We start from the raw sequence: 131,873 nt of genomic DNA on the forward strand, positions 1-131,873 counted from the left end.
AGATACAAGCCTCACAACAACCCCTGAAAAAACTATTACAAAGATCCAGAAAGACTTCAATAGAATCCAATAAATTACATAAATAAAGAACCAATAAATTAACAAACAAACGAACAATGTGAGAGACAAAGAAGTTCATAAAATACAAACGGACCGTTTCCTCCCAAAACCCCAGAGCCCCCTGGGAAAAAAAGCACACACACCTCCCTTATACAATAAATACAAATATTTTTTTTCCAACAAAGAGCCCGTGAGAGATAAAGAGTTTTAAAGCTTTTGGTTCTTAAATCAAGTCATCGTCTTCGGTCGTCATCATCATCATCATCATCAGAGGATAATAGTCCATAATAGTCCCAGCCTTTTATACATCAGCAACAAGTAAGAGCAGGTCAACATATATTATCATTTCCCCTACAAAACCTATGAGAACTAATGGATACATCCCTCTACCCCCTCCACCCCCCCAACACTTCCCTCCCCATATCATCTTTATCATTGGTTGCCATTGGTTACCAGTGTCTGTTGATGTTAAAGCTAAAAAAAAAAAAACTCTGTTTGGTTTCAACCTGGGTTCGCTCTTTAATTGCGGAAGAAAATTGAAAAATATTGGTGAAAAATATTTTTTGTTGAATAATTTTGACTTTAAACTGTGAATTCTGACTTTTTAAAATCAGGATTCTGAGATTAAATAAAAAAATTTAACAAGAAAATATATTTTTCCACATGTAGCCTGCAGTTTTATTCCGGATTTTACTTCTTTATTTTTCATCCGGATTTTTCGTTCAGATTTTGTCCAGATTTTCCGCAGTTTTTTCGTCTCTGTCGGTCAGAGTGATTGAAATGAATCTTTTCAGTGGGAGTTAATGGGAGTTTTGTGTGTGTTTTTTTGTATATTAACAATAAATCACATGTGGAATTGTTTGTTAAAAAAGTAAATGAGGTTGAAAACGAGCAGAGTTCAGCTTTAAACCGTCTGAAATGAGTTCAGTGACTTGTGTTGTTCTGTCCACCGATGTGTTTTTAAGTGACAGACAGAAATGAGTTGTGTGTTTTTTTGACTGTTTGGTTCGTATGCAAGAGAATCAACTTTAACACACACACACACACACACACACACATACACACATGCACACATGCACACACACACACACTTTTCCACTCGTACAGCTTTGTGCATTGGTTTTGTTTGTTCTATTTGGTTGTGTATCTAAAAAGTTTTGGTTTTTCAGTTTTGGCTTTTTCACGACATTCGGAACTAAAACTAAAATGTTTTTTTTTTTTTTTCATCTTGGAAGCTACATTTTCACAGTTATCTCCAAAATGTAAATAAATAAAATAAAATAAAATAAAAAAAAACCCAGAGCACAACCGAAGAGACAAGAAGATATGAAACCCACCAACCAACCAACCGACCTATAGTAACCTCCCTCTCCCTCCCTCCCTCCCTCCATCCCTCCATCCCGCCGCGTAATAAGTAGAAAGCAATGAGACAAATCCATACATCAGTTAACAGACACACTATGGAAAGCAAAAAACAAAAATATATATACTCTCAGAGTCAGTTTTTTTGTTGAGGTTACTCCATATTTTTATCCGTCCAGGAAAAAAAAACAAAGTGAGAACAAAGCCGAGGTCTCCGGCGGAGAGAGGGATGGAGGGAGGGATGGAGGGAAGGACGGATGGATAGAGGGAGCGATTTCCGTCTGTCGATACAGGAAACAGCAAACAGCACAGTTATAAAGACGGACAGACAGACAGGGCCTTCCCTCCTCCTCCTCCTCCTTCCTCCTCCTCCTCCTCTTTTTCCTCCCCCTCTTCCTCCTCCTCTTTGTTTGTATTTGGTTTCGTTTTTCAGTTCAGTCACTCGTTACATTAAGTAGCAGTAGTAGTAGCTTTTGGTTTTTTGGGTTAGTACTTTTTGGTTTTTTGGTCCGCTGCTCTGAGCGCACCTCCTTCTCCTCCTGCTCCTCTTCTTCCTCCTCCTCCTCTTCCTCCTTCTCCTCTTCCTCTTTTTCTTATTTTCTTCCCCCTGCAGCTTTTTTTTGGCTCCTCAGCTCCTGACCACTTCTTCTCCTTCTTCTTTACTTCTCCTCCTGCATTTTCCTCCTTCTCCTCTTTTCTTTTGGCCCTTTGATCCGATCTTTGGAGACAAAGGAGAGGGGCAGATGGGAGGGAGGGAGGGAGGGATGGAGGGATAGAGGGCAGGGGTTTGGGGGCAGTAAGGGGAACGCCGGTGCTTCACCTCTTTCTTTTGTTCTTTTTTTTTTTGGTTTGGACTCTTTCTTATGTGTGTATATGTGTGTGTGTGTGTGTGTGTGTGTGTGTGTGTGTTTTTCCCTTTGACACTGCTGAGGTTTTTTTTGTCTGGACACTTCGTCTCGCGGGCGAAACCCAGAGAGACGCCGCTGCCAGAGGCGATGATGCTTTGGTATCGAAGAGTGACTGTCTGGTCTGGTCTGGATGAGGAGGAGGAGGAGGAGGAGGAGGAGGAGGAGGAGGAGGATGAAGAGTAGTCTGGAACAATGACATGACGATGGAGCGATGGATGGATGGAGCGATCATAAATAAATAAATTAATGAATAAATATATAAAAGAAGGTAAATAACATACAAAAAACAGTGTGTGTGTGTGTGTGTGTGTTTTCCTCTGCAGGCAGGATGAACACTGTCAGGAGGTGTGTGTACTTTGGTTTGAGCAACATTAAAGACACAATGATGATGATGATGATAATGAAAAAGAGACGAAAAATAATCCTTAAAAAATCTGCAGCTCAAAAAAAAAAAAAAAAAAACCTGGACCTGGATCGAACTCTTTGTTCGTTCGTTCGTTCTTTGAGTGGATTTCTATTTCCTCAAAAGTCATATTTACACACGACAGCGTGTATGGATTTGGCATCTTTACCTGACGGCAATAGTAATAATAATAATTACACTAGTAAACACTAGTAAAACAAACCAACAATCAATCAATCAAACAAACAAACACTTGTGTGGTGATGAGAAGGTAGATTCATGGTGGTAAAGCTGTAAAGAGAGAGAGAGGTAGGTCGACACCCTGCAATGTGGGATCAGCTGTAAAACATCAAACTGAGCGTGTTTGTCCAACGATTCATATTAATAAAAAATAAAAAAAATAAAAAAGTCGATGTGTGAAAATGGAAAAAAAAAAATAATAAAGTTTGGTATGAAGTGGAGTGACGTGGCGCTGTGACGGGTCCTGGACAGATCAGGATGTAAAAAGTCTTTTTGAACTAAAGCTTTTCTCTCCGTTTATTGTTTTTTTTTTGTTCGTTTTTTTTTTTTTTTTGGTTCTCAGTTTTTTGGTATTTGGAGATTTTGGTTTTTCATTTCTTTGTCTTTGTAGGTGTGTGTTCCTCTTCAGCATCTTTCGCTTTTCTTTCTTTTTATCTTTTAATTTGGTTGCAGCCGCTTTCCTTCCTTCCTTCCTTCCTTCCTTCCTTCCTTCCTTCCTTCCTTCCTTCCTTCCTTCCTTCCTTCCTTCCTTCCTTCCTTCCTTCCCTCCTCCAGCTTGTTAGACAAGTCTCTTCACTTCTCATCCCTCATGCCCTCGTCCTCCACGGCTCGGTTTTGTTTTTCTCTCTCCTTCCTCTCAGCGTGGTGTTCCTTCGCTCCTCGCTGCCACCACCTCTCCAGCTCTAGATCATTATTATTTGGTTTCAGATTTCTTCCCCTCCGTTCTGCAGTTCTCTCTCTCTATCCTCTCCATGCTCCTCCCTCTCTCTCTCTCTGTGCGTCCTTCCTCTCGTCCGTCTTTGTGTATTTTTGGCTTCGGGCGGCGACGGCGGCGGCGAGGAAACGGCACAGAGAGACGACTCACATGGATCAGACAGAGAGATGGCTTTGGTTGAAAGGCGAGGTTGTAACATTTTTTAAGATTTTAATAATAAAGCTCCTTTAACACTCCTCTGCTCGCTCCTCCTCCTCCTCCTCTTCCTCTTCCTCCTCGTCCTCTGATTGGTCAATCAGGGATCAGTCGGCCATGGCGCCCCCCAGCGGCGGCGGCGAGGCCTCGCTGAAGGAGCAGAAGGAGGCGGGGCTCGAACAGGGAGAGACCGACTCCTCGGGACACGAGGTCGGGCTCATCAACGACGGCCTCGGGACACACAGGCTGACGCCGCCGACGCCGCCGACGCCGCCGCTGCTGCTGCTGCTGACCAGGCCCGTGGAGGCGGTTGCCATGGAGGCGGTCATCATGGAGGCGGTTGCCATGGAGCCGGTGGTCACCATGGGGAGGAGGGAGTGTGGGTGGTTGAGGAAGAGGGAGCGACCGCCGGGTCCACCTAGGAGCATGTGGCCGGCCGCGCCGCCATCCAGAAGCTGATGACCGGTGCTGGCTGCCAGGGCTGAGGAAGAGGAGGAGAGGAGGAGGAGGAGGAGGAGGAGGAGAGGAGGAGGAAGAGGAGGAGGAGAGGAGGAGGAGGAGAGGAGAGGAGGAGGAGGAGGAGGAGAGGAAGAGAGGAGGAGGAGGAAGAGGAGGAGAGGAGGAGGAGGAGGAGAGGAGGAGGAAGAGGAGAGGAGGAGGGAGAGGAGGAGGAGAGGAGAGGAGGAGAGGAGAGGAGGGGAGTCAGAGGAAGGTGAATGGAAGAAGAGGAGGAGAGGAAGGAGAGGGAGAGGAGGAGAAGAGGAATGGAAGAGGAGGAGAGGAAGAGGAAGAGGAGGAGAGGAATGGAATAGAAGGAGGTGAGGAAGAGGAAGATGAATAGAAAAAGAGGAGAGGAAGGAGAGGGAGAGGAGAGAAAGAGGAGGAGGAAAAGAGGAGGAGGAGGAAGACAAGAGGAAGAGGAGAAGAGGGGGAAGAGCAGGAGGAGGAGGGGAAGAGGAAAAGGAAGAGAGGACAGCGAGGAAAAGGAGGACAGGAAGAGGAGAGAAAGACAAAGAGAGGAGGGATGAAGAAAGAGGAGAGGAAGGAGAGGGGAGGAGGAAGAGGAAAGCAAGGGCGATTAGGAGAGGAAGAGGAGGAGGAGAGGAAGCAGAGGAGTTGAGGAGGAAAGGGAGAGAAGGAAAGGAAGAGGAGAGGAAGGAGGAGGAGAAGGGGGGAGGTGGAGAGAAAGTAAGGATGATTGAAAGAGAAGAGACAAAGGTCAAGAGGAAATGAGGACGAGGAGATGAAAATAAAAAGTGTCAAGAGGAAAGATGGAAAACAAGAAAAGAAAAAGGACAAAGTGACAAAGAGAAGAAAGAGCAAAAGAAAAAGTGAGGAGGGCAGAAGTGGAGGAGGTGAAGAGAAGGATGGAGAGAGTGAGAGGAGGACGAGAAGGAGAGATAATTTGAAGAGAAAGAAGTAGAGGGGGAAGGAAAGAGAGAAAGAGTCAGTGAACGCATCGGGAACAACAGGAAACAGTCAACACATCATGTGGAGGTGATCAGTGGCGCCGCCAGCCGGAATCCTGTACGCACTGTGCGTACAATTTTTTTCATATATAGGTGAAAAAAAAGAAGCAATTTTGTTTATTTTGAGGGGGTGTGATAAAGACGCTTGTTGTTTGTAACAGGCTAAACGTGCTGAGTTCATTGATTGTTAAACCAATCACTGAAGCCTAACGTAAAAGCCAGTGATTGTCGTTTACGTCATGTCATCTGTCTCTTTTTGATTTCTGGCGCCTATTACACTACCGCTATGTGATGATTACGCCCGGTCCAGTATAGAAATGTCAAAAAGACAGTTGAGCCTTTTCCAGGCATTTGAAAAAAAAGAGATCCAAACCCACGATCACAAACACGCAGCAGAGCAGCGATAATGACGGTCTCTTCTCTCTAGCTCCAAACTCACTCGTCTGCACCGCAATTATGGACTCATAGGCGCCGATTCCAGGTTGAGCACCCACTGTTGAGCACCCACTGTGTATGTGTAACCCGTATGTGTGTGTAGCCTGTGTGAATGTGTGTTAATCTCTCACGCGCTCTGTTAAAATGAGTAAACACAAACCGCTGCAGAGCGCAAGCCTGGCACAGAGGTGCGCGCTCTGGCGCATCTGGCACAATCTGTTAACGGCACCGAAAGGAAACTGCTCCGCTCCGCGGCTATTTTGCGTCCGACGTCTATGTTAAGCACACGTTGTTATTGATATTGTAGCGTCCGAGCCGACGTAACTACAACAACATAACACAAACTTATCTGACAGCTCTCACTTCCTCACACTCACCCCGGCCCCTCAGTTTCTCATCCAACCATACGCTACCTGCCCGTACACATTCACAGTCAGTCAGGAATCACACAACTTAAACATCATAACAACAACATTACTGCGGGGTCGCAACAATATTTTCAGTTGTGCAGTATATTAATGAGCGACAAGTCCCATTGCTACGTGGCATGATAAGCACAGCAACGCAACCCCCCCCCCCCCCCCCCCCCCCGAAAAAAAAAATTGTTGTATGTAGCCTATTTGCCGTTTCTGTGCGTACATTGAAATTGAATCCTGGTGGCGCCACTGGAGGTGATGAAGATGAAGATGAAGATGATGAAGATCATGGGGCTTTTATTTTGTTGTGTCAAACAGGAAGTAGCGACTTTAAAATCCAACATCTGTTTTATCTTTACAGGGAATTAAACGTTTTAATGTTGCTGCATTTGCTTTATATTTTATTTTTTTCACTTCCTGTTTTATTTTGGCGAGTCCAACCAACCAACCAATCATATTATACCGCTGTGTTGTTTTTGTGTCATTATAAGCTCCGCCCCCCTAACCGGTCACACTGACTGATGTTTAGTCTCCGCCCACTTTAGATTCACCTGAACTGACCTAAAGAAACTGCTGTGGCCACAGGTTCGAGTCTGACCCACAGTCCTTTGCTGCCCATCTTATAGAACGAATCACATACTTCTGGGTAGAAAACCAGCATGAGAGCAATAGTGACAGATGAGAGTTTCTCATTTTTCACGTCACTTTATCACCATTTAGACTAATCTGATGTTTGTAAAGTTTATAAAACCAATGATTGGACAAACATTACTAATTCTGTGTGCACGTTTTTAGTCATGGTTATCGTAAATTGTCAGGGCTAACCGTTAGCTACCTGTTTAACTTTAATAACTCAGTGACTCAATAAACGGTCCATGAAAAACTTTTTTTTCCAGCGGATATCTGAGTTGCAACATGACTGAGCTAACTGGAGTAGTTTCATGTCGTGTCCGACAACGGGAGGGTTTTAACAGCTGACGTCCTGCTGTTAGCTTAGCTACCGCCATTAGCTTAGCTACCGTTAGCTGTCTCTGTCAGCTGCAGCCTCTGATGCTTTCTAGACACCGTGATTCCCCCAAACTGAATAAATACAACACATAGCAAGCAACACAAAACTACTTTGCTCGTGCACACAGAAATAGTAATGTTTCTTCAATCATTTCAGATTTGTCTAAACGGTGATAGTGGCGTGAAAAATATGATAGGCCTATTAGCTAAACTGCCTAGCTAAACACTCGTTCGTTCACTTTCAAAATAAAGGCACACAAATGTTAGCCTCGTAAACCAGCCTCTCGCGGAACTGCATTTCATTTTATTTCTCGGGAGAGTCTGGCCTCATCCCCCCTCTAAGCGTTTGGGGTGGGCGGGAGCTGGGCGGGAGTAGTAGCGTTGACAGACAACCCCATTCAGCCAATCAGCAAGTTGGTGTAGTGACGGGGCTTTGCACCAGTCGGTCCCTGATTGGCCAACGTGCTGTGTCAATCACAGCGGGCGACGCTGATTGGCTCGGCCTTCTGAGGGTTTCAGTCCAAACGCTTAGAATGGGGATGAGGCCAGACTCTCCCTCGGAATGAAATGAAATGCACTTCCGCGAGAGGCTGGTTTACGAGGCTACACAAATGTAGCCTACTTTTTTTTTTTTTTTAAAAAAGAAGCTGCCTCTGATCTTTGAAGTAGAGTTGTGTAGTTGTGAGTTTTCATCTTCTGGTTGTGATACCATGAAATTATCTGAAGATGCCCCACACCTCCCGCAATTTAAAAAAAACCCTCTGCTCCTATAAAATGATGATAAAGTCCGTCACAAATGTGTAAAGCCTGAGGCGACGTCTCAAGAGACGCCGAGCCAACTGATGGAGATGGAGGACAAAGAAAAACCAGGAGATTTTCAATAATAAATGTTTCTTTAAAATAAAAATAAAAAATCCAATTAACTGCCTGTTGATGGACTACTAAGTGATTACTGGACGGAGACCGAGGAGAGTTCAGTGTCTCCTGCTGACGTCTCAGTTCCAGACTGAACCTGGAGGGAATCACAGCAGAAAAATCCTTTTCTTAAACGTCTGAATCCCTCCTCTGTCCTCTTTCCTCCTTATTCTTCGTTGCCACGGCTGCAGTTTCCCCTAACGCGCTGTAACCTCCATCATCAGCTCCTTCATGCGCCCCGAGGACGGCGGCGTTGAACAGAGCGGCGGCGGTGGGAGAAAAGAGGCCGGCTGTGAATCTGCGGCGCTATAGGGAGATGGAGCACGTGACGGATTCAAAGATGAGCTTATTTGTGATGCTTAATTGATTTGGAGAAGAGGAAGCTGCTCTCCGAGGCGGTGGGAAGCGGCGGGAAGCGACGGGAAGCGGCGGGAAGCGGCGGCGCATTGAGGAGGACGGATTGAGCCCGTTGGACTGTTGACTGTAAGCTGACTAAGCTTCGCCACGAGGGCTCTTTCTTGTCGCTCGGTGATAATGGCCGCGGCGGCATTGTGTGAGACTCAAATTGAATCTTTCATCACACTGAGTGATTCAGAAAAGTTTAGTGCTGAGGAGGAGACGGGCGCCGCGGCAACGCTGTCGGCCACCAGAAACTCATTTTAGTCAAGAATGGGAAGAAGAAGAAGGAGAAGAAGAGGAGAAGAGGAGCTCTTTTTTAGAAAATGAAAATGGAGAGAGGTGAAGAGTGTGACGTGGCGCTGGAGGCCTAACACACACACACTAACACACACACACACCTTGCATGGTCGCCAGGGGATTTCCGCCGAGGAGGGCCTGGTTCATCCCTGTGCTGACTCCCATCATTGTGTTTCTGAAATGTGAATCCACCATAAAGTCACGCACACACACAAAGATACACACACACAGAGCAATTGTTAGATTAACTCATATAAACTCAACACACTCATCACTTTCTTTTTTTTTTTTTGCCTGTAGCAGCTCCTATAGATGTTTCCAGATGTTGTTTTCTTGTCTCGCTACACTACAATACACTATAAAAACTATACAAATATAAAATTTAAATATAAAACCACAGTCTGACGTTTCCTCTGAGATTTTAAAGTTGTTTATAAATGTTTTTGTTCATTAGTAGTTTCTTCTAATTTCCTTCTGTCATCTTTCTTGTCATTTTTGCTTCTTGTTCTCAGGTCTCTCTTTGAAAACATCTGATTAAATAACAAAGCATTTTCTAAAGAGCTCCTAAGCTTTGAGTCGTTCAAAAACAGCTCACAGCCTCGAAATGTTGTGTTTTTGTTCAGAAGAGACAACGACAAAGATCTGCTTCAGTCCTTGTCCCTGAGCTGCTGCTGATTCTCTTCATGATCAGTTCATGTGTTCATGTGTTTTTAATTTTACAGCTCAGTATTTGAGTAAAAAAAATAAAAATAAAACGTTTTTAAATGTCTTAAAACAAATAAAATTCAAGGTTTTTATTGATGTCATAATTCAACTTTCTATACTTCTTTCTATATATTTCTATATTTTCTACACATATTTGCATTTCACCTTTAACTGTGTCTTGTAGGATGTTTTGACACTTTCTACTATAGTTTCTTGTTTTCTTTGTTGTATTTTTTGTTAAGTGCAGCTCCTTGTTGTCTGCACACACACCTCTAATGTGTATTAATAACTACTTGTTATTAATAAAATCTGTTTCTGTGATTTGTGATTCTGATTATTGTCATCAGAGACTTTTAAGTTGTTGTGACCATGTTGTGTTTTTGTACAATCACTGATCTGAGTCATGAGCTGAACAACGTCGGCAGCCTCCAATAGTTTTCATGAGTTTTCTTGTATAAATAAAATAAAAAAGCAGCGGTCCCTCACCCGGTGTTGAGGCCGTGGGCCCCGAGGCCGGGGGGGGCGGGGCTAGCTGTGCTGTGAGGAGGAGGAGTCACAGAGGAGGAGGTGGAGCCGACGGCGGCCGAGCTGACGGGGGTCATGGGACACGGCACCGAGGGGGACGAACTGCCGACTGCCAAGAGGAGAAGAAGAAGAAAAAGAAGAAAGTAGTAAATGTTTTGTTAACCTGTTGGCTCACCTGTCACACCTGTGCAGCCACAGCCCATAGTGAAGTGGAAGTGAAGCTCGCCATGGGACCTCAATTCGGAAAAAATCTCCATGTAAGTGAACGGGAGTCAAAATTTTATTTCATGATCCGATTGAATTGTGTCATGAGAAAAATATCTGACGTTAACCTGTTTAAAACATCACGTTTCATGCCAAGAAATCAGCAGTTTGTCGTAAAAAGGCAACGGAAGAATGTATTGTATTGTATTGTGCACGGGAAAGGGCGGCATTTATAGGCTAATAGTTTTACAACAAACTGCTGATTTCTCGCCATTAAACGTGATGTTTTAAACAGGTCAGAGGTCAGATATTTTTCTCATAACACAATTCAATCAGATCACGAAATAAAATTTTGACTCCCGTTCACTTACATGGAAATTTTTTCCGAATTGAGGTCCGATGGCAACGTTACTTCCTGCTTCTGCCTAGGCTCTCTATAAATCCCCTGCTTTTTTTAAACTTTTCATTTAACAACTGTTTCATCAAAAAAAAAAAACACTGATAAAACAAAACATGAACTTTTCCCCTCCGAAAAAACTATAACATCAAGAGTGGTTTCATCTTCCCGTCACCGACCTCTGGGCTCTGAACAACAACGAGTAACTAGAAAGAAGAATACATGTGGAATGACATGCAAGAAACATGTCTAAGTGAGTGATACTATCAGGAATCAAAGACTGTCCAATGACAGCTGAATAGTTGAAAGTTAAATAATGACTTGACTTGACTGAGGCAGGGACCGAACCCATGACCTCATGATCATTAAACCTTTACTCTGCCACTAGGCCACAGAGATAATAAAATCACATGAGTTCTATACTGCCATAAATCTAAGCTGTTTGAATGCTAGCTGAAAGTCTTGTGAAGATTTCACAAGTTGAATGGAGTGTGTGGCTTAAAGTAAGTTAAAGTAGTACATTTTAAAAGAGGCTAAAGTTTTAATGGACTATTGTCATTCATTGCAATGTGATAATGTGCTGCAAAGTGAGTCTCTTAATAACGATTCATCTGCGCTCACCTGTTGTGCTGAGGCTGGTGGTGACCTGGGACAGACCCTGACTGGAGATCTGGAAGAGACACAACATCACGTCAACTCCTCACATCTCACACACACACACACACACTAGGGATGCACATTTAAAAAAAAATTTCTGACCGATAACCAACGCTCGTTAACGGATTATTAACCATTAACCGATAAGATTAAGAAGCTTGTGGCGCACGGCAAAAAAAAAAAAAAAAAAAAAATTTGATCGCTCCATTTTTTTTTTTTGCCGTTAAATACACACGTGCGCCGCGACAGCTGATCAGTGCGCTCTGTCTCAGCTGATCGCGTTCATATGGAGGTTAGATCGTCCAATGTAGAACTGTTTTTATACAAAGTGCAGCCAAACACCAGGCTGAAGGAGCAGCAGAGCTCCTCTGACAGCTCCTCTGTGGAGCTGCAGGAGAGCTGCAGGTGAACAGGCTGGAGAGCAGCGACGTCCTCTTTTTTTTTTTTTTTCAGTGCTGTTGTTGCAGGTGATGCACATCTATGTCCGTGTAGGTTACATTTATTGTCTGATCTTCCTACTGTCAGTCCTCCTGTGTAACTTTTTGCTGCAAAATATGACTAAAGGCAGGTGAACTCTGCACGTGTCGACACGCCCCCATGAGTTGACGACATAAGGACCTAATAAAATAAATAAATAACCGATAGTATTAATCGGTCAAAGTTCTTGTTATCGGTTAACGGTTCAACGGTTAATCATGTGCATCCCTAACACACACACACACACACACACACTGAGGTGAAGCTGCAGGCGTTGTCGGAGCGTACCATGTGCGGGCTGTAGCAGGGGGCTTTGTGCGTCCCGATGGGCGAGGTCTGGCTGGGCAGCGGCGGCGTGGTGCTGCTGGACGGGTTGATGCGCTTCTCTTTCTGCCGGCGGTTACAGAACCACACGCGGATCACCTCCTTCTCCATGGTCAGCTGCTCCGCCATCAGCAGGATCTCTTCAGAGGTAGGCTTTGGGTTCTGAGCAGGGAACAGAGGGAACAGAGAGGGAACAGAGGGAATAGAGAGGGAAGAGAGGGAAGAGAGGGAACAGAGAGGGAACAGAGAGGGAACAGGCCACAGAGACCATGGAGAAGTTAGGAGAAAGTTTTCCAGTCTGCAAATGCACCTGTTTGTTACCAGACTACACATCCAACTTTCATCCTACATCAATTTTTGTTTTCTTTAATAAAGGATTATCTTATCTTATCTTATCTTATCTTATCTAACATATACATGTATATTTTGCACATTTCTGCAGAATCACAGCTACTACAATATGGAAAATGCAAAATGCAACAGTCCAGTTTTTGTTTTCAGCGGATAGTTAAACACCGTAACATCAAATCAAAAACAGTATGTCTTGAGACACTGTATATTTTATGACAGTGACTGTAAACCAAGAGATTGATATCTGCTGTCTATTTCAATCTGTGATTTAAAAAATCAAGAAAAAAAAATCATAATAAAGCTGCTTCATTAAAGGGAAAAAAATAAGCTGTTGATCCCTAAAACAGTTGAATAATAAAATGTGCTATGAAAACTTGAGCTGTTCATTGTAATAATATAATATAATATAATATAATATAATGTAATGTAATGTAATGTAATATAATATAATATAATACAGCAACAGTGCAACTCAATATCCACTTGTTTGTTACCAGACTACACATCTGATTTTCATCCTACATCAATTTTTGTTTTCTTTCTTTCTTACACACATACATAATGGACGAATGAAGGATTATCTTGTCTTATATTTTGTACATTGCTGCAGAATCACAGCAACTACAACATGGAAAATGCAAAATGCAACAGTCCAGTTTTTTTTACACCGTAACATCAAAACAAAAACAGTATGTCTTGAGATGATGTATATTATATTATATTATATTATATTATATTATATAGTGACTGTAAACCAAGAGAGTGATATCTGCTGTGTATTTCTATCTGTGAAAAAGAAACTGTTGATCCTTGAAACAGTTGAATAATAAAATGTGCTATGAAAACCTGAGCTGTTCATTGATCTACAGGGTTTCCGCTACATGTAATTGATCGTGGCGCACCGCCACGGCAAAATAAAAGCCGCCACACCTTCAGAATGATGATTTTTTTTTTTTTTTTTTTTTTATTAATGTTAAAACAATGTAAAGCAGGTTTTCCACTAGGGGTTGCACAGACTAGTCCCCTGCTCCACAATGACGTTTTGAGCATGACGTCGACTAGTCGCTGATCATGTAACAGTAGGCTACAAGAGTAGCGGCTTGAAACAACAGCTGAGTGCGCTGAATGAAAAAAATACGAGCGCAGTCAAGCTGGATAGAACGAGCGCGTACCAGACAGGAAGTCAGGCACAGAAAAGGCGAGAGAATCCGGTCAATTTTCAAAATAAAATAAATGATGATTAACTTTGCTTGTCCGTCTATAAATATTTGTCAGTTGCGTCTGCACACAAGACACACATCCATACATACAGCGCTAGAGACGGACCTGTGTGTGTGGAAAACCGAGTAGCCTACAGACGGGTCGATGTTTGACCGGCGCGGAGAGAGAGAGCAGGAGAAGCTGCCGCTTCCGCGGGCAGTGGGTCGGGCTGCCGGCAATTAAAAAAAAAAAAAAAAACTCCGCTCATATCGACAGCTTTACGTCGCGCACAACAACAGCAGCAACCAACCAGAAAAAACAAAAACTGTGAGTGAAACTGTGACTGAGCAGGACTGTGATGGTGACGAGGCCTGTGTGTCGTTTTCCTCCCTAATTGTTTAATGAACAGTAGCTACAGTATTTTCTTTTGCACCTGTAGGCCTATATGTTACAAAAAACAAACTGATTTACAGTTTGTTGTTTATGAAGCTGCTGTACTGTGGACTAATTTCTGTGCATGAGCTGTCAGTCAGTGAATACAGATTGTTGCAGAGCATTTCCCTGCTCCTGGGATTTTAGTTATGATGGGAAAAATATGAATGATGTCATCAGCGACTAGTCGACGATCCGGTCTCGCGCGCCCCCCCCCCCCCCCCCCCCCCCCCCCCCGTCGATCAGACCACCCTCGCCGCCACTCTTTTAAAAAATCCTGGAGGAAACACTGATCTATATAATATAATATGATATAATATAATGTAATGTAATGTAATGTAATATAGCAACAGTGTAACTCAATATCCACTTTATCAGATGCACAGATAAAATCAGCGGCCACTCAGCTACGGAGGCCCTAAGTGGCCAAACATTCAAACATATGATGATGTCATAATTAATTGAAGATCTGTAGAAAACAAAACCAGCGTCTGTTTTTCACGTCAGCTTCATGTCTCTCAAACAAACCATAAACACATTAGTGTCTGAGAGGAGGTTAACGAGGCTTCAGCCTGATGATGTCGTTAACTACAGAACTGACCAGCTGCTAGGAGCTGGCCGTCTCCATGGATACAGGATGATTGATGACCGAGAGACGCTGATCGACAGCTAAAGTGTGACGGAAATCTCTGACACATCTCTGATTAATGATGTCGTTATATCAGGAAAAAAACGTCGATTTGAGAAAACGATTCTGTTATGAAATAAAATATATGAATGTTTGGCCACTCAGGGCTTCCGTACTCTGCTGTCAATATACATACCGTAATATAAAACGTATAAATGTTATTTTGACTGACACGATTTCAGAAAATACATTACAATCAATATTCATGATTTATAGTTTAAACTTGATTCTTTTATGTTTTTATGCACGTTTTTTTAATCATATTTAGTGACTTTAGCCTTTTTATTTTAATGAATTGCCACCAGACTTATTCTGTATGGTGTATATTTAAGTGCAGTAGCAACGGAGCTTTGTTCTCTCACCAAGTGGAAGTTTCGCTCGAGGGCGACTCGCACGTTGGTCTCGATGCTGGTGCGTTTCTTCCTGCGTCGGCCCGGCAACCCCTCGATCCCCAGCATGGGGGAGGAGAGGGAGGAGGGGCTGGGCAGCATGTTGTCCACCGCCATGGTCTCTGTCAGAGGAGAAGGGAGAGGTTTATGTTCATATTCATGAGTCTTTCTGTTGTTTTCTGTGTCAACCTGAGCAGGAACAACAGATGCAGATTTGCTTATAAAGGGATAGTTCAACATTTTGGCAAATTGGCCCATTGCCATATAATCCCTATAGTCATAGCAGTAGGTTTGTTACCTTTATAATTGTCGGTGCAAGCTGTTTTTAGAACGGCGGAGCAGAGCCGTGAGCTGCTCAGAGCTACGCTATGGAGGCTCATTATGGGATTTCTTTTGGTTTCCCTTCATCAAACTCATCAAATACACAATCCAACAACTCCACAACGCTCTGGTGGACAAGTTGTGAGCTGCACATTCACCACGCTATGAGATAATAACACAACGTTACCACACAGAGTTGTTTTAGAGGGAAATTCATGCAAAACTGCTGATGCACGTTGCCTTCAGGGACAGTTTTTCATCAACAGTCTCTGTATTTCCCTCTAAAACAACTCTGTCTGGTAACGTTGTGTTATTATCTCATAGCGTGGTGAATGTGCAGGTCACAACTTGTCTACCAGAGCGTTGTGGAGTTGTTGGATTGTGTATTTGATGAGTTTGATGAGGGAAACCAAGAAATCCCATAATGAGCCTCCGTAGCGTAGCTCTGAGCAGCTCACGGCTCTGCTCCACCGTTCTAAAAACAGCTTGCACCGACAATTAAAGGTAACAAACCTACTGCTATGACTATAGGGATTATGACAATGGGCCAATTTGCCAAAACGTTGAACTATCCCTTTAACTGCATATTTTTCTTAACGTCAGGTGTAGATGGTGTGTTCAGGTGCAGGTGGAGGCGTCCGACTCACCGGCGTCACACAGCCACTTCTCCAGCAGCGGCTTCAGTTTGCACATGTTCTTGAAGCTCAGGTTCAGCGCCTCGAAGCGAGAGATGGTCGTCTGACTGAAGTCGTTGCCGTACAGTTTTCCCATCGCCACGCCAACGTCTCCCTGACGGACACACACACACACACAACACACAAACATGTCATGACACACTAACACCAGAGATGGACAGAGTTTCTTATTGTCCACATCAATGAATGACTCTAATTGTTTCTAAATGAATGTAAGGAGCTTTTAACTCTTGTTAGTGAGAATGAACTCTTTGAAAGCAGCTGCACTGATGTGCTGCTTTTAGGGGTTAGGGTTTCCTTCTCTGACAAACACAGCTTGTGTCCAATAGGAGTTTAGAAAAAGACCTGAAAGTAACCAGTACTTTTCAGCCTTCCTACTAATTAACTCCAGTAAAAGTACAAAATATTTGTCTTGGAAATGTATTCAAGTAAGAGTAATAAGTACCAAAGAAATCTAATACTCAAGTAAAGTACAAATCCTCTGGATATGTACTTAAAGGGATAGTAGCATTTTTTTTTAAAGTGGGGTTGTATGATCTACAAATAGCCCCTTAGTAAAAGACTCTCTGCACTCCTCCCGTTAGCAACGCCAGCCCATAATAGCCCTGCCCAGAGATTTACAACATACAGTGTTGTGAACAGACCCAAAGAAACGGCCTATTTTCACGGCCTAAAAGAGGTTTTACCTGAAAAAAAAATACACAGTTCCATTGTTCACTATAATATAATTTTTTCCAGCCCTTCAAAGTGCAGGAAAAACACAGTTTTTATTTGGACCTAACCAACTGCTGATCGGCGGGCGCTAACCCTGGGCGGAGGGATACGTGAGTTGGTTTAGGTCCAAATAAAAACTGTGTTTTTCCTGCACTTTGAGGGGCTGGAAAAAATTATATTATAGCGAACAATGGAACTGTGTGTTTAGGCCGTGAAAATAGGCCGTTTCTTTGGGTCTGTTCACAACACTGTATGTTGTAAATCTCTGGGCAGGGCTATTATGGGCTGGCGTTGCTAACGGGAGGAGTGCAGAGAGTCTTCTACTGCAATTAAAGTACTTAGGGGCTATTTGTAGATCATACAACCCCACTTTAAAAAAAATGCTACTATCCCTTTAAGTACAGTACTCAAGTAAATTTACTCCATTACTGTCCACCACTGACTAACACACACCTGCGACCCCTCCTCTCTTCTTCATCATCATCGTCTCTCACCTGTGTGAATCCCAGTTTGATGCGTCGCTGTTTGAAGGTGCGAGCGAACTGCTCCAGCTCCTCCAGGTCGCTGGGCTCCTCCCCCATGTGGCCGGAGCTCAGCGAGGTTGCCATGGCGCTGCCCGAGGCCGACGTGGCGCCGACGGACGTCACAACACCGACACCACTTCCACTGCTGCTGCCGACTATCGAACCGCCGCCGCCGCTGCTGCTTCCAACCACGACATCGCTGCTCTTCTCCCTCTGTGATGTGACGACGGAGAAAAGGAAAAATTAGATTTTCCATCTCCAGGAAGCAGGGCTTAAAGTAAAAAAAAATCCTGAGCCTGAACTTTTTTCCAAGGAGCGGGGTGCAGTGGATCCGACACATAGCCTACACATTATAGGCAATTTAGCAAACAACTTTTTGGCATTGTGCTTGGTGATGTACACAGGGTTCATACACATTTTAACCAACAAATTATCATGACTTTCCCATGACTTGGCAACAAGTTTCCATGACATTACAAGACCTCTAAAACATCAATATATGCATGAAATGTATGAAAACTATGTAAAAAAAAAAGTGGAAATGTCAAAAATAGATCTAATGACAATGGGCTTTATGCACAGCTCCACTACTTCCTGAGCTCAAGCCAGCTTCATTATTACATACAGACAAACTGATTAATCCAGGTGTGTCTGACCTCACAACAATGGTCATTCCCCCCCAGAAAAAAATGAAATGTGATTTTAACACATTGAAGCATTCTGGTGTACTCTGAGAAGAACATGAAGGGAACATTTGTTTCAGATTTAAAAAAGCACATTGAGTATTGACTGAGGTTCCTATAGCTTAATTGTAAGGCAACAAGGCATGGCTGGAGTGTATGAAACTGAACTCAACTGGTCTAGTGGGGAGCAAAAACAAATCTCATATTTTACAGTAAATCTAGGGGTCTGGACCAGCCAATCAAGGGCCTTGTTCAGCGTTGCGCTGCGGACATGCACGGAAAAAAAACCAATAACGAAACCGAATGCGCGCCGTTACGTCCGCTCGTACCACCAGGTTCGTTTGTGCCGACGTCAACAGCGGCAAGAGACCCGACGCTACTTGGCGTATCACTGCCTACAGTACGCGCAGGCAGGCCAGGGTTGTCTTGCATACGACACATTAAGCTTTGTCTTTGTCATCAGTCTTCTCCAGCCATGAACTTCTCTGTGTGCAGCCAAATATTGTGTGTTTTTTTTTTAATTTTCAAAGGCCGGAGATCCGGCACGGTGCCGGAATACTTTAAGCCCTGAGGAAGTGAAAAATGCTGGAAACGAAAACAATAATTTGACCCGGGGAGTCCTGACTAACGATGCAGATGTGACAAACATCAGGCGCTAAAATCAACATGTCCGCCTTTTATTCTAAACAGCAGGTAAATCACACACACACACTCTCACAAACACACACACAGAGCAGGAATTTGACCTCAGGAGCTTCCGGAGGAGAATTTAACTAATTGCCGAGCGTCATGATGCATGAAATCTGCCTCATTTACATCCGGCGTCTCGGCTTCATCACAGCCTAATCAAAAAAACCCGGAACGGCCCTTTACACGTGTGACGATGCATTCAGGCGTCACGTTACAGCAGAGCCGGAGGCCGAGAAGCCGGTTTTACATTTCCAGTGGAATTTTACATTTACGTTTCCATGGTTTTCAGTCGTTGTCATAGTTGCGGTAAACGCATGGATCTATTAACGCTGGCTTTTAACACGGGTGTCAATTTGTGTGATGATCCACTGTTAAAAGCTGGTGTGATGATCCATGCGTTTTACAGATTTTCAATGAAAAAAAAAAAAAAAATCCATGCATTTACTGCGACTACCGAAACCATAGAAACGTAAACATAAAATTCCACCGGAAGAGCAAAACAGGCTACGTTTTTGAGGTTCAAAAAAAGGACGTCGTCGCCCTTTACCTGTGCTTGGAGGCCCAGGCGAGGTGGTGACGTCAGGAGTCCACCGGGGCTCTGCTGAGGTAGCTGGATCAGATTTGGTGTCGAGAGCAAACCTGTGAAAAACAGAAAGAAAGAAAAGGAAAAAAAAACACAGTTTATAAAATCAACCGACCAATCAGATTCCAGGGCAGCCAAGTGATTGGACCTCGGACCAGGGCCGTTGTATAGGGGAGAAAGGTGATGATAACTCTAGGGGCCCAGCGCCCAGTAGGTCCCACAGAAAACCCAGTAGTCTAATCTTTGTATGACTGAATTATTCTGCATAAGACCCTGACTAATACTCATAGTAATGCTGCATTAGCATCAAAACAAAGTAGGCTAAATAAGAAATGATAATACATACGTAGTCTAAGAAATAAAAGTGGAAAAGTCAGGGGGCAGGGGCCCACTTTAGTATTCTTTCAGGGGGCCCAGAATTCCTAGCAACGGCCCTGCCTCGGACCCATCAGTATGGGACTGCCTTTTACTTTTTACCACTGACTTGCAGCAGGACAGTCTCCTTGCTGTGTGTTTTTTATCTTCATCCAAGTGATTTATTCTATTTTTTTTTTAACAAATTGCAATCATATTTACACTTTTATTGTTACATTAGTTTATTAATCATCTGATTTTTTGTTTTGTTTGTCTGTTGACATAAATCTTGCATAAATCAACCAGGAACTATTTTTTCATTCAACCTGTCTGCTGCTTCCTGCTCATCTGTTACACTATCATCCAGACTGTATGTAAAGCAGCTCTATTTTTACTACAAAATGCACACTAAAGGGCTTTAAAGACGTCATTAATGTATTTTTTATTGGATTTTCTTTGTGAGAAGCTAAAAACGCTGAATGAAGATCATTAATTGTTTACACTGAGAACAAAAAAAGACAAAGTTTCACTGTAGTTGTCCTCACCCTGCTGAGGCTGCTGGGCCTGTGCTGGCTGAGACAGGAGGAACTGGGCCGGAGACTGGAGCGGATGACCGGGCATCAGGACCAGCTGCTGGAGCTGGAGCAGCTGCTGGATGTCCTGCAACACACACACACACACACATGCAATAACTTAATAACATATCAGGTTTATCAGACACTGATGTGACACTGGTGACTCTTCACGTTCAATAAAAACGTTATTTTCCCGACATTATTCTGCATTTGTGTCGTTAGTTAAACGACAACTCCGCGGACCGTGTCCTCTGTCCAACCTGATCCACTTTACTGTCCACATCCACAGTCATTACCTCATCAATAAATAAGGTAATAAGCTATTATGTCATTACCTTTACAACTGTAGTTTTGTTTTGTTGTTTTTTTAGTCATGTGTGAATGCTTATGCTTGTGCCACGAAAAACAAACTCGTTGTATAGTCACATGCAATGACCATAAAGTATTCTATTCTATTCTATTCTATTCACGTCACTTCACTTCACGGCTTAAAGATTTTATAGTTTTAGATGTATTGTGATGATATTTCTATCAATAAATAGGTTTATAAATCTCACCTTATAATAAAACTCTGTCATTTTCATATGAAAACACTTAGAAACTATTAAAAGTAATGAAAGAAATGACCCGAATCGTTATTTATAGTAAATATGAGTTGCGTATTTTTCAGTCTCTGCATCTGTGTAGTGTTTTTTTTGGTCATACATTGTTGTTTATTAATAAAATTCCTTTCTAATTAATAAATAAAAGATGTGTTCATATCGTCCATCGTGTACCTGCGCTGTGAGCTGGATGGGCTGAGACAGAGCCAGCTGTGGAGCTTGGACCGTCTGCTCCTGTTTGGTTTGGTGCTGATGCTGGTTCTGGTTCTGGTTTTGGTTCTGCTGCTGCTGCTGCTGCTGCTGGTTGGCTTGTTGCTGCGCGGCGGCGTGTGCGGCGTGAGCGGCGTGCGCGGCGTTGGACTGCTGGACGGCGGCGGCCAGGAGCTGAGCCTGAGCCTGTTGGAGGAGGAGCTGCTGCTGGGCCGGGAGGAGAGCGGCCAGCTGGGGGGGGGGGGGGGGAAGCAGAAAGTCAGTCAGCGGCTCCAAAGAAAACATCCGACGTCTAAAAGAACGAGTGTTTTCTTGTCCTTCATGACAGCTGTCGACTTTTACAAGAATATTCTCCTACGCACCCTGAACGCAACACCAGTTATAAAGCATTCTGATGCCATTTATACTTTCTAATCTGTTATAAATGTTTAATTGACTCATCTATAATGTGTTTAATTATTATATTTTCATACTTAACAAATCTGCCCTACAAAGGCAAAGTGCAGTATCTGTAAAAAATGCCAAAATGAGAAAAAAAACAGCTTTTTGTGTTTTTCATTGTCAGGTTTAAGCATCAAATGATGAATAACTACCAAGTCTATAATTGATTAGCTAAAGGTGGACTGAATTAAATGTATTTTGTAGTTTGTCTTTCTGACCGGTTTTGACAGTTTTATGGCAGATAACTGCACTTTTGCCTTGGTTTTGGTGCAGATACTGCACTTTGCCTTGGTTTCACAGTGCTTTTTTTTGGATGGACAGCAAAATAAAAAGCCCAATAACTCTGGAAATTTTAGCAGTACCAATATCAAATTCTACCAGATTGAAGAGAATATGCCACACTTTTGATTGGTCAAAAACAAAAATTTGAAAAAATGCAGATTCTGCACTTTGCCTTTGTAGGGCAGAAATAATGGATTCATCATTTATTAATAAAAAAGTTACAAACCAGTTATTTAGTCGTTTATAGAGTTTAAATATTTACATTATCACTGATGCCGCACTTGATTATTTACACATGAGTGAAATATTTTATTTTATAAAACAGAAAGGTGAAATCCGGCGATCTGATTGGTTGTTAGCCGTGGTATATTGAGCATATACCACGGCTACTATTCTAAAACCTTATCACAGCGTAGGCTATCACTCCGCCTCAGGCACGTATGACTGGTATGAATGTTTGTCATGTATCCATGACAACGGACTGTTGCAGTCAGAGCGATAGCAGCAAAAGACAGTTGATGTTTTTACGATGTTAAAAAAACGGACTAAAGTAGTTGAATTCACATGTTTAAGGTTAACTTTCACCTGCGGGGAGGGTTAACTATGGTAGAGGGGATTGAGCAGTGACTTTCACCTGAAAAAAAGCGGAGGAAAAGACGAGCTGCAGAGCTAACTTGGAGCTAACGTCTGGAGAGGTGGGACTATTTTTTCCACAGTGAGGCTATTTTATTGGATAATATGTATTTCTGGTTAAATAAAACTACATGAAATTGATTCCATATCGCTCTTCCATATTGTCATTATTGGTAACCGTTTTATAAAAGCAATATATCACTCCAGTCCGTGGTATATGCTCATTATACCACTCTAAGGGGGAACAACGCCCCTTAGCCGTGGTATAATGAGCATATACCACGGCCTGTCGTGATATATTGCTTAAATAGATGAGAATAAAAATCCAGACTAATTCATATCAATATAAAAAATGATGAATTAAGCGTTTTATAACAATAATATAGTGCGTTGTTTATTATAAAGAGTCACTCTGGAGTGTTTTAACAGAAGTAAACCATCGATCTGTCTAATGGAGGATGGTGTTCTCACCCCTGCCAGCTGACTGCCGGCCAGCATCAGCTGTGTGTGATGGTGTTGTTGTTGCTGTTGTTGCTGCTGTTGTTGTTGCTGCTGCTGCTGTTGTTGTTGTTGCTGCTGCTGCTGTTGTTGTTGTTGTTGCTGCTGCTGTTGTTGTTGTTGTTGTGAGGGAGGAGCAGGAGGGACGGAGCTGTGGGTCTCAGAGCTCTCCTCACTCTTCAGCTGCAGCGTGGAAATAAATAATCCATTTATTAAACTGCATCAAGAAAAACACGTTCACACACCAAAGTGTCTCCAGTTATAAACATTGAACTTCAGGTGGAGCAAGGTTGGAAATCTGCAAAAATCCTGCAAAAAGTCTGATGCTATGGAGCTAAGACACTGAGGCCATGAGGCAAAACTGCAGGCAGGGCCGCCGGCCGCTGGCATAAACACTGTATGCGGTTGTTTAGGGCCACAGCCGTTAGGTGGGGGGCCACATGATCAGAAAGGTACCGGGGTTCATCAAGTCATTTAAACATCCTGAGGTCTGCACGTGCAGCTATGAGCTTTATATGTAATGTGAAGTCAATATTCAGCTTCTTTTATCTCACATTTGAGACATTTGGTGAAAATAGAACGGCAGAATGACAACATTTATGCTCAAAAAACAATCTTACAAAATGTCATTTTAGACTTGTTTTCTACACGTATCTATTACTGTATTCATATCCTATTTCAAGCACCAAAACAGTTCATTCTCATGACTGAAGGAGTGTTTTCACAAGGGATTTGAACCCCGTGTTTGAAAGCGTAGCCTACAAAAGATTTGAAACTTTGGAACTAAGGCTGAAGTAAAAAAACCTGTAGTTGTAAAGAAGTAAAGAAAAAAAAACAGAGAGAAGTTGCAGAGATTTGGAATGAAAATTCAAATACAAAATAATGTTTTCAGAGATTTGAATTTTTACTTCAGCCTTTCAAAACACTATTTACACCTGACTTACTGTAGGTTACTAAACTTAGTTCCAAAGTTTCAAATCTTTTGAACGCTTTCAAACACGAGGTTTCAAGCTTTCAACATTTTTTTCTTTCAGTTTTGCCTCGTTGGCAGTGTCTTAGCTCCATATGATAACACTTCTTTATTATGACTAAATTCAGCATCACACACTCAAATAAACACTGGAGGAACTGTGGTCCACACACACTGGCAGATCTGATCCAAAACATTGTGGTAAAGAAGTGTTTGGTAGAAATATAAATGCTGCTGTAGCTCTAATACTGTAGGTCTGTCACTAAAAGAGCCCAAATATATCTACTACAAAAACGACGCAACAGCGATTAGATGTTTTACAGTCAGGTGGTTAAAGGCCGATCCTCCAACGTAAAATACGGTGTGTGGACTGAAAAAATAAAGGATATATATCAACTATATCAAATAACACACTCCCTGAGACTTCACAAAGACGTATTCATTAAAAGTTGGAGCCCCTATAATAATATACATTGGATTGAAAATGTATAATCTTATACTTTTTATCCTATTTTAATTTTATATTTATGTTATTACACTCTCTTTACAGTTTCTTTTGTTGTGTCTGTAATTGTCATCATGTCCCTATAAGCACCACATTGTATTGAAAATGTGACCAAACAGCAGATAATATGATAAATATGATTCTGTACGTATGATTTTGAATGAAACTGAAATAAAGAAAGTCAGATAACATCGTCATCGTCGTCTCATTAATGAGAAACTCTACATGAGAATGAGAGAAGAATAAGAAAATTAATATGTAAATAAAAGCAGGAATAAATCAAATAATAATAATTAATGAGGAAATATATAAAGGCTAATCAAAGAATTAAAAACGTAGCTGGTAGAAAATCAAAAGTAAGAGAGGAAAAATCTTCTTTTTGACTTTTTTTTCAATATTTCTCTTTATATTTTTACATTTTTAATTCACTTTTTTATTCATTTGTGTATTTCTGTTTATATTTCCACATTTATTCCTTTGCATTTTCTCATGAAAATGCATTTTTTTATTTTAAAATGGACATATTTCTCATTTTGGATTGGACTTGTTTGCTCCTGTCTGTATTACCGTGTTTTTTCTCTTGTTCTTTTACAGATTTAGTCTTTTTTTTATCTTTATCTTCTTCGCTCCTTCGACTCTGTGTCAAACTTAAAGTTCATTCCTGTTGTTTTACCTGCGGTCGTTCTTCTTTGTCTCAGCTGCAGAAGAACGCAGAGTGACATCGACATATTTACTAAATCATAATTAAGACTCAGAGTTATGAAGCCGATGAACCAGTTTCTCTCTCACACACACACACACACACACACACACACACACACACACACACACTCAGTTTCTCAGGAAGAAGCAGAAAGAATGTGGCGCTCCGTCCTCGTTACAGGTAAAAGATGAGTGATCGTCTTCTGTCTGATCCTCTTACCCCCTCTGACCTCTGACCTCTGGCCTCGGGCCGTCGTCGTGGTTACGGTCCCGTCACTACTACTACCCGTCGTCCATCACAGAGGAAGTGTCTCTCTCTCTACGTCTGTCACTCACTGTCACTACAACTACTCACATCACATCACATCCCCGCTCAGCTTAAAGAAAGGGGGCGGGGCTAAAGTCACCCGATCTGCATGTTACACGCTTCACACGGCGTCGCTCGTGTCCACACACGTACGAGTTCACACACACACACTCACACCTGAACACACTCAGTCACTTCTTAACTTTCATCTATCTTTATCCTTTTTTAAAACATTTATTTTACTTCTCCTTTATTTTGCTTTTCACTGTTGTGCACTGTCTTCATCATATATATATATATTTTTTTATTCTAACCTTTATTTAACCAGGTGAAACCCACTGGGATCTCCTGTCTATTAATTAATTCATTAATTAACATTTAAACAACACAAAAATGTCAAGTCTTTGTCAAAACAATTCCATGTTTTTTGTACCGACGGCCATCAGACTGTACAACAGTGCCTGAAACACACACGCACACATACACACACTCAGACTCACACACACACAGGTCCCAGTTGTCTACATTGTTATTGAACTGTTTTTATGTTCATGGGAAATTAACACCTTGCTATAATCCGGCACATTTATGTTATGTTTTTGTCCATTAATGTGCACTGTCCCATTCAAATAAACAAATAAAGTAAAATAAAGTACTTAAATAAGGATTTTTAATCTTTTATCTATTTATTATATTTATTGTTATTATTGCACATAAGAACACTGATACCGCAGCAAAACCCTTGTTTTCTATCTTGTGTTGTATATTTTCCTGCCGCTGCGACACTCTGAATTTCCCCCTTTACTTGGGGGATTAATAAAGTCTTATTCTATTCTATTCTATGCTAATAAAGTTATTTTGTAAAATCATTATCATTAAATGATCTGCATCCTCAGACTAAATATAGAAATGTTAAGTCGAATCATTAACACATTCAGTCTGAATTTGGCTCCAAGGTAAAAAAAAAAAAAAAAAAAAAAATCCTTCTCACACACACTGAGGTTTAACCGTCGTCACATGTTCTTGGTATGAAGCAGGTTGGTTCACACACACACACACACACACACTGCATGTATGAAGGCGGCTCACCTTGCTGCCAGCCGGTGTAGGGGAGAGGCTGAAGGGGCTGCTTTTCATTGGCTGAACCTGCAGAAACACACACACACGTGTCAGTGCCGTGACCTGATGACAGATTCACCGTTTCAGAGGAAAAAAAGATGAAACTTGGTCCAGAAATCTGTCAAAAAAATAAATCAAAGCTGCTTCCTCAACAAAAACAACCGACCGACGGTTAAAGACTAAGAAGAAACGTGGAAACACACAGAGAACGGTGTGAACCACATCCATAAATAACCTGAGAAAAATACATTTTAATCCTAAAAAAGGTTTTTTTTTAAAGAAAAAAGCAAACAATAAAATAAAACTCTGTCAATGTGCCATTAAAAGTTGAAATTTGACACAGATATCATCTCTGTAGTTGATTCATTCATAAATATATTCATTATATTTTAATAATTATCAGTTGTAAATGCTTTAAAGAGAAAAATCATCTTCTATAAGGTTATTTTAGGTATAAAAGGTTAAAAATACAAAACAAAAGTTGAAATTTGACACAGATATCATCACTGTAGTTGATTCATTCATAAATATATTCATTATATTTTAATAATCATCAGTTGTAAATGCTTTAAAGAGAAAAATAATCTTTTATAAGGTTATTTTAGGTATAAAAGGTTACAAATACAAAAACAAAAGTTGAAATTTGACACAGATATCATCACTGTGGTTGATTTATTCATAAATACATATTCATTATATCTTAATAATCATCAGTTGTAAATGCTTTAAAGAGGAAAAATCATCATCTATAAAATGCAGTAACAGTAATTTTACGTATAAAAGGTTAAAAAAAGTTGAAATAACATCAATAATCAATAGTTAATGAATGAATGAATGGAGGTAGAGAAACCAACCTGGTCATCGGGGCTGTTTCTGTCAGAATCTGAAACACAGAGACACACACACTGTTCATTAGACTGTGTGTGTGTGTGTGTGTGCATGCGTGTGTGTGTGTGTGTCATATAAATTGGTTGAATTCCCTGGAAGTCATGACGTGGTGTGAAACAGGTGAATTCCTGTCGGTGCCTGCACCTGAATATTTGGAAAAATAGTGATGACACTTTTTCTTCCTCTTCTTCTTCAGCAGACGGGATCAGACATGTGTGAATAATTACGTGTGTGTGTGTGTGTGTGTGTGTGTGTGTGTGTGTTGTACCTGAACTGTCCCCTGGATAGTCAGCCCCAGGCTTCTCCTCCTCTGCTGCTTTAGACATCCTGATATCTGCAGGAGAAACACACACACACAGAGAGGTCAGAGGTCAGATGGTTGTTGGTTCAAATCCCACAAAGGTCACAGGATAAAGAAGCTGCATCATGTTAACGGACGTGAACGTTGAAAGTGGAGATGAAAGATGAGAAGTTCATTAGTCATTCCCCCTCTCGGACTTTCTATCCTATCCATTAGGAGCATAAAAGCCAAAGAAATACTTAAAAATAATAATGATAATATAAACTGTATATATAATAAATAACAAAATAATGATAAATAATATGTTGTAATATAGGATTAGTCATAATCCAGAATGTTTTAAACATTTTAATCATCCTAATATGGATATAGATATGATTAAACATGATGAAACTTATTTTAGAAAACTAAAAATAGTAGGCACTTTAAAACCAGCACTTTAATGAATCTTAACAGCACTATACGACACTTTTGCAGATTAAATGCATTTTAATTTTATACTACTCCTATACTACTCCTTCTGACTGAAGCTACTGTTGATATATTGTATATATTGTGATATATTGTTTTGTCCTTGTCTAATGTTGTTTTAATGTGAACCGCGGGACATTTACCATTATTTACATATTGTATGTTCATGAATATGCAGAGTCTCGTTACAAATAAACAAATAAATCAATGTGGTGTGAAATACTGTATATCTAATTCATTTATATCATTTAATCTTTGAAAGAGTTTAATAGAATGTAAAATAGAATAAAAAACCACAACTATGTCAAAACTTTTATATTAAAGTGACGTTACTGGACGTTAAATTTGGAGATTTTAATTTTTTTTCTCTGAGCGTGAGGGAAAACCCCCCAGAACAAATCAATACGTTTCCATCTTTTGTTAAACTACAGCAACAACAACTACTGGTATTAATACTGAATAAATAACACAGAGAAAACGTATTAAAGAGATAAAATGAAATAAAAATATGATTATGTGTCTGTTGTTGTGGTGATTAACACGTCGGTGTCCAGGTGAAACTAAAGGTGGTGAGGCGTTCAGGTGCAGCTGTGACCTCTGGCCTCTTTTTTCATTAAACTTTCTTTCCTCTTCATCTCTAATTTTCTTCTTTGAATCTAAACTTTATTGATCCCGGGAGGCAGCGACGAGACGAGGACTCGGCTCTAACGACCAGTCGGTGTGTGTGTGTGGACACTTCAGGGACACACACGCAGTAATTGGTCCAGGAAGTGCTTACCTGAGCACCAGACATTACTCAGCAGCAGCAGCAGCAGCAGCAGCAGCAGCACTACAGCCACTGCAGCCACTGCCACCACCGCCGCCGCCATCTTGGCTCAAACCCTCTTCCCTCCCTCCCTCTCTCCCTCATTTATGGGAATTAACTGGAAATTGGGGGTAATTAATTTAGACAAACTGGATCATATCCAAACATAAATGTAAATATTCTGTTTTGTCATACGCAGACATCCATGCAAAATAATATTATTAAAAAACATGACATTTCAACAGATTTGTTTTGTGAGTAGAACTTTATGAAGTTTTAATTCTTGTATGAACAATCAATTATTTTACTGAACCACAAAAACATGAATGTTGAGTAAAATTTTATTCACCCTCACCAATCAATTTTGTAAATTTCGGATTTATTCCCGTTTATTCCCATATATTCCCATTAATTCCCATACTGTATATTCCCGTTAATTCCCATATATACCCATTAATTCCCGTGGGAAGTTTCCAACTTTGAAAATTCCCAGAATTTTGCAACCCTATACAGCAGACACACACACACACACTGAGTTCACACTTCCTGTTTGATGTACTGTGGAAAACGTGAGACTCAGAGGAAAGAGGGAACACTTGAAAAGAAGAAGAGGAGGAAGAGGAAGAAGAGGAGGAAGAGAGGCTTAGTGGAAATAATATATAAACCCAGTGTGTCAGTGTGTGTGTGTAGTAATCTCATCATCAGGGTCACAGACAAGTTCAAGGTGTGATGAGAGGAGGTGGAGAGGGAAGAGGGAAGGATGGACAGACGACAGGAGAGAGAGAAGCAACGAGAGGAATTTAGATCTGCAGAAAAACAAAAAATATATATAGGCTACTATTGTAAGATTTTTTTTTTTGTTAATTCCTTTTTCTCATATCTCATAGATGTTTTAATTTTTTTTCCTAACTTGCCCTTTAAGGACTGCACCCAATTCCGTTGTATTTGTGCAATGACAATAAAGACGTTCATACAGTAGGTGTCATCCTGCACAGTCACTATCCTCCAAAACTAGATGTTAAAGATCTGAAGCAGCATCATAACATCTAATTTACATAAATGTTCATATAGATAGTAGATAAACTTTATTGTCATTCAGGTTCACATAGGCACAGCAGCAGAGATCAGTTAAAGTGCTTCATGTGCATAGAGTTAGAAAATAAAATATATGTAAAACAATATATTTATCCATGTAAATGACACTTTGTGAGTCTCATTAATCTCTAGATGATTTAAAAAATAAAACACACACATCGTCTCTCCTGTGTGTGAGTGGAGCAGCAGCTGCAGTTGCACCACGTGACCAGGTGGTGGCAGCACTGTCCTGGTTTAGACGTGTCGGTGCACGAGGCTTCGAGTCCTTACACTCTCAATAAGTCAATGAAAAGACATGAGAATTAACTGTGAATGACTGAGTTGATATGTTAACACAACTTCAACACTAAGAGTTTTAGTCATTTATGCAGGAAAAACATTTAAAATTTACACTTAAAGTCACATTTTTTGTATCAGAGTTTGATTTTACGTTGTTGTTCGGGAACAAATGAACTTATTTATGAACTTCTGACGTCTGAAATCTTAATAATCATAATAAACTCAATTAATGTTTAACTAATATTCAAGAATTTACTTCTATATGATCAATAAACTGAATGAACGATTGTGCATTTTACACCTTTAATTTAAAATACTATAGAGTGTGATTGGTGAAACACTGCAACACGGAACATCTACTGTAGATTATTAGCACATGATCCATCAGAAGCTTCTAGTACTGACTCAGTGTAAAGAAACAATAATATAACATATCAAACAATGGGTGTAATGTAACACACACACACACACACACACACACACACACACACACACACACACACAGGTTATTATTCTCCTTCATCCTCTCAGCATATGAAGAGAGAGAAGCTATAAAATCATTTTATCATTCCACCCCCCTCCCTCCTCCTCCTCCTTCTCTCCATAACGCCTCAACTGCCCCTAACCCCTCTGGCCATGGGGGCCTTTTAACCCCCCACTCCCACTCCCACTCGCCCCCCCCCCCCCCCCCCCCCCCCCTCCCTCAGCAGCAGCAGTCACCACCTCACACACGCTAACAAATCAAACGCACCCGAACCCCCAAATGTCACCGACGTCGTCCAGAGAAAAGAACATGAAACCTGGTTTTTAATTCACCTTTATGAAACATCACTCACACACACAGCTGCAGCTTCATGTGTGTGTGTGTGTGTGAGTGCAAACACTTTATAATAACTACACACTATATAGTAAAGCATTAATAAATACTGAATTCTTCATTTTTAACACATGAATACTCATTAGTATGTAGTTTATAACACAGTTGGTGTTTATTTAACTGTTTATAAACTACAAACTAGTGAGAATCATGTGTTAAAAATGATGAATTCAGAATTTATAGCTGAACTAATGCCTAATAGTGTGTATTTATTATTATAAAGCGTTACCGTGTGTGTGTGGTAACACTTTATAATAATAAATACACACTATTAAGCATTAGTTCAGCTTTAAATACTGAATTAATCATTTTAAACGCATTAATACTCATTAGTTTGTAGTTTATAAACACAGTTAGTGCTGATCAATGATGGGTAAAACATCTTTAACGGTTTATTAATGCTTAACTAATGCTTAATAGTGTGTATTTATTATAAAGTGTTACCAAGACAGAAGAATTGAGCTCAATGGGATTGTGTGATTGCATTGTCTAACCATGTTTTCCTGAAATGTGTGACTGTATTTTATTTGTGTCTTGTGTGTTGTGTAACTATTTTGCTTTAGTGCTTCCGTCTGGGCCAGGTGACAGGTCACTCTTGGAAAAGAGGTTTTAAATCTCAATGAGTTTGTTTGTTTTACCCGGTTAAATAAAGGATATTGATTGATTGATTGATTGACAGTTAGTGCTTATTTAACTGTTTATTAACTACAAACTAGTGAGTATTAATGTGAATTCAGTATTTATTAATGTTTAACTAATGTTTAATAGTGTGTATTTATTATAATAATGTGTTACCATGTGTGTTTGTGTGTCTTTTATTTCTAAGGAGCTGATTTTCAGAATAAAACGTCTCTTCTCTTTAAGTTACAGTGACCACCGTCCCAACAACACACTGCTGCTGCCTCCTCCTCCACCCCGGGGGAGGGAGGAGGGAGGAGGGGGGGGGGGGGCAGTTTGACAGCAGCCGCCCCAACTACCCCTCCAACCCCCCCCCCCCCCCCCCCCACTCCTCCTTTTACTCATCCTATCAGTGCTAATAGCAGAGAGAGGGAGAGAGAGATGATGTATCTGTCTTGTGGGGTTGACATGGTGAAGGGGTGGGGGGGGGGGGGGGGGGTCACTGTCAGGGAATTAGAAAAGGGGGGAATGGAAGAAGGGAGGGGGGGTTGATGGGGGTAACAGGGGGATAGAATGGCTGGAGGGGTCCTAACCCCCCCCCCCCACCACCCCGCCTCGGTCACGCCTGTCAGGGGCCGGTGACAGACGGCGCGTGGGTTTATGTGTGTGTGTGTGTGTTTGAGGTGGGGGGGGGTCGGTGCTGCTGTTTGGCGTGTGGATGTCAGAGGTCAGGCACATGGTCCGCACACACACACACACACACACACACACACACACACACACACACACACACACACACACACACACACACACACACGCGCGCTGCAGCTTTAATGAGGCGACGTCGTTTTAAAACCGGCAGCTGCAACATGAAAAAAATAAATCATTCAGTTTCAGTTTGACTTCACTAGATTAGATTTATATATAACAACATCTACAACATCTAGATTTGAACAGAGATCAATAATAAATCTGATGATCAGTTTGTGTTAAAACTGTGAATTAACACTTCACACCTTCTACAAAAATCTAAAAAAAACTAAAACACAAACTCAAACTCCTCATGAAAACCGACTGAATCAATAATAATCCAATATCTGCTGATAAACTGTCTGTCGATCGACTGATCACTGCAGATTCAATCAGGTTGGATGTAACAGGATGAAGAGCTGCAGAGAAGATTATCATCATTATTATTATTGATTATAATAATAATAATGATAATTAATTGACTTTGAACTTAGAATTAAAACTCGTTGTGAGAAACATTTCACACGTGATCGTTAAAGAATAAAAAACGATCTCTGTTGTGTTTAAACATAAAGAGGTCGGATGAGAATTAAACATAAAGTTCATGTGAAAGTTTTTCTCTTTGTTTAAATCTTCATTTTGCATTAAAGGGCTTTGGCAGAAGCCTAATACCGGCCGTCATAGCGACCCTTAACAAGAGGCCAAGATAACCTGGCCAGAGTGTAAAAATGTGTGGCAATGGGTTGTAATTTGTCTGTGTGTGTTTGTATGTGTCTGGTGAAACGAAATGTAAATGGTCATGTGAAAAAGAATTTCCCTAGAGGGACAATAAATGTCTAAAGTCTAAAGTCTAAAGTCTAAAGTCTAAAGTCGACTTTTCTTCTTGGTTTTAATTAAATGCAAAAAAAAAGAAGAAAAAAAGTGAATTTACACCTGAACTCATCGTGATGTGTTCAGACGCTCAGACACAGGTCAGACTCCTGATGGATCGGTTTGTGTTTAATGAAAAAACAACCTCACTAATTATTTCTCTCTTTTGCTGTTTGATCCACATGTTGGACTTTTTTTTTTTCTTTTTTCAGACCCGAGCTCAGTTTGTCTCTCGTCCTAATTTGAGTCCTGGAGCTTCATCTTCACCCTGACTGTAAAATGATCCGTGCAGCAGCTCGACACCAGTTTAATAAGTCCTGAAACACACACACACACACACACACACACACACACACACACACACACACACACACACACACACACACACACACACACACACACACACACACACACACACACACACACACACACACACACTGCTGGGCTGTGCCGTGCTGCGTTCACTGACTCACTTCATGTCACTTTCCTTGTCTTTGGATCACTGCTGAACATATTTGGCTGCGAAAAACACACAAGACAGAGAGAAAAGTGAAGGAGCTGCTGGTTGTGTTGGTGCTGCTGACAGAGGAGGAGGAAGAGGAGGAGGAGGAGGAGGAGGAGGAGGAAGAGGAGCTAATGAGTTAGCCACGGCGTGCTAACTGAGCAGCTACCAACAACATAACTCCCTATCAGCCTTCCTCCTCCTCCTCCTCATCGTCCCTCACCTCCCACCTCTCTTTGTCCTCCGCTCTCTCTGTCCATCCTTGATTTATTCTGATCTCTCCTATTTCCTCTCCTCCTCCTCCTCCTCCTCCTCCTCTTCATCTCACTCCTCCTCCTCTCCCAGCTATCTAAACCCTTCTACCTGGTTTCCCTCCCTTAATTCCTCCATCCTCACCTCTGTCAAATTTAATCTCCAACATCCCGTCTCTCCCTCCTCCTCCTCCTCCTCCTCCTCCTCCTCTCTAACCTCACACTCCTTTAATCTCTTCCTGTCTCTCTCTTTCTCTCCTCTGGCCCCTCGGCTTCATTTTCTCTGGCGTTTTGTCTCAGTTTTTATTATATATATATATATAAACTGACTTTTATTCAGATATTTGCTGGAAAACACATCGACTATACGGTGCTAAACGATGTGACGTTAGAGGTTAAAGGTCGTCATGACTGGGTTTCATGAAACAGGAAGTTATTTTTATGCAAAAGTGAAAGAAAGAGGAACAGAAACTTTGTGTTTTCATTGACAAATCCTGATTTCTCTAAATGAAAACGTGTGTCTGTGTCATCTCCTGCTTTTACAAATATATTAAACACATTAAGCTGCAGAATAAAGTGTCGGTAACACTTTATAATAAGTACAGACCATTAAGCATTAATAAATACTGAATTCTTCATTTATAATGCATGAATACTCATTAATATCTAGTTTATAAACACAGTTAGTGCTTATCAATGATGAGTAAAACATTTTTAACTGTTTATAAACTACATACTAATGAATATTCATGTGTAATAAACAGTGAATTCAGTATTTATTCATGCTTAACTAATGTTTAATAGTGTGTAGCTACTTATTATAAAGTGTTACCGACAGGACAAATGAAGCTGCAGCTCATCTGAATAAAGAGTCTGTTTCCTCCCCCAGGTAACAAACCAGCTCATCATGTCTGTGCATCGATCAATTAATCAATCAATATCAATGCAAAATCAACCTCGTTTTCTATTTAAATGTGACATAAAGTCCAGTTTCAACCATTAACATCAGATCTCAGCTTTAAAACATCCTTCAGTGTGTGTCAGTGTGTGTCAGTGTCTGTGTCTGTGTGTCTTTGCAGATGAAATTATTTCATATTTTCATGTTAAAGCTGCAGACTGGACTGGATTAAAAAAAAGAAAAAACTGAACCGTGCTTCTTCCATTAGGAAACTAAATCCAGCGAAAATAGACGGTGTCGGTCTGAGAGTGATGTTTGTCCAACTGCAGCTCTAATTCACCTCCATCTCTCCCTCTTTCTCTCTCTCCGTCTCTACTAGTGGTCAGCAGCAGCGGTCACGGCTCCACTGGACAGCGCTCTGCTAGCACAGGACACACAGACCCGTTGCCAGGCAACAGCAATGAAAAATCACTGTGTGTGTGTGCACGTGCATGCATGCATGTATGTGTGTGTGTGTGTAAGCATGTCTGCTGCTCACATATATGTGTGTGTGTGTGTGTGTGTGTGTGTGTGTGTACCTGTGAGTGTTAATCATTAAGAATAAACATGTTTCCCCGGCTGCAGCTCAGGCAAACAAAGTGCTGCATGCTAATGTGTGTGTGTTAGTGTGTGTGTGCATGTTTACACTTTGGCTGCAGCATTAAAAGGGTTCATCTGCACTTTTTTCTCTGTCCTAATAGACGTGATCATCGTTATCTGATCAGACAAATAGGAAAAAAAAGAAGAAAAAGAAAAAGAATAAAGGTGAAGCCAGAATAAATAAATCCACTTGACATGAATTAGCGATGAGCAACGTGTTGGAGTTGGAGCTCCGTCTTTCAGCTTCATGTTCGGACACAACACACAACACAACACAAAACACATCCACTCACTGTTGTCTGCAGGTTTTTACAGATAAAAAATAATGAATCAAGTCATTGTGTGTTTGAGGCTAATGTGCAGCGGAGCAGCAGAGTCTCCTTCAGTAGTTTCCACAAGTGCTTCAGCGTACAGTAACGGCCTCTTCCTCCTCTCCAGAGCCAATGAGTAACACCGAGCTGCTGTGTGTGATTCATGCAGCTTCTGTTTCTCTGTCTGACTTTATGCACAAAAAAAAAGTACCGCATCCGAGCAGCTCGTGCACGCGCAACAAAAAACCACAGACAGGGATGTGAGGCGAGCGTGCACGAGAGGCGAACGAACCAACCAAATATGTCTCCAGAGTGTTTATTATATCCGATACAGTACCTCTTTCTCGCACCACATATTTCTGTGCCGATCGATTCCTCTGACTCCCGACAAGACAATAATCGCACCGCTCCCTCCCTCCCTCTCTCCTTCTCCTACCACCATTATTACTGCCCTCCCCAAGGAGCACAATGCAGCTCGGATGGAGGGATGGAAACAGAGAAATAAATGGAGGTAGAGGAGGGGAGGGAGAGGAGGGAGAGGAGGGAGGAGGAAGGAGGAAATGGCCACTGTGTGTTTACTTCCTCTCCCAGAATCCTCGAGACGGAAACAAACGAGCGAGAGAGAAAAGATGAAGACGAAGGCGAGCAGAGGGTGAAAAATTTGGGGATTTTTTTTTTTTTTTGGAAGAGGAGGAGGAGGAGAGGAGGAGAGGAGGGGGGGGATAAAAGTCGACATGACAGAGATGGTTTCAAAGAGAAGGAAACAAGGGAAGTAAAGAGACCATAGGGAACGATGGATGGATGGATGGAGAGCGGAAGAGGAAGGTGATGGGACGGTGCAAAAAAAAAAACCCAAAAAAACCAAATGAGAGAAAAAGAGATGGAGAATAAAATGACAAACAGGCAACAGCAACATTTTGGGGGAGATAATGGCCGATGGTGGAGAAAAAAAATAAAATAACGAGGTGTGCTGAAAGAGAGAGAATCAGAGGAGAGGATAAAAAAATAAAAAAAGGAGTGGACAAGTGGAGGGAATAAATGAGCAAAAGATGGAAAAAAATATATATATAAAAAGAAAAAGGTAAAAAAAAAGTAGAAACAGACATGTTAAGAATTAAATAAAAAAAACTGAAGAGGAACAGAGAGAAACATAAAGAAAGAGGGAATAAAATGGAGGAGTGAAGTGTGGTGTGACAGCGTCCTCACAGGAAATAGCAGCGAGGAAAAAGATGGTGACAATTGGACTAACAAAGACACACAGCCTCGCCTTGATGCTGCCTGTGTGTGTGTGTGTGTGTCTCTCTGTGTGTGTGTGTGTGTGTGTGTGTGTGTGTGTGTGTGTGTGATTGGATGAAGAGGGAGGGGGCAGATTGTGTGGAACAGAGGAGTCAATGACAAAATGAACTGATGGGATGGACGGACGGACAGAGAGATGAGAGAGAGACAGATGACCACAAAAAAATGAGAAGAAAAATGTCGTTGAAAACAACCGCACCGAGATTTTCAAATCTCAAAACTCAAATTTCAAAAAAATCCTTCGATAATATATATTTTTTTGAGACACAGGATGATGAACCTGCAGCTGGACCACCACATCTGTCTGTTTTAAGGGTGCAGGAGGAAGAAGAGGAGGAGGAAGAAGAGGAGGATGAAGAGGATGTTGGGATCTCATAAGTCCGGGCAGCGATGGGCAGAATTTCCTCCGCCCATCGTAGAATCATATTATCCTTCAATTTGGAGTTATGAGCCTCCTTCATGTCATGTGACCCGCCGCCGCCGGGATTATTTATGTTCACACTGTTTGGGTTCAGGGCGAAAACAGGAAAAAAAATAATAAAATAAAATAAAAAATGAAATAAAATTAAAAAAAATAAATAAACAGTGAGTGTGACTGAAAAATAAAAACTATAAAAACAGACTTCTGATTCTGGATTCATTTGTTTCTCTCTAACCTCACACTCCTTTAATCTCTTCCTGTCTCTCTCTTTCTCTCCTCTGGCCCCTCGGCTTCATTTTCTCTGGCGTTTTGTCTCAGTTTTAAAAAAAATATATATATAAACCGACTTTTATTCAGATATTTGCGGGAAAACACGTCGACTATATGATGCTCAACGATGTTAAAGGTCGTCATGATTGGGTTTCATGAAACAGGAAGTTATTTTTATGCAAAAGTGAACGAAAGAGAAACAGAAACTTTGTGTTTTCATTAACAAATCCTGATTTCTCTAAATGCAAACCGATAAAAAGACAGAACGTGTGTCTGTGTCATCTCCTGCTTTTACAAACATATCAAACACATTAAACTGCATTAACATTAACACATTTTTTTATATATATAAACCGACTTTTATTCAGATATTTGCTGGAAAACACGTCGACTAGACGCTAAACGATGCAACGTTAGAGGTTAAAGGTCGTCATGACTGGGTTTCTGCTCTTTTTATGCAAAAGTGAAAGAAAGAGAAACAGAAACTTTGTGTTTTCATTCACAAATCCTGATTTCTCTAAATGCAAACTGACGTGTGTCTGTGTCATCTCTCTGCTTTTACCAATATATTAAACACATTAAGCTGCAGAATAAAGTGTCGGTAACACTTTATAATAATAAATACCCACTATTAAGCATTAGTTAAGCATTAATAAATACTGAATTCTTCATTTGTAACGCATGAATACTCATTAGTATCTAGTTTATTAATACAGTTGATACAGTGATTCGTTTGTTTCTAAAGAGGATATCGCAGAAACGAGAGGCCGTGTCGTGTAATGGCGTGGCCCCCCCACCTCGACCCCCCCCCCCCCCCCCCCCCCCCCCTCCTCCTCCTCTCCTCCGGCCCTGGCCGACCAACCAGCCAACCAGCCAGTCGGTGTGTGTGTGAGTCGGTGTGTGATCTATGGCGGCGCTGCGAGCCGTTAGATGAGGAGGTTTACAGGTTTATCGATTGGACCCGACTTAAATTGGCTCCCAATTAAACAGAGCGCTTATTTGACCTCTTTACCCCCCCTGCCCCCCCCTCTTACCCCCAACCCCCCCTCTCTATACGTCCTGTCCTCTCCTTTCCTGTCCCGTTAAACATCCACCTCCACCTCCACCTCCATCTCTTTCTCTTCCTCCTCAGCTCCTTTCCATCGACACATCCATCTCTGGCTCAGTGTAATACCTCCACTCCCCCTCCTCCTCTCCTCCCCCCTTCCTCTCCTCCTTCGTCTACGGCCGTCACCCCCATCCCCATTCTCTGTTACCACCATCACCTACCCCCCTCCTCCATTTAAACCCCCCTCTCCCCTTCTCTCTCTCTCTCTCTATCATCATCCAACCCTGCATTTGTTTCCCTCCGTCCTTTCTCCACCTTCTCTTCTCTGTTTCTTCTCTCCAACACTTTCTCTCTCTTTCTCTTTCAGTCAATCCATCCATCAATCTCTTGCTTAAATAACAACGATGAATTATTAAGGATATTTATTCAAACAGCATCAATTATAAAATACAGGCGGCTGCATGGAGGATGGAGAAGGAGGAGAAGGAGGAGAAGAAGGAGAGCTGGGAGGTGGAGGTGAAGGTTGGGAATGGAGGAGAGAAAACGAAGAAGAAGGAGAGGAAGAAGGAGAAGAGGAGGGGGGGGGGGGGGGGGGTAGGAAATTGGTGTGGCTAGCGGAACAGCTCCCTCCCCCTCCTCTCCTCTCCTCCTCTCCTCCCTCCCTCCCTCCCTCTCTCCCCCGCTCTGCTTTGTATTCTGCGGGGATGACAGGGGGAAAGCTTTATTGCTCTGAGTTTGTATCGATCGGGGCCCCGCGGAGGGGGGAGCCAGACCCACGCACACTGGAGGCCCTTTCGCAGAGGCCCGACGACTCCCTCCTTCTCTCCTCTCCTCCCCCCTCTCTCCTCCCCGCCAAACACACACACCCCTCTTCTACCTTCTCTCCTCTTTTTCTCTCCCTCTTTCTTCACTTTCCAAACCTTTTTTCTCTCGTTTTGAACAGATGAAGAGACGAAGCCGCTGCTGCTGCTGCTGCTGCTTTTACTATTCACCTGCACGCAAACACAACATCAACATCAACGCGGCCGAAAAAAGCCCCTGAACGCCTCACGCCGGCGAGAACAGACTCTAAATGAGAGTGAATGAAAACATGATCTCTCTCTTTCTCTCTCTATTTCTTTATTTTTTATTTTTGTGCAAAAGACTTTTCCACGAGCGACGGTGAGACACACTCGCCGCCAGCAGCAAAAACACTCACCGACGCTTTATATGTTGCTGCAGCTCACATGTGCACACACATACATGCACACACAGACACACACATACATGCATGCACAGACACACACACACACACACACACACACATATATATTTCCAAAAAGCCCAATCCCCGGCTGCAGGGCTGAGCTGCTGTCCTGACCAGGCTGGGTTGCATCAGAAAATCCCTAATCTGGGAGCGTGACTGTCCTCAGTTCCAGCAGGAAGCAGGATAACGACGCTCCGGGCTGCTTCCAAATTTAAGGATAAGATGGGACGGGTGGATGCAGGTTCAGAAATCAGCCCGAGGGGATGGAGGGATGGGTTGGGATGAGACGGAGAGAGAGAAGGAGGGAGAAAGAGGGGAGGAACTGGAGAGAGGGAGGGGGGAAAGGTTAGTGGTATGATTTGCCCTCCTCCTTTTGCCCCCTCGCTGTGCAGCAGCAGCAGCAGCAGCAGCAGCAGCAGCAGCAGCAGCAGCCATCCCATGATTCCTAGAGGCCGAGGGTCAACGAAGAAGCGACGGATCAATCAGTCTGATCAGTGATCGGAGCAGACGAGTGCAGGTGAATGAACTCTGACCCCGTCTGTCTGGTCTCATCATGATGGCCTGTCATTGGTCGATTCACGACGTTCATTCAGGTTGTGGTTTGATCTCATTTCAGCTGCTTCTTCTTCTTCTTGTTTCTATTGATTTTTATTCAGAGTCTCCTGCAGAGCTGCACCGAGGACACGATCAATAATCAAAGTTATTGACCGTTAAACAAACAGTAACATGTTGAACCTCTGATACGGATCAGTCATCACAAGTGTTTAACACACATCACTGCAAAAAATTTTTTTTAAAACTATTTCGTTTTTCAACATTTAAAAAAAATCTCACTCTTTTTTTTGCAAAACATGAAGAACGAGCTCCAGTTTTTAATCTTTGCTCATGAACTTGATGTTTCACTGTGACGTTCAAGTTCAATTCCACCTGGTTCCTCTGCAGATGCACGAGTGACACGATGAGCACAAAGCAGATTAGATTTTTTTTTCTAATATAAAAAGTGACGGATACAAAATGATGATGAGGATGCAGAGAGAAACGAAGAGGAAGCTGCTGCAGGTCGTCGCCACGAAGCTGCACGAAATTACAGCACAATTAATGTAGGTTGACAACTCAGAGCAAGTTAATTTACCATCTACTTGTTTATGTGCAACCAATAAATTTACCTTCTTTTCTTTCTTTTTTTTACTCTGGTGACTCAAAAGTCTACAATCTGTCCTTACAGGTATCGGTCAATGTGTGTGAGGATCATGAATGAAAAGGAAACGTGAATATTTTGCCTTGCAGGTCGATTTACGCTCCTAAATGTTCTGCTTGCGCTCCTAAAATGTGAACTTAAGTCAGTCTGCAGCTCTGCAATTAACTGTCATACAAATAATTACAACATATAGCTGGGGGGACAGAGCCTTTTCCATCGCTGCCCCCTCCCTCTGGAACTCACTCCCTAAACCCATCTGTATCCGTATCTTTATCTGCACACACCTCCCAACATTCAAGACCAGGCTCAAAACACAGCTTTTTAAATGAGCTTTTAATATATACTGTAATTCTTGGGTGTTTTATACTGTTTTATTGCAGTTTTTAATTGAATTTCCACTCTGACTTTGCTCTATTTTATGATTTTTAAAGTGTAAAGTGTCTTTGAGCATCTGTAAAAGCGCTAATACAAATAAAATGTATTATTATTATTACTATAACAAAAACTGAATTGATGATGCTGATTTCAATAAGATGCTCATCGAATATTAAGAAACAGCAGAAGGGGTTGCAGCCTGATGATGTCATTAAAAGTGGACCAGTCAAACCTCAAACGGCGGAAAACAACGAGGAGGAAATTTAATTACTGTATGCAAAAAGATCGCGATCAGGTGATGATGTAATAACTGTGACAGGCCTTTTGTCAGGATTTCCTCACACACACACACACACACACACAGGCCCGGCCGCTGGCATAAACCCTCTATGCGGTTGTTTAGGGCCACAGCCGTTAGGTGGGGGGCCACATGATCAGAAAGGTACCGGGGTTCATCAAGTCATTTAAACATCCTGAGGTCTGCACGTGCAGCTATGAGCTTTATATGTAATGTGAAGTCAATATTCAGCTTCTTTTATCTCACATTTGAGACATTTGGTGAAAATAGAACGGCAGAATGACAACATTTGCGCTCAAAAAGCAATCTTACAAAATTTCATTTTAGACTTGTTTTCTACACTTATCTATTACTGTATTCATATCCTATTTCAAGCACCAAAACAGTTCATTCACATGACTGAAGGAGTGTTTTCACAAGGGATTTGATATTTTTCAAAAAGACATAAAACACTTGAGTATTGTTAAATCTGCAAGTATCTTAAAAAGGTAAATTTAAGAAAATATGTAAAAGTTGAGAAAATGTCCTCAAACCTCAGAGGCATAAACACGTCTGTATTCAGTTTTAACCAGTGATTTGGTGTTTGCGCTTAGAGTGCAGGGCCACAAACTAAAATCTTGTTTGGGGGGCCACCAAACACACACAAACACACAAAAACACACATGCACACACACTCCTGGGCGTCTCTCAGCCTCACAACTTCGCTGCGACCACCGGCCTGAGTGTGTAACGCCGTCGTCGCCGCTGCTGCTTCCACTTAACAAACTCCATTTTGTTGAGGTGAAGTGAACGAATCAGCCGTGGACACAGAGAGAGAAACACAGATGGATAGATAGATAGATGGATAGATGGAGAGAGAGAGAGAAAGATGGACGAATGGACGGCTGGAGGGAAGAATGGGAGCTCAAGGCCACCGTGGAGCTCTGACCCCCCCACCCTACCCCCTCTACCCCTCCTCCTTCAACTCTTTGGCTGCAGAGTGGCTGTTATCTCTCTATTTTTACACTCCTTCCATCAACAGACCGCCCCAGACCCACTTATGTTCACTCACCAAATGACACACACACACACACATAGAGAAACACACACACACACGTAGAGAAACACACACAATTACAGATGTAGACAATGACCGTGGTGCTGCTATAAGCCACTGTGAGTCATCAGGCCGGTGTGTGTGCGTCCATTTTCCTTTTTTTTAATACATTTTTTTACGTGCTATATGTGTGTGTGTGTGTGTGTGTGTGTGTGTTTGCACCGCGTAACCTTTCTTTTTTTTTTTTTTTTTTTTACAGATGCCGCAAATCGGCTGCTGCCCCGACCGTTTGATCAGCAGCCGTTCTCTTCTGCAGCGACGTCGAAACGATCCACCAACAAACGATGTTTCTGATTTTATTTTATTTTATTTTATTTTGAAAGGCACTTTTCTTTTTTTCATTTTATTTTGAAAGGCACTTTTTTCTTTTTACTTTTTTTCTCTTTTCTCTCTTTTTCTTTTTAAATATGTGCAGAGTTGAGTGTGTGAGTGAATTCCCAGGTAAACAGAAAACATCAAGGCTGCTGCTTCTTGTGTGAGAATGAAAAACATTTTTTCATCTGAACTATTTCACTATTTATGAAGAAAAAAATGTGTTTTTATTTCTTATTTTTTATTATTATTAATTTAATTAAAATAACGACGAGAGTGAGAGAAGAAAAAAAAGAAAAGAAATAAATAAAAGCTGATTGGATTAGAAATAAAAAAGACAGAAATAATCACATCAGTGAGGTGAAGGTAACAAATGTCCATTACACACAGACACACAATTACAGCCTTCCAGAGCAGAGATAATTGTAACAACCATACAGAGAATAGACGTGTGTGTGTGTGTGTGTCACTGTATGGATCAGATCCATAGGGGGTAGACTACATAATAACAACCAATTTAATGGAATGTGTGTGTGTTTGTGTGTGTGTGTGTGTGTGTGTGTGTGTGTGTGTGTGTGTGTGTGTGTGTGTGTGTACCTGCATTTAGCTTGTAACTCACCACAGGGATGCCAGCATGACGCCATTATATTTCTCACTATAATATTACTGTATGCCTTATACACTATGGGCCGTTATTGTTTGTACTATAATCATGTCTTTTTTTTTCTTGTGTGTGTGTTTGTGTGCATGTGTGTGTCTGTGCATGTGTGTGCATGTGTGTGTGTGTGTGTGTGTGTGTGTGTGCACCCATTGCTCTTTATTCCGTGTAGATGAAAGCATGTTGGCACACGCTGGACCATCAGTGTTATATGTGTGTGCACCTCAGACCACTCTCTGTCTCTATATGTGTGTGTGTGTGTGTGTGTTAAGCAGCAAACATAGAGACACACACACAGACACACACAGACACAGACACACACATGCACGCACACACATGCGCACACGCACGCACACGCTGCCTGGCTGACTGACCTACCGCCATTTCACACTACTGACCAGTACAAATTGGATAAGGGTCCATTCTCTCTGCACCAGCACACTCTCTCTCTCTCTCTCTCTTGCACACACACACATACACACAAAGACACATGCACACACAACATGCACACAAACACAACACGCATGCACACACACACACACGTGCACAAACGCGGTCGTACACAACAAGCTCAAAATGGCCGAAATGCTGTGGATGGAGTAAAGTTACAGAGCAGAGAGGAGGAGAGCGGAGATAAGGGCGGTGTGTGTGTGTGTGTGTGTGTCTGTGTGTGTGCGCACGCGTACGTGTGTGTGTGTATGTGTGTGCATGTACGTGTGTGTCGTTGCTTCTTCTCCTTTTAATGCGAAACTTTGATTTCATTGTGAAAATTGTGCTTTTCTTTTTTAAATCTGCATCAAAACACACACAAAGATGGATGAAACTGAAACTTATTTCCTGCAGGAATCGAACACACGATCAACACACACACACACACACACACACTCACACAGACACACACACACCTTCCTCTACACGGATCATACGTGTTCTTATTGTCATGTTATGTGCGTCGCGGCCTTGGTTGTGTGTCTCTGCTGCTGCGTTCACGTCCTCTCGTCTCGGCCCTTTAATTTCCTGGAACTTGAACGCACCGCGACACTTCTGCTCTTCACTCAGTTGAACACTGTGACCTCTCATACTTCACTCAGTAAATAATATATATATATACTGTATATATGTATGTTTCTATTCTATCCATCTGTGTGTGTTGATGAAGCCGTCGTACACACGTGTGCGTCCTCACCTCTGTATTCTGAGCCATGAAACACTATCGATTGTGCGTTGGGGTTTTCAATGCGGCAGCGAGGGTCACAATGCAGCAGAGAGCAGCGGCGGCGGCGACATCCCCACCCTCACTCAGCTTCATATGGAGCTGTGTAATTAAAGCGTGGCCTTGCCGCCCCCCCCCCCCCCTCACCCCCCTTCACCCCCCCACCTATAGAGTCTAATTGTGTGGATGCCAGGACCGCATGCTGCTACAGAGCGGCGGCATTGTGTGTGTTTTTCTGATGTTTTTGCCTCCGTGTGCAGCAGGTCGGCAGCTGTCCGCACGGGGCGGGGTGCAAAGAAAAAGACTCTTTATAGTATATGATAGGATATATATATATACAGTGTGTGTGTGTGTGTTGTCTCCACAGGTGTTGTGTTTCTGATGCTGCACTGAGAAATTTGAGTCATATGATGTTTTTAACGGTTCTTCTGTGTGAACTGAAGACGGAAAGGCAGAATAAAGTGAATTAGAAATGATGCATCTGTCACACTGCAAAAACTCAAATATCTTACCAAGAATATTTATCATATTTCTTGTCAAAATGTCTGATTTCTAGTCAAAACTAATCTCTTTCCACTTAAAATAAGACTCATCACATAAAGAGTAGCATTCTTTCAAGCATTTTTCATTTGAAATAAGTAGAAAAATCTGATAGTGGATCAAGTTTCTTATTACAAGCACAAAAAACTTGCTTTCACTGGCAGATTTTTCTACTTATTTCAAGTGAAAATACGTTTGAAACAAGTGAAAATGATCTAAAAACAAGTTCATTTTTAGGTGATGAGTCTTATTTTAAGTGGAAATAGATTAGTTTTGACTAGAAATGAGACATTTTGACAAGAAATAAGACAAATTCTTGGAAAGATTTTGAGTTGTTGCAGTGCTCACGTCTCTATCTCTGCTCATGTTGCACGTTAATTCATTCACACACTAAAAAAACCATAATCATCATCACAGCTTCAATTAAAACCTGAGCTTTTTGTAATATTTTGCACATTGTTGAACAAACTAAATGATGAAAATCAAAGTCTGTTATGTTTATATCCCCCTAATCCTCATTCAGCAAAAATATTTTTTTGAATAAACTAAAGTAAAGTAAAAAAAAAAGAAAAAAAGATCCATGTGATGTTGTTTTCTTGCTCCTTAAATGTAAAGATAAAGATGTTTGTCACATCCTGGTGCAGCTATTATTATTATTATTATTATTATTATTATTATTATTATTATTATTATTATTATTATTATTATTATTATTATTATTATTATGACGACTATAAATAACTCATCATTTAATGTTATAATTAGTGAATATACTCATCTAATAACTAAACTAAAGTTTTCATGTTGTTTAAATTAATAGTGTGCAAATCAAAAATCCTGCACACAGTCCCGACTTGAATGCAACGTTTAGTTTGTTCTGCAGCTTTAAAGAAAAATAAAAACCTCAACTTCTCTCTTGTTATTTCTGTTATTAAACTGTGTAACATTTATAAACATGGAGGAGTTCACGGCTTCAGACCCACACAGGTAAAACTAAGGTCAAATAACCTCAAACTTTAAAGGCACTAGCCTATAATAAACCCTGAGCAGCAGGTGAGGCTGTGATGTCACAGCAGGAAGTCAGGTGAACACGTGGGAATCTGAATATTTGTATTTGTGTGTGTGTGTGTGTGTGTGTGTTTGTGCTCCGAGCCGAGCCACATGGCCTGGTGTGTTTACATTTGTTGACGGGGGCATGTGGGGCGATATCTCACGGTAATCGATGAACAAGGGAACGAGAGGGGAGGAGGAAGGAGGGAGGGAGGAAGGGAGGGATCAGATGGGGGAGGTAAAAAAAAAAATCGGTAAGGAAAGCAGGTTATCTCCCGTCATTAATGGAGGGATTCCCGTGTGTGGGGGGGGAGGAGGGGGGAGGAGGGGGTGAGGTTGCGTAGGGGAAAGACCTGGATTCATTGAGAAAAAACACAGCGTGTTTGGCATGAAGAGAAAGCAGACAATTATCTATATTGATTAAAGCCAGCCAGCCAGCACAGGGAAGACAGAAAACTATGGCTGGATCAATAGCTAGGGAGGGAGGGAGGGGGGGAGGGAGGGGAGGGGAGGGAGGGGAGGGGGGGGGAGGGAGAGGGGGAGGGGGGGGGAGAGGAAAGAGGGATAGTTGGAGACAGACGAGACGGTGAGAGCTGGAAGAGACTCAACAGATGAAAAAGTGAGTGGAGAGAGAAAGAAGTGTGTGTGTGTGTGTTAGGAGAAAATAAAAAGAGAAAATGAATTAAAGTGAGATGAGGGAGGAAGAGTGGGGGTGAGGTGGGGGAGGGGGGGTGGGATTTAACCGACGATAGTAAAAAAGTGTTAATGAAAATGACGGGTGAGGATTTGATGACTTGGCATTTGAAGAGAGCGCGAGGAGGAGGAGGAAGAGGAGGAGGAGATCGATCACAGAGAGAACTTACGTGAGGATGGACGTGTTCAAGGAGGAGGAGGTGGAGGAGAGAGAGGGATGGATGGAGGAGAGGAGGAGGAGGAGAAGAGGAAGAAGAGGAGATGGATGAGCAGAGGGAGGGAACGAGGACAGGTGTTTGGTGACATCACTCTCTTAACAGGAAACAACATCTGGATCAAACATATAGACAGATATTGTGTTCATAGAAGTGGCTACATTGGTCTATATACGTATGTGAAACACTGGGCTATAGGTGTGTGTTTGAGTAAAATGAACATTTTTGTTTCATTCTATAACAATTTCTCCCAAAAATTACAACTGGTCAAAATAACAAAAAAGACGCAGACCTCAAATGATGCAAAGAAAACAAGTTGATATTCATTTTTAAACAACAGAACACTAATGTTTTAACTTAGGAAGAGTTCAGAATTAATATTAATATTGATGGAAATTTCGATTTTAACCCGGCAGCAGCAGCAGCAGCAGTGATTGTTAACTGATTTACTGCTTATTTTCTGATGTAAATGTTAAAGTTCTAAGATTGTCTATTAAAATAAAGTCAATAATGACATTTTTTGTGTTCTCTTTTGATTTGGAAAAGTATTGAAAAGTATCGAAATACATGTTGGTACCCATATCGATACCAAAATGTTGGTGTCAGTGCAGCAGCTGCAGTTCCTCTCCTGACCACTAGAGTGAGTCTCCAACTCTGTTTACAAAAATCAAGGGTTTGGTCTCTATGGCAAAAAATGGGGGGGGGGGGACGTGGCCTATTTGAGTGACAGGTAGGATAGCGAGAGCGTGCGTCATCATCGGACCTTTACGCCCATATTTGGATCATCTGGGAGTCAGGGGGGCGGAGCCAGACACTGCCAAGATGGCGGCAGTGGAGCAGCTCACTCTGAGCTTAACAGTGTACGTCTTTATTTACAAAAACCAACCAGTTTTATCACCTCTTCTTTTTTGTTTTTACCACCATCACTACTTCAGTTCAGTAATATCCTATTTATTCTTCATTAACTTCATTAAAAAGCTTCTTTCACACTGGATAAACAGACGAAGGTCATGGTCACATGTTCCTGCAGTCGTCTAATTTCTGCTCCTTTATTCTTTTCCTGGTGTGATGCTGCGACGAGCTTCACCTCTTTACACGTCTGTAACTGTTTCTCTTTTTTTTTAGTTTCTCAGAGTCTCTTTATAATAAAAGCACAAACTCAGACGTGTTTTAAACCTCCCTTCTTCTTCCAACCTCTCATATGAAATTATCTCTACGGTTTGAGGAGCATCTCTCTCCGTCCCTCTTTCATTCACAATTTCTCCATCTCAGTTTGTCACTCTCTCTCCTATCTTCTCTCCCTCTCCCTCCCCCTCTCCTCTCCTCTCCTCTCCTCTCCTCTCCTCTCCTCTCCTCTCCTCTCCTCTCCTCTCCACTCTTCTATCTCTCCGTCCTCAGGGTCAGCCCGATGGTCACCGAGGTGCTGTAGTGAGCAGTATGGAGGATTGTAGGTCTGGGCCGAAATGGCCCTTAAATGGCTCTCAAACTCACACTGGCTTTATTGATGCTCTGGGCCCGACGCCAGCCGCACTGAGAGAGAGTGTGTATGTGTGTGTGTGTGTGTGTGTGTGTGTGTGTGTGTGTGTGTCAGCGGAGAGTGCTGCTGATTGCTATGTTGATTATACAGAATAGTCCTACACCTCTGAAAGCTTCTTAACACAGATGGTGTGGAGAGACAAGACGGACACAGGTGGAAAACACACACACACATCATACACACACAGCTCCAAGTTGTGCTGCTGCAGTGAATGGGCCTCATACACAACATATATAAACTATATATATATAAACTAGGGCTGCAACTATCGATTATTTTCATTATCGATTAATCTGTTGATTATTTAAACGATTAATCGATTAGTTGTTTGGTCAATAAAATGTTGAAAAATGTCAATCAGTGTTTCTCAAACCACCAGACGACATCGTCCTCAAATGTCTTGTCTTGTCCACAAACCAAAGAGAGACTCAGTTTATTGTCATAAAGGAACAAAGAAACCAGAAATATTCACATTTAAACCAACACTAAGGAACTTTTCAACCTTCATAAAATATTTTCATAACTTTTGTGATGATACATCGACTTACAACAAGTTGAATGACACCTCTGTCATGGCCTGAGGGGGTCTGTATCTCTTTCTCTGGCACTAAGCAGCTTTGAGGAGCATGGTAGGAACCCTGCTCTCACGCTAGTGTTCATGGGAAATGGAGTCTTCCTTCACTTTCACTTTTGCGAGTCACAACAAGGAGGGAACAGGCAAAACAGCACTTTAGCAATGGATTATGTTTGTGTTTTCACTTTGAAATGATCCACTGGAAACAGAAACTTAGTTTTGATGTCTTTTGTTAATTTTAATGCAGGATATTTACAGGGCTTCACGCTAGTGTTCATGGGAAATGGAGTCTTCCTTCAGGCAAAACACTACCGCTTTGGTCCACAGGCGCCGCCAAACTCAACCAAAACTGAAAGTTCTTTAGTACTGCTTTAAGAAGCTGAAATCAGAGAATTTTGACTTTTTTTCTTAAAAACAACTCAAACCGATTATTCGATTATCAAATTAGTTGACGATTAATTCAATAATCGATTATTGTGCGATTAATCGATTAATTGTTGCAGCTCTAATATAAACTATATATAAACACATGTATGTCTATATGAACGCGTATGTAACAGCAGGATCTGAAGTCGTCCATTGAGACAGTTTTAAACTTATTTTAAAGACAATTAAAAAATCTATCTTTGGAAATGTTTTCCTGTTTTTAGTTTATTGATCTGTTTCCACTTCGCATTATTCATTAAATCTGTCTGTGATTAAGTGGCATTATGTTGCTTATATGTCTGTTTCTGAATGAGATGAAGGTTAAATACATTTTCTCTTTTTTTACTTGGAAGGCTGCTGTGCTGATTCACCGGCTTCACAATTTGTCAAATATGAAAAAAAAAACATCTTAATTATAAGTTGAAGGTTATTTTTTTCTGATTTGAGTCCATCATAGTTACTTACAGTACAAATATTATGTTGTGTTGGCATTTGTTTTGTTTGTGTGCACAACGCAAAGCAAAAATGTCTCTACGGATCATATTCTCTCGATCATATTTCATTTTAAGTTGTAAATAATTCACCTTTAATATAGTTTTTCTTTACTCTTTTTATTTTAAATCCGTGTCCTTTCATTATGTTTTATATTTATATACATATATAGTTTCTGAACTGCCAATAACAATCGTCCTGTGTCTTATTTATGAATGAGTTCCCATTTGGGGCTGTAGTATTTTGCTTTTATTTTGAAAGGTGAGTGACAGGAAGAGAGAGAGAGAGGGGGAATGAACTGCTCCACCAGGTGTGAGATGTGAGAGCGTCTTTACACTTCTGTACAGTAACTTCCTCCTTTAAGACGTTACCATACGATACCCCGCCAAAATAAAAGGTGAAGAGCTTGGAGGTAAAACACTGAGGACAGAGAACCAATCAATGGAGGCGATGTCTCAAGTGTTAGAGCTGATCTGATGTTTGGATTTATTATTTATGAGGTTTTTTGGGGGGGTTTTATGAAATACTGTACAGAAAAAAGCTCCAAATAAAGATGTCGGACTGCACTTGAACCTGCCGTGATGTGATGAGCTCAGTTCTAGATAGATAATGTCACATTTCAAACGAATTCAGACTCATTTCAGACGATCGGCCGAGTGGTTGCATTCATTTCCTTGTGTCTCTTTGTGTCACACATTTAAAACCATCATCTGATTGATTAAAAACCGCTAGATATCTGAAATCTAATTCAAAATGTTCACATATTTAGTCATATTTAATGAAAATATCATCATAGAGAAGCTCAAAGTTATTAAAAGTAAACTAATTTAGCAGAAATATGCAAGAAATGCAACTATAATACATGAAAAAGAGAATTTTCCACTAGAATTACTAGAAATGATGGATAATATCAATAATTCAGGCAAACATCAGCATCATCTCTGCATCACATATATATAAAGTTACATAACGGTCTGATCGGTTATATTATGGGTTATTATGTGGTCGTCTCTAATGTCTGATTAGAAACGGTGCGTTTGGGTGAGCTCGTATCTTCCAGCTCCAGTGGTCACAGCCGGTTTAAAAAACACGACCAGCTGCACTGATAACAAACAGCATGTTGGTGTGGAGAAAAAAAAAAAAAAACCCACTGTGGTGGTGGTGGTTGGTCATATCGCTGCTTCCTGCTACACACACACACACACACACACACACACACACACACACACACACACACACACACACACACACACACACACACACGGGCTACATATGAGTGGCCTCAGTCAGTCAGTCATATAGAGTTAGGAGTCTCATCCACATTCTGGCCGAATGTCTGGCTTCTTTCTCTTCAGCTGACGTTGGCATGTTACTGTGTGGACACAATGCAACACAAAGCACCGTGCACGCTCACACACACATGCACACACACACACATGCACACACACACACAGATACATCCATAAATGCACACCTGTTCTCCCTCCTCTCTCCCTCCCTGTCTCCAGAGCTGAGGTGTGATCTGTTACGAATTTCACCCTGAAACTCAAATTAATTCCAGCGTCTGTAACTTTTTAAATAAAAAGAAGCTGCTGCAGCTTTTTCTTTTCCTTTTTTTCCTTTTTTTAATATTTAATATCTAATACCTGCTGCGCCGCATAAACGATATGCAGATTGTGGTTATTATTATTACCACATTGCATTTCCATTCCATTCATTCATCCATTCATTCATTCTTTGTTTCCGGTGAAGAAGAAACAGATGAAATATTTCTTGATATTTATCGACGTGATGTGAAGTGAAGACGCCTCGGAGGAGAAGCAGACTCTCTCGCTCCTCTGATATTGCTTCTGACGTGCGATTGATGAACGACTGCATCCAATAAACGGCAATCTGCTCCGACAGACCCGATGAAAAAATTTGGGGATGCAAATGTTATGTATGTTAAAGTATGTTTTCTACAGGCGATGGGGAGGAGGGAAGGCGTGTGATTGGAGGATGAGGGTGTGTGAGGGTGGGGGTGTGTGGGGGGGAATCACGCTTATGAAAAATAAATTTCAAAAAGCCAGCATTACCCCTGCTCAGGCCCGAGCTCCAGCCTTTGCATTTCAATGTGAGGTGCAGCCTCCATTATTTATGACGCTTTACACCTCAAAACCGCGGCCTGCCTCTTCTCTACCTCGCTCACTCGCTCCCGCTCCCACTCCCTCTCTTCCCTTATCCCCATAGTAACCAGTAGCCCCGAGTCTCCAGCAGCACACACTGCCTGAGTGGATAGGATGGAGGATGTAGGGATGGATGGATGTAGGGATGGATGGATGTAGGGATGTAGGGATGGATGGATGGATGGAGGTACCGGTAGAGTAGAGGAGGGTTTGATTGGCGACAGGAAGTTCAACGCCGACTACAGGACGTGATATTAAACTTCATATATGAACGTGTCTCCAGAGGACGAGCGAGCGCCGCGGACAAACAGCGGCGGCGGATTATCATCAGCGGCTGCACGTCGGCGTTAGATTCACAAGTTTGCTCAGTAGTGATAGCAACGATGGCTGTCACGGCGACGTCAACCATCTCCGTCTCAGAGTCTCGACTTTATCTTGACACGTGGCAGAAAAGCTGCTGAAAACACATCATCACACATCAGAATAAAGAGCTGCGTTCACTGCAACAACAACGACTTATCATCATTACTGCTGCAAAAAATCTGCTTTTTATATTTTATATCAACTGAGAGAACAACAGAGGTTGAAGTTTGATCCTAACTTAAAGGGATAGTTCAACATTTTGGCAAATTGGCCCATTGCCATAATCCCTAGGCTATAGAGAATGTGAAGTTACGTCACACCGTGGGATGTTGGGCGCCATCTTTGGAGGATCGTGGATGTAAACACTTGCTCGTCTCCCTAAAAAAAGTTCCCCAAAGTCGCTTAAAAGTAATCATGGTGGGACAGTACTGCTGCGTAAAAAAATGCCACAGTGCACTAATACCAAAAACGAGATAGTTCACGATGTCTGGATAAGTCAGTGGAGTGAGTAAATCTGGGTCTTAATAAATTGTAGTTTTTCTGTGTACCTTTGTTTCTCGTTAAATTTGAGTTTATCACGATAGGTTCCTCCTTCGTTTCCCTTCCCCTTCTCCATTTCTTTTTTTTTTTTTTGTCCGTCTTCCTCATCTCTTTTTCTTTCTCTTTTACTTCTTGCTCGTTTTCCTCCGTTTTCCCCACTCTCTGTTTACGTTTGCATTCCTCCAAAGATGGCGCCGACGTCCCACAACGCCAAAGCGGCGTGACGTCAGCTTCACATTCTCTACAGTCATAGCAGTAGGTTTGTTACCTTTAATTGTCGGTGCAAGCTGTTTTTAGAACGGCGGAGCAGAGCCGTGAGCTGCTCAGAGCTACGCTACGGAGGCTCATTATGGGATTTCTTGGTTTCCCTCATCATCAAACTCATCAAATACACAATCCAACAACTCCACAACGCTCTGGTGGACAAGTTGTGAGCTGCACATTCACCACGCTATGAGATAATAACACAATGTTACCAGACAGAGTTGTTTTAGAGGGAAATTCATGCAAAACAGCTGATGCGTGTTCCCGTTGGTGGCAGTTTTTCGGCAAACAGTCTCTGCATTTACCTCTTTTCTCCCCCTTAATTTCATCTTATTTTACCTCCGAATGTTCTTTTTAAGACCTATCAGAGCTCCAGAATAACTTTTTTTTACGAGGAGCACAGTGGCCGTCTTCCACATTTCACTAGTGTTTTAAGAAAAAAGGCAAATTTACTGGTTGTACATGCACAAGTAGATAAAATAAATTTACTCTGACCCTCTCAAATATTAGGGACAGTCTGGAGCCTTTCTTATATATGTTTGTAGTTTACGAATTTGATCTTTTACTACTTTTATGTCTTTATATATTTTTTATTTTTTTAAATTTAACCTTATATGCCTTCATTTTAACACTAAATCGACTCATATGTGTTATTTCTGTTTCCTCGGCTGTATCTGTAAATGAGTTCTCTAACCTCAGTTTATCTCCGAGTCTCAATAAAGGTTATTGAATTGCATTGAAAATAACATATAGTATATATGTTACACATGACTGCTGCTGGTTACACATTAGTTTTCCATAGACTCTGTGAGTGTGAACCTGACGACACCTTAATCTTCTGCTCCGTCAAGGCCACAGGAAGCAGAAGATACAACACACAGGACACAGGAGCTCTGAACTTCCCAGAGCGACCGTCTTCTATGGGATAAAAAGACACTACACATTGTTGGGGAAGGTCGACGACGTGCACGGTGGCGGCGGTAACAGCGATGGTGGCGATGGAGGAGCAGCAGCAGCAGCAGCAGCAGCAGCAGCAGCAGCAGCAGGACTGGCTGCAGTTAAAGTTTAAAATGAAACTAATGTAATAACCACCACGCAGCCTGGAGGGGATGAGCCTTTTCATGGCGGAAAGATTTATAGTTTTTGAGTGCAGAAGAATCTCCATTTCCTGAATTAGACCAGGCCCGACCCCCCCACCCCCTGGCCCCCCCTCCTCCTCCTCCTCCTCCTCCACTACAATAGTTGGCGTGTAGCGTTAGAACATCTGCCAGACATTAGTCAAACACACCATCGGCCTAAATGATGGAGCTTCTGAGGGGGGTTGTAAATTACAATGGGAAAGAGTGGGGTAATATCCATCAGTCCATCCATCTGCGTGTGTGTCCAAGTGTGTGTGTGTGTGTGTGTGTCAAAGTGTGTGTCCAAGTGTGCGTGCGTGTATTGTATTGTGTGTCTGGACGACGGACCCTCCTCGGACAAAAGGGCCGATCCTCCTCCTCCTCCTCCTCCTCCTCCTCCTCCTCCTCCTCCTCCTCCTGCTGCTGCTGCTGCTGCTACGTTGTTGTTGGCCAAAAAGCTGCTGCTGCTGCTGGTCAGACGTAATGAACCTTTACCCTCCCCCCCCAATACCCAACACACACACACACACACACACACATATATAGACACACACTCGCTCCTCCATCACACATACACACACACACACACACACATATTTATATACAGCACCCATCCCCCCTGTGGCTCTCTGCTCTCCAACACTAGCTACCTTGGCCTGCAGTGGCGGTGTCACTGCTAATATTGACGACACCCCCCCTCTCTCTACTCTCCCCCTCCTCCCCCCTCTCTCTCTCTCTACCCTTCTCTCCCCCCTCCTCCCTCCCTCCCTCCCTCCCTTTGCTTTGGCCAGCAAACCGCTGTTGTCCACATCTCACCTCATCCATAGTAGACAGTATTGATTTTCAGCACGGAAAATAAAAAAAGCCATGAATTTTAATGCCTCGCTGTCTGTCTGTCTGTCTGTCGCCCCCCCAACCCCCCCTCCAACCCCCCTTATCTCCCCCTCTCTCTCTTAGTACTCATCTTCACCTCCTCTCCTTTTATTCTTGGAGCCATCTCTCCCTCTCTCCCTCTTTCTCTGATCCCTTTCTTCTCTGACCACTACCTCTCTCTCTTGCCCTCTCTCCATTTTTCATTCCCTAATTTTTTTTTTCCTCAGGGAAGGATAGAGGGATGGAAAGAAGTCCGGAGGAGGAGGAGGAGGAGGCAGGTGTGGAGGATGCTCTGATGTGTGTGTGTGTGTGTGTGTGTGTGTGTGTGTGTGTGTGTGTGTGCGGGTCATCTGCCATTTCTAACCTTATATACAGCACCAACCTTGTTAACTAACCCATGTGTGTGTGTGTGTGTGTGTGTGTGTGTGTGTGTGTTTATTTTTATTTCTTTTTTGTATATTATAGAACGAATCACTTTGTTGTTTAAAACTACTTCCGGGTAGAAAACCAGCAGGTAATTTGAATGAGAACAATAGTAACGAACAAGAGTTTAGCTATAGCCTATATCATATTTTTCACGCCACTATCACCGTTTAGACAAATCTGAAATGATTGAAGAAACATTAATATTTCTGTGTTGCTATGTGTTGTATTTATTCAGTTTAGGGGAATCACGGTGTCTAGAAAGCATCAGTGGCTGCAGCTGACAGGGACAGCTAACGGTAGCTAAGCTAACGGCAGTAGCTAACGGCAGTAAGCTAATGGCGGTAGCAAAGCTAGCGGCAGGGCATCAGCTGTTAAAACCCTCCCGTTGTGGGACATGACATGAAACTACTCCAGTTAGCTCAGTCATGTTGGAACTCAGATATCCGCTGGAAAAAAAGGCTATTTTTTCATGGACCGTTTATTGAGTCACTGAGTTATTAAAGTTAAACAGGTAGCTAACGGTTAGCTGCGCCAATTTATGCTAACCATGGCTAATTACAAAAACGTGCAGACAGAAATAGTAGGCTAATGTTTGTCCAATTATTGGTTTTACAGACTTTACAAACATCAGATTAGTCTAAACGCTGATATAGTGACGTGAAAAATTATTACTATTGTTCTCATGCTGGTTTTCTACCCGGAAGTAAACAACAAGGCGATTAGTTCTATACATATAGGCCTACTTATGTATCACAATTCCATACAATAGTGTGTTTATAATACATTTATGTATACAAATTTAGTGCAATATTGTCTCTTGTGCTTTTATCTTCATTGTTTTTATGTCTAACATCAACCTGCCAATGGGACTGGGGATGGAAATTAGCCACTTGGCTACAATCCCACATTTACATGACAGTGTCCATTACTATGTAGACTACTGTTCCGATTTAAAAAGAAAGAATAAAACTGAAAACTGAAAACTTTGTTATACCTAATTAAGTTTTTAACCGTTTTTACTTTTCAAGAGAAAAATTCATCTTCTCCATATATATATAGCCTATATTTTATTTTATTTTATCTGTTTTATCTCAGATTCTTGGGGCTCTGGCGGCGCGGAGCTGTTTCACGCCGTCTTAACCTTCGCAGAGCTCTATTGGATTTCTCCTGTTTCTTTTTTTGTGTGTGTCTGTTTTTTACACCGATTGTTATTATGAAGCCTGAGAGGAGCCACTGGTGACCACACACACACACAGACACACACACACACACACACACACTGGGCTAATGCTGAGTGACGGAAATCCTCATGTTTCTTTCATTATCATCATTGAGTCATGTCATTTTATACATATTCAAGGAAATAATAACGTATATCTGTGTGTGTGTGTGTGTGTGTGTGTGTGTGTGTGTGTGTGTGTGTGTGTGTGTGTGTGTGTGTGTGTGTGTGTGTGTGTGTGTGTGTGTGTGTGTGTGTGTGTGGTTTTATCGACATGACGGTATGAAATCTAAATCACAGCTCTGATGATGGAGGAGAAGAAGAAAACTGTCAAGTGTGAATACAGTGATTTCCACTCTCAGGGACACAGGAAGAAAAGTGGCAATTGCCGCCAATGACAGGGTTCGCACGCTCCTGACTGAACATCATCGGCTTCGTCGCCGTCGTCGGTGTGGTTTGTCGTCGAGGAGGGGGAGAAAAAAATAAAATAAAATGAAAAATAAGCGCGATTTTCAGATATTCTTCCGTCGAGCGAGGCCGTAATGTCAGGTGTTCATGGATCTCAACGACAAACTTTCAGCTCCAAAAATAAAAAAGGAAAATCGAAGGTGAAATGGTGAAATTACCTGTTTCATAGATTTCCCTGAGGGACGCCACCGCTGCTGTTTTTTTTATTTTATTTTATTTATCCCAAACACATGACCTGAATCGTCTACAATCAGACTAAAACCACGTATGTCACATGTGTTTTTCTCCAAAATAACTGCAACCTGTAATCAGCACCAGCAATCACACACACTTACACCACACACACACACACAGGACACACAGAGGGATGAAGATGATTATCCAAATGCTGCAGAGCAATTTGAGAAGAAGAGAATAACATATATAACCTCACTTTACCAAATGTATAGGGACATAAATCTATACGGTTTAGCAGATACGACACTTTCCACAAACGCATATGATTGAAATTTGACCATGTGTCATCTGAAACTGATTTTACAGGTGGGTGTTACGGAGGTGAAGAGCCTTGAATCATATCAGACACCATGTAAAAATGTCACAAACTGATTTGTTTTTGCATTTAAGAGTCGGTTTGAGACAGAAGATGAGATTTACATCACTTCCTCACTTGTTTTTTTTCATGTATTTCTGCATTTTCAATGTGCACACAGTGAGAAATGTGCTTTTAAAGTTTGTGTTAATACAGTCTGGATGCTTGATTCGATTTCATGTCAGAGCTTCCTGCACCTCCGACACAAGAGGAGCTGATTGTGACATTATATTTAAAAAAAAAACAGTCTAAACTAATCAGAGGTGGATGATTGAGACGAGCTCAGAGAGGATCAATAGTCGGAGCGGGAGAGACAGTTTGATCTCTTTGATTAAGTCTCCGTTTGTCTCTTTAACGATGATCTGAACTCCTGCAGGAACAGATGAGCTGCACTGTTACACATCAAGGTGGAAAAAGACGACAAAGACCGACTAAACACACACATTCCCATAAATCTAAACGCTCTTATAGAATAACCTCGGTACAGTACGGTGCACACGCTCTTGTGCAACTAAACAAACCAACAAACCAACAGTGACCACATACATACATACATACATACATACAGTACGTGTGAGAACAACCATTACCAGCTGCTCTGAGAGGGCAAGTCATTCTCCATCTGCTACATAACCTTCAGGCCGGCTCAATCAACTGTCAATTGGATGCTTTCAAAACAAACTGCAGCCCATTATCAGTAAGAATGCCACAAACACAAGCAGCAGGTTAAATGTCAGATGCCGGAAAAAATTGGCTTCCCACTTAATGCATCCTTGGACTTTGTGAGGCTTCTGCATCTCCTCAAGGAATGTTACTTTTTTTTCCACAAGAGAACAGACACACACACACATATACACACAACATATTTGGATAATGTGTGTGGTATGTGCACAATGCTTGGATACTTTCTTTTTCTTTTTTCTTTTTTCTTGCTGCACACTGAGTGGGCGTTGCATGCTAACAGAGCTGCACCGGGACAATGAAGGTATTTCTCAGTTTAATGGAAGCGTAGCTATTGTCAGTAGATGGTTTATCTATCACATTCATTCTGTGCAAATTGAAGGACGCTGCTTATATGTGTGTGTGTGTGTGCAAGTGTGTGTTTGGGTGTGTGTGGACAGGAAAAGTGACAAATTCAAAGCAGAATAAATGAGGAGAAACAAAACGAGTGCAGGCGCTTCTACTGCAGCTGTGAAAACGCTGATTCCCACTTTGTTTTCAATAATAACATCAGATCCTTTTCCTAAGGATCTTCATCTACACCAGGCATGTCCAAACTTTTCCACAAAGAGCCGGTGTGGCTGCAGGTTCAGACCCAACGTCGCTACTCAAACAGAATTTAAATTATTTTAAAAAATGAGAACAATCGAAGGTGGAAACTAACGTTCGAACGTGTTCAATGCAAATCAACGTTGTGCACCGCGGCGTTCTGCATTGGTGGCAGCAGAGCTAGAAATCACAACTACTGGACTTTGGATATTGTATTGTATCTAGCAGGGTTTCTGCTATATACATGTAGTTGTGGCGGTCCGCTGCTCCTTAAATATCGCCGCCACTACTTCATAATCGAGGTGGAGCAGATGCACAAAAATAATCTACCGGTTATCATTACTTCCTCGGTTTATCAATAGACAACGTCGACGTTCTTGCTTTGACTGATTCATTGTAAATTGTTCTGCTTGTTTTTTGTGGTTTTTGTTATTGTGCACTCGGCCCCATTGAAAATGAGTGTCTCCCTGAATGGGTCCCCAGTTATACAGTAAATAAAGGTTTTAAATTAAATATTATTATAGCCCATAAGTTTAACACCACATGTCTGTTCCTGTTTTATAATCTACTGTTCTCTTCACGCTGGTCTGTTGACAACATCATGTGACGGTGGCGACAGACGCTGCACGTTTTTTCCAACATTTCAGCGAAGTGTTGCGGACGGTGGCAAGCTGGTATATAATGAGCTAAAAAAAAACTAAAAAACATTAAAAATTTGAATATAATACCAAATATTTAACATAAAAAACATTAGAAACCAAATCTGATTCCGGGGGAGGATTGACAGCCTCTAGTTCCAACAAACCAACCGAACAGAAACCTGCAGCCTCACCGGCCCTTTGTGGAATAGTGTGGACATGCCTGATCCGCACAAACCCAGAGGAATGTCCCACCTATCTTAGGAAGTATAGAGATCCTCAACATAACGGAGAAGTTGCATTTCAAAGTGTGAACAAGCAAAAAGTGTATGGACAAAAAAGATAAATCAGAGTTCTGCTTTGACAGAGCAAAGATCTCACAGTAAACAAAGGTCACACACCTGACCCCAGTGCAGTTCAAGACCCTAAAGCTCTGAATCTTCCTGTTTATACACACAACAAGTCTCCACTGAGGCCTGAGTTTTCAGAAATAATCGTTTTCCGTGACCTAAAAGTGAGCCAACACATTAAAAGATGTCTGTTTCCTCAGAGACTCATCTACATGTGAACACGGTTTACTAATAAGTGAATGTGAAACAGGCCTGTGATGGACAGGAGCTTCAGTTTCAACAGGTAAAACTAAAATAAATGTGACGTCTGCCTTTAGATCCAAAGTGAAGCTGCTCTGGTTGCACAGATCTGAAGCTGCTGCATTAGTCTGAAGTGTAAAGATGAACCACAGTCTGTAGATAAAGACCTAACAGACCTAAGATCAGTTTCTGAAGCTGCTCCACCGTCGAATCCAATCAAAACAAGCCGAGTTGAGCCGGAGCAGGAAGCATCACATCTACAGATGATGAGTCACGCTCTGGATGCTCCAACCCCCATCTCACCCCCACCCCTAACCCTAACCCTCGGTACAGATCAATACAAAGTTGTTCTGATCGATCAGCTTCACACGATGCCTCCATCCACAGGTGATTAAAACCACGTGGCTCGTATGTACTGACCCTACAACCGTCACCTGAACGCCTCAGAGCAGGACGTTTTCAGTTAAATAAAATCATATTTGCAGGACTGCAGATGGAAATTAGATTTAGAGCTAAATCTGGCATATTTACATAGGCTATTGTATGTTCATGAATATGCAGAGTCCCGTTACAAATACACAAATAAATGAAATGAAATGAAATGAAATTCAACCTGCAGCCGTGTGTCTTTTAAAGTTGTTTTTCTCTTTCAATCTGTAGATATAAATATATAAATGTATGTAGATGTTAAGATGTATCAGTGAGCTGCTGCTGCAGATTTAATCACCACACACACAAACTGAGGCTGAAACCGTCACTTTCCAGCTTCTCTCAATGACAATACACTTTACCACCTCCTCCTCCTCCTCCTCCTCCTCCTCCTCCTCCTCCTCCTCCTCCTCCCTCAATCCTGTTAATCCACTCATCCACTCAATGTCAAGTCCACCGTCTGTGCGTCCGTCTGCCTCCGCTGACCCGGGGCCCCACCCACCTTGACCCTGACCCCCGAAGAGAACCGCCGCACCGACCCCCAAAAAACAGCAGCAGCAGCAGGGCCCACCGACCCCCTCCTCATCCACATCCACCTCCTCATCCACATCCACATCCACAATAGGAAGAGAAGAGAAGAGAAATGGAGGGATTTCAGAATTTTTTTAAAAACTGGTTTTAAATAGTAGCAGTAGTAGTAGTTTGTTCGATCTTTTACACAAAATTGTTCACAGTTGAGCATCACTCACAATCAGTCAACCTTCCATAAAACCATCATTAGTTCAACTAGTTCATAAATAGATAGAAAAGGTGCAGGCTGAAGCTATCCAGCTTATAGATGCCTATAGCTACCCTTTAATTCAATATTTCAGTAAATCCATTAGAGCTCTCATAGAAAAAAACAACAAGTATCCAATAATTAACAAATGAAGCGAAAAAATAAATAAATAATAATAATTAAACAGTATTACAGTTGCAATCAGAGTCTTACAAAGAAATAAGTATCCAATAATTAACAAGTGTAGCCAAAAAAATAAAAGAAATGATGCAGAGTTGTCGCTTCTGCAGAGGAAAACTAAAAGTTAGAGAACGAAAACAACACGACTGATGCAAAAAAATTTGTTTTTGCAACATTAAAGCAGAAGTAAGTGATATATTTGTGTTAATATAAGTCTTAAATAGTTATATCTTCCGACAGCAATCACTTACATAGAGTGTTTGGTCTGAAACACGGGTCTCTCAGTCCCTCTGCTCTGCTCTGAGCCGAAGAGAAAACATTTATCGTATCCTACAGTTTTTATCCAATGAGGAGAGAGAACGGCATGCAGGGCTGTGTGTGCAGCCAAGGAACGCCGTGAATGTGGCGACGTAGCGACGAGGACTGTTATGGTGCGTTCAAGGAAACTCGTATTTTTCCGACCGTGAAGTGGTACCAGTTCGATCTGGTACGAGTTCACCGGTCGGAAGTTACGAGTGGCCGTTATAGTGACTTTCACCGGTAAAACAGGTCGGAAAAACACAAGTGGGTTGCCTGGAACGCTACAAAGTCGTAAGTTGTGACTTGAAGCTGTAATTTACGATTTCAAAAGCCTGCCTGGAACGCAGCATTAGCCAAAACGACCGGACCACTCACTTCTGCTTTAATTAATTAATTAATGAATTAAAGGGACAACGAGGAGTTTCTCCAGCGGCAGAACGAAAAATTCCGCAACAGTAAAAAAGTCTCATATTAATGAGGATGAATCTACGTTACCACTTGTTAATGGTCCATTTTAGATAAATCTATGGTTTTGTCTCTATGGTTATTTTGTTATTATTAGTGGTGATGGAAATGCTGGTCGAGCCGACCAGCGTTTCTTTACTTTCGGTTTCGTGGCGAGTCATGAGAATAACGCCGCCGAATCTCCGTTTATGGTGGGAACTACGACGGTATGTGATCGTCTTCCAACCTCTGACTTTAATTCTTGATGAATGAAAACATGAGTCTGTCTTGCGCCGGTCAAAATGTAGTAGTGAAAACGCTTCGCTTTTCCAAAACTCCTCGTTGTCCCTTTAATGAATGAATAAATTAATTATGTTTCATCAGTTTCATGTGTAAAGGCTTTGCAGCAAGCGGAGGTGTTTAATCAGGATCAGGTCTCTAACTAACAGGATTTCCAGCTCATCACGGATTAAATCACCACCAGCAGCAACAACACACACGTTTGTCAGAGTGAAGTCGACCTCGGCCTATGACCTCACCCCTCCCTCACCCCCCCTCCCCCCCTCCCCCCTCCCCAACGCACCGGACGACCATCTCTCACTGACCCCCCATAAAAAATGAGCATCCAAACACCGGTCGTCCTCCTCCTCCTCTGTCCCTCTGTCCCTGCTGCTGCCTGCTGCCAGGTCAGGTCAGGTCTGGTCAGGTCTGGTCTGGTCTGTTGTGACCCCCCCACCCCCCCCTAACACCCCCCGGCCCCTCGTCCCGGGTCGACTTGAACTTGAGACGTGACACAACACAACACAACACAACACCACACAGGACAACAGCCCAGCCGGCCGGCCAGGCGTGGACAGATGAAAGAAAGAAAGAAAGAAAGAATAGAGGCGGGTGACGGGGGTCGCTTGCATATGAATCGCCGCGGCAACGGAGAGGAGAAGAGGGGGGACGGGTGGGGTTAGGGGGTTAAGGGTAAAGGTCAACACCCCCCCTCCCGAACAGACCGCTCCCCAACCGCCGAGCAGACAAAGGAGAAGAGGAGGAGGAGGAGGAGGAGGAGGAGGAGGTGAGGATGACACGGGGCACTCGGACCCCTGCTGCCCCCCCCACCTCCACCCCTCCATCCCAAAACAACAGGAAGAGAAGAGTGCAGCAGCAGAGGAGGGAGGAGAGAGTGGGGGGCTGGGAAATGAACACACACACACACACGGGGGCAGATGCACTGTGCAAACACACTTAGGCTCACACATCATGTGCCACAGCTGAAGGACAAAAACACACACAGACACTTACGCGCTCACATGAATGAACACACACTGACTGAGCAACATTTGCGTTAATATTTCATCAGGTCTAAATTATATAAACGATATACAAACGACCTCGTAGACAAACACAAACACCTGGTTGGTCCAGTATTTAAAAAGATTTTGGATCATAGATCGGATCAAATCTTAAAAAATGAGTTGTTTCAAAACCAGAAACGGATTCTGAGATCGGATTAGATCAGATCATGTAATCCAATCTTGGTTCGTGTTGTTCAAAACTTTTTAGTAGGATCGGGAAAACTTTGATCCAAAAAAACAGCTCGGGTGGATTCAGGACCAAAATGTCACTTAAATTAAATTCAAACTGGTCAAATAAACAACATTTATAATATGGACATTTATTGATTTATATTTTGCACCTAATTTTTAAACCATAACAGTGATTAGTAAATAAAGTTAACTTTTGAATATTCTACAACTGAAAAACTTTTCCCCAAAGTGAATTTAATGAAATTTGAAGAAATTTCACTAATGTACTGTATATTTGCTTTTTTAAATGTATTTTAAAGGGACAACGAGGAGTTTCTATTTGGTTATAAAAAAGTCTCATATTAATGTGGATGAATCTACGTTACCAACACTTGTTAATGGGCCCATTTTCAATCAATATATCGTTTTGTCTCTATCGTTATTTTGTTATTTTAATTAATGGTGGAAATGCTGGGTGAGCGTTTCCTTACTTTCGGTTTCGCGGACGTTGCCCGGCGAGTCATGAGAATAACGCCACCGAATCACCGTTTATGGTCGGAACTACGACGGTATCTGATCGTCTTCAAACCTCCGACTTTAATTCTTGATGAATGAAAACATTCTTGGCAAGACGTCCGCCTGGTAAATGTAGTAGGAGAACACTTTGCTTTCCAAAACTCCTCGTTGTCCCTTTAACAGCCCAACCAGATGGGGTCTGGCTGTTTAAAAAGACATTGAAGAAACAACAAAGAGCACAGAAAACACCACATGCATTCTGTTTTTAAATAAACCAATCAGCCTTCAGTGTGATGCACAGTCCCATCTAGAGCATCATTATCCAGATTTGGTCATCTTGAAAAGTTTGGATCTGGATCAGACTGATCCTGTCCGACTTTGCTTTGAACAACTGGGATAAAAATTAAGACAGATTACGTGATCCTGGATAGCAAAATCTGGATGTTTTTTATCAGGATTACACCTTTTGAAAAACTGGTTTCACTTTGTGTGTTGGACTCGTCACCTGTCCCTCAACCGGAGAGATCACAGGATTGATTCTCTCTCTCTGGGTCATGTGTCCTTGGGCAAGACACCAAATCTCTCTTCCCACCGTCCCACCGCCACACCATCCTCCTCCTCCTCCTCCTCTTCAGCCCGACCCTGATAATAAATGTTTAATTTTACAAGCCCGGGTTATTAAGATTTACACGCGGCGGCTGTAGATCCTGCACCAAGAAACTTAATTACCTGCTGAGAGGAAAGGAGGAAATATATCAGTTTAATGGAGCGATCATGATGTAATGACTTTATACGGGACTGTGGTTATTGTAATTATTATCATCATTACTACTATTATTATCACTATACGTTGTCACAGTGGAGCTGTGAACTTACGAGATGTTGTTTGACTTTATTATTCACCTTTTTGTTCCATGCACGGTTTTGGATTTAAAGAAGAACTACTGTATGCAGGATTTGCACCTTTAATTAAACAGCTTCAGAGTAATTATGATGGTTAAATCAATGACTTGTAACTAGTTCCAGGAAGAGAGGAGGAGAGGAGAGGTGAGGAGGGTTAGAGACACAGAGGAGGAGACACCACACTGCAAAAACTCAAAATCTTTCCAAGAATATTTGTCTTATTTCTAGTCAAAATTCCATTTCTAGTCAAAACAAATCTAATTATACTTAAATTAAGACTCGTCACATTAAAAGCAGCTTGTTTTTAGACACTTTTTACTTCTTTCAAGCAGATTTTCACTTGAAATAAGTAGAAAAATCTGATAGTGGAGCAAGTTTTTCTTTCTTATTACAAGCACAGAAAACTTGCTTTCACTGGCAGATTTTTCTACTTATTTCAAGTGAAAATCTGTTTGAAACAAGTGAAAATGATCTCAAAACAAGTTTATTTTAGGTGATGATTAGTTTTGACTAGAAATGAGACATTTTGACAAGAAATAAGACAAATATTCTTGGAAAGATGTAGAGTTTTTGCAGTGCAGACCTGGAGAGTTTGTCTTAAAACGATGAGCTAACGACGATGGCGAGCTGTGATTACTGACAGGCGTGAAGCTGTTGTTGTGCTGGTGTCAGTGTGTGTCGGTGTGTGTCAGTGTGTGTGTGTGTTTTGCAGCAACACTGTGGAGGCCAAGTAGGTGCAAACAAACCGAGCGCTTTGTCTTGTGCAGTAATGGATGGTGAGTGACAGTCTGTCTGAATGAGCTGCCATCCAACCATGTTCCCTGACCCCCCGACAAGAAGACCGGAGCTGCAGAGCTGCTGCTGCACAACACAACACAACACAACACAACACAACCCCCCGAGTGTGTGTATATGTGTGTGTGTGTGTGTGTGTGTCTAACAGAACATGACGATGGTCATCGCTGATCCCTCACTGCCTCAGGCCAACACCGGCTAAATGTACCTCACTCAGTCAGCGAGACACTGACATGGACAGAGACTCTGCATGTGCATGTGTGTGTGTGTGTGTGTGTGTGTGTGTGTGTGTGTGCATCCAGATAGCTCCAGCCTATGTTTAAGCCGAGCTGCTGTGTTGTGTGTGTGTTTTGTGTGTGTTGTGTGCTATCACCACTACCACTACTACTACTGCTGCTGCTGCGGTGCTGAGATAGATAGGGGAGGATTGGGCCGAGGAGCTGGGGCCCTTTCAACCCCCCAGAGAGCAGAGAGAGGGAGAAAGGGAGGAGGGAGAAGGAGGGAGAGAAGGAGAGAGTGCTGGGCCTAAATGCAGAATCTCCTTAGCTCCGACCCCCGAGGGAACGACACACACAGGCCCATTTTCTGGGGAGAGAATCATGCCGCCAAGCGGACAGCGGATTTACCATATTCATACCACTCTTTAGGAGTAGGAGGAGGGAGGAGGGAAGGATGGATGGAGGGATGGAGGAGGAGGAGGAGGAGGGAGAGGATCTTCACCTGTCCCATTTCACTGCTGTATGACTGGATGTGGCTGCACCAGCTCAGCTCCGCTCCGCTCTGCTCTGCTCTGCTCGCACGGCCGCTAAAACCCCTAGGGGCAACCATTAAGGAGAACCTCGCTCACTCGCCCACATTTCTCTCCCTCATCCCCTCCTCTTCCCTCACCTCCCTCCCCTCACTTCCCCATATCTCCCTGCCTCTCCCCCTTTTTCAATATGAAGTATGAAGCCTCTCTCATTCATCCCATATCCCCGCTAATAAGGCGGCGTGGTTCAGCCAAGGCCAGAGCTAAAAATCCGGCAATATCGTCGACGTCGCCCCATCCCCATGTCTCTATGTAGAAGTGGCGGGAATAAAATAAAATAAAAAAAGAAGGGAGGGGGTGGAGAGGGGGGTGTAAAGAGCTATTTTCCAGGCACAGGTCCTGATGAAAGATGTGTAGTTGCTAAAAAGTACAGCTGCTGTATTTGCTGCGGCTGCCGGCGCCCAGAGAGAGAAAACAGCCCAGATTCATATCAACGGCTTTGATTGAAGCACCGGGAGAAACCTGCCAGAGGACGGTTTGTCTGGGATGTCAATGTGTGTGTGTTTAAATGTGTGTTTGAATGTGTGTGTGTTTGAAAGTGTGTGTGTGGATTGGGATTTGTCATAAGATTTGTTTAGATACCTGTGTGGAATGAAGTACGTGTGAGTACAGTGTCTGTAGATGCTTCTGTTCACCACAGCACCGTGCATTCCTGTTTTATGTGTGTGTGTGCATGCAAGTGTGTAAATAAGCATGTGGGTGTGTATTTGTGTACACGCACTTCCCTGTGTGTGCATGTGTGTGTGTGTGTGTGTGTGTGTGTGTGTGTGTGTGTGTGTGTGTGTGTGTGTGTGTGTGTGTGTGTGTGTGTGCATGAACTATGTGGATTGAGGCAGGGGGAGTAGGGGAGTGTTAGAGAGAGGGGGCAGGCGGGCTAACAGATTCATATCCAATATGAAGAGGTTAAAGTGACGAGTCCAATCCTCCCCACAGAGCAAAGAGAGAATGAGATTGAGATGCAGGAGGAGGAGGAGGGAGGAGGAAGAGAAGAAGAAGAAGGAGGAGGGAGGGAGGGAGGGAGGAGGAAGGACAACAGATTAATTTCATTTCTGGACTGAGCTGAAGGAAGAAGGAAAAAAAAAAAGCAGGAGGATAATAAAAGAGGATAAAGAAGAGGAGGAGGAGGAGGAGGAGGGTGGCGATAAGGAAGAGAGAGAAAAAAGGAGTTTTTTCCTCCTTTATCTGATGTAGTAAATGTGTGTGTGTACTGTATGTGGACTGTGGAGGGAGTGTGAAGACGATTATGTGTTGAGTGAGTCTGTGGCCTGTTTGTCTTCAGCACCGCTGGAGACGCTTTAAATCATGCAGAGGAGAAAACTGCTTTAAACTGCTTCTTACTTTTTTATCCTCCATCTTTTCTCTCCTGCAAAAACATTTTCTATTTTCTATTTTATTTTTTTTGAGGGCTTGTACAGTAAAAGTAAATGTGCAGCCGAGGTCTTTAGGTTCAGCTCTGAGCCGTGAGCTCCAGGTATCGTTATAGTTTTTAAATGTCTGCAGCCCACGTCGAACCGCTAAGCTAACCTTTTAGTTGCTAGGTAACCTCCCAAACCAAAAGCAGAGCGAGCCAGCGAGCCAGCGAGCCAGCGGCGGCCATGGCGGCGGGGTCACGGGTATATTTTCATCTATAGTTAAAGACGACGTGTGGGAGCAGCAGAGAGAGGCTGCAGGTGAATACTGTCAACATCATAATAACCAGAGTTGAGAGATATAAAGCAGCCTACGTTTCCCACAATGCCTTGTTCTGCTCATTCACTTCTTGGATCCAAAAAAACCCCAAAGTGGACATCAAGTAGCATCCATTTTTATGTTTTAGGGTTGTTTTTTACTTCCTGTCTCCAACACTAATATGAAATATTCAACATTTAACAACTAAACGTGTTTTTAAGGAGAAATCTCTACACAGCAGTTCCTCCTGGTTTCTGCTTATCAAAGGTCTGATGGATCAAACCGCTGTGTTGTGTGTCTGTTACTGATATTGTTGATCACATCTTTCACTGTTGTTTGTTTTTTTTGTTCAATTTAAAGTTATAGTTCAACATTTTGTCAAATTGGCCCATTGCCATAACCCCTATAGTCATAGCAGTAGGTTCGTTACCTTTAATTGTCGGTGCAAGCTATTTTTAGAACGGCGGAGCAGAGCCGTGAGCTGCTCAGAGCTACGCTACGGAGGCTCATTATGGGATTTCTTGGTTTCCCTCATCAAACTCATCAAATACACAATCCAACAACTCGTTGTTTTAGAGGGAAATTCATGCAAAACCGCTGATGCGCGTTGCCTTCAGGGACAGTTTTTCATCATCAATCTCTGTATTTCCCTCAACAACAACTCTGTGTGGTAACGTTGTGTTATTATCTCATAGCGTGGTGAATGTGCAGCTCACAACTTGTCCACCAGAGCGTTTTGGAGTTGTTGGATTGTGTATTTGATGAGTTTGATGAAGGGAAACCAAGAAATCCCATAATGAGCCTCCATAGCGTAGCTCTGAGCAGCTCACGGCTCTGCTCTGCCGTTCTAAAAGTATCTTGCACCGACAATTAAAGGTAACAAACCTACTGCTATGACTATAGGGATTATGGCAATGGGCCAATTTGCCAAAATGTTGAACTATCACTTTAAATTTACATACATACATTCTTCACTTTAGGATCAAAGTGACTTAATGCATTTAAAAGTTTCTCTGACAACTTCAGTTTCCTGTCTGTCACGACAACAACAACAACACAACACGATGCTCTCGCTGTGCGACCAATAAACACCGAGCTCAAACCTGCGGCGGCGGCGGTTAACGCTTCAGACAGGTGAAGGATTCCTGTTATTACAGCTGGAGACGCCTCAACCTGACATCAGGACATCTGGGTAAGAAAATTACACCTTTGAAACAAACCAAAAAAAAAGAAAAAAGGAGCCTTGAATGCATCGCCAGCAGCTGTGTGTGTGTGTGTGTGTGTGTGTGTGTGTGTGTGTGTTTTTGTTTTAACTTGCAGGCCACTCAGAAAGCATCCAGACCTGATCCCTGGTGCATTAGCTGCTGCAGCGTTCAGCCCGTCCAGTCTCTCTCTCTCTTTCTCTCTTTCTCTTTCTCTTCTTGCTCTTAGTCTTGTTTTTTCTACTTGTTTTGAAATTGCACATCTATAGCAGCACTTTACTGCAGCGCCGAGCAACGACAGGTGACAGAGTCTAAAACACCCGTCAGACAAAGACCAAGTTTAACCCTCCTGCTGTCCTCTTGGGTCAGGGGAGGAAGGAAGGAAGGAAGGAAGGAAGGAAGGAAGGAAGGAAGGAAGGAAGGAAGGAAGGAAGGAAGGAAGGAAGGAAGGAAGGAAGGAAGAATAAAGGGATAGAAGGAAGGAAGGAAGGACGAAGGGAAAGAAAGAAGGAAGGAAGGGAAGGAAGGAAGGTAGGAAAGAAGGAAGGAAGGAAGGAAGAATAAAGGGATAAGGAAGGAAGGAAGGACGAAGGGAAAGAAAGAAGGAAGGAAGGCAGGAAGGAAGAAAGAAAGGTAGGAAAGAAGGAAGGAAGGAAGGAAGAATAAAGGGATAGAAGGAAGGAAGGAAGGACGAAGGGAAAGAAAGAAGGAAGGAAGGAAGGAAGGACAAAGGGAAAGAAGGAAGGAAGGAAGGAAGTACTGTACAAAGGGAAAGAAGTGAGGAAGGAAGGATAAAGGGATAGAAGGAAGGAAGGAAGGCAGGAAGGACGAAGGGAAAGAAGAAAGGAAGTTAGGAAGGAAGGAAGGAAGGACGTAGGAAAAGAAAGAAGGAAGGAAGGACGAAGGGAAAGAAAGAAGGAAGGAAGGAAGGAAGGACAAAGGGATAGAAGGAAGGAAGGAAGGATAAAGGGATAGAAGGAAGGAAGGAAGGACGAAGGGAAAGAAGGAAGGAAGGAAGGGAGGATAAAGGGGTAGAAGGAAGGCAGGAAGGACGAAGGGAAAGAAAGAAGGAAGGAAGGACAAAGGGAACGATGGGAGGAAAGAAAGAAGGGAAAAAGGAAAGAAAGATAGACGAAGAGAGGGAACAGATTGGGTCAAAAAAGAAGGAAGAAGTAAGGACGAATGGACAAAGGGAAGGAAGGGAGGTAGGCAAAAAGGATTGTGGAAAGAAGGAAGGAAAAAGGGAAAAGGGAAGGAAAGAAAGATGGAGGGAGGGAACAGACCAGGTCAACTGGATCAAAAGAGGAAGGAAGAAGAAGTAAGGACGAAGGGAAGGAAGGAAGGAAGGAAGGAAGGAAGGAAGGAAGGAAGGAAGGATGGAGGAAGTGAACAGATCGGGTAAATTTGACCCAGAAGACGACAGGAGAGTTAAAAACACAAATACAGAAAAAAAATAATCTTCCTCCTCCTTCTCCTCTTCCTCTTCCTCCTGCTGACAGCTCATGTAGGTGAAAATGAGGCACAGACTAAGTGCATGTATGTATCTGAAAGTGTGTGTGTGTGTGTGTGTGTGTGTGTGTGTGTGTGTGTGTGTGTGTGTTGGGGGGTCGAGGGGGGGGGGGGGGGGGGGGGTTAGTTGAGTATAGCAGATTGAAGCACTAACCAGAGCACTCAGATTTATTAAAAAGGGCCGGACCCAGCGCCTGTCCGACCCCCCCATCCCTCTCCACCCACTCCTCCCTCCTTCCTTTCCTTTCTTTCCCTCCATCCTCCTCTATTGTTGTCACTTTACTTCTTTCTCTGTGCATATATCCCCCCCCCCCCCCCCCTCCACCCCTCCACCCCTCCCTCCTCTACCTCCCTCCTTCTCCTTCATCCTGCATGATACAGCTCTGGAAAAAATAAAGAGACCACTACTCCAAAATGTTGTTAATAAATCAGCTTCTCTACATGTATGGCAGCCATCGATTAACTCCAACACAAGCACACCTCACTCTACTTAGCTGATCACCTGAACCACATCATATTTAATAAGGAAGAAAGATTATAAATTAATAAATACATTTTAAAAAACACTGCTGCGATCCATAAAAATTGGGATTATTCCACCAATTTTGATTTCTAAACTCTTCCTAAGTTTAAAAAGTAGTGTTGTTTTGTGTTGTTTTAAAATGACTATGAACTTGTTTTCTTTGCATTATTACACAAGGTCTGAAAACACCGGAATTGGCATTTTTTTTTGCAAATAAATGCTCTAAATGACAATATTTTTATTTCCAATTTGGGAGAAATTTTGTCGGTAGTAGGTTATAGAATTAAACAAAAGTGTTTATTTTACTCAAACACATAGCTATGAATAGAAACCCAGAGGAACTGAAGTGGCTGTATTACTGTTTTTTGCTAAAAGAAAAACCGCCGGCCCCCTCAACAAGAGGAGCTGAAGGTAAAGAAGGAGGGGAGGGAGGACAGAGAGGAAGGACGTGGTGTTCCTGAGGTAAATAGAGACCCCCACCCAATCCCTCCCCTCCTCACCCCTCCTTTCCTTCCGATCCATCCTCCCTTCTTCCCCCCATACGCCCCATCATCCTCTCCCTCTCTTTCTCTTTCCCCCCTCTGACGTTCATTACCATAACTCCTGCCTGCTAAATTAAATTGGGGGGTCTAAATCTCCCCCTATACAAACCCCTCACCCCCCCTACCCCCTACCCATCCCAAAACAGCGCTGACCACCAGCCAAAGGGGACGGACGGAGACAAAAGAGGTGGAATCCAATCTAACTAACCTCCACTTCTGTCTGTCATCCCACTTTATTAGCTAAATGTATCAGCGGCGGGAAGAAGAAACGCATTGTTGGCTACAGTGGCCACTCTTATTGCTTAGGAACACACACACCTACACACAGACACACACACACATAGTATATACATCGTTGCAGACATGCAAAAGGGGGCCACACAAAGGACAAGCGTTGCTCTCCCTGTGTGTGTGTGGGTTTATTCGATACAAACTATGTTGGCGAGGATAAAACGTCCCCGCGGCGCTGCGAAGGGAGAGATTACATTAGAGCGCTGCACATAAACATGCAAACACTCAGACAGGAAGAGTGTACTCATGCACACACACACACATACAAGGCATCTTTGAGACGGCAGGAAAGTGTGTGTGTGTGTGTGTCAAATGTGTTGTGTGAGATCACACGGCGGCTTCATTATGTCACCGACTCAGTGTGAAGGAGGACAGAAGCTGCTGCTAAGCTGCTGCTCGCTCTATTCATGCAGGAAGAGGAGGAACAAGATCTCTGCTACAGGTTCACACAAAACACCTGCAACCTCTAACACACACACACACACACACACACACACACACACACACACACACAGAGTGACTTTCTTTCCTCTGACACACAAACACACACAAACACACATAGGCTCCTCTTAAAACATGTTAAACACAGGTTTGTGTTCTTGAACGCGCCCTGAAGCACAATGTTTTCTGATTATAATTACCTACTGTGACGTTTAAAAACACAACCTGCATGAATGTGACTGATTTGTCACAGGAGGAATCGCATTACAACACAAACCGGTAATTCACTTCCTGCTGGAAAGATCCAATTCAAGTTAAAGGCTTCAAAGACAAAGAGCTGGTTTATTAACATGTGGCCTGTATTTATATCTGAATTAAATCTACACAGGATTAAAAAGAACAAACTGCCATTTTGTATTTTTTACCTCAAACATCAACAAGTCTATACTGTTTTTTTCTGTCCATGATTATCCTCGCCACTTCAAGTGTGAGCATGGACTACGGTGGCCCTGAGGGGTCAAATCGCTGCAGTTTAAGAAAACACCTGCAGAGACACAAAAGTGCTAGCCTACAAACTCAAAAACAAAACAAAAGAAACAACTTCACCAGTTTGCTGCAAAAACTCACAACACAACAACAAGGAAGTGTTTCTGTAGGACACAATAGAAGTGGCGCACTAGAGGCTAACGCTAAGCTAACAGTACATGTGATCAATAACATGTGAATCGTGTGATATTGACGTTGTAATAAACCAAACAAACTCAGCTCATTGTCAAACCCGTCCCTCGTTTTATTGTGACTGGTCCTTCACTTTATTGTGACCGGTCCCTCGCTTTATTGTGACCGGTCCCTCGCTTTATTGTGACCGGTCCCTCACTTTATTGTGACCGGTCCCTCGCTTTATCGTGTCCCTAGACTGGTCCTTCGCTTTATTGTGACCGGTCCCTCGCTTTATTGTGACTGGTCCTTCGCTTTATTGTGACTGTTCCTTCACTTTATTGTGACCGGTCCCTCGCTTTATTGTGACCGGTCCCTCGCTTTATTGTGACTGGTCCCTCGCTTTATTGTGACCGGTCCCTCGCTTTATTGTGACCGGTCCCTCACTTTATTGTGACCGGTCCCTCGCTTTATCTTGTCCCTAGACTGGTCCTTCGCTTTATTGTGACCGGTCCCTCGCTTTATTGTGACTGGTCCTTCGCTTTATTGTGACCGGTCCCTCGCTTTATTGTGACTGTTCCTTCACTTTATTGTGACCGGTCCCTCGCTTTATTGTGACCGGTCCCTCACTTTATTGTGACCGGTCCCTCGCTTTATCGTGTCCCTAGACTGGTCCTTCGCTTTATTGTGACCGGTCCCTCGCTTTATTGTGACTGGTCCTTCGCTTTATTGTGACCGGTCCCTCGCTTTATTGTGACTGGTACCTCGGTTTATTGTGTCCCCAGACCGGTCCTTCGCTTTATCGTGACTGGTCCTTTGCTTTATTGTGACCGGTCCCTCATGTTATTGTGACTGGTCCCTCACTTTATCATGTCGTCGAACCTCCCAGGCCACCATACTCATGTTTAAATCATCTTTTTGGAGACGTAACCTCATCGAAAACGGTTGAATTCACATAAAATGTTGGTAGAAAACAATTCTCTCTTTGCAGAATATTGCCCATGCCACATCCAAACTTACTACAGCCCATTGGACAGATTTCTGCCACACGGACTGACGGGTCTCGGGCCAAAGACCTGCAGATTAAAACACTCGGTGCAGATCTACTGTAGATCTGGAGATTAGCAGCATAAGACGATTATCATTTCTCAAGTCAAAAAACTGTGAAACTTAGTGAGTTTGAAGCCGTTGCCTCTTAATCCACCGAGGGTTAACGCTGACCGAGTCAAGGAAGCAATTTACTTGGAAATGGAAGAGATGTCGACGGAGGTTTCTGACATTTCTTCACGACGTCCGACTCGTTTGAAAGTTTCCAAACTGGATTCAAAGGCTCAAGAATCAGCTGCTTCCTGTGGCGTCTAATTATTCTGCTTCAATCAGGACGAGCCCTGACCTCAGACCAGCTTCTCTCTTTCACCGCGCCTGCTTTCTTTCTTTCTTTCTTTCTTTCTTTCTTTCTTTCTTTCTTTCTTTCTTTCTTTCTTTCTTTCTACCTTCTCTTAGATTTAGACTTAGACTTTCTTTATTGTCATTGCACCAAGAAACACTGTTGTGTTTCTCGGTGCAATGACAATTTCTTCATAAGAAATGACAACTTTCTTTCTTTCTTTCTTTCTTTCTTTCTTTCTTTCTTTCTTTCTTTCTTTCTTTCTTTCTTTCTTTCTTTCTTTCTTTCTTTCTACCTTATCTTAGACTTAGACTTTCTTTATTGTCATTCCACCAAGAAACACAACAGTGATTTTTGGCAACGAAATGTCGTCGCCAAAAATCACTGTTGTGTTTCTTGGTGCAATGACAATGAAAACTTTCTTTCTTTCTTTCTTTCTTTCTTTCTTTCTTTCTTTCTTTCTTTCTTTCTTTCTTTCTTTCTTTCTACCTTCTCTTAGATTTAGACTTAGACTTTCTTTATTGTCATTGCACAAAGAAACTCACTGTTGTGTTTCTTTGTGCAATGACAATGACAACTTTCTTTCTTTCTTTCTTTCTTTCTTTCTTTCTTTCTTTCTTTCTTTCTTTCTTTCTTTCTACCTTCTCTTAGATTTAGACTTTATTTATTGTCATTGCACCAAGAAACACAACAGTGATTTTTGGCAACGAAATGTCGTCGCCAAAAATCACTGTTGTGTTTCTTGGTGCAATGACAATGAAAACTTTCTTTCTTTCTTTCTTTCTTTCTTTCTTTCTTTCTTTCTTTCTTTCTTCTCTTAGATTTAGACTTAGACTTTCTTTATTGTCATTGCACAAAGAAACTCACTGTTGTGTTTCTTTGTGCAATGACAATGACAACTTACTTTCTTTCTTTCTTTCTTTCTTTCTTTCTTTCTTTCTTTCTTTCTTTCTTTCTTTCTTTCTACCTTCTCTTCCTCTGGACAGAGCTGGGGGGGCATTAGGCTGATGTGAAGGAGTGAATGGAGCGTGGAAGAGGAGGAACGTGTGAGCCATGAGACAACGAGTGAATGGGCGTCGGGCTCTTTATGGCGGCGGCGGCGGAGATCGACGGACTGACACATCACCGCCGCCGTCGTCGTTGGACAAAGAGGGCAGCGCACGCTGAGTGTGTTCGATTACGGCTGTGCATTGGTGTTAAACCACAGAGAGGGCCCCCCGCTGCGCCGGCTGTGATTCATTATTTAGCGGCGGAGAGGATGAGGTGGGGGTAGGGGTGGGGGGGTGGAAATGGACACAACCACACAAGCCCATCAGTGGTGACACCAATTTTCCACACATACCAGAAATAAGTACTCAGTAAGTACATAGGTACTCGTGTTTACATGCACAGACACGCTGGAAATGTACCGACAAACACACGCACACACACACACATACGCGCACACACACACACACACACAGGAACATATGATTGCTGATTACATACCCAAAGACAGCGAGACACAGGGCAGTCAAATATAGCCTGAGTACAGCCAATTTAGCCCTTAATGGTCTTTGTGACCATCAAGAGCACAAGACGGAGATGACTGTCCAATGGACTGTGTGTGTCCGTGTGTGTGTGTGTGTGTGTGTGTGTGTGGAGGAGGTGAGTGTGAGTGTTTACCTTGATTCCCTTCCTTCTCTCTCTCTCTCTCTATATGTGTGTGTCTAATGGCCTATGAATGTTTCTACGGTAACAATGACAGTTTGAGCCGGTGGGGATGGAGCGCCGTGCCGACAGCAGCCAGGGGGGAAGCAGAGTTCAGGACGACCATATTTGGTTTGAAAAGGTGAAAAACGTGAACATGAAGGGGGGGCGATTTTTATTTCACAGCAGGAGGGGGGCAGCAATGGGAAATGACTTTTTTTTTTTTTTTTTTTTTGAAATATCTTCATATGTGTGACAATAAAAGACAAAAAGGTCCGAATGTGTTTGTGTGTTTGTGTGTTGCTGCTGCAGACAAAGGTGTGTTTTTATAGAAAGTGGCTCTGCACAAAGATTTTTAATTATATAAGTAAGTTTTGTTTTTTTGTTTTTTACCAGGAAACATCTGTCGACACATCTGCATCTAAACTGTATTGATCTGAACATGATGTGCACAATCATACTGATTCTTCATTGCATCACTTCCTGTCTTGTGAGCTTCATAATTTTGCAGCTGAAACTTAAAGATCGACCCGAGCGTCAGTCTGTAACATTGTACATGCAACGGTTAAGTGCATCACATGACTGACAGTTCAGTATATACAGGATTCAGTCTATTCTTGTTATTAAAAATGTTGCACCAGAAAAGAAAATATTTCTATTGTCTGAATTTTCAACCTCCACTTATCTTAAACTCCAGGAAACGAAGCCAACAGATACTGACCTTAACATTTCTCAGTGAGGTGCATTCTGGGAAACGTAGTGCAGAGAAGCAAACGTCACACAATGTCCAGAAAATGACAAAACAGTTTCTCTCATGCACGGGAAATGATGCATTTTACGCCTTTTACGATTTGTTCATCAGTCGTCAATAATGTTCTTTTAGGTCAATAAAGTTGTAAATAAATCAATCAATATGCTGCTATGAATAAATAAACAGTCTCCTTGGTGATTTATCAGGTAAACTTGAACTTTGAGGAAGTTTAAAGGCGACAGAAACGTCTGCAGAGACAAACTGGTTTTACAGTCGGTGTGAGTGTGTGTGTGACAGCTGCATATTTAAAGTGCACGTTTGTTGTGTGTTTTCAGACAGAAAACAGCGAGCCGATACATCCTCAGACAGAAGTGTGCAAGTGTGTGTGTTAGTGTGTGTGTGTGTGTGTGTGCAGAGCCCACGGTGGGGGTGAGGCAGCAGCTTAACGTAATAAAGCATGTTGTATTGACATCTGTGTTGTGTCTATTGATTCCCCATTATGGAGCTAACAAACCTGCCTGGACGCTTTGTCATTCGCAATCACGTTAGCACCGGGACTCACCGACAACGCTGCTGCCCCTTTTAAAATCTGATCCATACACACACACACACACACACACACACACACACACACACACACAGAGGGAAGCAGGTGTCCTTCCACGTGCACAGTTTCTTGCATTTCATTCCTACACATCCGCAGCAATCGTTCATGTCACTACACCCAGTCCTCCCACACACACACACACACACACACACACACTGCAACAACAATCCGCACACACACACAAACAGACACACACACACACACACAAACACACACACACACACAGAGAGAATGGTGGTGGCGGTAGAGTAGTCAATGCTGCTAATCAATAGCGGTGGAAGGTTAAAACCACTCACACAATGGGCGGCTATGAGCTGCTTGTGGTTTCCAGATAAACCACGCACGCCGCGAGGATCCATAACTGACCTCAACGTGCAATTATTGAATCGTCTACCTGCTCACACACACACACACACACACACACACAGGGCCAGTTACTCACACACAAACACACATAAACACACACACAACGCTAACGTCCACCCGTCTCTTTGCTCTCTGAGACACATTTACACAAATAAGTAAAAAGAAATGCATCAGTTTTTATACCGTCTTCATGAAGCTGCACACTGCTGCAGACACACACAACTGCACAGTGCACACACACACACACACATTCCTTCTCTACACACACACTCGCACACGTAAACACACACATACCTGCTGCACACACCACTACATCACCACGGACACAAAGAGATGCTGTTCCCCGTCTCTCAACAGATTCTCTGCATTCTCCTGCTCAGGTACAAATACTTGCTTATACATGCACACACACACTCTCTTACACACACACTCTCTCTCACACACACACACACACACACACACACACACACACACACACACACACACACACACACACACACACACACACACACACAGAGCCAATTAATCCGGGCTCACAGACCTTTGCTGAGGCCCAGTTTGGCGAGGCCCAGACACCACCACCACGACCCCCTACTGGGCACTGTGAGGTGAAGATCCTGGGTGTGAGAGGAGGTAGTTATCGAGCAGCACGGAGCACTTTGTGTGTCTGTGTGTGTCTGTGTGTGTCTATGTGTGTGTGTGTGTGTGTGTGTGTGTGTGTGTGTGTGTGGGCTGAAGGTCTGCGCTTTGAACTCTGCAATAAAAAGTTTCTGTGCGCTGTTGTCAAACAATAGAGCAGAATAAAACAGCTCTATTCTATTGTTCCTCCACCTTGTTATTGCTCTTAATTTGGATTCAACCTCAGATTGTTGTGTTGTTATGTTTGTTGTGTTGTCTTTGTTTCTCTTTGTTGTATTTTTAATGCCACCTGCATGAATACATTTTTTTTTTTTTAACACATGCTTACTTTGTTTGTTTGATCATGCGTCCTGGTGCCTGCACTAATGTGTCTCTGCTGCAGACACACACAAGTCGACTAACGAGAACAGCAGCAGGTGGAAGAACAAACAGGTTTGACCAGAGAGTCAAATGAACGCCACCACATAAATAAACCATCCAGACACCCCCCCTCCTCCTCCTCCTCCTCCTCCTCTGTGAACCTGACAGCTCTCCAGTTTTTTTTTTTTTTTTATCATCATAGCCGCCCCGGAGGATCTTTACAACGCTCGTACATAAAAATATAAAAAAAAGAGCATTTAGATTTTCCTTTGTTGTGGCGCAGCAGCAGCTAAAACCAAAGCTACAGGTTCCCTCTCTGGTCCTTGAACGCATCACAGCAAAAAGGAGGACGCCGGCTGCTCTGGAGCTGAAGCAGGGTTCCTACAGCTTTAGCCAAGTTAAATTTAAGACTTTTTAAGACTTTTTTAAAGCCACTTGAAATGAAATTTAAGACCGACTTCATAATAAACACAAATGCAGAAAAAAAACACCACATCAATTACATAGTGTTAGGGACAATTTTATCCACTTCCAAGGTAAAGTGACTGCTACATGAACATTGGATTGTGTCTCTTTCCAGCTGTCCTTTCAAAATAAATGCATAAAAAGTCCGGAAAAAAAACAAACACTGACTCGGGAGCTGGTGGCGGTGAGAAATTTAGCGTTGACGGCCGCCACTAACTTCTCTATGTCGGAATGTTACCAATTATTTTGAGATTTGAGACCAATTACAACCATGAAATACCACTTACCATGTGTTAACATTTTTAAGACCTTTGAAAAATTGATTTAAGACATTTTAATGCCAATTAAGGCCTTATTTTTAGATTAATGAATTCAATGCCTTTTAAGACTTTTTAAGGATCCGTAAGAACCCTGTGAAGGATGCAGCTCGACAGCGATCCAGATGCAGGATGTTGAGTTAAAGGTATAATATGTAGGAAGGAATTCCCCCCATCTAGCGGTGCGGTTGCATATTTAAACGTATTCTTGATGTTGCATTCACCTGAAATGGGGCAGACGTCAGACAGACAACAGACGCTGCATGTAACAGGATAAAACAAGCGTCTATGTAAACAAGTGGTCTGACAATATGTTGTCATGGTGATGTGGTATTGTTAGGCCTGGGACGATAATCAATAAATCAATTAATCGCACGATAAATGAAAATTAACTCGATAGTTTTTTTTTTGTTTTGCAGAATGAAAGGAGTGAACCCTCTTTTCAGTCATCCAGGATCTTTGTTTCCCAGAATGCATTTCGCAGCAACCGGCAGCGCTAGCTGTAAAGCTAAGCAGCTAAAAGCTATTTTACATAATTCTTGCTGCGACGCTGTTAACACGTCACTTTTTCGCATTTAAAAGGGTCTACTTGCATTATTATGAAATATTATTATATTAGTGGTTAATTTGTTCTCAAAAAAATGTGTCAATAATATCGTTTACAGGGCTCTCAAGTCTCACGCATTTGGCGTGTGACACACGCATTCCCACCCGTTCACACGCTCACACGCCACACATTGTATTTCTCACGCATTTAAATTACCACGGTGACGTCCACCAGTCGCTTTAACAGTGGAACAGATTTGAGGGCGCACTGATCACACGAGAGAGGTGAAGAGACAACAACACTGTTACTGTACCTGTTGTAGCCTACTGGCCTCAGCCTGTACCATCGCTAAAACACCCACGACCAGTGAGTAACGAGTCAAAAAGCCGCCGACACTGATCACTGCCTGAGGAGTTTGAAAGCAGCCTCTTAACTTCATGAACGCAGCTCAAACCGAGGTGCCTTATCCTACCACGGCGACCAAGCTTTGATAAACACACCGGATCCGCGCCAGTTTACAGTAGGAGCTTAATTAAAAAAAAAAAAAAAAAAAAAAAAAAAAAAGCGCTCATCGCGGTGGAGCGGAGAACAGCGGAGTTTCCTCTGCTGCAGCTGATGTGGTCAAGACGAAGCTGTCACAGTCACAGGTGTCTCTCATCTCATCTCATTATTATAGACTTCAACCTCAGAGCTCTCTGTCCTCAGACTGTCCTGACCTGTCCCTGAACATCACACAGGGACAACATGGAGCTGCCTGTGTGATTGGTTACTGAGTTTTAATGTTTACATCAGGCTGAGTTCAACTAATCAGTCAATGCTACTGTGATTTATACAGTAATCATATAAGGAAAGACCATTGCATCTGTATCAAATATTGTGTTGAACAAGTTCAACTTGAGGAAAAATGTTTAGGGTGTTTTCACTGTTCCTAAATGTAAAAATGGGTCACATTGGACCCTCAACATTATTTAAAGGTTAAATAATGTGTTACTTAAACATTTTTCATTGTGCTGTGCTCTAAAAATAAACTAACAAATACTAGTGTAGAGTCCTGTATAAGTGCCCAAAATAAGTGATTTGAGGGCATCCTCCCCAAAATTTTGTGCGCGCTGTGCGCGCAATAGCACATTCGCATTCACTGTGCCCCCTCCAATTTTTGGGTTGCATGACGCCCGTGATTAACTTATTCCAGTCATAAATCATAAATATTTTTGTTTGAATGAATTTATGCGTCATTTGTCAGACATCCATCCCCACTTCAACCAAATCCCCGCTGCCGCTGGTAAAATCTCACTCTGAACTCACTTCAAAACTTGAGAGCCCTGCGTTTATCGTCAATAATTTGTGGGACAATATATCGTCCAGCAAAATGTATTATCGTCCCAGGCCTAGGTATTGTTTTACCGTCTTTCTCTGGTGGAGTAAAATGACATCCGGTTGGTTTGCCGACTGATGGCCGTCTGCCTGACTGCACCTGAATGCAACACCAGTGCCTCCGTCCTTCCTCACACTACACAGTGGTGACAGTTTTAACAGGCCGAGCCCACAGCTCCGCTCAGTTACCGTGGTTACCTACGGTCACAATGCAACATGGCCGCCTCGGTTCGGTGCGTCGCCCACTTATGTATTTGTAACGACTTGTAACAACTCATTCTAAGGTACCAGAAAGCTTTACTTTGTATTCGACTTCAGTGAAATACGTATTTATGAAAGACATGTTTGATTTTTGATAATAAAAAGCCAAATAAGTTACATACTGGGGCTTTAAGATCTGGACCATCGACCTGTTCACTCTGAACGAGCACAGGAGGTAAAACCATCACATTAGAACCAGATGAGTTCATTATAAAAGTGAAATAAAAACACCTGTGTGTGTTTGTGTGTGTAGCTCTTCAGAAATCAATGCTCCGACCTGGATTCTGGACGTGTGATGTCTTAACTCGACCTGCGTCATTATTCTAACGAGCTGTGAAACCAGACCTTTATTCTCTGAAAACCACTCGAGCTGAAAACCTGAAGAGCTTTTTTTCTTTCTTTTTTTCTTTTTCTGCATATTTCTCCACCTCACTACACAAAAAACGTTTCACCTTCCTGCAGCAGCACCGGTGGCAGCGCTCGCTTGTCTAAAGGTGAGTTTTCTTTCTTTCTCTCTTTAAAAAAAAAAAAATTCTAGGCCTAATACAGATGAAGAAAAGTCTGATAACCCAGTGAGGCTGTAACACACTGTGCTTGTCCAGCGTTTCCCAGGATTCAAAGCTCACAGGTGATGACAGCGAACACCTCCACTGTCAAAACAACCGACCTTTAAAAACCTTTAAGTTTACATGGTCAGAACAAGTCACATGCGGTCAAGGTTGCCAGGCGACAGGAGCCACGGTTTGCGACACACGAGGAACACATGAGGAACAATAAACTAAATAAATAAATTCAATCAGACGTGTGATCAACTATTGGAGAGTTTTGTGCCGTCACCAGTATAAGAATAAGAATAAGAATAAACATGAAATCAATTTATAAGGACAAACAACTTTTATGTCTGTTTTACACTTTATGATTCCTGCTGCTACTTCTTCTTATTTGTCCTTATTTTATTTTATTCTATTTTATTTTATGTGTAAAAGCTCCGTGAACTTTGCTTGGACTTTAAGAATGGTGCAAGAGAAATAAAGTTTATTATTACTATTATTTTTATTACTTGTAGACTGACTGAGTGCTCTGAAGGATGAGGAGCCAGAAGAAGTGAGTCATAAATGGACAAACTGAAACATTATTGTATGTCTGCCTATCTATCTATCTATCTATCTATCTATCTATCTATCTATCTATCTATCTATCTATCTATCTATCTATCTATCTATCCATCCATCCTATGGCGCTGACACCATTTAAGTTTTACATATTAAACAAAAGACAATTTTTTAAAACCTAGTAATGGCAGATCAATATAAAGTGACTTTATATCTCATTTCATTTCATTTCATAACCTCTATTTAAACTCGGAGATATATTGAGGAGTAACCTCATTTACAATATAGCCGAGATGAAACACAAAACACACAAGGACAGAAGACAAAGACATTTGAAACATACAAAAACATAACAGAATACCAGAATTTAAAGGTGACTATAGGGTAAATTGAAACATAGTTAAAAGCAGGAGCAGTTAGAGGTAAAATAAGATGTAGTTATGGCTTTAAATTGTCCCATTGATAAAAGTGAGGTAAGTTTCAAATGATTCTGCAGAGTGTTCCAGGTTGTAGGTGCAACAGTAAGAGAAGCTGCTCTTTAGTATATCTACTAATATGATAAATTATAAAACATGTTCTATAGAAGTTGTGACTCTGATACAAGACAGATGTTTTAAAGTTTTACATCCATCTCCTCATCTCTAGTATCAGATCAGATCCAATAAAGACAATTTCTAACTGATTGGCGATCATGTCATGAACCATTAAAGTCAATCTCAGCTGTTACAGAGTATTTATTATTATCTTATTTCACACAGTTTAGTTCAGTTAACTGGATTAAACTGGAAAAATCTTTTAGTTACGTCACAAAACAAAACACACCTGGACTTCTGAAACTTCTGATCTCAGACAGTCTGACACTTCACCTTCGTTACCAAACGTCTGAGACTTCTCTTCATTCATTTACACAACAACATCCAGTGTGTGAAGACAAAGTGTGTATATATATGTGTGTGTAGGTGTGTGTGTGTGTTAGGGTCTGGCTGAGCTCAGACCAGCTGCTGTCTCAGTTAAAAAGTCGAGCTGACAAAAAAAAAAGAAGGAAAAAAAAAAAAAAAAACCTCCATAAGCCGCGAGTTTAGATCCAGGACAGAGCCACTGTCTGCTGGCGTCCGCTGTTTACACACACACACACACACACACACACACACACACACACACACACACACACACACACACACACACACACACACACACACACCCTCATCTCTCTCTCTCTCTCTGTCTCTATCCATCTCTACTGAACCTCGCTCGACCTCATCTGAGACTTCTGACACCCCGACTTTGCTCCAATACACTAAACACACACACACACACACACACACATACAGAAACACACAGGTAATCGACACACACACACATTCATACATACACACACACACCTTGGTTGGTCAAAGGCGCACAGATCAGAGAGAGTCGGGGTGTGTGGGGGGAAGGGGGGTGGGTGTGTGTGCAGGGAATTGTGGGTAACAGACTTAAGCTAAAGTGGCTTATGGGGCCCGGTGCCGAACCACAGCGGGAAAATCCAATTCAACAACCTGACTGACCCACGGGGAGCGACGAGGGGCGAGAGACACACACACACACACACAGACACAGAGAGAGAGAGAGAGGGAGAGAGAGAGAGAGAGAGGGAAGAGAGGGAAGAGAGGAAGAGAGAGTTTGCATCTGAGTGAAAAGGCTTCGTGTCAAGTGAATACTTCACAGAAATGAGAGAGGAGGAGAAGGAGGAGGAGGAGGGAGGAAACAGAGGATTCAGAGTTTCTTTCTCTCCAGAGATTAAGGATGAAAAGACGGAGAAGGAGGAAAGAAAAGATGGAAGAAAAGAAAAGAAAAGAAAAGGCAGAGGAAGCGGAGGTGAAGGAGGGATGAGCGTTATATCTCACCTCTGAATAAAAGACGCGGCTCGTCTCGTCGGTGACCTCTGACCTCTCCTTCCATCCTTCCTTCCTCTCCTCCTCTCCTCACTCATTTATTCTTTAAATCATTTCACTTCCTCATTTATTCATCCTTTTTTTAGTCTGCTGCATGCGCTCTGATTGATTTTTTTCTCCGATCAATCATTCATTCATTCATCTCATCGTTAAAACATTTTTTTTTTACAGTTATTTACTCTTTATTCTTCTCATTATTATCATTCGTATTATTTCTATTCATCCTCTAACTGAGGCTTTAACCTTGTCATCACTCATTCATTCGCTGCTTCTCTTATTCATCCACTCCTCCTCCTCCACCTTCATTTGTTTTATTTTAATTTCTTAAAGGACCAGTAGAGGAACTGACTGACCCCCCACCCCTCCTCCTCCTCCTCCTCCTCCTCCTCCTCCTCCTCCTCCCTTCTCCATGTGGTTATATGTCGTCCGTCAAAGCAGCTTCTCATTAAAACCAACCGCCGTTTTTCTCCTCCTGACACCTACTTAAGGTGATAGCCTGAGTTACCACGGCTCGGCACGGCACGGCACGGCTCGGCACAATATACACAACCATCCCCACCCTCCTCCTCCTCCTCTTCCTCCTCTTCTTCCTCTTCCTCCCCCCATCTGTCATTTGAAATTTCCGCCTGGATGGATTAAGGCAGCGGGGATGGCGGAGGAGGAGGAGGAGGAGGACGGATGAGGGACATGGGAGCCCCACTATCCACACACACACTATCCACACACACACACACACACACACACACACACACACACACACACACACACACAGCTCAGATATGTTCACACACTTCAACACATGAAATCGTTGACCAGCGTGTTGCAAACTTTTCCAAAAACCTCCACAGGTGGCGAGACGAGAAAAGAAGAAGCAGGTGTAAATAATAAAAAAATATAAAATAAAATGTCAGTGACCTTTTGACGTCCAGCAGGAAAAAATAAATAAAAATCAAACTGAATGTATATATTTTAGATTTTCTGCTGCGTGCGGTTTGTTTAAAAAAAAAAAAAACATCCAACGCTGCACAAACACACACACACACAGACACACAGACACACACTTGAGCTCAGCAGCTGCACACACACACGCACAAACCACCGATTGCTGTTATTGATCACGATTAGAGAGCCACTAAAGTGATATTAAGGTGATGATGAGGCATTAAAGTGCAGCATAAAGGCGTGATGAGGTCGTTATAGTAACTAAGTATTGATTGACACCAACACAGCTGCTGCTGCTGCTGCTGCTGCTGCTGCTGCTGCTGCTGCTGCGGACTGTCTCTTTATACCGATCGGACAATTACAACAATATTACAACTACAACAACTGAATTAAAGGAAGTGACACTGTCTCATCTCATCACCGCCATGCAGACTAAACTTTCTCCCTCCCTCCCTTCTTCTCTCTTTCTCTTTCTCCCTGCAGCCGACTTGATCCTCCTGTTTTCCCCTCCGATGTGGCCCCCAGTCAGAGAGAGATCAATACCGCCTCTCTGATCGATACATGCCAATGAATATTCCCCCCCTAACCCAGGCCGAGAGAGGAGAGAGAAGAGCCGGAGAGAGGAGAGGAGAGGAGAGGAGAGGAGGCAGCTGCATGGGAGGGATGGATGGATGGATGAAGGATGGAGAGCAGAACTGTGAACGGATGCTAATGAGACAGATGTTCAGTTTATGCATCTAATATTTTTGAGGACGGGGATTTATATGCAACTAAGTGTAAGTATCCTGCCTCTAATAATAATATTACTAATAATAAATTAATTTTGATCTTTTCTTCTTTTCTCTGCAGGACGGTATAAAGAGACAAACAGAAGGAATAATAAGAAACACCTCCAAGGATGAAAATGGAGGAAATAATTCGCAAGAAAATCATCATTAATTCATAAAATAAAACACAGATTTGATTTTTTTCCCTTTTTTTTCTGTGGAATTACCTGAAGCCAAAATTTGCACACACAAAAAAAACTCAAAGAGCTGCGTGTGTGTGTGAATAACTTTCTTGTGCAGCATTCAAAGTAAAAAGTGCAGGATGATAATGAACATGTTTAAGAAAATCTGACAGTGTTGCAGTGTGGTTTTATGGAAAGGGGGGAGAGGAGGAGGAGAGGGGGGTCTAGGGGAGAAAGAGAGACTCTCTTACCGGGGCTGGACCGCGGAGCCAGCGAGGACTTGAGTCTCCAGGCGCTGAAGTCGGACGCTGTTCTCTGAAAGACGAAGGGGACCGGCAGGGGGACAAACATGGTCCTCTGTCGACCGGGGGGTCGTTGTGTTGTTGGTTTTTGTGTTTTTGTTTTGGTTTGTTTCTCTTCTTCTTCTTTTAGTCTCTCTTCTCTTCCTCTCTTTTTTATCCGTCGGTCGGTTTATCCTCTCTTCGTGTGTTGGAGAACGAGACTCGGCGTGTTTTTGGTTTTTCTTCTTTCTCCTCCTTCTCACATGTCTCTCTCTGTGTCTTTGGGATATTTAGGATGTGATGATACTCCTCTCACTTAGTGTGTGTCCGCCACATACACACACACTTGCACACAAACACACACACTTGCAGGGCTGTGGAGGAAGGTGGAGGTAAAGCTGTGGTAGCGGCGCCGCTGCTGCTGCTGCTGCTCCGGGCGGCTAACACCAGCTGCTGCAGGTGACCGGGCTTTGGATCTGGATCATCTTAATCTTCATCATCATCTTAATCTTCATCATCATCATCATCATCATCATCATCGTCGTCGTCGCTCCCATGTGGAGGCTCGTTGTCTCAGCTGCTCGTCCTCTCTCTGGATGAAGCGCAGACACAATTAGACTCCATGTATTGTGTCCAGACAGCTGTGCGTAAAGATCGCCGCGGCTCTTTCTCTCCCTCTTTCTCTCTTCCTGCTCGACTCGTCTCTCTTTCCCTCTCTTTCTCTTTTTTTGTTGTTGCTTTGGTTTAAATTTCCTGATTCGTGCGATCTCATGAAAAAAAAAAGTCTCAAACAAACGAACAAGAGTCCACCGGTGAATCCGAGCTGATATGAAACAGAAATCGGAGTTGCCTCCTCTGGTTTGGTTTAGTAGCTGCAGACTGAGCACACGCACACAAAGCGACACTATGATAATAATAATGGCAAAACCATTATTTGGTTTTAAAAAAAAGATAGAAAAAAGAATGAAATAATAAAGTAAGGCTACGCAGGCTCCTCCCTCTCCTCTCCTCCCCTCGGTGTTTCTCTCCCTCTCTTCGCTCCGTCTTTCTCTCACCGCGGGTCACTAATTAAAGCCGAATCGATAGATAAATAAATGAATAAATCCATATCAATAAGTAGCAGTAGCACCTGTCCGCTGGTGGTTTCCTCCTCCGATGATGATGATGATGTGAAATCAAGAAAAAGAGGAGGAAGAGGAGGGAGAGGAGGGGAAGCGATGCCCCCTTTTTCTTTTTTTTCTTCCTTTTTCTTCTTTTACGCTGGAGAGTCTTTTCTTTGGCTCCGCTCCGCCATCCGATCTGTATCCCTCTCTCTCTCCTTCTCTCTTTCTCTTCCTCCTTCCTTCTCTCTCTCTTTCAGTCTTTCTCCGTGTGTATCCTCCTCCTCCGTGTCTCTCTGTGTGTGTGTGTGTCCCCTCAGTTTATTTTGGGAACCCCGGTGGTTTCAGTCCGACACCGCGCAGCCCTGAACGCAACTCTGGCAGCGGCGGAGAGACACACAGATAGATATTACCCACCCCCCGGGTTTTTTTCTTTCTTTTTTTTTTTACCCCCTTTCCTTTCCCTCCCCTCTCTGCACCCCCCTTTTCCCCCCCCCTCTCTCTACCCCCATCACCCCAACACACACACATACACATATATACATATAGATATATAGCTACATCCAAGAGGTGGAGAAGGAAATTCATTGTGTGCTTTCTATGACTCTATAAGACAAAAAGTGTTTAGTAAGGTAGATCCATATAGCAAATTTGTGTGGTTAAGAAGATAAAACATCTTTTTTTCAGTTGAATATATTTGCATTTTCTTTATTTCTTGAAAAGGCTCATGGGAAATGAGAGGAAGAGAGATATATTGATACTGAAACTAGGTCTGAAAGTGTTTATTTATGTGTCACACCTGTGTGGCAGGAAGGACTATAGTCTTTTTCTTTCTTGTATTTGTCATTAAATGTGTCTTGTAATCCCATATGGGAATTCATTCATTCATTCATTCATTCATATATAAACACACACACACATGAGCTCTTTCACCCACTTCTCCATTTTCTATCATAAAAACCAAATATAAAGCTGATACAGAACATTGATCGGTATCATATCAGAATCAATATCATCTCCTACTACAGTCTGTGTTGACTTACTATCATCTTTAAACACACACACCCTTCCTCCTCCTCCTCCTCCTCCTCCTCACACCTCCACAGCCCCCCCCCCCCCCCCCCCCCCCCTCCTCGCGCCCTCGCTTTGACCAGTCTAATCCCGAACAAGACCGCGCGCTCCTGATCCAGATTCAGCCAATTGATCTTCTGATTACTTCATTATAATGAAGCCAATAATCACATCATCGCCGCGCGGCCTCAGAGGAAATCGATCGGCTCTTCACAATGTGCGGACATGAATTCAAAGGGATGGGGGGGGGGGGGGGGGGCTTTGATGTATATTTCAGCAGGTGGATCTCACTCTCTCTCCCTCTCTCATATGGATTTACGTGGGTCTGGCCTACGCAAGGTCACCTGCAGCACTCAACCACTGTGTGTGTGCAAAGAAAAAGAAATCACACACACACGCACATATACAGAGGTGAATAATCAAAGGCTGCAGTCAGTCAGAGCCACGGGTGTTAAATTAGTAATTATTATTTCGGGGCTTCGGGAAAGGCTGCGTGCGTGCGTGAGTGCGTAAAATGTGCGTAAAATCAAATGTCAGTTGAGCTGAATCTAAATTGGCCCATGCAGCGCGCGTTTTTCCCATTAAGGCTCAGTGTGTGTGTGTGTGGGGGGGGGGTGTGTGTAAGGGTGTGTGTGTCCGGGGAAAGGTGCCTCCCGGCCATCACCTCACCCCCGCCTCACACCCCCTCCACGCGCCGCCCGGCTGCAGGACGCTCGCGCTGCATTCACACTCCAGATTATCGCCGCCATGGATTTTTTTAAATAGAAAAATCTATGCGCTAAATATCGCAGTCAATAAAAGAAAATCGACCACACACACACACACTGACTGACACACACACACACTGACTGACACACACACACACACACACACACACACACACTGACTGACACACACACTTACACACACACACACACCTCCATCTCTCTGTGTACACACACTTGCAGGACTGAAGGACTGAGCTGTTAATAAGTTATCGATCAATTATAACCTCATATGTGAAAAGGCCTCGAGCGCTTTGCAAAATGCTAATGTGTGTGTGTGTGTGTGAGGGGATCGAGCGCGAGAGGAGCGTCACGTCACACAACGTCATCATCATCAGAGACATCACGTGACCTCAGGCCGCAGTACCCAGCAGTACTACTGTAGTAGTAGTAGTAGTACTCACTGACACCAGTACTAAGTATCCACTGCTGCTCCTGTTGATACTGTTTGTAGTACGTCACTATGGTTACTACTATAAAGGTTACTACAGTTACTGCAGTAAGAGTACTGTAGTACAACCACACAGCTAATACTACTACTATGGCTCCACACAGGGCCGGCCCCTGGCATAAACCCTCTATGCGGTTGTTTAGGGCCACAGCCGTTAGGTGGGGGGCCACATGATCAGAAAGGTACCGGGGTTCATCAAGTCATTTAAACATCCTGAGGTCTGCACGTGCAGCTATGAGCTTTATATGTAATGTGAAGTCAATATTCAGCTTCTTTTATCTCACATTTGAGACATTTGGTGAAAATAGAACGGCAGAATGACAACATTTGTGCTCAAAAAGCGATTTTACAAAATGTCATTTTAGACTTGTTTTCTACACGTATCTATTACTGTATTCATATCCTATTTCAAGCACCAAAACAGTTCATTCTCATGACTGAAGGAGTGTTTTCACAAGGGATTTGAATTTTTTTTTCAAAAAGCAGACCTCAAATTTCCAGCATTTGGCCTAAATTATTTCTTTCTACAGTGTTCTAGGACAAACTGGCCTCAGATTTAAGAAAATATGTAAAAGTCGAGAAAATGGCCTCAAACCTCAGAGGGAATAAACATGTCTGTATTCAGTTTTAACCAGTGATTTGGTGTTTGTGCTTAGAGTGCAGGGCTACAAACAAAAATCTTGTTTAAGGGGCCACCAACATCCTAGGGCCGGGCCTGTCTGCTACTACTGTGATAACTACTGTATTACTACTCCTACAACACCTGCTACTACAGTACTAATACTGTGACTACTTCTATAGCAGCTGTGGCCTTTACTACTACCACTACTACCACTACTCCTCCTCCTCCTCCTCCTCCTGTGGTCCACTGCCTCATTGCGTCTCCGTTGCTGCAGCTTTTGATGTCATCTATGCACAGACACACGTCACATCACAAAGGAAAGGACTCTCCCCCCTCTCCCCCCCACCACCACTTCATATAATAAAATAAAAAAGGAGCCCCACCACACTCCCCCATTGACAGATGACATCCGCGTGTCCAACAGGCAAGAGAGGGAAGAGGAGGGAGAAGAGGAGGAGGAGGGAGAAGAGGGAGAGGCCGTATAAAGAAGCGACCGGTTGTCCCTCCAGAGCCCCCCTTCCCTCCTCCACACGAAGGCGAGCGCAGAGGAGCCCCGATCCAAACTCCTTCCAGACAAAAGCAATTATTTCTTGTAGAATATAGTGTGTTTTGTGCGTCCATCGCAGGAGGGGGGTGAGGGAGGGAGGGAGGAAGAGGGAGAGAGGGAGGGGGGGATGAATGCGTGGATTTGAGGGAGAGGAGGTGAAGAATATGGCGCACGGCACCACACGGCCTCATCAAGAGCAATATGTTCTTCTCCTTCTTCGTCTTCCCTTTCTGTGATTCCACCTATCCTCCCTTTATTTTTTTATACACACTGCAACCTGCTGCTTTTGTCTGACACTGCATGGGCTCCTGTGGCACAGTGGACGACGTCTGATGATGATCGCAGGTTAGAGTCCACCGCCGCCGCCCGGCCTCATAAAAACCTTCCACAGCAAAAAAACAAAAAAACCTGTCGTTGTTTCTGACATGAAAACAGACACAAGGTTTAAAGACGACTAAACCTGAGACATCTCCACTCTTCTGGTCGTCCTTTTTTGAAGTAATCTCTAATGCTTATCACATCTCACCTTCTCTGGTGTTGGTCGCTGTTTTCTGATCTGTTCCCTCTGCTCATTTAATGTAACAAAAGGGTCATTGCCTTTTCCTCCTTATTAGCTAGAGACGCTTAATTTTATCCAAAAGGAAGGCTGCTACTCCTCCATCTCATCACATCACCACTGGATTATTAGGGACGTTATGCAGAAATTGGCCCATTGCCATTATAATCCCTATAGTCATAACAGTAGGTTTGTTACCTTTAATTGTCGGTGCAAGCTATTTTTAGAACGGTGGAGCAGAGCCGTGAGCTGCTCAGAGCTACGCTACGGAGGCTCATTATGGGATTTCTTGGTTTCCCTCATCAAACTCATCAAATACACAATCCAACAACTCCACAACGCTCTGGTGGACAAGTTGTGACCTGCACATTCACCACGCTATGAGATAATAACACAACGTTACCACACAGAGTTGTTTTAGAGGGAAATACAGAGACTGCTTGATGAAAAACTGTCCCTGAAGGCAACGCGCATCAGCTGGTTTTGCATGAATTTCCCTCTAAAACAACTCTGGTAACGTTGTGTTATTATCTCATAGCATGGTGAATGTGCAGGTCACAACTTGTCCACCAGAGCGTTGTGGAGTTGTTGGATTGTGTATTTGATGAGTTTGATGAGGGAAACCAAGAAATCCCATGAGCCTCCGTAGCGTAGCTCTGAGCAGCTCACGGCTCTGCTCCGCCGTTCTAAAAACAGCTTGCACCGACAATTAAAGGTAACGGACCTACTGCTATGACTGTCTCTGTCTATTGTCGGGACTGTTTGTTATAGTTATTTGTAATACAGAAAATATGATTGTTTTATATGTTAACTGAAAATTACAAATAAAGTGTTTAAAAAAACAAAAAAAACACATGATAATATTATTTTTACTCGTCAACTTGAAGCTTTTTTTGTTCAAATACACAAATCTAATCTGAATAAGTGAACACGTCCTGTCGTGCTGCAGCAGGAGTCTATCCAGGATTAGATTATTACTCTTTATCTGTCTGCTGTGTGTTTCTGTGTGCGTGCATGTGTGTGCAATTGTGTGTGTGTGTCTGTGTGTGTGTGTGTGTGTGAGAGAGAGTTCATTGTTAAATGGCAGTGTCATGTTGACAAACGAGTTGGTTGAATTAAATTCTCCCTCATCAATAACAAGAGGGGAACAATCAATACCAGCTTACAATTATATCACCGCCGCCACCGCCTTCCCTTCCCCTCCGCTACTCTACTACCACTGTAACCGCACACACACACACACAGACACACACACACACACACATATATAGAGAGAGATAGTGAATGAAAGGGAAGAATAATTACCTTTCTGTAACATGGGGTTTAATAAACACTATAAAATATTCACACACACAGTGAGGCAGAGAATTATGACTTCAGTGTTACATGGATTATTATTATTACTATAAAAACACACACACAGACACACACACACACACTGTCTCTGTACACACATTAGTTCTCGCTTCTGACATTTTATCTATTTCCACCATCTCTCTCTCTCTGCCTATGTCCCTCCTCCTCCTCCTCCTCCTCCTCCTCCGCAGCCTGACTAAGTAATCAATGCTGACAGATCGTCAATAGGCCGGTCTGGGCCCTGCCAATACCTCCACTACATATCCATTATTCCTCTTAAGGCCGCCGAGGACAAACACCAGGAAAGAGTAAAACACGATGCTGTCGATACGCCGCCTTGATACGATCATCGAGGCGGATCAATCGCTCCTGAACCCGAGCAAGCGAGCCAACGAGCGAGCGCCGGAAAAAATCACAGTTTAGTGTGAAAATCCGTTTGTGAATATGCTTCTTCTTTTTTCCCCCCTTCCTCCTCTCTCCTCCCCATCCTGTTCTTATTCTCCTTATCTCCATAGGCCGGGGGATTTATTTTTTTCTCCCCATGTATATTCTCTTTTTTTATTTTATTTCACGCGTTAATTTTATTCCCACTTTGAAGATCTCTCTCTTTTTCCTGCCACTGTTCGTATTTCACACATGTTCTGCTTCCTGTTTCATCCCGGATTGGCTCTAATGGATTTAAGATGTAAAACGCAGGACAGCACTGAAGTGAAGAAGAGGAGGAGGGAAGGAGGGAAAGAGGGGAAGAGGGAAAGAGGGGGGGCAGTTTGCAATATCGACTTTTTTTTTTTTTTTTGCTGTCATTCCTGCTATCAGGTTCACACACAATCCTACACACACACACACACACACACACACACATAGAGACACATACACACATACATACATGGGGCTTTTAGCAGCACATCCATGCACATGCAAACACACCGTGTCCTGCAAGAGAGCACGCAATGCAAGATATTCACGCACACGCAAAGACACCATGAAATGTATGGATACAGAAAAAGTGTGCAAACACACATGCACAGACACACACACACACATGCACATGCACGGCTGGTTCTTGTGCACACATCAGGGGCCCAAACAGCTTAGCTTAGCACAAATGCAGCATCAAGGCTTGAGGTAATGCCAATGACATGGATGGAGCTTTCCCAGCCCATGCAGCCGCCTGGAGTGTGTGTGTCTGAGTGTGTGTGTGTGTGTGTGTGTGTGTGTGTGTGTGTGTGTGTGTGTGTGTGTGTGTGTGTGTGTGTGTGTGTGTGTGTGTGTGTGTGTGTGTGTGTGTGTGTGTGTGTCCGTTACAGACGTGTGGGGGTGAGATGAGAGCCTTAAACACTGAGAGGATCAGACCCAGCTCTCCTCCTGGACACCATGGAATACGATCAAGAGGAGGGAAAGAGGAATGCTGTGTGTGTGTCTGTGTGTCTATGTGTGTGTGTGTGTGTGTGTGTGTGTGTGTGTGTGTGTGTGTGTGTGTGTGTGTGTGTCTGTGTCTGTAGGAATACAGTAACTGCAAACAAAAAAAACCCCAAAAAACTACAAATATAAGAAGTGAAAGGTGTTTTAAACGTCAACGTTGTGCTGAAGCAGCACGTCGCACAACCTGAGTCATCAATCAGCTGATTTTCTTCATGTTTACATCAACACATGTGACTAATCTGTGTTGAAGGATCAATATTTTTTACTATTTAACAATAAATAACTTTGATACAATCAGCTAAAACACAATCATGATTCATATACATATGCCACCAGGACAGGTGCAACTGGAAATACTACCAAATTGAGAGGGCAGCAAGAAACGCATTCATGACCTCCATTGTGTAGTAGGCTTGGGCGGTATTACGGTAAAACCGTATACTGCAGGTATTTAAAAATAGCAACGGTATCAGTTTCAATACCGTCATGAAAAAATGCAATGCACTTATGCAAGAGATAAGGATTAAATATTAAATAAAAGTAATTTAATGTCTAAAATTAATTATATGTCCAGTAGCACTTATGTGTGGTTGAATTTTAAGTTAGTTTAATATGTTTTAGCCTACTTTTACTGGTAAAATGTGGAGGAAGTTTGACGGTATCAAAATTTGGATACCGCCCAAGCCTATTGTGTAGGCTACTTTCCGTGGAAGATCCCGCTGATCATTTTTATCCAATGATTGAGCGACTGTGGGACACACGTGCTGCTATTTACAAAGTTGATCCGCTTGTGAAAAAATGCAATGTAAATACAAACCGCACCAAGTTAAAATAAATGTGTCCGCACCAAAGCAAGTGAACTATCGGACTTTCCTGGTGTAAATACGCCCTTACATACGTTATTGATGTAGATGACAATCCGATTGTGCAGATTTAAAGCTGTACGGAAAAGAAAAATCAATTTGATTCCAGTATGGGTCTTAACATCAGTGTGATAACTCATCTATCAGACGATGGAGGCCAAACTTTGTGCAAAATTCTATTTTCGAGTAAATCCGGGATGAAAGTGTGTTTTTTTTCGCATTGGATAATGCAGGCGCACGGATTATACGTCACGTTGCTCACGATTCATCAGCCACTGACATTAGATCCATCATCCGTCAATCAAACGTCTGAGACACACACACACCGAGCTCGGTCTCGCCCCAAACATTGAATATCCCGCCAGCTCGAAAACGACCAATCAAATTTGTTTTCCTTACTCGGGTAAACTCGTGGGACAACTCGTGGAAACTCGTAGAAGGAGGCGCGACAAACAGGACGAACAGCCGTTTCTGAACACCTTTAATGTAAGTTTTTGTTGACTTGTCTTGTCTTTTTTTGTGTTGTGATTGTAGATGTATGTTAAAATGTCCTGGTTTTAAATGTGGACCGCAGGAAGATTAGCAGTGCTCTACGTAGAGCACCGCTAACAAATAAAACTAAAACTGATTAATCAATTGACGCCGTGTCTCTCTGGGTCGTTGAAATGTTTAAACCTCTGATACAGATTTGTGTTTTTTTATCGGCCCCCAAAGCTCCCACATCGGTCGGGTCCCGGTCGAAACCTTCAAACGTTTCAGGAAATATCATCACACACTGACACACAAACACACACACACACACACACACGTCCTCCGAGATGCACATTGTATTCACACGAACCTTATAATCCCTCTCTCTGTACAACATAAACACCATCGACTAAACTCTTAAACATCTTTCTTCTTCCTTCCTCCCTCCCTCTCTCTCTCTCCCTCCATCTTTCATTCACTTGCTCTCTCTCTTACACACACAAACACACACAAACAAACACACACACACATAAACGTTCACGCTCGCTGGGCCTGTGTGGTGTTCACAGAGAGAGAAACAGAGACAGACGCCGTGTGCGAGTGTGTGAGTGTTGAGTGTGTGTGGGCAGATTTAGAAGCCGGGATCAATGAGAAATGTAGAAATCAATGCACTTAGCGGTGGGAAATCAATGGGGCCTAATCGGGATGCCAATGGCACAAGTCAAAACAATTAAGAAGGAAGAAAAATGTTTAACAACCCCCCCACATCCACCCACCCACACACACACACCACCACCTCCTCCTCCTCCCACCCCGATGCTGCTTACACAGAGGCCGAGGAGAGATGGAGGGAAGGAAGGAGGAAGAGGAAGAGGGAGCGCAGGGATAAGACGGGGATGATGGGGAGGATTGTGGAGCTGCAGATAACAGCCGCCGACGTCTGGACGAGCTCGAGGGGTCGACAGAATTAAAGTCGCAGGTTTGAATCCAGGTCATCAGCTCAGATTACTCCTCCTCCTCCTCCTCCTCCTCCTCCTCCTCCTGCAGCAGCTCGAGGCGCGGCGGTGGAGCTGGTTTCTAACCGAGACCGTTCTCTAGGACCCGGTTCATCAGTGCATCAGTGTTGTTCTACTGGCTTTATGCACAGCTCCACTACTTCCTGAACTTAAAGCAGAAGTAAGCGATCCGGTCGTTTTGGCTAATGCTGCGTTCCAGGCAGGCTTTTGAAACCGTAAGTTACAGCTTCAAGTCACGACTTACGACTTTGTAGCGTTCGAGGCAACCCATTCGTGTTTTTCCGACCTGTTTTACCTGTGAAAGTCACTATAATGGCCACTCGTAACTTCTGACCCGTGAACTCGTACCAGATCGAACTGGTATGACTTCACAGGTCGGAAAAACACGAGTTACGAGCTGCCTTGAACGCACCATAACGTCTTGTCAGCCGATGGAGTTAGCAGCCCCCGCCCTCGTCATGGATCTATTGGTCCTTGTCCCTACGTCACCACATTCACGCGCATCCCTTGGCTGCACACACAGAGAGGACTGCCCCTGCATGCCGTTCTCTCTCCTCATTGGATAAAAACTGTAGGATACGATAAATGTTTTCTCCTGGGCTCAGAGCAGAGCAGAGTGACTGACAGACCCGTGTTTCAGACCAAACACTCTATAGAAGTGATTGCTGTCGGAAGATATAACTATTTAAGACTTATATTAACACAAATATATCACTTACTTCTGCTTTAAATAAGCTCCTTTATTTCCTGTTTTACATTATAGAGAATGTGAAGCTGACGTCACGCCGCTTTGCGTTGTGGGACGTCGAGTGCCATCTTTGGAGGAACGCAAACGTAAACAGAGAGTGGGGACTGGATTCAAGACCCAGATTTCCTCCCTCCACTGACTTATCCAGACATCGTCAACTATCTGGTTTTTGGTATTAGTGCATATACTACTGTGGCATTTTTTTACGCAGCAGTACTGTCCCACCATGATTACTTTTAAGCAACTTTGGGGAAATTTTTTTAGGGAGACGAGCAAGTGATTACATCGGCGATCCTCCAAAGATGGCGCCCAACGTCCCACGGCGTGACGTAACTTCACATTCTCTATTGGACAAACTGAAGAATCCAGGTGTGTCTGACTCTGACCTCACAACAATGGTCAGAGTCAGACACACCTGGATTCTTCAGTTTGTCCAATAATGTAACTGTGCGTTAGGGCTGGACGATTATGGCAAAAATCATAATCACGATTATTTTGGTCAATATTGAAATCACGATTATTTACACGATTATGGGGGGGGGGGGGGGACTATGCAGGATTTATAGCTTGACCATGCTACATTATTAGCTTAAATAAACAGTGCCAATGTGTGTTTAAGGTTTTTAAGTTTATAATTTTAAATATTTATTCAAAATTTATTTAAAACTTTTTTTTTTTTTTTAAGTTGTATGATCCAGCAGTAGAAACTATACATGGTGTTTAGCTTTCTACATTTTTACCTTGAATAAACAGATTTGGAGTAATTGTCATGGTTTAACTTATTAAGAGGGAGAATGGAGGCTCTCTGCTTCCGTGTGCGTCGCTTATTGCGTCTCTGGGATGAAATCCAACCTGGGAAGATCAGAGCCTCCGCCCCGCTGCGCTGTCCCAGCTCTCGTCACAAACGCACCCCATAACTTTTTTTTTTTTTTTTTTGACGCGACCCATAAGTGATCTCTTGTTTATGACAGATTAAACTACACAAATACACGTCGTAACATCGTATAACGTTATCCGCCGCTCTACAGATTGCTTTGTAAACATATGCACATGTAGCCTACGGGCCGGGGGAGGAGGAGGAGGAGGAGGAGGAGGAGGAGGAGGAGGAGGAGGGTTGTTGTTGTGCGGCCGCTTTGAGGAGACGAGCGAGTGTTTTAAATTATTATTTCCCGTCCATTCGTCCTGAGCGGTGGCCGCTGCTCTCTCTTCACTGGCGCTGATTTTTAAACGCCGCCGTCAACACACGAGTGGACTCGTCCACAGCATTAACTGAGAGAGGAGTGCAGTGCAGGCGCGGGGGCGGAAGCGCGCATGTGTGTTTTTCAGAATAAAACACCAATAGACAAAAAAATAATCGTTTATCTTCGATTACAGTGTTTTTATGATCGTGAGAAGCCAAAATCGTAATCACGATCAAAATTCGATTAATCGTCCAGCCCTACTGTGCGTTCACACCAAAAGCTTCCAAAGCGTCAAAAACGCTCGAGGGTGCGCTTCAGACAAGACAGCTCCCAAAACGGCAAATATTTTCAGCTGCTTTGGCCGCTCGTCACGTGACTGACGTCAAAGTTCGATCACGCTGGTCATTGGGGAGCCGAAGGACGTCTCTATTCTGACAGGTTGCTACCGAACCGCGTCATAGCTAATTACCCTAAAGTTAACCAGGGCTCAACTTCTCGTCTGGTGACGCTTTGGAAGCGCGGTGATGCCAGAGAGCCTCCATTCTCCCTGGAACTAGTTACAAGTCATTGATTTAACCAGAACTAGGACTCTGGAGCTGTTTCATTAAGGTACAAATGTTGAATAGTCAAGATACAAATCCTGCAGAGTTCTTCTTTAAAACGTGCGTGTACATGCATCAAGCAGTTAGTCAGAATAAATTCACTATGACATGCGCAGTGCAGCAAGTTCCACCAGTCAAATTTGTTGAAAACAGTAGAAAAAGAAGTTTTTCCTTCCGTTTTCTCTTTAATAAAGCTGCATTTTGTTTCCCTTCCACCACCAGGGGATGAAGGTCAGAAGCAGAGACTACTTTGATCAGATTCACCCTTTAACATGGATCTGGATCAGAAAATTGACCAGCATGAACCACCCGACTTGATCGTAAAGAAATTTCTTTCTGAATGAACCCGTTCGGATTTTAAATCTTCCAATCATCGTGTTTACATGACACAGTTTTATCCAGATCGACATTTATTCCTATTATTTGTGTCCATGTAAACGAGAGAGTGGACTCACACTAAGGGGAGGACTGACTCTAAATGGGATGCACCCCCATATTCACCAGAAACTGTCCTAACTGCCCCACTTGACAGGGTCAAAGATGTGGAACGGCAGCAGGAAGGTGATGAGGAAAACACTGTTGTCACTGTTGTACCTGTTCATATATTAATAGACACAGGGATTGGACATGACCTGGAAGAAAATGTAAAGGAAGAAGAAGGAAACAGATAAGATGCAAAAGTTACGAAAAAAAAAGTCAGGACGAAAGAAAAATAACTTTCCAGGACGGGTTGCTAAAAAAAGAAAAGATATCAATCCCAGGGAAACCAGGACGAGGAGAGACAAAAAGAAGGACGGGCTCGTGGAAGGACAAAACAAAAGTACATCATGTGTAAAAGTCCCAAAGTTAGGTGATGCAGATTCAGCAATGACCCGATCCAAGGTCAGAACAAGTTTATCAGAGGCTTTAACTGATAAAACAATAAACCAAAGATCACAGGAAGTGCTTTTCGACCAGGAACCGACTCCTGAAGGTTGATAACTTGATAAAAAAAAGAAAAAAAGAAAAGAAACCTGCAGCTATGCATTGAGGAAAAGAATCGCTTTGTCGTTTCCCTGTTTCTGCAGATATTTACAGAGCAGGAGGAAACATGGAGGATCTCATCCTTCATCCATCAGATTGGAGCTACACCGAGTCTCGCTGCCGCCGCCGTCGCCACCTCCTCCTCCAGAGATCAACCCTCCCCTCTCTTCTGTGTCGGTACATGCAGCAGGTCACGCTCCGATGCATCCAGATGGATATAGTAATATTATCAGCCCAGAGTACAAAAAAAAGCTGAGCTGCTGTGAGTTCTGACAACCATCCACCAACTCTGTCCGAGGTCGTTAGTATTCACACGCTGGTTTATCTTGTGTCTTTCTACCTGCACAATCTGTTTGTTTAAATCCGTGTTACGTTGCTTTGTATTTTTTTTAATTGTGCAAATAAAACAATCCAAATCCTTCCTGATTGGCTGCACTGCAAACCCCCAAAAGTGTTTGTCCACACAGATCAATCCTATAAATGTTGGTTTAATCCATTCAGAAAATACTCAAATATTTGAGTTGGGGCTGATTAAGACTGAAGTAGAGGACGTGCGGTCCTGCATCGTGGCTCAGGATGCATTTGCATTCACACTGCTAAAATAATGTGGTCAAAGGTGGTTTGAAAAGATAAAGATCTAATTCAGAAGTTTAAGGACATAATATACATGTACATTTATATAATATGTTTCCATTTCTAATGATAAATACCCAGTAACTGAGAGGAAGGAGAATATTTCTATCATTACATGTCTTAAAGCAGAAATAGGCGATCCGGTCGTTTTGGCTAATGCTGCGTTCCAGGCAGTCTTTTGAAACCGTAAGTTACGACTTCAAGTCACGACTTACGACTTTGTAGCGTTCCAGGCAACCCACAACTCGTGTTTTTCCGACCTGTTTTACTTGTGAAAGTCACTATAACGGCCACTCGTAACTTCCGACCTGTAAACTTGTACCAGATCGAACTGGTACGACTTCACAGGTCGGAAAAACACGAGTTACGGGTTGCCTTGAACGCACCATAACAGTCCATGCCGTTCTCTCTCCTCATTGGATAAAAACTGTAGGATACGATAATTGTTTTCTCCTCGGCTTAGAGCAGAGCAGAGGGACTGACAGACCCGTGTTTCGGTCCAAACACTCTATGTAAGTGATTACTGTCGGAAGATATAACTATTTAAGACTTATATTAACACAAAAATATTGCTTACTTCTGCTTTAATTTATGGAGACGTGAGATTGGAGCAAATAAGTTCTTCTCACTCTTAGTATTTGTTTTTGCATATTGTTTAAATATTTTCTCTTTCCATGTCTTTGTGGTTCTTCCTTTAGTTTTATCTTTTTATCTTCATCATTTTTGTTTGTACATGTACTTATTGCAGAGAATGCGTAGGTTGTTTTTGCAGAAAACCGGACCTGGACCCTTAAACTGCATTACCTGCAGACTTTCAGAACAATAGAAAGTTTGCTTTTCTGTTTGGTTGGTTTTTCCTCTTCAACAACATAAACATCAGCAGCAGCAGCAGCTTCAGTCGTGATCTTGAATCCTAATAAACTAACGATTAAACTCAAATGACGCCGCCTGAATCCACTGTAACCGACGATTTAACCCGACTGCAGCTGCTTCTCTCTTTTCTGTTGAAGTACAAATATTCCTGCAGCCACCTTTCAAGTCTTGCACAGGGTGAAGGGTTTTTTTTTTTTGGTACTCTAGAAGATTTCGGGGTGGAGTATCACTTTAATGAGCTGACAGAGATGAAAGGATATGAAAGCCGGGCGAAAAGCAGGTGAAGGGAGAGAGAGAGGCAGTTTTGTTAGATGCCTCCTGCAACTCATAAAATCTGTCAATAAAAATATTTCTGTGTTAAAAAAAAAAAGAATGAATGATGGAGATGACAGAGCAACATGACACAAATATACCCAGTGGCACACTTGAAAAGAGAAGAGGTGGACAGGAAGCAAGAGGAGAAAGAGACTGTCTGGAGGTATGGTCAGGCTGCATGCCATAGGACTGTGTGTGTGTGTGTATTATGGGGTGGTGGTGGGGGGTAGGGGGGGTTGATCTGGGGCCAATCAATAGCAGCAGCCTCTCTTACGACCCCTGAGTTCCTCCTGGCTTGGCTGGCAGGCTGAGAAATCAATGGGCCGGGCCAATAATTCAAGATGGTGTGTGGATTAGTGAACTGTCAACTAATCAGAGAGTTACTGAATCTGACACCGCAGCTATTAACCTATCGATATGACACTTGGCACGCTGACACACGCACACAGACACACACAAACACACACACACACAGACACACACACACGCCTGGATACGTATTGATGAACACACGTACTATGTGGAGGCCTGAAGGAGCCGGCTTGCACACACACACACACACATACGTAGACCAACACACAGAATAGTTGATTACACACAAGTATGAATGCACGTTAACTTTGTGGATACAGGTGAACTTGTGGACAGCACATGAAGAAACATATCATATTGATTTATCATTTATAACCAGTGCAGAAGCATCTTATTCATGTTTTAATAACAATTTGTATAACTAAAAATGATGCTAAAACATCAGACACAAACTTTTCATCATGCAAATCCGGAATAAAATCAGATTTTTTATGTTATTTGCATTTGTAAAATAACACCTTTACATATACTTTGCATGAATAAATGCTTAATATCTTTACATCAGTGTGCAGTGGTATTATAATTGATTATGGATCATTAATCGCATGTGTGTATATCTGCTTATTAATGCAGAATAAGAAGGATTAAAAACGGCCAAACTCATGCTGACATTACTGCACTTTATGTACCTATATATGTATACAAATGTGTATGTGATGTGAATGTTTGTTTAACTCTTTGTGTATTTTTTATTTAGCTATTAGTTTTTCTTAACTCTACCTCTTATTCCTCTGTCTGTTAATTACCTGCCAAGGGACTGAGGATGTGAATTAGCAGGCTGCTAACTCCAACACATTTACATTTGTATACACATATTGATGTTCATTAATGCGTATTGTCCCTTTCAAATAAATAAATGTATTATTGCACATACAAACACACAGCCAGAGTTGGAGCAACTGAGTGTAAATTAGAATTAAAACCTTTAAAATTAACTGTTTGCAATTCATTAATTGATAGTGCAAAATGTGAAAATACGTGTGGATTATTCTACTGTTCTCAAACCTGCATCACTTCACTTCTATGTGTTATTAACTGAGAGAAAAACTGTTTCCAAAAGCCGATTGAAAAAGGAAAAAAAAAGAAGGTCTAATTGATAAAATAATCAATAGACAATAAAGTAAAGAACTCACAGAGGAGATTAAACTTTTTTGGTAATTGTGTCGAGTCGACGACCTTCACATGAACAACGTGAACACACTCTGACCTCTATTTAAGCAGTCACACTTCATTTAAGGATAATGTGGAAAAACAAGCCATCAGTCAGTTTTTACTGCACGCCGCTCTGACCTTTCACCTCCTCCTCCTCCTTAATGCCTCTGAAACGTGGCGAACCAGAAAGAGTCTCCATATCTCAGAGCTCGGTGCTTGTCGTAGTAGTCGCCGACGACTGAGCCCCCGTTTCCTGACACAATACGTTTCTTTTTTTTCTTTTTTTCTTACACCGGTATTAAGATAAGCTGAGATTTGACTGTTCCCTTAATGCACTGAGAGTGAGCGGCCTGAACATTTCTGTCAGGTTAAAAAGGTGAGTAATCTCTCTAACATGAGGGAAAAAAAAAAAAAAAAAAGCCGGGGTAAGCTGAGTTTAGGAGGCTTCGGCCGGATTCATATCAGGAATCCTCGGTGCTTCGTTAATATGTAGACTCTCTGATCTTTTCATATTCTCATGTCCCTCGAGTGTGTGGAACTACAGGCTTATACTGTGTCAAGGGTGCTGGTTCATTTTACATCATTCGCCTCTATTCTTCTGTCCCTTTTCTACTTTTTTTTTTTTCCGGGGGAGCAAAAAAGGAGATTATTTTGGGGGGTAATTCCATTGAAACTGCTCTGAAATAACTTGACTTGGCATGTGCCTATACAAGGCTCCACAAAAGGCTGCAGGAATACTATTCAGTAATGGGGTAAAGCAAAGGGAAGAAGAAGCAGGACAAAAAGCCTGTGCACGTGTCTGTGCATGTGCATGTGTGTGTGTGTGTTGCAAGAGCAACCCGAAATGAGGGAGAAGACTGAAGAGAGAGAGACACAGAGAACAAAATCACCTGAGAGAAAATAAGACAGCTTCAGGGGCTCGGACAAAAAGGATGAATGAGCAGCAAAGAAACGAGTGAAAAATAATCAAGTGTTGGAAAAAGACGAGACGACGTCGACGCTCTGGTTTGATATCCTGCAAAAAAAAAAAAAAAAGACACAATAACAACGAGAATATGAACTGTTCTTTTGTGTTTTGTGTCTTTTTAATTTGTCGGATCGGCTCGAATTCTGTGAATTATCCGTGCACAGATTCTGATGTTTTTGTACATGATAGAGAAAAGAGTAAAAGAGAAAACAAAGAAGACAAAACAAGAGAGGCAGAAATCAGCAGGTGAAGAAAAAGAAGAGGAAGAAGAGGAGGAGGAGGAGGAGATGGCGTTGGGGTGGGGACAGGCTGCTCCACGCCACCGCTGCCTAATGATAAGAGCTGCTGCACACAAGAAAGGAAAGTCCAGCGCTACAAGAAAGAGGAATGGAGGCAGGTTACAGCATTATAGTCGACCCAGAGAAAAGGCAAAGGGAGAGGCAAGGCGGTGGGTGAGGGAGGGGGGAGAGAGGGGGTGAGGGAGGGAGGGAGTAGGTTCATGGGCCTCCCACACACACACTCCGGATTAGGAAACATATGCAGCGGAGCAGCGAGGGATTAGGGGGTGAACGAGAGCTGCAAGAAGGAAAAGAATGTTTTTTGGGGAGGAGAAGAGGAGGAGGAGGAGGAGGGTTTTTGGAGTGGGGGGGTGGGAGTGGGGGGGGTGGAAACACAAGTGCTCGGCCAGGCGTATTTCCACCCCGCTTTCATCCTCCATCCCCTCCTCTCTGCACCTCCTCCTCCTCCTCCTCCTCCTCCCAACTACTCACCTTCATCTTTCAACCTCTGGGATGACGAGATTGGTGTGCAAGGACCCTGAGAGACACGGGAAGAAGAGGAAGAGGAGGATGAAGCTTTCCTGCCACCGTCCCTTCGATTCGAGTTATTTTGCTGCAAACACATAAAGTAAAATAGTCAAAAACATTAAAAAAAATAAAAAATAAATGAATGAATAAAAAACAGGCGAGACTATAGGAGAAAAACCTTGAACCAACCATTTCCAACCACCTGACACTGACTCGCAGCTGAACTCAGCGCTATAAGAGTTTTTTTTTTCTCTCTTTTTTTTTCCTTTTTCCCATTCACAAGACTTTTTCCTCGCTACAGAAAGAATTTTGATTTTGTCGTCGTGTTAAAATTTAACAGACGGACGAAATAAAAGATGAGCTAGAAAATCACAGCAGTTTGGCTCGGAGGTGAGCAGGAAGCTGAGATCTCACTCACACACACACACACAGTTTACACACACAGTTTACACACTTAACAACTCAGTGTCACTTTGCAAAAAATAACAAGTGACAAATGAAATGCACTGTTTGCATGGATAAAAATGTAAAGAAGTGCGTTGTGAGAAAGAAACAGCCTTCTACTGGGGCATTAATAAACTTTACACACAGAATAAAATGATGGACTGTGAGCAGAGCAGCTATAGTATAGAGCTCTAAAACCCTGCAGCTCAAGATGGTTAAATGATGAGTCGAATGAGCCAACGAGTGGAAAATATGATGTCAAAACACGTATAAATATAAAACTTAAAGTTCATCCATTTGTGTTTTTTTGGGGTAAATGCAACTGTGTGAGATGTAACTTCACCACAACAGACTCAAAACATAGTAGAAATCCATGTTTGTCTGTCTGTGTGTGTGTCTACACTTGTAAAGCGACCTTGGGTTTATTTTCTGAAAGGCACTATTTATATAAATTTGTATTATTATTATCATTATTATTATTCAGTCTCTTTCTTCACCTACTTTAAACTCAAGCTCCTTCTGTTTGTGGCTTTTCCCTTTGGGGATAAATAAGTAAAAACTCACAACATACATGCACTTAAAAAATATATCGTTTTCTCACTTATTTTATTTAGCAAACTTACTGAGTTTTAATCAATCAGAGTCTTATTCTTCACTCTAATTCCTCACAGCCTGTATTTAAACACAGTGGATGATTTTGGACCATATAACAATATAGAAACCATGCAGGTCGTTCTACTCAGTCACTATGACAACGCACATTTCTGTGACAAACCTCTCCTTCATGGTCAAATATACTGTATGTTCTCTAAGTTTGAGCATTTGCTGCATCAGGCTACTACAACAACACTGTGTATGTGAGTGTGTGTGTGTGAGGATGTGCAGTTGGGCTGTTTTAACAGAGTGTGAGTGTGTGTGAGCTGATGCTTGAGTGTGTTTTATGTGTGTGTGTGTGCGTTCGGGGTGTTACAGGGGGTCACGAGTCAAGGTCAGGTGATAATTCGCCTGAAAGCCGCAGAGAGATGAGGGGATGGAGGGACAGCGGAGGAGAGAGGGAGAGGGGGAGAGGGAGAGAGAGGGGAAAAGTAAAAGTAAAAGAGAAGAACCCAGTGATTGCAAAGTGATAGGAAGAAGAAGGATTAGAGAGAAAACCTGTAACTACAACTATCCACCAATCTGTCACTGTTCACCTCGGGCCACTTCTCCCTCGGCTCGTCTCTTCGTTATTTTCGCATTTCGTCCACGTTTTGTCTTTTTCAGTCGTTTCAACGGGACAGAGAGTGAATCTAAGACCAACAACCGGGACAAAAAAAACGTGAATTAACACACAATAAACTCAACTTTTTACACTTAACAATTGATACGAGAGTTCATTTTTTTCTTTTCACATTATTTCTCTTCTATTATTATCCGCACACACACACAGACACACACACACACACCCAAACACACACTCCCCTAGCCCAGAGAGGTCGACCTTTAGTGGATGAGGTCAGGCGTCTGGGATGGAGTTGACCTTTGACCCGCAGGGCGCGATCTCCCGCTTGCATCCTAACCAGCTGGACAATGAACCAGCCGTCCAACCATCACTGTGTGTGTTTATATATATATCTGTGTGTGTGTGTGTGTGTGTGTGTGTGTGCGTTTGGAGTAGTGCATGGTCACATATGTGTCTCTTAGTGAAAATGTATGCTCTAATGTATGTGGTTGACCATGTGTGTGTGAGAAATTGGATTTACCTCCTCAGCTTCAGACGGCCGGGGTCGTGCTGCTTGTTACCGCCGTCGAATAACAAAACAATATTGATCCGGCCGAGGTCATCCATCGACGAATCCCGTCTTTTTTTCTTTTTTTTTACTCGTCCCCCCCCTCAACAAAAGCTCATCACTTCCTGTCTTCTTCCGCAATTCGAGGTTAATATCTCATTAACGGCTATTATCTCCACACCAGTCACCACGGCAACACCGTCGGGACACAAGCTGGCAATTCCCCACCGCCGCCGCCGCCGTACAGCCGTTGTACAGCCGTAGCATCCTGCAGGATCAAGACAAGCAATGAGCAGATTATTGGAAATCAATCCGAGCGAGTTACTGTTTCTCTGACCTCCCAAGCTTCATTTCCACTATTTATTGAGGAACGCCGGTCAAATGTCGACTATTGTTGAGGTTTACACAGATGTCAATACGTGCAATGACGAGAACTGATATGCAATGGCTGTTATGACTGTGGTTAATCATTCTCAGGTTCATAAATCACACGATAGCTGGAAGCTATTTGATGTAAAGAAAAAAGGAGTTACATAAATATGGACTGAAATATTTTGAATTCACTATTTTCTATTGAGGTTTTGGTTTCTCTTTTCTTTTTTTTTGCTGACTGCAACATTTTAATAAACATTTCAAGAAAAATGCTGATGAGAAATTAAAAATAAACACACTGATTTTATCAGGACATTTGGAATTCATTTATTTGAGACGACTGGGTTTCACAGAGGTGACAGTGAAGTGTGGGGGTGGGAGCAGGTCTATATATATATACCATAAGGGGCTTTTCTTCCTTATCAGTCACTGGACAGTCCTGATCCTTATTTTCCACGGAGCAACGGATAAAGTATTATTTAACAGCCCTATACAGTTTGAGCCCGGACACACACAACTGACAACTTTACTGCTGCAGCATTTTCAAGATTACACAACTATTTTATATTTGTCATCATTTTCTTAGATTACATTTATACAGGTAAGAACAATTACATTTGTATGCCACAAATGGTACAAACCAACTTGTATAAATGCAGCACAAAGAAATTCAAACAGGAAAGAATTGTATAGTCATGAAAATATCTGGAAAATTGATATTTCTGTATCCAAACTGTGTAGGCTTTAAAATATTTAGCATACTGAAACAGCAGCAAAATATAGCCTACAATAACTGCTATAATTTGCATAGCATTCATACATCCATGCAATTGTTAGTTACATATTTAGTAATAATTTATACATAGTGACTAAATTTGTTTTGTTGGTCAATCTTCCTCCTTCATATTTACATTCAGGTGCACAGGTAACCTATAGATTCTCACTAGTTTAGCCCACAGTGAGGAAAATGAAGAGAATTTGCATTTCACTCAGCTTTACCGTGACAGTTTCCCATTTAGCATATCTGTGATGGCAGCAGGTCTAAACAGCCTAATGCTAATAATATATTTCAGCCCAATGGCAGTCAGTTGAAAACAGTGATAGCCTATCACGCAAACTGACGGCTAGCATAGCCTAGCTTAGTACTTTCCTCGAGGTCATTGTGGGGAGAAAAAAACACGATTTAAACAGGTACGGTTGTTACTTACATGCCGTGTGTTTCGAGGAGTTGACAACACAGTAAAGTAAGGTAAGAAGACACTTCCGGTCATTACTTGTGTGTGTCACTGTATCGTTATGCATTTGCCCGCTAGGCCTCGACCGAGCAGCCATGACGTTCGCTACAATTTAGCACCGCGCGCGCTAGCTACAGCAGCGTTCTAGAACGATGACGCAGACGCAGTGGAACGCTGGTGTTGGTTGCTAGGCTACAGCTACAGGCGGAGGGTTCTAGAACGATGACGCAGACGCAGTGGAACGCTGGTGTTGGTTGCCACAGCTACAGGCGGAGGGTTCTAGAACGCTGACGCAGTGAGTGGAACTGGGAGGAAGAAGGCCTAGAAATCTATACATTTTAGTGATATAGTCTGGCTTGTCAGGCTACCTGGTTGATACAAAGTAACAAAATACAATGACGGTTGTGTACAGCGCGTTTAACTGTGTCTGTTTACTGCGGTTAACTTTATTTAGCCTACGTGAGGTTTTAGGTTTAGCAGCACTGGGTGGGCTCAGGCTACTTACCCGTGATTAAATAAAACGAGCCGGCTCCGCCTGGTGCTCGTGTCTGTGATGAGTTGTGGTAATAGCGGAGTGGCCGGCTGACCTTTGACCCAGGGGTCATAGTGGCGGGGGGGCCACGGCGACACGACAGACGTTGCAGCAAACCGATGAGAAAGACAAAAAAAAAAGAGAGAGAGAGTCTGTAATAAAAAGCAAACAGCCGCCGTCACCAGATGATCACAAAATAGATCCAGTGACTATGAATATAGCCTACAAGTTTTCTCTTTCCTGTAGAATTTGTAGCCTATAGTTCTTCCTCAACACTAAGTCATTATGTAGATTTGAGTTCAGTAAATGTTTATAAAATATAAAAGCAAATATTTAAAATGCATTTCTTCTTTTGTTTTAGTGCTGAGGTGTGATCTGACTTTATCATTCATAATTATAGCAATGAGAAGCTACTAGATCACGTGTAACACAAAATATCAACAAGCCCTCTATAATTTGGGCTGTATATAGGCTGTACAGAGGCTGTGGACATCAGGGGACGCGTCATAAATTCCCAGTTATTATTATTCATCAGTTCAAATGAAAAATCGATGGAAAATCGATTGATGACAAATGAGCATTTAAGAGTTGTTGTCGTTGTTTTCAGTCTCAATGAGGAAACATCACTTTACTGGCGTCACTCTTACTCACAAAACAATATAAAAACCTGCACAATGCATAGTATTTAAATTCATTTACATTTATGCAAAAAAGAAAACGAATTAAATAAACAGGAAAACGAGACGTTTCCTGTTTCTCTTTATGTCTCTCTATATACATTTCTGATTTCGTTTAGATAATTTAGCTATTCATATTCATAATTTCGTTCACTCTCCCTTTGCTGCTTTTAATAAAATATTTTCCTCTCAGATTTTTTATATTTTTCAGTCACTAACAATAAAACTTGTTTCCGGTCTTTCCAGTGCGTCAGTGACAGGCCATTTACATCCAATGCATAAATCAAAATTTCAACCAAAATCAATGCAAATATGAGCAGATTCAATAGATACTATATGATATGATGATATTTAGCATTCATTTATAATTAGTAATAGCAAAAAATATATTTCTGTGCCGCTGTGCCTCATTTGCATATGAGCAAAAATATTCAAATTCGTAAAAAATTCACACGGAGCTCGTTTCAAGTTCTGTAAATTTGACAGTTATTCTACATTTTAATAACCACAACGAAAAATATTAACTTATTCAAATGAACCTGTTTTAAACACTTTATAGAATTTATCACAGAGATTCACAGACAGAGGAGAAACAGCAGCGTTAGTTTCCTTTGATGTTTGTGCATTAAACTGCAAATAAAAATGTTCTTTCTGGTTTCTCATCGACATTTTCAGATTTTTCTGATTTATCAATCAAATAGGAAACAGTGAGGAAACCTAGCTGCTGATTGGTTGATTACCAATCGACCAGGTAACAGTAAAAGCCTCATTATATCTGCTTAGATTATAGGCTAGGGTATTAGAATAGCTATTAGAATAATGATACGTTTTAGTTTTATTGTCATGAGTAAAATACCTGAGTTTCTAACTGAGACTGTCACAACAATACAAACATTTTGTCTATAATTGCATTTTATTCTGATGTTTTCAATAATTTAAAGTGAATTCAGGTTGTGAGACAAAGATCTGACGACAACAGGAAGTGTGTGTGTGCACAATTGTGCATGGCAATGAACTGATTACCACCTGAGCAATTCATTGATCGATCGGGAATTATATATAGCCTATATATAAGTGTGTGTGTGTGTGTGTGTGTGTGTGTGTGTGTGTGTGTGTGTGTGTGTGTGTGTGTGTGTGTGTGTGTGTGTGTGTGTGTGTGTGTGTGTGTGTGTGTGCATTAGAGGGATCAATAGCATCATATAAGGCGCGTGGCGTGTCCCTCCTTCCACGCGCAGGGTTCAGATGGGCGACGCGGATTTTAAACCACGTGTGTGTGTGTGTGTTTACCCTGCGATTCAAGATCAGGGTGAAAATCCCATTGACCTGTGCGCGTGTGTGTGTGTGTGTCCACGTCCCTGACTGATAGGATTTCCATTAATTTACCTGCAGCCTCGCAGTTTTTTTTTCTTCTTAGGAAAAGTGAAAGACGTCTCTCTCTCTCTCTCTCTCTTTCCTCCCCCTCTCCCCCTCCTCCTCCTTTTAATTGATTTCTCATAATTAACTCAGTGTGTTCATCGATTTCCCTGCGACCGCCCAGCCCGCCTGCGGATCGGCAACCTCATTATTTTCACGTTAACCCGAATAATCCCGAATAAATACGAAGAACATTCAATAACAATTAGACTCAGACGACACTAAATAAGAGGAGGGAAGTTTATATGGAGAGAGAGGGAGAGAGCTTCAGATCTGATAAATGCAGCTTCTTAAATGTTTTTGTAAAAAGAAAAAGAAAAAAATATATAGAAAAAGTGCAGAAATGGCCACAGGAGCCAAAAAAACATGCAACATGTTTAAAGGTTTTATTTAGAGCCATAAATAATAGAAGCTCCAGAGTGGTGCAGCCTGCAGCAGCAGCAGCCTCTCATGTTCTCCTCCGTTTAACCAATTGACCTCATTAATTCCTGTTGCACATCATGCACCAGTTCAGCCAATTAACAGGCCTGCTGCTCATCACACACACACTCATCTGACTGGGGCCAGTGTGTGTGTTTATGTGTGTGTGAGAAATGTCAAACTGCTGCAGCATCCCTCCTTCAGGAGGAGGAGGAGGAGGAGAGGGAGCTGACTGATGGTTGAACTGCTGCCTACAGGCTTGTTTGACCTCCTCCTCCTCCTCCTCCTCCTCCTCAAATAAGCAGCAGATTCTCCTCCTTCACTTCTGCTCGTCTAACTTTTCATTATGCACATAAAGTTTCTACTTAGGAAACTGGTTTGAATATGTGACACTGCAGGATTTTCTCTAAATGTGCAGACAATGAAAATCTTTCACTTTATTTGCACCAAAATCAATAATTTCTCAGATGAATGTCAAAGATGTTAATATAGCCTAATAAGATTTAGTGTTGATTCATGTGGTAAATTAGCAAATAAAGTCGAGTAACTAAAGTAATAAAGTAAAAATCTCACCTAATGCTTCTGGAGCCTTTAATAATTTAATTCCTCTTCAGCAGATGCAGTTTCTCAGTTTACTAAATAAAAGGAGCAATTTGTTGAATACAAATTCAGTTTATTCTTCTTAAATAAAGAACCACAGAGAAATATGTGGTGCATGTGCAGCTGCTGCAACTTGCAACAGGATGTGTGATGCAAACAGTTTTAGAAAGAACAATATAATTGAGAGGAGAACATGAGAAGAAGGAGAAGAAAGAGAAGATGAAGAGAAGAATATATAAAAAATGACCTGAAGAGAAACAGAAACAGAACGATCAGGTGGAGGCTGCACGAACAAAACTTGACAAAAATAGAACAAAGCAGAGCGGAGAGGAGCAGGAGTGAAACTGAAGAGGAGATAATAGAGTAGAATAAAGGAGGAGGAGAGGAGAGGGGGGGCAGGAAGGACAGAAAACAGAAAGAGAGTGAGAGCAGAGAGAGAGGGAGGGAGGGAGGAGGTGATGGTGTTGGTCACGGGGGGTTAAAGGAAGGAGGCGTCTGCAGCTTGTGAATTAAACGCTGTGAGGCCCCTGTGTGTTGTGTTGTGTCCTCGGCACGTGCACCGGGCCCCCGCCACAATAAAAGCTGCAGCTCTGCATCATGGCCCATCTGGCTTCTTAGAGGCAGAGAGAGAGGGGAGAGAGACACAGACAGAGAGCAGGCAAACAGAGAGAGAGAGAGAGAGAGGGGTCCTGTGTTATTCAATGGAGAAACACAGCCAGGTGTTTAGGGAGCTTGATTCCCTCCGGGGGGTCACACATGGTGCAGGAAGGAAAAGAAGAAAAAAGAAAAAACCCTCATTGTAATGTGATGTGAGGTGCTTTTTATTTAGTAAATGTGTTGCTGCACTGAAAGGTTTGAGGTTGGAGAGTCAGGGCGAGCAGGTGAGGCAGAGGAGGAGGAGGAAGAAGAGGAAGAGGAGGAAGGGGAGGAAGAAGAAGAGAGACGAGGTGAAGAGGTCAAAGAAACTCGCAGCAAAAAAAAGAAAAAGAAAAGTGAAAAGATGTTTCTGCAAAGGAAGAGGAGAGGAAGCTGTTTGCAATCACTCAGGGTAATGAAGTATACAGTGTGTGTGTGTGTGTGTGTGTGTGTGCGTGTGTGTGTGTGTGTGTGTGCGTGTGTCAATAAAACACGCTCACCTTTAGTCTTTACATGTCCTTCAGAAGATTTTTCTATACCTTCAATCCCTCTCCTCTCTCTCTCTGTCTCACACACACACAGACCCCTCCTTACCTCTCTCCTCCGCTCGGCATCTTAGCTGTTTCCATGGCGACGGAGTTGAGACTGCAGCCAAAGAAGGGTGTGTGTGTGTGTGTGTGTGTGTGTGTGTGGACAGCAGCAGCAGCAGCAGGTGATGAAGCTCAGCTCAGCTTCAGCATCTGATCTGAGAAAGTGAGTTTTCTTCTGTTTTAATGAAAAACAGAAAGTAAAGTTGTGGCGACGCTGTGACATCATCAGAGGAGGAAGAGGAGGAGGAGGAAGAGGAGGAGGAAAGGGCCGGTTTATTGTGAAACATCTGAAGAAAACAGTTTAACACACCAGTTTCACTTCAGTTAATTCACACTCGTCCTGTTCTTTCACTTCTTCACACACAAACTTCTATCAAACTACTGTAGCCTATAAAATTGGGATTTATTCTCCTTTATTCTTTATTATCCTACTTTATTCCATCACATCTTAGTTTTATTTATCCTCTATCCTTTTAATTATCCTCTGTCTTATTTATTTATTTCACAGCTCATCTATCACACCTGCAAACTGCTCACCTTTTGGCTACAGTCACCTTTTTTATGTCAACCAGGGTAGTAGAAGTGAATGGAAGAGGGTTTTAGTTTTGTAACTTGTCACCTTTTTCACTACTCCAGAGTTTGTAGGTCTAACAACTACTAAAGCCTTGTCATGTTGTATGTGTGGCTAAAGATGTGTAAACTCACACATCCTATAGAAAATACACTGTTGACTATAAGATTTACACATAAAAACATCAACGTCTTTATGTATAATAATGTAATGTTATAGAATAGAATAGAATAGAATAGAATGTGTATAATTAATGTGATCCACCAGCAGAGAGTTGCCAGGAAAAGTGCATCCTACAACTTATTACGACTCATTTGTACGAGTGTAGCTAAACAAATGAACAAATAAATGTTTGAAAACCACTGACAGATGTTTTGTCCTTTCTAGTTTATTTCTGTAACTATGGCAACGAAGGTCGAGTAGACGACTAGACCACCTGAGAACTTATTTATTACCTGAAAAACCACCTTTTTTTTATTTGAATTAAAGTCCTTTTTGTGCTTTTTTATATATATTTATATATATTTTTTATTATTATTTTTCCACCATGTGTTTATCATTGTTACCATGACGACGAAGGTCCAGTTGGCTCCCTAAGGGGTCCTATCAGGGACAAAAAAATAAAAATCAATATTTAGGCTATAGGCTACCTATGTTTGTTAAGACTGAAAAGACATGAACCTCTGTTAAAGGATGTTGAAGTTATGTTATTTAGAAATAAGAATTGTGTGTTTTTCTAATTAAATAGGCTAAATGAATAAACTTTATAGCTTTAGTTTTCATTAGTTTCATGATCGTTACTTTCTGTCGCTTCACGTTGAACAATAATAAAGACACTTGAGCCTGTGATCTGTTTTCAGTGGAGTCACATCCACTTTAATTCATGAATAATAATAACTATAAAATATTCTATTGAGTTCAGACGTGAAGCAGCAGAACAGTGGGGCCGAGACTTGGAGCTAAATCTTGTTCTGATATAAAAGAATGATAAACATCATTTGTCACCAGTTTAATCATTTAATCTGTTAAGTTTCCACACAGGCGTCATGATGTCAGGTGTTTGCACAGTGATCGGTGCAGTCTACGCCCTGGAGCAGCAGCAGTTCCCACAATGCAGAGACCATGAACTATGTAAAGCAGCTTCAGGTTCCTCTCTGTTCTTCACCTGTGGAACCAGATTCCTCCTGGAAACCTGAGCTCCAAACACCTGCAACACACACAACAACCTGTCTGGTGCATGTGCATGTAGGCCTATTCTATCACTATATAATAGCAGGGGTGTCAAACGTGCGGCCTGTGGGCCAAAACCGGACCGAACCGACCCTCAGAATGAATCTACCAAGTGTGAAAATTACATAGAAGACAGAAGAAGCATATTATTGTTGAATTGCACATATTTCTACATCTTAATATAATGCAGGCTACTAATACAAAGGGAAATTGTATTTTTATTTATAGGTTATCCATTAAACAGCGGTAGCCTACAAACAGATGGTATTTACAAGGTACAGGGAAGAAGAAGGGTATGACAAACATTAAGGTTTTTCACACTTTTGCCATACTTGTCACTTATTGTATTTAAAAAACCCACAAAAAAACAGGATATACAGGAAGTAAGATAACCTAAAGTAGGCTACTAGGTAGGCTACTAGGTGCAGGGCCGTTGCTAGGAATTCTGGGCCCCCTTAAAGAATACTAAAGTGGGCCCCTCCCCCTAACTTTTCCTTTTTTTTTCTTAGACTACGTATGTATTATCGTTTTTTATTTAGCCTTCTTTGCTTTGATGCTAATGCAGCATTACACTGCAAAAACTCAAGTATCTTAGCAAGAATATTTGTCTTATTTCTAGTCAAAATGTAATTTCTAGTCAAAACAAATCTCATTATACTTAAAATAAGACACATCATATTAAAAGCAGCTTGTTTTTAGACACTTTTTACTTCTTTCAAGCAGATTTTCACTTGGAATAAGTAGAAAAAATCTGATAGTGGAGCAAGTTTTTCTTCCTTATTACAAGCACAAAAAACTTACTTTCACTGGCAGATTTTTCTATTTATTGTGAATTTAAGTGAAAATTATCTAAAAACAAGTTAATTTTTAGGTAATGAGTCTTATTTTAAGTGGAAAGAGATTAGTTTTGACTAGAAATGAGACATTTGGACAAGAAATAAGACAAATATTCTTGGAAAGATGTTGAGTTTTTACAGTGTACTATGAGTATCAGTCAGGGTCTTACGCAGAATAAATCAGTCATATAAAGATTAGACTACTGGGGTTTTTTATGGGCCCCACTGGGCGCTGCAGGGCCCCTAGAGTTATCATCACCTTTCTCCCCTATACAACGGCCCTGGCTAGGTGGAGAAGGGGTAGGAATTAATAAGCTAATGCTTCTTCCTACTCCTTTTCAAAGATACAAAGCTTTTTATCGACTAGTGCAAATAAGTGTAATATGTTATTCACATGTTTGAAATAAAGTATTCATTCATTCATTCATTATTTTACTGGTCCATCAAATTGAGTTGATAAAATAAATGTGACACCCAGCTGGTCTATAGGGATCAAGGTCTACTAGCTACAGTCTATAGACCCTCACCACCTGAGATAGTTTGCATTGTATATTGTTTTATAAATGTTTTCTGCTGTGTTGCTGTTTGTGCAGCAGCTTATTGTGTCTCTGACTGTCTGCAATCAAGATTTATGAAGTGGTTTCATATTCCAAAGGTCATGGAAACCGGAAGTAGAGATATAAATCGTCTCTTGTCTCCTCCTCCTCCCACTGTTTGTTCCTCCTCGTGTGGGCTGAAACTTCTCGGCAGGAAACCTGAACCCGGAACAATCACAGACAGACAGAAGAGAGTCTCTGAACATGAACATGAACCTGAACATGAACCGATGAGCTGATTAAACTAAACAGAGGACTGTGATGGGCAGTAATAATAATAAAGGAGACGCGGTTCTTCTGTCTGTGGAGGAGTCGGGAGCTCTGAAGGTCCTGCAGCAGTATAACTTCAGGTACGTGAACGCACCACGCAGCCAAGCAGCACATCTTTAGTTTCTTTTTCTTCCCCTATTAACTCGCTCTGAGCTGCGATCTGATCATTAACTGTTTATTTTATTTTAATGTTTATTTAACAGGGACGATACATAGCTAGGCTACAACATTGCCACAGAGAATGAAAAATGCGATGCATACAAGACGTCTTCAGCTAATTTGCACAGATTAAATACATTAAACATTAGTAAAATGCTGTATTGACAGTGACTTGAGAGAAGTTAATGCTCACATTTCTGCTGCTGCTTGAGCCAATGTTTAGCTTTAGCACTAAACATCTTTAGTTCTGTTTGGGATTTGATTTCTGGTGGTAATAACTGTATTGATCACATGTTTAAAGCTCAGTGATGACGGTGACGTCTCTTTAAAGCTTTTCATCCCCGTGAGTCTCTGAGAATAAAACAGGAAACAAAGAGTAAACGTTATAACAAATAATAAAGTATAGAGCATGCCGCCGCCGCCGCCGTCTCATCTGGCTGTATTGATGTGAACGCAGCTTCACCTCTCCATGTAGGGATCTGTTCCCGTCCAGCCTGCTGCTGTGGCCTGGTGCTGGTGCTGGAGGCTTATCGCGCCCCCCCGTGGCCGAGCCGCAGAAGTGCAGCAGCCTCAGTCCGCCTGTGGCCCCCAGAGTCCGGGATGAAGACTTCACCGCCTCCCTGAAGATCCTCTTCGTCCTGCTGCTGGTCTGGACCGTCATCAAGTAAAAAATAAAAAACACCTTACCACTGTTCAGCAAAAATAAACTAGGCTAAGTAAACTGAATGATTCATTTCTCACATTTAGTCCACATGATGTCACTAATAGTGTGAGATATGATAAGATTTTCCTTTATTCTAACCAGGGTGGGGTTAGAATAATGTCCAGTAATGGACCAACAAACATCAATTAAAGGAATTAATAGCCTATAGCACAAATAAATACAACTGTGTAGTGGTGACATGAGAAGTGTGTATAGATTTTGTGACATATAGATTTGTATGTGTCATATATAGACTAGACCATTAAAAAAACCCATACAAATGATACCTGTATTATATTAATACATAAAGCCAAATGACAAATGTTAATATTATATATGTAAATATAAAAGACATGCATGTTTGTTTTAGTTTAAATACATTACATAAATTAAATAGTGTTAACAAATATGATTGCAACATATAATGCCATACAAAATTCATTATGTAGGTTTTTTCCATCAGTGGATATAGGCCTATAATATTTTCCTGGCCCATATATTGTCATATATTGTTTCTGTGTGGAAAAACTACATTTATTATTTTTTAGCCTGATGCCAATTTGACATCTTTTATTATCAGTTATTCATGTCATTGATTATTTGATTATTCATTTGGTCTACAACGCGCATGAAAACGGTTACAGTTAGAGAGTGCAAGTCAGTGTAATCAAATCAATTATTATTTTTCAATATTTGCTTCAAAGAATATATTTTATTTCTCCATTATAAGACTCTCCACCTATGACGATCTATTATATACGATGTTTTTACACCATAAATCTTCAGTGCTGCTTCTGAACAGCAGAGAAACTTTATTCCATTATATAAATAACCTGAGTCAACACTTTCACTTTCACACTTTTACTTCTCACCACAGTGTCTCCTATATTACTGGATGTTTGGGTTTGGATGGTGAAGTTGCTCATTGGTCACTACAGTGGCCGAACCAAAACCACAGAGACTGTGTCACCACATGTAACTGCAGTTACATTAAAAACCCCTCAACATCCAATATGGCCGACGAAACCGCCAGGAGCATCTGTCCACCGCGTCTACAGAAGATAGATAGATAGATAGATAGGTAGGTAGGTAGGTAGGTAGGTAGGTAGGTAGGTAGGTAGATAGATAGATAGATAGATAGATAGATAGATAGATAGATAGATAGATAGATAGATAGATAGATAGATAGATAGATAGATAGATAGATAGATAACTTTATTACAGACTCAGGTCCATTATAAAAAAAAAAAATACAACGACACAAAAAACAACATTACAACAAACTGCTTTAAAACACATACAGGCAATTATTCCAGTGTTTCCAGAAGCATGAACAAATATCTTGTGTCACTATCTACAAACATATGACATGCACTTGTCCATCTTGGACACCTAAGAGACGGTCAAAAAGTGACAAAAAATACTTAATGATAGATAACAATAAATAATAATTTGTTGTCATAATTGTTATAATAAGTTTTTGTTGGTCTTGTTCAACCAACCTCTAATAGTCAAAGACATTTGATTTATTGTCAGATACTTAAACGTGTTAAACTCTCAGTGTAGCTTCCACAGCCAAGAGCAGAATTATATTAGAATATGGAAAAAATATTGATATTTAATGCTCACAGTTTTTAAAAATGAAAAAAAATCTGCCATGGTTGGTTGGTTTTGAGATTATTAATGTCTAATGAAGAATAAAAACTACTCTAAACAGTAAATATTTTTCTTTGTTTTCTCATCAGCAACATGACTACGTTCATCATCGGTCTGTGGCTGTATCATTTGTTATATCACCTTGTTCTACCGACGATCTGTGGTGAGCTTCTTGTTTTTTTTTTATTTCTTTCATTTTCTGCCACAAAGTTTGGGTGAAACACACACACACACACACACACACACACACACACACACACACACACACACACACACACACACACACACACACACACACACACACACACACACACACACACAGACAGAGCAAACAGAAGCAGCAGCACTGACATGTATCTGAAATCAGTCACGCAGATGTAGTCGTCCCAGCTGCACAGGGACTGTTTGATAACCCTGCAGTGGTAATGCAGGATAGTGGAGGGGCCGGGGGGGCCAGGGGGGGGCCGGGGGTCTGCAGTGCTCAGAGATTGGCTTTGCACGGACGCCTTGTGACTTTAAGATCCTATTTGGCCCACTGGCTTAAAAATCTAAAAAAAAAAAAAAAAAAGGAAATCTTGGCACTAAGGTGCTTTTGACCAGATAAGTCAAGCTGGATGTGAATTTATATTCTGAACCACGGCCACGGCAACATTTCTCACTTCTCTAAACACTGAAGCTTCCCGTGGTAGGCTACATTTACACAGAAGTGAGCACAGTGAGGCTGAAAACTGGAAAATACACGGGGTGGACACAATATCATGAACACCTGTATAATCTGATCCAGCCCAACAGATCTGCAATGAATTTTTTTTTCCCTCTGAGAAGCTTTTAAAGTGTATTTTCCTGTTAAAGGGTGAGAGGTTTTTTTTTTTTTCTTTTTTTTTTTTTTATCTGGCTGCAGATCTGTTTGATTGTCTGGGCTTTTTGTTGTTATGTCGTGAGGAGTTTTTGTTCAGGACATAAATGTGAGATGTGTGGACGACATCTCAGCAAATACACTGCAAAAACTCAAAATCTTACCAAGAATATTTGTCTTATTTCTAGTCAAAATGTCATTTCTAGTCAAAACAAATCTCATTCTACTTAAAATAAGACTCATCACATTAACAAGTAGCTTGTTTTTTAGACACTTTTTACTTATTTCAAGCAGATTTTCACTTGAAATAAGTAGAAAAATCTGATATTGGAACAAGTTTTTCTTCCTTATTACAAGCACAAAAACTTGCTTTCACAGACAGATTATTCTACTTATCTAAAAACAAGTTCATTTTTAGGTGATGAGTCTTATTTTAAGAGAAAATAGATTAGTTTTGACTAGAAATGAGACATTTGGACAAGAAATACGACAAATATTCTTGGAAAGATTTTGAGTTTTTGCAGTGTAAAAACCTGGGACGTACAGTATGAGTCGTTGTGAATGACTATATATTTTTTCTTGTTTCCTGCAGTCATCATCATAGTTGTTGTCCTGAAGAAGATTGCAATAAAGATGAAGGAGCAGAAGAAAATGAGGGAGCAGAAGACAACACTGAGGACAATTAACGTGAAAACAGTGTCTGTTTGTATCCAACACGTCTAATGAAACACAGCACAGGAGTGGACTGTTCTGCTGTGGAAACAGGACGGGCGGGTTTGCTTGGCGTCTTGTTTTACAACAAGTTTGAGCTGGAAAACCGGTCGGATCTGGATCAAAATGTGATGTTAACATTTCACAGACAATCAGCACCAGTCACAGATGTTGAAATCCCACGACTCATTTAATACATGATTCATTTTACCGCCAGAGAAATCCTTTAAATGTATAGCCTACAAATGCAAAACATGAAACAAATCCTGTTGTTATTAGATTAGCTAAACGCTTAGCCTATATCCAAGATGGCCGCCATTTAAGACTCTCTTCTATAAATTCATCCACCATTGTCACCACATGAGGTGTCAAATCAATATTTCAGTTCACTGTAAAAAACAACAAGTATAACCTCAGAAGACACTCATAAATTAGCCAAGTGCTAGCAGCTTAGCACAGTGAGCTAACATTAGTCCGCGGGTTCAGACTACACAATTTTTGTCTTTCACGATTGTAAGCGATCACTATGGCACTTTTGATAAAACAGTTAGTCAGGCAAGATAATGTTAGCTACTGTTTGATAAAGCATTTCAGTCAGCCAAAGAACAAAGAAGCTAGCTGACCAGCAACACTAGCCATTTAGCATGGTAAGCTAATGTTAGTGCTTTGAATCTACAAAAAAAGCTAGCTTAGCCTACTAGCAGAACAATTGTCAAGCGGTGTTGCCAACTTGGCGACTTTCTTGCTAAATCTGGCAACTTTCCAAACCCTCTTGGCAACTTTTTTTTGTCAACAGTGACTAGCAACAAATCTAGCGACTTTTTCCGTTGTTGTGACAAATGTTTCTGGTTTGGAGACTCTGATGTGAAAGCACGTCATCACTGCTGTTTTCAGCGAGCAGCGGTCAGCCTCACAGTAGGCTAGTGTCAGTCCCCGCTGCAGTCAGAGAGTTAAGTAGGCTAATAGTAGGCTAATATATTAATTTGAATGTTGTATAGTGTAAATCAACCCCAGGTTGTGCTTTTAGCTGAATTTGGTACCATTTCAGATTAAAAACCATAGATGGGTAAAAACATGCCAGGGGCTAGGATAATTTGTAAAAATGAAATATCCATAATCAGTATTATTGGTATCCGGCCCCAAAATAACAATTTTGCGTGGAGCTAGGCTTGGGCCGGCCCTGCACATATAACTAGCAAGTTAATCGAACAAAATATTATCCACAAGAAAAAAGTCACTTTATGCTACTTAACGTGTGCCGCCAAAAATATTAGGCTACTAAAAAGGAAACACGCGTTAGCTTGCAAATTAGAAGGGATACTTTTGATTAAACATGCTAACCAAAAATAACATAGGAAAAAAGCTCACTGACCTAGCATTTATCGTCCTACCAAGCTAATGCTATTGGTGCGCAAAATACTGAATTTCACAAAAAAACATTTCCTACAAAAGGCACTGGTCAATGAGCCGTTAAGGTTTATTTTTTGTCTTTTCATAAAACATGTTTGCAAAAATATTTCTTAAAAAAAATATATTGTCCACAAAAAACATGCTAACTAGCCTCATCAATTAGCACTAGGCTAGTGATTTGATTTCTTATGTGTCAAACATGGAGTCGACCTGTGTTTGTGATGTTTACAGTTAAATTGACTGAAAAATGAAAAATAAAACAACAGACAGCTTCATGTTTTAACAGCAGGACGACGATGCGTTCAGTGTTTGTCTGTAAATCTTAAACTCTAACGAACAATGATTTTATTCACACGGTGCTGCTCAGTGTCGTTTTGTATTGAAGTTTATTTCCAAATTTAAAAGAAAAACATGAATAAACTGAACTTGAACTGAGACGAGACTCGACTGCCATTACTGTGACACACACACACACACACACACACACACACACACACACACACACACACACACACACACACACACACACACATAGAGGATGAGACACAGATGGAGGGAGTGGAGGAGAGAGAGACAGCGACCACATACAACACCATTCATTATTAACACACCCAATATAGCTGGACTGGACACCTCTCTCGCCTCCACACACCGACCCACCAACCCCCTCCCTTCCTATTCACACACACACACACACACACACACACACACACACACACACACACACACACACACACACACACACACACACACACACACACACACACACACACACACACACACACACACACACTTACACTTACACATACAGCTCTGGAAAAAATAAAGAGACCACTAGGCTACTCCAAAATGTTCTTAATAAATCAGCTTCTCTACATGTATGGCCACTATCGATTAACTCCAACACAAGCAGCACACCTCACTCTACTTAGCTGATCACCTGAACCACATCATATTTAATGAGGAAGAAAGATTATAAATAAATACATTTAAAAAGAACACTGTTGCGATTCATAAAAATAGGGATTATTCCACCATTGTTGATTTCTGAACTCTTCCTAAGTTTAAAAAGTAGTGAATATGAACTTGTTTTCTTTGCATACAAGGTCTGAAAACACTGGAACTTTTTTGTTATTTATGATCTATTGCCATTTTCTGCAAATAAATGCTCTAAATGACAATATTTTTATTTCAAATTTGGGAGAAATGTTGTCGGTAGTAGGTTATAGAATGAAACAAAAGTGTTCATTTTACTCAAACACGCAGCTATGAATAGTAAAACCAGAGGAACTGATCATTTTGAAGTGAACATCTCTTGATTTTTTTTTTTCCAGAGCTTGTTGTATATATATAAAGGCAGAGAAGGAGAAAACCTCCTCCCCTCCCCCTGACCCCGCGACCTAGGCGTCATGGTAACCCCTCTGACCCATCATCCTGCTGTTGCTGTGGTAACAACCTTGGAGCATGTCTGACCACTGCATCCCCCCCTCTCCTCCCCTCCTCTCCTCCTCTCTCTCTCCTCCCTCAACACACACACACACACACACACACACACACACACACACACACACACACACACACACACACACACACACACACACACACACACACACACACACACAGAGCCCCCCCCCCCCCCCCCCCCCCCCCCCCGCTCCATGCCGAGCCGAGGAAAACCGATCGATATTCTATCACACAGAACAGTGGAGCGAGAGAGAGGAGGCCACGGGCCAGCCAGATTACTTGGAGGAGGGGGGAGGGAAGGGGGGAGAGGGGGAGGGAGGGGGGAGATGGGGGGGTCAGCGGCTGACAAAAAGAGAGTCAGTGTGTGTGTGTGTGTGTGAGTGTGTGTGTGTGAGTGTCGGAGGAAACGAAAAAAGGTTTTAGGGAAGGTAGGAGATGAGTGTGTAGGGGAGGTGTGTGTGTGTGTGTGCAAAAAGGGGTTTTAGCGTGCGGGTGTAATCGGGTAGAAGATTGAGAGAAGGTGTGTGTGTGTGTGTGTGTGTGTGTGTGTGTGTGTGTGTGTATGTGTGTGTGTGTGTGCATGTGTGTGTGTGTGATTTGGAAGAAAGAGGCAGTGTGGGAGGGGGCTGAGAGTGTAAGTGGGTAGAAGATTGAGAGAGGGTGTGTGTGCGTGTGTGTCAAAGGAAAGATGTTTTAGTGTGGTTGTTATGGTGGATAAGAAAGGGACGTGTGTGTGTGTATGTGTCTATGTGTATATGTGTGTGTGTATGTGTGTGTGTGTGTGTGTGTGTGTGTGTGTGTGCGTGTGAGTTTCAGTGATCAGATTTGTTTCTGCACTGCAAAAACTCAAGTATCTTAGCAAGAATATTTGTCTTATTTTTAGTCAAAATGTCATTTCTAGTCAAATAAATCTAATTCTACTTAAAATAAGACTCATCACATTAAAAGTAGCTTGTTTTTAGACACTTTTTACTTCTTTCAAGCAGATTTTCACTTGAAATAAGTAGAAAAATTGGATAATGGAGCAAGTTTTTCTTCCTTATTACAAGCACAAATAACTGCTTGTGCTGACAGATTTTTCTACTTATTTCAAGTGAAAATATGTTTAAAACAAGTGAAAATGATCTAAAAACAAGTTAATAATTAGGTGATGAGTCTTATTTTAAGAGAAAAGAGATTAGTTTTGACTAGAAATGAGACATTTTGACAAGAAATAAGACAAATATTCTTGGTAAGATTTTGAGTTTTTGCAGTGTGTGCAGGTGAACTCCAACCTATCAGGATTCATGTAGAAATGATGTCATTGTTTGATCCGAGGAATAATGTTAGTGTTGTGTTCATGATCCACACAACACTGTAGAAAACACAGTGCACAAGTATTCATCATTCATCAGGGGAGTTTTCACCTGTTTCTACTGATTTCTATTGATTTTATGAAGAGTTTCCTGCAGAGCTGCAGTGAGGACATGATCAATAATCAAAGTTATTGATTGTTAAATGGTGGATAGTTCAACATTTTGGCAAATTGGCCCACCTATAGTCATAGCAGTAGGTTCGTTACCTTTAATTGTCGGTGCAAGCTAATTTTAGAACGGCGGAGCAGAGCGGCGAGCTGCTCAGAGCTACGCTACGGAGGCTCATTATGGGATTTCTTGGTTTCCCTCATCAAACTCATCAAATACACAATCCAACAACTCCACAACGCTCTGGTGGACAAGTTGTGAGCTGCACATTCACCACGCTATGAGATAATAACACAACGTTACCAGACAGAGTTGTTTTAGAGGGAAATTCAGAGACTGCTTGATGAAAAACTGTCCCTGAAGGCAACGTGCATCAGCGGTTTTGCATGAATTTCCCTCTAAAACAACTCTGTCTGGTAACGTTGTGTTATTATCTCATAGCGTGGTGAATGTGCAGGTCACAACTTGTCCACCAGAGCGTTGTGGAGTTGTTGGATTGTGTATTTGATGAGTTTGATGAGGGAAACCAAGAAATCCCATAATGAGCCTCCGTAGCGTAGCTCTGAGCAGCTCGCCGCTCTGCTCCGCCGTTCTAAAATTAGCTTGCACCGACAATTAAAGGTAACGAACCTACTGCTATGACTATAGGGATTATGGCAATGGGCCACGTTGCCAAAAATGTTGAACTATCCCTTTAATCAGTAAAATGTTAAAAAGTAAAGTAAGTAAAAGGTGTGTTTATGTAAACATGAGGACTATGAGCTGATTGATTGATTGATTAATGATCTGCTCTTTGCTATAACGTTTATAAAAACTCAATAATCTATCTGAGATTACAAGAGTTTATTGATTAGAGATAAATATTATTGATCTGCTGGTGATTCAACAGAGAAACAGTTTCTCTGAGACAAACAAGAGGAAGTTTTTAACGGCGGCGCGAGGAAAAGAAAGAAGAGACTGAAACAATGAGGTGACCTACACCCCTGGGTTAGGAGTGTGTGTGTGTGTGTGTGTTTGATGTGGGCAGCTCTCATTTGCTCTGTGAACCTCGTAATAGTATTCATGAAACACCGACACTGTTTCACTGTGTCACACTCACATGAAGTATCACCCATTCACTAGTGAAGGATTTATACATGTGTGTATTTATATGTTCACACATTCATTTTGTACTTTTTAAAAGCTAAAAATTAGGTGATCACTTAATATATAAAAATATGACCTAAATAAATATGCAGAAATGTAAATACCTGCAGATCTGGGAATCAATTTTTTTTTTTTTACACATTAAAAAGAGATTTAAATCATAAAATTAATTGTTTCTGTACTTTAATTTCAGTTGTGCTTTGGTTCAGAAGGTGTTCGGACAAGAAATATTTTTAAAAAGCAGGAAACCGGTAAATAAATAGTACAATAACAGAATTTTAGGTTATTTTAGTAATTCCTATTTTTTTTTAAGACACTTTACATAGTGAATTATGTTAATGACACTCATTAATACAGGTGTGTTGATATTACAGCAGTAAAATTGTAATTTATCACATCTAATCAAACATTTATATCATATTGTTATATGTATGAGCTGCTGGACAATCTGAGTTTCTCTCCTAGGGATTAATAAAGTATTTTCTATTCTATTCTATCTGCAGATGTTTAGACTCTCTACTCATTTATACGCTTTGTTTTTTTAAATTCACCTTTATGTCAGATAATTAATAATCATTTTTAGGATTTTACAGCTGAATGTTGAGTTATTGATGGAGCAGATTTTAACATCCTGTTACTGTGTTGAAGCAGGAAGTGATGTCATCAGCAACGTCCTGGTTCTGTTTGTTCTGTACCTGTGTCTTTGGTTACCGTGGAGACGATGACGCATCATCTTCGTCCTGTGCTGATGACGGTGGCAATAAAGCTGCAGACATCCCATAATAAGATATGAAACACTGTAGTAATGACTCTTCTGTTGGTCTGTGAGGCTTCTGGTTCAGTCCTGTAACTAGTTTTATATTTATTGATCCGATGATCAGAGGTGAAAGGTCGACTCCTCTGACAGGTGAAGAGGATTTTTACCAGAGTTCATCTTCACATCTCTAAAAGCTAAAGAGTCAGAGTTTAACCTGCAGCCAGAAGTTTTAGACACTTTTTACTTCTTTCAAGCAGATTTTCACTTGAAATAAGTAGAAAAATCTGATAGTGAAGCAAGTTTTTCTTCCTTATTACAAGCACAAAAAACTGCTTGTGCTGGCAGATTTTTCTACTTATTTCAAGTGAAAATTAGTTTAAAACAAGTGAAAATGATGTAAAAACAAGTAAATATTTAGGTGATGAGTCTTATTTGAAGTGGAAATAGATTAGTTTTGACTAGAAATGAGACATTTTGACAAGAAATAAGACAAATTGGAAAGATTTTGAGTTTGAGCTTCACGTCTCTAAAAGCTAAAGTCAGAGTTTAACCTGCAGCCAGAAGAGGAAAGCGACATTTTTCCTGTTAATTCTGCAGAAAGCTTCGATTTGACACCTTCAGGTTAGTGACGTAAAACACATAGAACACGTAAAACCACATTTCTTCACCTTCTTCCTCTTTAAACTTTAAACTTGACAACTTTTCATATTTAAATGTTCTGACTGAGGCGGTGAAGAACAGACGACTTGACACTGCTGCCGTAAATAAGAGTTGGTCACAGCATTATTTTATTTCCATTTTCTGACAAAACTCCACACAAAAACAAACTGGAGACCAAACTGAAAAAAGAGAGATCCTTCTATTTTATTTCATTTCATCTTTTCTTCTTGTGTGTGTGTTTTCTTTTGTTTTGTTTTGCTGCTGTTTGGCAGGTGAAGGTACAGAGCCTCAGTTAGTTAGTCAGTAACATGTTCCACTGATTTAAATAATGAAATTGGAGAGAAATCTCTTTTTCCGAGGACACAGAAAGATTGTAATTTTTTCTTCTTTTGAACAGGGGTGAGGAGGGAGGAGAGGTGGGTGAGGGGGAGGGGGGGGAGTGAGAGGTTTACAAGGACGGAGGGATCGCACGGTGTTCACAAACAGACAGAGAGGAGGAAGAGGAGGAGGAGGAGGGAGAAGAGGAAGAAGGGAGAGACAGTGGGCTTTGTCATGTCCGAATGAAAACAAGCAGCTCTCAGACCCACTCCAAACTTAAAAAAAAAAAAAACATAAAACTTTTACGAACAATTTTTAGTTTTTAAAAAACACCCAGTTGTCTAGAAAACAACTACAACACAGGGAGGAG

The 131,873-nt window shown here is 41.9% G+C and overlaps 2 protein-coding genes across 2 annotated transcripts; one reads left to right on the top strand and one right to left on the bottom strand.

The window, feature by feature from the left end:
• Window positions 1–3,990: 3,990 nt before the first annotated feature.
• On the bottom strand, window positions 3,991–89,171 carry pou2f2a (POU class 2 homeobox 2a; the record flags this gene model as incomplete). Its single annotated transcript, XM_083982144.1, has 16 exons — window positions 3,991–4,364; window positions 8,924–8,997; window positions 10,014–10,161; window positions 11,275–11,323; window positions 12,076–12,273; window positions 15,145–15,293; window positions 16,140–16,281; window positions 17,396–17,638; window positions 19,346–19,437; window positions 20,281–20,395; window positions 21,087–21,353; window positions 22,950–23,159; window positions 26,550–26,606; window positions 27,434–27,462; window positions 27,736–27,801; window positions 89,072–89,171. 16 exons carry the CDS (start codon window positions 89,169–89,171, stop codon window positions 3,991–3,993), a joined length of 2,313 nt encoding a protein of 770 aa, XP_083838270.1.
• A 30,957-nt stretch (window positions 89,172–120,128) lies between these two features.
• Window positions 120,129–125,066, top strand: LOC310993574 (uncharacterized protein). The gene is made up of 4 exons (XM_083981963.1): window positions 120,129–120,280; window positions 120,835–121,023; window positions 122,808–122,881; window positions 124,167–125,066. The coding sequence occupies exons 1-4, from the start codon at window positions 120,192–120,194 to the stop codon at window positions 124,295–124,297; spliced, it is 483 nt and encodes a 160-aa protein (XP_083838089.1). The 5' UTR covers window positions 120,129–120,191; the 3' UTR covers window positions 124,298–125,066.
• Window positions 125,067–131,873: the final 6,807 nt, after the last annotated feature.

The sequence above is a fragment of the Trachurus trachurus genome (genome assembly GCF_905171665.1).
Source record: "Trachurus trachurus genome assembly, chromosome: 11".
Classification (NCBI taxonomy): Eukaryota; Metazoa; Chordata; class Actinopteri; order Carangiformes; family Carangidae; genus Trachurus; species Trachurus trachurus.

Coding starts and splice junctions, on each gene's coding strand:
- LOC310993574 (XM_083981963.1), top strand. CDS start 120,192: ATGGGCAGTAATAATAATAAAGGAGACGCGGTTCTTCTGTCTGTGGAG. Junction 120,281..120,834: donor CTGCAGCAGTATAACTTCAG/GTACGTGAACGC, acceptor CTCTCCATGTAG/GGATCTGTTCCCGTCCAGCC. Junction 121,024..122,807: donor CTGGTCTGGACCGTCATCAA/GTAAAAAATAAA, acceptor TTTTCTCATCAG/CAACATGACTACGTTCATCA.